The sequence below is a fragment of the Arachis hypogaea genome, chromosome 1, assembly GCF_003086295.3.
Source record: "Arachis hypogaea cultivar Tifrunner chromosome 1, arahy.Tifrunner.gnm2.J5K5, whole genome shotgun sequence".
Classification (NCBI taxonomy): domain Eukaryota; kingdom Viridiplantae; phylum Streptophyta; class Magnoliopsida; order Fabales; family Fabaceae; genus Arachis; species Arachis hypogaea.
Window position 1 is genome coordinate 63,608,744 of NC_092036.1, and position 144,179 is coordinate 63,752,922.

Below are 144,179 nucleotides of genomic sequence, written 5' to 3' on the forward strand. Positions count from 1 at the left end.
AGTGTTTAACGCCAAGCTGTAGCCTGTTTCTGGCGTTAAATGCAAGTCTGGTACTTCTTTCTGGCGTTAAACGCCTAAACGCCAGTAAGCTCATCCTCCAGGGTGTGTTGTTTCTAATGCTATTTTTATTTTGCTTTGATTTTTGCAGTTATTTTTGTGACTCCACATGATCATCAACCTAAAGAAAACATAAAATAAAAATGGAAAATAGAATTTTAACATAGGTAAATAAAAATTGGGTTGCCTCCCAATAAGCGCTTCTTTAGTGTCAATAGCTTGACAGTGGGCTCTCATGGAGCCTCACAGATGTTCAGAGCATAGTTGGAGGCTCCCAACACCAAACTTAGAGTTTGGTTGTGGCCTCCCAACACCAAACTTAGAGTTTGAATCTGGGGGCTCTATTTGACTCTATATTGAGAGAAGCTTTTCATGCTTCTTCTCTATGTGTACAAAAGGAGAACCTTGAGTCTTGAATACAAGGTAGTCCTCATTCAATTGAAGGACCAACTCTCCTCTGTCAACATTAATCACAGCTTTTGCTGTGGTTAGGAAAGGTCTTCCAAGGATGATGAATTCATCCTCATCCTTCCCAGTGTCTATGATTATGAAATCAGCAGAGATGTAAAGGCCTTCAACCTTCACTAGCACATCCTCTACTAGTCTATAAGCCTATTTTATTGATTTGTCTGCCATCTCCAGTGAGATTCTTGCAGCCTGTACCTCAAAAATTCCTAGTTTTTCTATTACAGAGAGTGGCATGAGGTTAATACCTGACCCTAGGTCACACGGAGCCTTCTCAAAGGTCATGGTGCCTATGGTACAGGGTATTAAGAATTTACCAGGATCCTGTTTCTTTTAAGGTAAAGTTTGCTGAACCCAGGTATTCAGTTCATTAATGAGCAATGGAGGTTCATCCTCCCAAGTCTCATTACCAAATAGCTTGGCATTCAGGTTCATGATTGCTCATAAATATTGGGTAACTTTTCCTTCAGCAATGTCTTCATCTTCTTCAGAAGATGAATAGTCATCAGAGCTCATGAATGGTAAAAGGAAATTTAAAAGAGTCTCTATGGTCTCTGTATGAGCCTCAGATTCCTTTGGTTCCTCATTGGGGTACTCCTTAATGGCCAGTGGACATTCCCTGAGGTCTTCCTCACTGGGAATCACTGCCTTTTCACTCTCTCCAGGTTTGGCCACACTAAGTAAGGTTATGGCCTTGCACTCTCTCTTGGGATTTTTTTCTATATTGCGTGGGAGAGTGCTAGGAGGAGTTTCAGTAACCCTTTTACTCAACTGACCCACTTGTGTCTCCAAACTTCTGATGGAGGACCTGGTTTCATTCATAAAACTGAGAGTGGCCTTAGATAGATCAGAGAGTATATTTGCTAAGCTAGATGTGTTCTGCTCAAAATTCTCTGTCTGTTGCTGAGAGGATGATGGAAAAGGCTTGCCATTGCTAAACCTATTTCTTCCACCATTATTATTGTTAAAGCCTTGTTGAGGCTTTTGTTGATCCTTCCATGAAAAATTTGGATGATTTTTCCATGAGAGATTATAGGTATTTCCATAGGCTTCACCCATGTAATTCACCTCTGCCATTGCAGGGTTCTCAGGATCATAAGCTTCTTCTTCAGATGATGCTTCTTTAGTACTGTTGGATGCATTTTGCAAACCATTCAGACTCTGAGAAATCATATTGACTTGCTGAGTCAACATTTTGTTCTGAGCCAATATGGTATTGATGAATGGATTTTTGATGGTTTAGAATTCACAAATGAATTCTCGTTGCAAGTATAGTTTCTAAACCAATCAATAATCCTTTCATACAAAAAGTTGTTTGTCACTAGTACAAACCCCTAAAATTTATAAACCGAAGTATTCAAACTTCGGGTCGTTCTCCCTAGGAATTACAATAAAGTGTCTTGTTATTGGTTTGAGTTGTTTTGGGGTTTTGATAAGAGGCATGAAAGTAAATGGCAATGAAAATAAACTAACAACTATAAAAGGCTCTTGGTAAGGTATGAGAACTAGAAGTTCTATCCTAGTTATCCTTCTCAATTGTGATGAGAATTGTTCATTGCTACCACTTAGTTAACCCTTGCTAATAAAGGAAAGTCAAGTGGATGAATTGACTTGAGCCACAAGTCCTAGACAACTCCCAAGGAAAGACTAGCTTTAGTGCACTCCAAACCAATTAGCAATCTCTCCAATTATCAATCAACAAAGGAATTAGATAACTCAAGTGTCACTAATTACTCTACCTAGGCCAAGAGGGACAAAATCTACACTAAAACTAAAAGAGACATTTCAACAAACACATAAAGTGCAATGGAAGTAAACATTATTAAATGCAAGAATTAAAGAGAGATCTAACTACAAAAGCAAGAGATCAACAATAGAAAAGCAAAGAAGAACAATTATTATGAATTACCTCTTATTGAATTGAAAGAAAATGGAAGGAACAATAGTAGATCTACAACAAAGCATAAGAACAACATAAAGGAAATTGCAACAAAAGAATGGAAGAAGAATGAATGTAACTACAAGGAATTGAGAAGATAGAAGTAGAAGAAGATGAATTAAAAATCTAGATCTAAGAACTAATCCTAACCCTAATCCTAATTCTAGAGAGAAGTGAGAGCTTCTCTCTCTAGAAACTACTTCTAACTAATCCTAATGTGTGTGAATGGTTAGAATCCCCCTTGCTCTTCAATCCTTGGCTTTAAATAGCAGTTTAGGCGCCAAAGTTGGTTGAGATTGGGCCCCACAACCCTTCAGAATTCGTTGGCCACGTTTTCATTAAAAAATCATAAAACGGCACCGACGCGTACGCGCACATCACGCATACGCGTCCATGGGGTAATTCGCAGGTGCGCGCAAGCGCCAGGTGCGCGCGCGCGTCCATGGGCGAGTTCAACTTCTTTGACTTTTCATGATTTCTCCACTTTGTATGCTTTCCCCTTCACTCCTTTGATCCATTCCTAGCCTTTTCAATCTGAAATCACTAACAAATATATCAAGGCATCTAGTGGAATCAAGGAGAATTAGATTTGGCTATTTTAAGTCCTAAGAAGCATGTTTTCACTCTTAAGCACAATTAAAGGAGAAGTTATAAAACCATGCTATTTCAATGGATAAATGTGGGTAAAAGGTGATAAAATCCCCTAAAATCAATACAAGATAAACCTTACAAATGGGGTTTGTCAACCTCCCCACACTTAAACCAAGCATGTCCTCATGCTTAAACCAAGAGAAAGCAAAGGGATCAACATTTATTCAATGAAAACTAACTAAATGCAATCTACCTATATGCAACTATCTACATGAATGCAATTTGCTTAGTCAAAATAGATTAATTCCCAAGAAGCATTTATAAGCATAAGGGCAAAAGGTATTAACAACCATGCCAAACCACAATTGAATTGAGCTATTAAATATTTTTACAAACTCGCATGAGAAGAGATGCTCATAGGTGGAAACATGTAATTGAGCATCAAACCCTCACCGGATGTATTTGCACTCTATTCGCTCAAGTGTTTAGGGTTGATTCTCTCAATTCTCCCCTAATCATGTTCTCCAAGATTTGTTCTTCTTCTAACAATCAACAAATATTTCATGCATGCATACATATATCATGAGGTCTTTTCATAGGTTGTAATGGGGCTAGGGTCAAGGTAGGATGCATATTTGGTCAAGTGAGCTTGAAATTTGGATCTTTGATAAGCTTAAACTTCCCACCTAACCTATGACATCCTATACAATTAAGTTCTAATCTAACTACCCATTCCTCACTTTTTCACATACTCATGTATTTTCTTTTCATTTCACAACACTTATGCATTGATCTTTATTGAGCTTCACTTTGCTTTGGGGCATTTTTGTCCCCTTTTTATTTCTTTCTTTTTCTTCTTTTTCTTTCTTTTTCTATTTTTTTCTTTTTTTCTTTTTCATATTATTTTTCTTTTCTTTTTCTTTTGTTTTTCTCATTTTTTTTCTTTCTATATACAAGAGCATCAATGCATAAGGTCTATACATTTGATCAATACATGAGCATGTACCCAATTCCCAATATTTCCAATAAAAATACAAAACTACCTTTTTATTCACCCAATGTCCCAAGGTTCCCACACTTGAATGATACTCACACACACTAGTCTAAGCCAATCAAAGATCCAAATTAAGGGCATTTATTGTTTTCCGCTTTAAGGCTTGTAATGTGCTAAATTAAAGAACAAGTGGGTTAATCGTAGGCTCAAATTGGCTAACAAAGGAATATAAAAGGTTGGCCATTTGGGTAAGTGAGCTAATGAAATGATGGCCTCAATCATATAAATGCATGAATACAAGGAATAATGGGACATATAGATTCAAACAAATCAAGGATTACAATCATAGAAAGAGAATAATGCACACAAGAAGGGAAAATAAGTGGTTATAAGATGTAACCACACCATTAGGCTCAAATCTCACTTGCTTGTGTTCTTAGCTCAAAACCATGTTCCAAAATAAATTCTTTCAAGCAAGTTCCACAAATTTTCTTTTTTCAAATTGGTAGGGTGCCCTAAAATAGTTTCTTGGAAAGGAAATCATCACCCTAACCAAGTAGTCCTAAAAGAAAGGAGTGGTAAAAATATGTACAAATTCTAACTAACATGTAACCTATCATGCAATGCAACGACTAACTAACATTGGTGTTGAAAAAAGAAAATTGTTACCCATGGAGATCGGTCGGACGACCTCCCCACACTTGAAGATTGCACCGTCCTCGGTGCATGCAAAGAAGAGCAGGGTGGACGGGTTGCTACAATTGATGAGCTCCTCAAATGGTTGTGCGGATGACTTGTTTGTTGCCCCATTTAAAAGCCTTTCCGTTTCCTCCTTTCTTGGTGGCCAGCCTAAAAGGAGAGAAAAAGAAAGAAAATTAAGCATACAACAAAGATATCAAAGGAAATAGAACATAGGCGGGGGCTAATGCCAAATAAGAGTATGATTCCCTACTACATGGTAGCTACAACATGTGAGTGAGAAATCAATGTAAGCTAAGGCATATCATTAAGCTCGATGCAAGAGTAAAGTTAAAGCATGAAGAGTGTATGGAGCATCAAGTTCAAATGAGAAGAAGTGGGTCATGAAGGACAATATGAGGTCATATCAATGCACAAGGACACAAGAGTCATACAAGATGAAGCATTGATTTAAAAGTTTCATCACCCAACAATATCAAACAAGTCAAGAAGCACCAGAATAATGCAAGAATTTCTCAATAATTGAGTGTAAGAATCCAACACCATTATTGAAATGACTAAAAAAAAAACGAAAACATACTACAAAAACTAAATGAAAATGGGAAGAGTAGAAGTATGCGAATGTGATAAGCAAAAGAAAATGGAAGGGGAGAAAAAAACTCTTTTTTTTTTTTACCGACGCGTGCGCGTCATGTGTGCTTACGCGTCGATGTGCATATTGGTTGAAGGACGCGTACGCGCCAGGTGCGCGCACGCGTGCATCGAGTTAGGCCGGAGGCATAATGTCGGCCCAAGTCTGGCACAACTCTCGGGTAAAAGTGCTGGGGGTGCAGATTGTGCAATCGACGCGCGCGCGCACAGTGTGCGTGCGCGTGTATTGCCAATTTAAGATCATGTGCGCGTACGCGCCAAGTGCGCGCACGCGTGCATAGGCTTGTGCCTTAGGCCCAATGTTCGCACAGTCTAGGCCTAACTCTCGGGTTTTTTGGCTGGGGGTGAAATTTTGCATCCACGCGTACGCGTACAGTGTGCGTGCGCGTGGATGGTCGAAAATGCTAGATGCACGCGCGTACGCGTGGATGGTGCTCTGTTTTTCAAAAAAATTTTGCTTATGTTTTTGCACCAATCCAAGCATTCCAAACCTCCAAACAACTACCAAAACACCCTAAAACCTTATTTATCATATTATACTTCTAACTAAACTTAACAAACCAATAAAAACATGAAATTAAACTAATTCTTACCAATATTTACAAAAGAGAAAATGAAAAGATTTTACCATGGTGGGGTGCCTCCCACCTAGCACTTTTGTTTATTGTCCTTAAGTTGGACTTATGGGGAGCTCCTCTCAAGGTGGCTTGTGCTTGTATTCATCTTGGAACTCCCACCAATGCTTGGTTCTCCATTGTGCCCCAAGATCCTTTATGGATTGAGCCAAGTGTTGATGGAGTTCTTCACAAGCTTGGGGCTCCCAAAGTTGATCCTCTTCTTGTGATCCGGGGTCCCACACTTTATTTTCACATCCGTCTTGAAGTTGATCATTATTATTAGTCCATCCGGGTGGTGAACAAGAAGAATTCTCTATGAAGTGCCCAACAATCCTCCTAGACCCATCTATTTGAGCACTACTCCAACCTTTATATCTCGTGTTTGATGCATCAACCATAATGAGCCTTGATTTGCAACGCCAACCACGAAACATCTTTCGCTTACGCTTCATCCCACAAAGCATCCTAAGTTGATCATCCGTATCAAGCAAACCATATTCAAGTGGGATAATAAAGCTAATAGAAATGAACTTCACCCACTCAAATGAAGGTGTAGATGGCAACCTAGGCAAAGGTGATTCCAAGGTTCTTGACAAAGCATATTCCACCCCCATCCTCCTTTTTCTAAGGATCTCCACCTCTTCACAAGATTTCTCTAATTCAATCCTTTGTTCATCAATACTATCTAAGCCTTTTCCCTTAATCAAACTATAATTGGGAGGGTGAAAGAAGTTTACCTCCATAACATTTTCAAATGCACCGGGAGAAGGTTCTTCAAGTTCAAAGGATTCTCCACCACTAGGACTTAATGCTTGCTCTTCATTGCCATGGGAACTCAATTCTTGCTCTATCCTATCCAAGTCTTTATATGGAATATGCCTTGGAAGGTGTGCACTTTCCTCCCTATCATCAATTTCAATCATCTTGGAGGGGTTTTCTTCAACTCTATGTTCCCATGGAGGCTCCGCATCTCCTAAGTCTTCTACCACTTCTTCCTTGTCTTCAACAATTAAAGCTTCCTCCAATTGTTCCAATACAAAGCAACTTCCTTCATTTCCCACCGGAATTTCCAATCTCTCCTTCATGCTATGTTCTTCATTTAATTCTCCACATGTAGCCATGGGAGTTTCTTGAGTGTTCAAGCATTGGGATGCAAATTGATTTGTTACCGCATCCAAGGCGGCCATGAAATTTTGCACATCCCTTTTCATCTCTTCTTGCCCTTGAACAAGAACACCAAGGGTTTCATCCATTAGAGATTGGGGTGGGTGGAAGGATTCATCATTTTGGGGGAAGGATTCATAGTAGGAAGATGATTCTTCTTGGTAGAGTTGTGGTGGTTCAATATTTTCCACTCTTTCCACTTGTTGCACAACACACTCCATGGTTGCTTGAAATTGATCCAATGCTTCCTTGAGATGATCCCTTGACTCGTGTTCCTCTTGGATAATATGATTAGGATCATGTGGCTCTTGGATCAATGGATATGAGTATTCTTCCATGAGAGGTTGTGGTGGAAAGTAGTATTCACCTTGTGGTTGAAAATTTTTATTTATTGGAGGTGGTTCATCTTGGTAATAATATGGAGGGGGTAGCTCTTGAAAATGTTGATGTTGTGGTGGTTGCTCTATGTGTGGTTCATATTGCTCATATGGTTGTTGGTAGGATAGATATGGGTTAGGGTCATATGAAGGTGGTTGGTAAGAAGGGGCTTGTGAGTATGGTTGAGAGTCATGTTGAGGATATGGTTCATAGGCATATGGTGGTGGCTCTTGAAAGTCACAAGGAGATTCACCATAGCCATTGGATTGATATGCATCAAAAATTGGCTCTTCTTCATAGTGCATTGGTGGGGGTTGTTGCCATGAAGATTGATCATATGCATATGGCTCCTCCCACCATTGATTGTCCCATCCTTGATGCATTTCTTCATTGAAGTTCTCATCACCTACAACATAGTTGTAATCACACTCATAGCCAAAATGAGAATTCATGGTGAAAAGAGAAAATAAAAACAAAAACTACTAAAAAATAATGAAACAAAGTCCTAACTAGCAAGCAATCCAAAAAAAATCAAGCTATTCACAATATTCACATATATACAATAACCAATAACATAACACCATTGCAATTCCCCGGCAACGGCGCCATTTTGATGAATGGATTTTTGATGGTTTAGAATTCACAAATGAATTCTCGTTGCAAGTATAGTTTCTAAACCAATCAATAATCCTTTCATACAAAAAGTTGTTTGTCACTAGTACAAACCCCTAAAATTTATAAACCGAAGTATTCAAATCTCGGGTCGTTCTCCCTAGGAATTACAATAAAGTGTCTTGTTATTGGTTTGAGTTGTTTTGGGGTTTTGATAAGAGGCATGAAAGTAAATGGCAATGAAAATAAACTAACAACTATAAAAGGCTCTTGGTAAGGTATGAGAACTAGAAGTTCTATCCTAGTTATCCTTCTCAATTGTGATGAGAATTGTTCATTGCTACCACTTAGTTAACCCTTGCTAATAAAGGAAAGTCAAGTGGATGAATTGACTTGAGCCACAAGTCCTAGCCAACTCCCAAGGAAAGACTAGCTTTAGTGCACTCCAAACCAATTAGCAATCTCTCCAATTATCAATCAACAAAGGAATTAGATAACTCAAGTGTCACTAATTACTCTACCTAGGCCAAGAGGGACAAAATCTACACTAAAACTAAAAGAGACATTTCAACAAACACATAAAGTGCAATGGAAGTAAACATTATTAAATGCAAGAATTAAAGAGAGATCTAACTACAAAAGCAAGAGATCAACAATAGAAAAGCAAAGAAGAACAATTATTATGAATTACCTCTTATTGAATTGAAAGAAAATGGAAGGAACAATAGTAGATCTACAACAAAGCATAAGAACAACATAAAGGAAATTGCAACAAAAGAATGGAAGAAGAATGAATGTAACTACAAGGAATTGAGAAGATAGAAGTAGAAGAAGATGAATTAAAAATCTAGATCTAAGAACTAATCCTAACCCTAATCCTAATTCTAGAGAGAAGTGAGAGCTTCTCTCTCTAGAAACTACTTCTAACTAATCCTAATGTGTGTGAATGGTTAGAATCCCCCTTGCTCTTCAATCCTTGGCTTTAAATAGCAGTTTAGGCGCCAAAGTTGGTTGAGATTGGGCCCCACAACCCTTCAGAATTCGTTGGCCACGTTTTCATTAAAAAATCATAAAACGGCACCGACGCGTACGCGCACATCACGCATACGCGTCCATGGGGTAATTCGCAGGTGCGCGCAAGCGCCAGGTGCGCGCGCGCGTCCATGGGCGAGTTCAACTTCTTTGACTTTTCATGATTTCTCCACTTTGTATGCTTTCCCCTTCACTCCTTTGATCCATTCCTAGCCTTTTCAATCTGAAATCACTAACAAATATATCAAGGCATCTAGTGGAATCAAGGAGAATTAGATTTGGCTATTTTAAGTCCTAAGAAGCATGTTTTCACTCTTAAGCACAATTAAAGGAGAAGTTATAAAACCATGCTATTTCAATGGATAAATGTGGGTAAAAGGTGATAAAATCTCCTAAAATCAATACAAGATAAACCTTACAAATGGGGTTTGTCAGGTATTCAGAGCATCAATTTCAAGAACTCCTTTCTTTTGAGGCATCCCATTATTCACATGATTCCTTTCAAAGGTGTACATGAACTGGTTATTTGTAACCATTTCAATGAGTTCCTGAGCTTCTGTAAGCATTTTCTTCAGGTGAATAGATCCACCTGCAGAATGGTCCAATGACATCTTAGACAATTCAGACAGACCATCATAGAATATATCCAGGATAGTCCATTCTGAGAGCATGTCAGAAGGACACTTTTTGGTCAGTTGCTTGTATCTTTCCTAAGCTTCATAGAGGGATTCACCTTCTTTCTGCCTGAAGGTTTGAACATCCACTCTAAGCTTGCTCAGCTTTTGAGGAGGAAAGAATTTGGCTAAGAAAGTCGTGACCAGTTTATCCCAAGAGTTTAGGCTATCTCTAGGTTGAGAGTCCAACCATGTTCTAGCTCTATCTCTTACAATAAAAGGGAAAAGCATAGGCTTGTAGACCTTGGGATCAACTCCATTGGTCTTAATAGTATCACAGATCTGCAAGAATTCAGTTAAGAACTGAAAAGGATCTTCTGATGGAAGTCCATAAAACATGCAATTCTGTTGCATCAGAGAAACTAATTGAGATTTAAGCTCAAAATTGTTTGCTCCAATGGCAGAAATTGAGATGCTTCTTCCATGAAAGTTGGAAGTTGGTGTAGTAAAATCACCAAGCACCTTCCTTGCATTGTTATTGTTGTTGGGTTCGGCCATTACTTCTTTTTCGAGATTCTCTGTAAGGCTTTCTCTGGATTGTTGTGCTTTAGCTTCTCTTAGCTTCTTCTTCAGAGTCCTTTCAGGTTTAGGGTTAGCTTCAACAAGAATGTTCTTGTCCTTACTCCTACTCATATGAAAAGAAAAGAACAGAAAATAATAGGGATCCTCTTTGCCCAGATATAGAGGTACCTTTATGTGAGTAGAAGAGAAGAAGAATAAGAATGAAGAAGGAAGAAGAAGAATTCAAACACAGAGAGGGAGAGAGGGTTTGAATTATAAGCAGAAGAGAAGAGTGTTAGTGATTAAATAAATAAATAGAAGAATATGAGAGAGAGAGTTTTCGAAAATAATTAAAAGGAAAAGGAAAATATTTTTATTTTTATTTTAAAATTTAGTTAGAATTCGAAAATTAAGAGAAGAAATAAACTTAAAATTAAAATTTGAAACAATTAGTTAATTAAAAGAATTTTGAAAAAGGGTGAGGAGTTTTCAAAAATTATAGAGAGAATATTAGTTAGGTGGTTTTGAAAAAGATTTTGAAATTAATTTTGAAAAGATAAGAAATTAGAAAAAGATATTTTGAAATTAAAGTTTGAAAAAGATATGATTTGAAAAAGATTTGTTTGAAAAGATATGATTGAAATTTATTTTGCAAAAGATTTAATTTTTAAAATCAGAATTAATGACTTGACTCACAAGAAATCAAAAGATATGATTCTAAAATTTAAAGTTTGAATCTTTCTTAACAAGAAAGTAACAAACTTGAAATTTTTAATCAAAACATTAATTGTTAGTATTAATTTTGAAAAATATGAGGTAAAAATAGGAAAAAGATTTTGAAAAGATAAATTTTTGAAATTGAAATCTTGACTTGACTAACAAGAAACAACTTATTTTAAAATTTTTTGACTAAGTCAACCCAAAGATTTCGAAATTTATGAGTGAAATAAGGAAAAGATATTTTTTGATTATTTGAATTTAATGAGGAAAGAGAAAAACCACAAAATGACTCAACACATAAAAATTTTGGATTAAAACAAATGATGCATGCAAGAATACTATGAATGTCAAGATGAACACCAAGAACACTTTGAAGATCATGATGAATATCAAAAACTTATTTTTGAAAAATTTTCAAGAAAAGAAAAACATGTAAAACACCAAACTTAGAGATTTTTCATGTTTAGACACTATGAATTCAAAAATGCATATGAAAAACAACAAAAGACACAAAACAAGAAAATATGAAAATCAAACAGGGAGACTCATTAAGAATAACTTGAAGAGCATGAAGAATGCAATGCATGAATTTTCGAAAAAAAAAATTTTAGAAAAATTAAAACATGCAATTGATACCAAACTTAAAAATTGACACTAGACTCAAACAAGAAACACAAATTTTTTTTTCGAAAATTATTTTTGAAAAAGAAAATAAGAAACTCAAAATTTTTAATAAGAATTCCAGGAATCATGCAATGTTAGTCTAAAGCTTTAGTCTAAAAAGATTAGACATGGCTAGCCAAGCTTCAGCAAGACATTACATACAACAGCCAAATTAATGGGAATCAACTAGCTCCTGTGATGATAAAAGCATCATCTGAAACTCTAAAATTCATTCTTAAAAATTCTGAAGGACAAAATAAAAAGAAAAATACCTAATCTAAGCAACAAGATGAATCGTCAGTTGTCCAAACTCGAACAATCCCCAGTAACGGCGCCAAAAACTTGGTGCACGAAATTGTGATCTCTGACAACGGCACCAAAAACTTGGTACACGCAATCGTAATCTCAATACTTTCCTCACAATTCCGCACAACTAACCAGCAAGTGCACTGGGTCGTCCAAGTAATACCTTACGTGAGTAAGGGTCGATCCCACGGAGATTGTCGGCTTGAAGCAAGCTATGGTCATCTTGTAAATCTCAGTCAGGCGGATTCAAATAGTTATGAAGCTTTGATAATTAAAAGATAAATAAACATAAAATAAAGATAGAGATACTTATGTAATTCATTAGTGGGAATTCCAGATAAGCGTATGGAGATGCGCTATTCCTTCTGAATCTCTGCTTTCCTACTGTCTTCATTTAATCATTCATACTCCTTTCCATGGCAAGCTGTATGTTGGGGATCACCGTTGTCAATGGCTACCTCCCGTCCTCTTAGTGAAAATGGTCCTCTACGGTTTCTGTATGGTTAATCAACTGTCGAATTTCTCGTCTCGGATAAAAAATACCACGCACAGATACCGCATGGCTAATTAGCTGTCGGTTCTCAATCGAGTCGAAATAAGATCCAATTATCCTTTTGCACACTGTCACTGCGCCCCACAGTCGCGAGTTTGAAGCTCGTCATAGTCATCCCTTCCTTGATCCTACTCGGAATACCATAGACAAGGTTTAGAATTTTCGGATCTCAGAAATGCTGCCAATTATTTCTAGCCTATACCACAAAGGTCCTAATCTCGAATTCAGATGCCCCATTGTCAGAGGGAAAATGATGTGAATCGTTGATTATAGTCCCCAGAGATATGCATTCAAGCTTGTTTTCATGTAGAACTGAAGTGTTTGTCAGGCACACGTTCATAAGTGAGAATGGTGATGAGTGTCACTTGATCATCACATTCATCATGTTCTTGTGTGAGAATGAATATCTTGGAATAAGAATAAGCTTGAATTGAATAGAAGAACAATAGTACTTTGTATTAATACTCGAGGAACAGCAGAGCTCCACACGTTAATCTATGTGGTGTAGAAACTCCACCGTTGAAAATACAAAAGTGATGAAGGTCCAGACATGGCCGAATAGCCAGCCCCCCTAAAAGTCTAAGATAGCATAAAACTGATCAAAGGATGAAAAGATAATCCAAAGATGAAAATACAATAGTAAAAGGTGCTATTTATACTAGACTAGTTACTAGGGTTTACAGAAATAAGAAAATGATGTAGAAATCTACTTCCGGGCCCACCTGGTGTGTGATTGGGCTGAGCATTTAAGCTTTCACATGTAAAGACTTTTCTTGGAGTTAAACTTCATCTTTTATGCCAGTTTGGGCGTTTAACTCCAGCTTTTACCCTGTTTCTGGCATTTAACGCCAGAATAGGGCAGGAAGTTGGCGTTTGAACGCCAGTTTGCGTCGTCAAAACTCGAACAAAGTATGGACTATTATATATTGCTGAAAAGCCCAAGATGTCTACTTTCCAACGCAATTTTGAGCGCGCCATTTGGGTTTTTGCAGCTCCGTAAAATCCATTTCGAGTGCAGGGAGATCAGAATCCAACACCATCAGCAGTCCTTTTTCTGCCTCTGAATCAGATTTTTGCTCAGGTCCCTCAATTTCAGCCAGAAAATACCTGAAATCACAGAAAAACACACAAACTCATAGTAAAGTCCAGAAATGTAAATTTTGCTTAAAAACTAATAAAAATATACTAAAAAGTAGCTAGATCCTACTAAAAACTACCTAAAAACAATGCCAAAAAGCGTATAAATTATCCGCTCATCAGTCAACATATTCTATCTACTTGAAAGCTCTTGAGGACTCTAGGGCTGATCTATTTTTGAGAATTTGAAAAGTTGAAACCCCTCAAAGGATGTGTACCTTTCTTTGACTAGTTATTAATGAAGCCATTTTGATAAATGAAGTTCGAGCTTGCAGACAGATGACCCAAAAGGATACTTGCCTGATTTGTAGTTCTTCTTCAGAGTCTTTGCTCTACATCCTTCGCGACTGTAGAGTCTCAATGAATACGTAAAAGAGAATTGATGCTTCATTGAGTTCCAGCACTTTTTTAGTCAACCCCTCTTAACTTGGTTATTAAAGAACTTATAATCTCAATCCTATTACCAAGGCATTTCTTGGCCATTGTTGTTTACTTATACCCTCTACTCTCTTTGGTATTATCGCAACAAGCATATTTTTGAGAGAAAAAATACAGTAGATGAAGGTAAGATATGTGAGTTGGCTGTGCACTTAGCTAAAGAGTATAACTTAGTGCATGAGGAGATATCTCAGGTAAAGAAAATGATTTGGTGCTTTGTTGAAAAATAAATCCTTTGGATCCTTCAAACCCTCTATTCATTAAGCTAGATTTTGATAGCTCTGTTACAAAGGATGGTCAGACGGCTTGTGGAAGTATATTAAGAAACCATAGATAAGTTTTGGCTTGCTATAATGAAAATCTTGGCAGTTGTATAATAATTTTAGCGTAATTTTAGGATATTCTGTTGAAATCCTGGATATATGATTGTTTGCATGGAAGTAAATTTTAAAATAGCAATAAATCTTTTTGTCTTTAAAAAAAATTATTAAGTTGTACACTACAAAAACATTAATTTTAAACTTTTGGCTATTAAATTTTGTTGCAGTAGACTAAATAATTGGAATATTGCTTATGAGTTCTAAAAAGTAAATGCTTGTACACATAGATTAACATGATAAAAATATAAACTTCAGCTCTTCAAATGTCATTTTTTTTTTCTATTTCTTTGTGTATTTTTTTTTTTAAAATGTCAATTTTTCTATTTCAAATGCCAAAAACATGATTAGAATAATTTTTTTTAGGATATTTTGTATCTAATTTTTTTTTAAGAACTCGATGTCAATAAAAATAAATTATATTCATACCATTTACGTCAACCTGTAAATTTGTTTTACATAAAAGTTGAAATGAATATAAAATGTAAAATGAATAAACAATAACATAATGACAAAACATATGGGACTCACCATCATCACAACTTGGCTTGCAGTGGCGAGATGGGCAGAGGGAGGTTGGCCGCCATCCCATCAATCCATCATGGAATACATGTTTTTTCCATGTTATGACAGTTATGTTCCTCCCCTTTCTTTCCATTCTTCCTAATTCCCACTCCGTCCAATTTGGTTGTCCCAAACATATATAACAGACTTTCATTCTTATACACAGGAAGGGACAGAGGGGATCCCCCTCCCCACCTTAAATTAATAATAATAAATTATTAAATATAATTTAATTTTTTAAAAATTTTATTTTAATATTTAATTTAATATAAAAAATTTAATTTAACTTAAATATTAATAATTTTTAATATTTAAAAAATAAATAATAATAATAAAAATTTAAAAATATATTATTATTAATATTTTTTAATTAAATAAAAATTTTTAATTTCAATAAAATAGATCTTCTTTCTTTTTGTTATTATCTTTTTAATTTATTTGGTATTAATTTTTTTTTGTTGTAACTACTATAATTAAAAGATTTTATTAGCTATGAATATTTTAAAAAATGACTAAAAAATAAAATAAAAGATAAATTTCTTACTAATTGTCTTTTAATTATATTGAAAAAAATAATAAAAAAATTTGACATAGATTTTATTATCGATAAATTTTATGATACGAAAAATCGACTACTTCATTAGTAAAAAATATACACATATTTTTTACACTTTAAAATATGTTATCTATTGGTATATTTTTGAAATATATCTTATGTTATATAATTTTTTTGCTTAATTTTTAAATATTATATATGTTATTAGCCCCATAATAATATTTCTGAATCTGTCAATACTAATACAAATAAATTAAAAAATACTAAGCAAAATATATCACTAATTCAGATGTGAAAAATGTTAACAACCCATATTTTTTTATTAATATCGCTCAGTATTTTAGATTATATTTTATTTTCATAGGTTAAAAATTAAAACTTGTAACATAAAAAATTATTTATTAACCAAATGTGATATATGTTATTAGTTAGCATTTTATAGCCTAAATTTTTTATGAAAGCTGTACATAAATAACGAAATGATAAATGTAATTAATTTATAACGTCTGAAAGATAAAGACTAATTTAAAAAATGTCTTGGGAACTGATTTAACTTTGACCATTAACCTAGTTCAGAATCAGTTCACAAACCTAAATCAGAAAAGGAAAAATAGGCACTAACACCAAATTTGTATTTACATTAAATAATTCATTTAATTTTGGTTTTCCCAAGTGACGAACACGCACATGGAAGAAGTGATAGTTCAAAAACATTTGAGGCTACTTCACAAGATGTGCTGATCCCTAAACTCGTCATATGTTTGATCGTGGTCACGTTTATGATGACTATGATGATGATGCTGTGAACATGAAGAGCATGAAGAAGGGTTACGATTCTTGCTAGTAGAAGTAGACGGTGGGAAGCAACAATTACATTCCTCTTGGCACGGTTCTTGTGGCGTACCCTCGTTACTATTTGTTGTGTGGGACCCAGTAGAAGCCGAAGACGCATCCTTCAGTGGGCCCCAACATTCCACCTTGTTGTAGTCTGGAATGTTTGAGTGGAAGTATACCCAAACCTCTGCATCTTCCAGTTCTGGGTAGTTCCTTAACAAGTCCCCATCTCCATGAACAAACGCCTTCAGTACCTAATCCATACCATACATTCAATATAGAAACACAAAAATCATGTTATATGTAACACAAAAATCAGTCAAATATATTTGATGATAACTATTTGATGGAGTAAATATTTTTATTTTGTCTATGTACCCATTAATTGATTTTTAATTATTCAAATAATTAGTCTAAATTATTCTTATATATGGTGATTTATTGATGTATCAAAGACTAGTTAGATCTATAATCAGACTCTTAATCAGTTACTTAAATAATTAAAAATGAATGAATATTTTTTAATAGTAAAAGAATGAATTAATATTTAATTTTGTCTCTAAATTTACAAACAAGTCTTAATTTAATATTTGAAGTTTTAATTGTTTTCTTTTAGTTTTCAAATTTTGTAAATATGATTCATATTAGTTTCTGAGACAATTTCTGTCACGAAAATATTAATAAAGTGCTGACATGAACAACTAAATGCAATATTAAAACTTGTAAAATGCCGTCGTTATGACTTTGACGCTTAAATAGTTCAAAAAGATTTCAGATCATTTGTTTTGGAAAAAATAGTTTCAATAAATACCCTTTACATTATATTTTTGGACTATTGAAATGTCAAAACAAAAGTGATATTATTTTACAGAATTCAAGGTGACAATTGAAAGTTCATGTTAGCATTCTATTAACGTGTACGATGAAAATTAATCTAAAGACTAACGTGAGTCATATTCATAAAATTTAAAAATTAAATAAAAATAATTGAAACTTCAAATACTAAATTAAAACTCATATAAAAGTTGAAAGATCAAATAAAATATTATCTCAAAAAAATACTGTCTTTCGAATAAACAGTGAGAAACCGAAAAGGATATTTAATGTTTAACCAATGTTTAGAAATGTTGGTCAATGGTCAGTGCTTATTACCACAGGAAGCTCCTTGCAGAAGATGTAGTATCTAAACCTAGCGCATAGATTAAGGAGAAAATGACCACCACTTATGTGACAATGAACGTGCAGAGACATTTTCCCTTTAATCTTCCTCCAATGTGCCACCACTTCATCTCTTTGCAATTTGTTGTCAATCAACATCAACAATTAATTAATAGTCACTCTTATAACATATACGTCACCATGTCACGTGTTATTAATGTGTTCATTTCCTAATCCAAAAATAACAAGTGTTCAATGTTCATCACTTGCTCTGTTTTTTTTTTTCTTTCAGAGAACAAAACAAAGAATTACCTGAGAGTTGTTAATGGATTGGGAGATAGCAAGAGTGATCTTAGAGGTTATGTCGCTATGTGTGAGGGTGTACGTTCTTGGAAGATTTGCAGGGTGTTTCTTTTCGTCTACTCCTAAGAACAACACCTTCAACTTCGATGCTTCAAATATTGCTGGCCCAAACAACCTTGCCACCTGTCATTCAATTCATATCACCAAAACCAAAACCAATAACAACAATTAACAGCTCTTCCTTCGACAAACAAAACCAGAAAATTCAAATTAAAATTAGAGTTACATACAGGAAACATGGATTGGTTCTTTTTCTTCCATAGTGCTTTTCTGTGAGGAAGAAAAACAGAGTCTAGCTGCTCACTGAGCGAAGGCTTGAGATTAGACGGAACGAAAGCATTCGTTAAAGTTCCCATGCTTCTAATGATGAATATCTGAATCTGAATTAATTTATGACTCCTCTTATTTAATAAAAGAATGAACTAATAAGAAGAGGCTAGCTATGTTGTCATCTGTTTGTTGCTTCAACCTGCTTTAGCTTTTACTTGTTAGCTATAATAACTTAAAGTAGAAAAAGAAAGCAAAGAAATCGAAGGTGATTTTAGACTTTAGATGCGTGTAGTAGTGTGTGACACTTGCGGTTACGGTTGCCTTATATTCTTAGGTTAGGTATCTTCAGTTCATATATGCTATCTTTAATAATTTTGATTTGGTAGTTAGTTATTGAGTTAGCTACACATACATATGTTGGGTCAAGTCTAATAAAACTACGTTTACTCATTGGAGTGTGATAACACATGCATCACTCAACTGTTTCTAAAGTGCGGTCTCACTCATCATTATGGAAGATGTTTCTTCTTCTTCGCGTTTCTCTTTCTCCTCTTCCCTTCTTCTTCTCTTTCTTTTTTGCATTTCTTCTCATTTTTTCTTCGCGTGTTTCATCTTTATCCTTATTTTTTATTATTGTTATTGTTGCTGCATTTTTTTCCTCCTCCTCTTTTTATTGATTTTGCAACTTTATGTTTTTTTTTTCTTCTTTGTTTGATTTTTTCTCCTAAGATGAATTAAAAGAAAACAAAATAAGAAGATGGGAAAGAAAAAGTAGTAGAAGATGAGGAGGAGAAAGAGGAAGAGTTTTGAATTATGCAGAGAACTTATCAGAATAAAAATACACCAAAAAATTCTTAAAATACACCCAAATATTTTCGTATTACACCCAAATTTGCTGTACAAAAAATGTTTTTCTCTAATGCTGTATTTTTTTCTTCTTCTTTGTTTTCTCTAATGCTGTATTTTTTGTTGATTAGGACTTTTGGATTGAGATTAACTAGTCTTATTAGACTTTCTCTCGTGTGAAGATAACATTCTACCTTCTTCCACTGTTGGAGATGACGAAATAAGATAAATTCTTGTTAATTATTGTTATGATTAGTGCCAAGATAGAAAGCCTATATTCTCAATCCTTGCCATGAATGTCTCTCTTTATTATTTTCTTTCCTTAGTTGTTTGCTTTACTTTTTTTCTCATTTATTTCTTTGCCCTTTTACCAAATCAAACCCCCATGTTCCTTCATAGCCAATAATTGATCACTTCATTGTAATTTCTTAGGAGACGACCCAAGGTTTGAATACTTCGGTTAATTTTCATTGGAGTTTGTACTTGTGACAACCGAACATTAAAACTTTGATTGAGCATTGCTTGTTGGTTGGGAACTATACTTGCAACGAGGTTATTTCTCTTTTACCGAGAAGAAATTCTTAGCCAACGGTTTTGCTACTTTCAAGTTTTTGGTGCCGTTGCCGGGGAATTACAATGGTGTTATGTTATTGGCTATTGTTCATATGTGAATATTATGAATAGTTTGATTTTTGCTTTATTTTCTAGTTGTAGAATTTTGTTTCTCTTGTTTCTTATTAGTTTTTGTTTTATTTTCTTCTGCTATTATGAATCCTCATTACCATTTTGGCTTTGAGTATGGTTACAACTATGTTGTAGGAGATGGAAATTACAATGAAAATAGGCATCAATGATGGAACAACCCAAGATGGGAGGAGCCTTAAGGATTTGATCAATCCTCTTGGCAACAACCTTCCCAAAGATACTATGAGCAAAAGCCATTCCAAGATGCATACTAATCTAATGTGTGTTGTGACCCTCATTATGGTTGTCAACCACAATCACCATATGCATATGACCCCTTCCCTCAACATAGCCTTCAACCATCATACTCACAAGCTCTTTACCACCAAACACCTTCATATGATCCTAACCCATACCCACCATACCAACCACCATATGAACTATATCTAGAGCCACCACCAACATCAATACTCCCATGAGCCACAAATTCCGTATACACCACCTCAAGTTTTCCACCAATATGAACCACCTTCCAACTACAATACCTTTTCCTCAAACAGTGAACCCTCTTTTCCCACACTGCCCTCAATGGACAAAGATCTCCATGCCCTCATGCTAGAACAAAGAGATATTAGATCTTATATCCAAAGGCAATAAGAGGAGACGCAAAAGGAGTTCAAGAAGCTAGAAGCCACGATTGCTACCATGGCGGAAGCCGTTAGCAACATGGTCTCATCCCACCTAAGCTTACGCGATCAAGGCACTCCCATTATTGAATGTGGAGAAACAAGAAAAGAGCATAGTGAGAGAGTGAACTTGAAGCTTTAAGGTGAAGAAGAGGAGTTGAAGCAAGAAGTGCAACAAGAGGAGGAAGTAAAGATAATTGAACCAAAGGAAGTGGTCGAGACTTTAGAAGATGTTGAGTGCAAAGAGGAATCTAGAGGTGAAGAGCCTTCTTCCATGGAGTTTGAAAATGATGTCAAGGAGGATAGTGCACAACCTCCAAGCTATAATGTGATTGAAAAATTGGAAGAAAAGGGGCAAACACCAAGTTTCCCTATCTATGATGATTCCGCATCAACATGTGATCCTTTTGAACTTGATGGATCCTTCCCCATTGAACTTGGAATTGATGTTGAGGTAGATTTCACTAAACCTCCTATTTATAACTTGAGTGATTGGGAAGAGCTAGAAGAAATTGGTGAGAAAGAATGTGAACTTAAGGAAGCTTGGCAAGAGGTAAAGCTTGAAGAACCTTGTCAAGTGGTGGAAGCCCCTAGAAGAGGATGGACGGGAGTGAAATGAGCTTTGTCAAGATCATTGGGAACTTCTCTACCTAAGTCACCATCCAATCCTTCCTTTGAGTAGGTAAAACTTATAACTCTTAGCTTTATTATCCCACTTGAATTTGGTTTGCTTGAAACGGATGGCCAACTTAGGGCGCTTTGTGGAATTAAGCGTAAGAGAAGAATGTTTAGTGGTTGGCGATGTAAATCTAGGTTGTTTATGGTTGGAAGCTCAAAATTGAGGAGCATGGATTGGTGTAGTGCTCAATTGGATGAGTTTAGGAGGATAGTTTGGTGCCTCAGTGAGAATTCGGCTTTCTTACCACCTGGAGAGAACTACCATGACCAACTTGAAGACGGGTGTTAAACCAAAGTTTGGGATCCCGGATTACAAGGTGAGGATCAACTTTGGGAGCTCCAAACTTGTGAAGAACTCCATCAAGACTTGGTACAATCAATTGAGAATTTTGAAGCACAATAGAAGACCAAGCATTAGTGGAAGTTCCAAGATAAATTCAAGCTCACGCTACCTTGATGAGAGCTCCCCATAAGTCTAACTTAAGGACAATAAATAAAAGTGCTAGGTGAGAGGCACCCTACCATGGTAACATCTTTCCCTTATTTCTTTTTGTAAATATTGGTAAAAATTAGTTTAATTTCATGTTTTGTTTGGTTCGTTGAGTTTATTTATGAGTCTAGTATGTTAAAATAAAGTTTTATGGTGTTTTAGTAGCTGTTTGGAGGTTTGGAATGCTTGGTTTGATGCAAGAACTTGAAAAATTTTGAAAAGTAGAGCACCGTGCCACGCGTACGCGTCACCCACGCGTACGCGTGACCCCAAGTTTTTCGACCACCCACGCGTACGCCTTGCCCACGCGTGTGCATGACCCCAAAATTTTCACTTCCCATACAAATTCCAGAGAGTTGCACGCGTTTTGGGCTGTAATTGTGCCTCTAGCACAAAGTTCACCCATGCGTACACTCTCCTCTCTGATTTGTCCATCACGCGTACGCGTCGCGTCCTTTTCACCTCACCACTCCTATGCGTCACACCATGGAAGTAGGAGAAAGAACACGCAGCAGCCGGTTGATCCACCAGCTGAAAGTGGCAACCCGGAAAGTCGCCGTACTCCCTTGCTCATCTTTGAATACACCGAGGACGGTGTAACCTTTTAAGTGTGGGGAGGTCGCTTGACCAATCGACGTTTTTGGGTCACAAATTTCTAATCCCAACACTTTTGCATTTCATTTTTAGGTCTTTTAGGATTTTTGTTGCATTTTCTTAGTTTGCATATATATATATATATATATATATATATATATATGTAATAAGCTTGGTCAAAATAATGAAATTTACCAAGGATTTTATCTATAGGGCACCCCAATTGATTTGAGTAAAATTTTTTTTTTAGAACTTGCTTGAATTATATATCTTGTGGAACATGTTTTTGAGCTAAGAACACAAGCATATGAGTTTTGAGCCTAATTGTGTAGTTACATCATATAACTACTATTTCCATTCTTGTGTGCATTATTCTCTTTCTATGATTGTAATCTTTGATTTGTTTGATTCTTTATGTCCATTATTTTGTGTAGAATGCACTTATATGATTGAGGCTATTGTTTCAATTAGCTCACTTACCCAAATAGTCTTACCTTTTATCTTCTATAGTTAGTCAATTTTGAGCCTATGCTAAACCCCTTTTGTTCTTAATTTTAGCATATTATAAGCCGTAAAGTGAAAAATAATAAATATCCTTAATTTGGATCTTTGATTATATTAGGCTAGTGAGAGTGTTTATCATTTAATTGTGGGAGAGTTGGGAACATTGGGTAGAGATAAAATAGTGTTTTTGTATTTTTTATTGAAAATATTGGGAATTGGGTACATACTCAGGCATTTAATGTTTAAACCATATGCATTGGTACCTTTGTATATAATGCATCAAAAGAAAAAAGAAAAAACAAAAGAAAAATAAAAGAAAAAGAAACGTAGAAGAATAAAAAGAAAAAAATAGAAAAAGAAAGAAAAAGAAAAGCAATAAAAAGGGGACAAAATGCCCCAAAGTGAAGTTTAATAATAATCAATGCATATAGGTTGTGATAAAAAAGAGAATGCATGAGTGTGTGAAAAAGTGAAGAATGGGTAGTTAGGTTAGCATTTGAATTGTATAGGTTATCATAGGTTAGGTGGGAAGTTTAAGTCAATCAAAGATTCAAATTCTAGTCCACTTAACTATATGCATCCCACCTTGACCCTAGCCACATTACAACCTATGGATAAGTCTTCATGATATTTGTTTGCATGCATGAAATAATCATTAATTGTTAGATGAAAAACAAATCTTAGAAAGCATGATTAGGGGAGAATTGAGTAAATCAACCCTATACACTTGAGTGACTAGAGCAGATACACATCCGGTGAGGGTTCGATTGCTTAATTACATGTTTCCACCTATGATCACCTATTTCCTTGCAAGTTTGTAAATTCTTTTTATAACTCAACTTAATTGTGGTATTGACTCGCTTGTTAATACCTTTAGCCCTCTTGTTCGTATATGCTTTCTCGGAAATTAATTTATTTTGACTAAGTAATTGCATTCATTTAGATAGATTGCATGTACGTAGATTGCATGTAGTTTATTTTCATTGAATAAATGTTGATATCCTTTGTTTCTTTCTTGAGTTTAGCATGAGAACATGCTTAGTTTAAGTGTGGGGAGGTTTGATAAATCCCAATTTTGTGGTTTATCTTGTACTTAATTTGGTGGGTTTTATCAACTTTTCTCACATTTATTCAATAAAATAGCATGGTTTTGTAATTCTCTCTAATTTTGTGCTTAAGTGTGAAAACATTCTTTTTAGGCCCTAAAATAGCTAAATTTAATTCACTTTAATTTCATTCTATGCCTTGATATGTTTGTTGAGTGATTTCACAGTTATAAGGCAAGTATTGGATGGAAGAAGTGAAGAGAAAAGGATGCAAAGTGGAGAATTCATGGAAAAGCAAGGATTTGGAGTACATATAGCGACGCGTACGCGTGAAGAAGAGGTCGTCCAGGCGACACGTACGCGTGACATACTGCGTACACATGACAAGAAAACTCCAGACGACGCGTATGCGTGGCCCAGGCATACGCGTCACAACCAGCACGTGACCTCATTAAAGTGAAAATGTAAGAACCGAGTTTTTCACGTAAAACTGTTTTAATAAAATAATAATAATTTTAAGTGCCCAAGATGGATTCAAAATTTAGAAGTTTTAATTTGAAAATATAAAGGTGAAATTTGGTTTCAATGAATTTTTCTGAGAAAAACTGAGAAAAGTCGCAAACCGGTCGAACCGATTTAAGACTGTCTGGTACTGTGTTTTTAGAAAAATAAGATTTTGGAAAATTGATTTATTGTTTTGAAAGGGACAAAAATAATTTTGGAATTGAAAACCGGGCACTAATATTAAAGATTTTGTCCCAAAGTGGACCAAACGGGCTAAAAATGCTAACGGGATGGACTGAGCCTAAACCGAACCCAAGGCCCAACATATATAAGTGAGTTTAATGAGCTTTCAGCTCATTTCTCACCTCCAAAAGAGAAGGAGGCGCGGATTTGAGATAGATGGGAAAAGAAAGGGGTGACACTATTCACCTCCACTTTCCGGGAGCCATAACTTTTGATCTGGAGCTCCGATTGACGAGCCGTTTACGGTCACGCGAAGATCTTGTCGAGATCTACGTTTCTATATAAAGAAACCTGGTAAGAAATCGCTGTCCACTCTCCAGTTTTGTGCCCTAATTTCTGCGCATTATTGGGTTATGATTTTGAATAGATTTTGTGGTTTTGGTTGTTTAGGTGATCTCTAATAGCGGGTAATTGTTGGATTTTACCCCTACTCACGTTGGATAAGCTAAGGTTCCACTAAACCCTTGTGTTTAGTTGTTTTATGTATCTTAGGTTTTGATTATGGTGATATATGTAATGTTAGATTGAGTTTTGGTGTTTGTTGGAGTTAGTTGATGCTTTGAATCAAGCTTGGTGGCTTCGTTTTGGTGTTTGGTGCGGTTGGAAATCGACCAAGGTATGGTTTCGATTTCCATTATGTAATATGTAATGTTTCTGGACACTTAGGCTAGTTGACCCTAAGATAGGATTGGATATGGTTGGTGTATGAGTAATTATATGTGGTTTGATGTTAATTGTTGATGGTTGTTGGTTGTTGAGATTGTTGTATGATGATGATGTATAATGAATTGAGGATTTGAGTTGTTGAATAATGATTTATGATGAATTATGATGGGTTGATGATTTTTGAGTATATTGATGGATTATGATGTTGTATGATAATATGGTGTGAAATATTTAGATAGAGGTGAAATGGGATTGAGTGTGATGCTTGGTATTGGTAGATGATGAATATTGATGAATTGTGTTGATGGGTGTGACATTTGAAAGTGGGTGTTGATGAGTTTTATAATGGACTTGATTAACGTTAGTTTTTGTTTGGTAATGATTATTGGAATTGATAAGGATTATAGTGGTTGTTGATGTTGTTATTGGTTGATGATGATTATAAGTGTTTAAGAAGGTTTTTGATGTTGATGAATAAGGATTCTGATGGTGTTGAATGGTGTAATTAGGCTATTATGGATGGTTGTATTAGGAGGGAAATGTTTGGGTTGTGATTGGTTTGGTTTGAATTGGGAATTTTGGTAAATTTGAGGTTTTGAGGCTTTTGGTAAAAATAGATTTTTGGTGATCTTTGTCTGATCATAACTTTTGCCTCGGTTTTCAAAATAGGTAGAATTAGAATTAGAATTAAAGATTGTCGAAAACCCTTCGATTTGATATAAAGTTTGTAAAATTTGGAATTTGGTAGAGGATGTTATGATCATTCAAAGTTGGTGTCAAAAACTTGAAATTCAGCAAAGTTACAGAATTCTGAGTTTTCTGGTATGTGCGCATGCACACTCTGTGAAATTTGTGACCTGTGCGCACGCACAGACCTATGCATCCGCACACGCAGAGCCACGCAATCTCCTTGCAGCGCTGGCATAGCTGGTGCGCGCGCACACTAATGGGAAATTGCGACCTGTGTGCACGCACACGCTGGGAAGGCCAGTCTGTTGGGGGCGCTAGCACACCTTGTGCGAGCGCACAGACCTTATAAAAATTTGTACCTGTGCGTATGCACACTTTGAAAATTTTCATGGGCATGCGCACGCACACTCCTGTGCGGATGCACACGCCATGTTTCAAAAATTTTAAACTTTGTTTTCAACTATTTTACCTTCCCAACAAAGTTGTAAGCTTCTATAACACCATTTTAAGACCTTTGGGATCGATTTGAGTGTGGGAATATGGGAAATAAGCTAAAGAGTTTTATTTGATGTTTATTTTGAAAAGTTAGAGAACAGAGGCTTACGTTTCTCGTGTATTGCAGATGAGTTAGTTGAGAGAGAAGGAAGAGGGATATATTAACTGAAAACTGATGAACTAGAGAGTTTGGAATGGGAAATATGAATTGATGATGGTTGTGATGAGGTGAGAACTTGGAAAGGAATAATGAGGAAATGTTTGGATTATGTGAGAGTGCACGGAGTCTATATCTCTGGCGTAGCGGATTGTTCTGCTATATGACTAGTTGATGTTGAGAGTGTGCGGGACTTATATCCCTGGCACAGCGGAGTTCTCTGCTGCAAGACTAGTGTTGTTGAGATTGTGCGGGGCCTATACCTCCGGCGTGGCAGTTTGTTCTGCTGCAAGAGTAGTTGTGGTTATTTCCTTCTCTACTGTAGGAAGTGTGTGGGGCCTATATCTCTGACGTAGTAGACTCCCTACTACAGAAGTGCACAGGGCACTATATCTCTGACGCAGCAGATTGCTGCTGCATGAGTGTGTAGGAAACTATATCTCTGACGTGGCAGAAAAGGTTACATCCGGGAGGATGTGTCGGGTTGGCATTTATGGACCGACAAGTGATATCACGAGCCAATAGGATAGACATTCATTATATGCATCTTCTATATGCTTGCTTACTTTGTTTACTTGAGATTGCTTAATTGTATAACATTCTACTTGCTTCGTGAATTGCTTGCTGTATATGAAAACTATCTGAGTTTTATTTGTTTGCTTTAATTGTGTTTGTCTGGTGCTAAAGAGGTTTGGTAGGCGGTGGCAATGGGATCGCACGGAGGTTAGATTGGCGAAGGCTGTGGGATACATCGGTGTGATTAGTATTAGTTAGAATTACCCCTAAGTTTAGATAACCCTGGTTTATGGTTTAAGTTCATTTATTTATTTTTGTTCTAATCTTGAATATCAGTATGCGATATAAAGTTCTAGGATTGCCTTCGGCGTCCCGGGGCATTACATCTTACATTGTTGGACACTGTTACCATACTGAGAACCTCCGGTTCTCATTCTATACTTTGTTGTTGTTTTTCAGATGCAGGTCGTAATCTACTTCAGTGAGATTGCAGATATGGTGATAAAGCGGACTATGGTTCGTTCCTTCTTTATTTTTGTTTTACTTTCGTCATAGTCTTCTCTCACCTTTTGTATATTTATCTTTATGGCCTTAGAGGCTTATTTGAGAGATATGTTGTATAAGCTGTTTTAATTCTAAAACTCTATATCTTCAATTTGTAACTAGTCGGTTTAAACTCCGCAAGCTACGGCTAGTTTTCTATGAGAATAATAACATTGTATCTATATATATGTTTTATTCTTTTCATATAAACCTTGTGTCTTATGCGTTAGCTTCGTGTGAACATTTCACGCTTTTGTAAATATGATTTTGAACTTATTCCTACATCCGGGAGGATGTGTCAGGTTGGCATTTATGGACCAACAAGTGATATCACGAGCCAATAGGATAGACATTCATTATATGTATCTTCTATATGCTTGCTTGCTTTGTTTACTTGAGATTGCTTAATTGTATAACATGTCTACTTGCTTCATGAATTACTTGCTGTGTAAGAAAACTATCTGTATTTTATTTGTTTGCATTAATTGTGTTTGTCTGGCGCTAAGGATGTTTGGTAGGCGGTGGCGATGGGATCGCACGGAGGTTAGGTTGGCGAAGGCTGTGGTTGATAAACCACTATTTTATGGTTTACATTGTGTATAATTATGTGGTTTTATCATGATCCTTACCCACTTATTCATTAATTTAGCATGCATTTATTTTTCCTTCCTGGAATTATTACATGGTTGAAAACTGCTTCCTAGAGACCTTTTATTATGCATTTTAGTTCTCCTTTATCCCATTCGATGCCATGATCTGTGTGTTAAGTGTTTCAGGCTTTATAGGGCATGGATGAGTTGGAGATTGGAAGGGAAGCCAGCAAGAATGGAACGAACACAAGAAATTGAGGAGACAACCAGCGAGAAGTGACGCGACCGCATGGCTCATGTGTTCGCGCGGAAGAGGAGAAATCGCAGTGATGCAGCCGCATGGCTCATGCGACCACGCGGAAAGGAAAAGCACAAGTGACGCAGAGGCGTGGACGACGCGAATGCGTGGCACGGAAAAACGCAAATGACGCGTCCGCGTGGACGACGCGATCGCGTGACATGCGCGATCTGCATAATCTGCAGATTTTGCTGGGAGCAGTTTTGGGCCCTGTTTTGACCCAGTTCTCGGCCCAGAACAGCAGACTAGAGCCAGAGAACATGCAAAAACGAAAAAGAACATTCATTCTACACAAATTTGAGTTTCTAGATCTAGTTTTTACTCCTCCTTTAGGTTTTCTCTCTACACAATTGATACTTTTAGGATATTATATTTCTACTACTTTTGCATTGGGATATTGAGAAGAGTTATTTCCTCATCAAGATTTTGTCATTCTAGTTCGTTCTCTTAACTTGGTTTATTTCTTCCATGTTCTTTGCCTTGTTCAATTTTGTCATTGGAATACTTTTATGATTATTTACTACAAGAATTATTTCTTTCATTTTAATCTATTTTACCTTCCAATAATCATGTCTTCTTTTGATTCCCTTTCATATGTTATGGATTTATTATTTACAATGAGTGAGTAGTTCCCTAACTTGATGAAGAGTTAATTGAAAGGAACCAATTTAGTTGGAAGGCTTGAAAGAAAGATTCTAATTGGGTTTACTGTTGGATTGCCTTCTAGTCACTAACACCAATCCCTTTTAATTAAGTGGGTTGCAATTTGTGAGCAGACGTAGCATTCCAACTTGTTTGACTCTCCTTTACCTAGTAAAGGATAACAAAACAGAATAACTTTTAATTATCAATTAATCTTGAGAGTATTCCAACTATAATAGGGATTCTAACTAATTAACTCCCAGTCAAGGCTTTTATTTACATTGTTCAGATTCATCAATTTAATTTCCTGTCATTCAACTCAAACCTTTTTGAAAACATCTGATTGATAAAATAACACACCTTTCTGCAACTCGTTGGGAGACGACCTGGGATTCATACTCCCAGTATTTAAAATTTGAATTTCTGTGACATATTTTTAAATTGATAAGTGGATTTCCGGTGATTTAAGAACTATACTTGCAACGTACACATTTTCATAATTTTTAATTCACCAATTTTCGCTGCATCAATTTTTGGCGCCGTTGCCGGGGAGTGCCAACAGTGTGTTAATTTATTGATTGGTATTTATTTTTATTGTAATTTTTTTATTTTATTTTCTCTTTTCATTCTATCAATATGAACTGCACGTTTCTTTTGTTAAATGATGTGTTCGCTTCCTGATCCAAGCTTGCCAGCATTTGACCCTGAAATCAAAAGAACTCTTTCGCATATAAGGCAAGAGAGTGGTACTACACTCAGCCCAGAGAAACTATTTCCAACTGGGATACACTTAGGAGCGAATTTCTAGATAAATTTTTTCCAGCTGAAATTGCTAATAAGCTAAGGAAGGACATGTCTATGATCGTCCAAGACGAATTTGAGACCCTCTATGAATACTTGGAACGCTTCAATGCACTTCGAAATGCATGTCCCCATCATATGATTGACAAGATAGTCTTACTCGGTTACTTCACACTGGAAGGTGCTTGCAATGGTTATATGAAAAAGCACAAGACCACGGACGAAGCATGGCAATTGATCAGAGACTTAGCTGACTCTACTAGGAATCATAGGCAGAGACAAAGTCGGTCAAGAGCGGTTACGGAGGTATCCACTAATACAGAGACTATCGCTATAGCCCAGAATCTATGTGAAATTACTAACTTGCTGAAGCAGATGCAACTGAATCAACAACAATCTCAGCAAGTTCAGCCTTCTCCACCACTGCATAGCCAGCAGTTAGTCCCATAAAGAGTGTGCGGCGTCTGTGCAGACTATAGTCACTATACCGATGAGTGTCCGCAGCTCCAACCAGAAGACAATACTGTAGCAGCCACTCACAACTTTTATGACCACCCCAATCAAGGGTACAATCAAGGTGGCAATTATAACTAAGGATGGCAGGATAATTCCAACCAAGGCTGGAGAGACAATTCTAACCTGGGTTGGAGGGACAATTCTAACAGAGGAGGCAGAGATAACAATAGAAATCAAAGGTGGAATAACAATAACAACAGGTAGCAGAATCAACCTTACAGAGCACTTCATTTAAGACAACCTCAAGCCCCTCAGCAAACTTCTCAGACCACTAGCATCTCTTCATCCCCTAATACTGACTTACTACAAGCCATTGATCAGAGACATTAGGCTATGGAAGAAAATATTAAAGCAACTCTGAATACTTTCGCTTCTACTTTACAAACTCTTGTCTCACAGATGGGATCAACGCAAAATTCCAGTAACCAGTCCTCAAGCTCTGGTGTGGACTCCCCTCTCAACCATTCCCCAACCCAAAGGGTGGTATTAATGCCATCACCCTAAGGTCTGGAACCACACTGCAGGAGAGAAGTCAGGAGGAGCCAAGCCCACCAGAACACGCCTCAGCTGAAGAGGTTGTGGAATTAGAAGATGTTGAAGAGGAAGAGGACATACAGGACATACCAGAGAGAGAAGAAGCTCAATCACAGGAGAAAGCACCAAAAGGCGCAGACACTGCAGAAAACACCACTCCCATTCCATTTCCACAACTTGCAAGGAAGCCCAGGAAGCAGTTGGAACCTGACCCCAAGATGGTAGAAATCTTCAAAAGGTTGAGGTAACTGTTCCCCTTTTTGATGTCATTCAATAGGTACCTAAATATGCAAAGTTTCTAAAAGATTTATGTATACATAAGGACGAAATTAATGAATTAGAAACTATTCCTTTAGGAAGTTCCATATCTGCTTTAATGGGAAGCTTACCTGAAAAATGTAGTGACCCAGGTCCTTGTATAGTTAGTTGTACTATTGGTGGTGTAGTAATTTATGATTTCATGTGTGATTTGGGAGCATGTGTTAGTATTATGCCTTTATCTGTATATGATGTTTTAAGGCTCCCTCCCTTAAAAAGGTCGGCAGCTCATTTTGTGTTGGCAGATAAAAGCATTATTACAGTACCTGGAGTTGCTGAAGATGTTTTAGTAAACATTAAAGGGCTCACATTTTTCACTGATTTCTATATCTTAGAGATGCCCAATAATGACTCAGATAAGCCATCATCAATCCTACTTGGCAGACCATTCCTGAAGACATCAAGATTCAAATTAGATGCTTTTTCAGGAACATATTCTTTTGAAATAGATGGCAGAATAGCAATCTTCAATTTGAATGGAGTCATAAATAACCCTCCAGAAGATTATTCCATCTTCCAGTGTGATGTCATAGATGAAGCTGTAGCTGAAATTCACCAGGAAGAATTGGAAGAAAAGTACACAGAACAAAGTCCAGGTGTGGGGACTCTATTAACTAACAATAAGGACACTTTTGAACTTTCACAAGCTCCAGACAACCCAGAGCCTGCCCATGATCAGAAGATTGAGTTGAAACCTCTCCATCCACATCTTATATACGCTTATCTTGAAGAAGGGCAGAAGTTTCCAGTTATTATTGCACAGGATCTCACTCCTAAACAGGAAAAGCAGCTACTTAATGTGTTGAGGAAGCACAAGAAAGCAATTGGGTAGAGTTTGGCAGACATCGTAGGCATCAACCATCAAGTATGTGAGCATAGAATATTTTTAGAGGAAGGAGCAAGACCTGTCCGCCAACCCCAGAGAAGACTGAATCCCACTATTTTGGAAGTTGTCAAAAAGGAAGTGACCAGACTATTGGAAGCAGGTATCATTTATCCCATTTCAGATAGTGAATGGATTAGCCAGTACAAGTGGTACCCAAGAAGTCTGGAGTCACTACAGTGAAGAACGAGCATGGAGAGCTCATAGCAACCAGAGTACAGAACGCGTGAAGAGTCTGCATTGATTACAGGTGTCTCAACCAAGCTTCTCGCAAGGATCACTACCCTCTTCCATTCATTGATCAAATGCTGGATCACCTGTCAGGTAAATCACATTATTGCTTTTTAGATGGTTACACAGGTTATTTCCAGATTCATATAGCTCCTGAGGATCAGGAAAAGACTACTTTTACATGTCCTTTTGGGACCTATGCTTACAAGAGAATGCCCTTTGGCTTGTGCAATGCACCAGCTACTTTTCAGAGGTGCATGATGAGTCTTTTTTCTGATCTCATTGAGGACTGTATAGAAGTTTTTATGGATGATTTTAGCGTTTATGGTGATTCTTTTAGCCTTTGCTTAGATGGATTATCTAGAGTACTAGATAGATGTGTTAATATAAACCTTGTATTAAATTTTGAAAAATGTCATTTTATGGTTAAACAAGGGATTGTATTAGGACATGTTGTATCTAATACTGGTATTTCTGTAGACCCAGCAAAGGTGAATGTTATTTCCAGTTTACCTTACCCCTCCTCTGTGAGGGAAGTCCGTTCGTTCCTTAGCCATGCAGGTTTTTACAGGAGATTTATTAAGGACTTCAGTAAGGTAGCACTTCCCTTATCCAGATTGCTGCAAAAGGATATTGAGTTCGAGTTCAATGAGAATTGTAAGCAAGCATTCGATAAGCTGAAGACCAACCTGACTCAAGCTCCCATTGTGAGAGGACCAAACTGGAGCCAGCCATTTGAAATCATGTGCGATGTTTCCAGCCATGCAGTAGTAGCAGCGCTGGCTCAGTGTGAAGGTAAGGATCCTTTTGTTATTGCTTATACGTCTAAAACTTTAGACGCTGCCCAGTCCAATTATACTACTACTGATAAAGAGCTTCTTGCTATTGTTTTTGCTTTGGATAAATTCCGAGCTTATCTACTTGGTACTAGAGTAGTAGTGTATTCGGACCATGCAGCTTTGAAGTATCTATTAGCTAAAAAGGAGTCCAAACCAAGGCTCATACGTTGGATATTGCTTTTACAAGAATTTGATTTAGAAATAAAGGATAGGAGTGGTAATCAGAATCTAGTGGCAGACCACTTGAGTCGCCTTGAGCACATTAAGGATGATTCTACTCCTATAGATGATAATTTTCCATTTGATAACCTGCAAGCAGTATCTGAGGTAGCACCTTAGTATGCACCTGTAATTATCTAGTTAGCCGCACATTTCCTCCACATTTTTCTAAGCATCAAAGGGACAAGCTGAAAAGCGAGTCTAAATACTATATATGGGATGACCCATATTTGTGGAGATGTGGTGCTGATCAGGTAATTAGACGTTGTGTACCTCAATCAGAATTTCAGTCCATTTTGGAGGCCTGTCACTCATCTGAGAGTGGAGGACATTTTGGTCCTCAAAGAACAGCTAGAAAGATCTTAGACTGTGGATTCTGGTGGCCTACTCTTTTTAGAGATGTTGCTGAGTTTTGTAGATCTTGTCTTCCATGCCAAAAATGTGGTAATATATCCAGGAGGGATAAGATGCCTCAACAATTTATGCTTTTTTGTGAAATTTTTGATGTTTGGGGCATTGACTTCATGGGTCCGTTCCCAAATTCTAATGGTCAATTTTATATATTATTAGCTGTGGATTATGTTTCTAAGTGGGTGGAAGCAATTCCCACTCGCACTGATGATGCTAACACTATTGTTTCCTTTGTGAGAAACCATATTATTTGACGCTTTGGATCACCACGAGCAATCGTGAGCGATCAAGGCACCCATTTCTGTAATAGGAGACTAACATGATTGATGAAGAAGCATGGGATAATTCATAAGGTTGCAACAGCATACCATCCTCAGACCAATGGACAAGCCGAGGTGTCAAACAGAGAGATAAAGCGTATCTTGCAGAAGATAGTCAAACCTCACAGAAAAGACTGGAGCACCAGACTGCAAGATGCACTATGGGCATACAGGACAGCATACAAAACACCCATTGGAATGAGCCCTTTTCGCTTAGTTTATGAAAAAGCTTGTCACCTCCCAGTTGAAGTAGAGCACAGAGCCTTTTGGGCAGTCAAGGAGTGCAACATGGGAATTGAGCAAGCTGGAGCTGAAAGGAAGTTGCAACTTCAAGAACTAGAGAGCCTTCGCCTAGAAGCTTATGAGAACTCAAGAATATACAAGAAAAAGATGAAGGCTGTGCATGATCAGCACATTAGGAGGAAAGAGTTCCAACCTGGGGATTTAGTCCTCCTTTACAAATCTCAACTAAGACTCATGCCGGGCAAGTTGAGATTGAGATGGGAAGGTCCATACAGAGTAGAGAAGGCCGAACCATACGGAGTTTATCACCTAAGCCACCCTTCACACTCTGAACTTATTAAAGTTAATGGACAACGTCTGAAGCTGTACCATGGAGAGAAGCTGTAGAAAAATAAGGAGCTTGAGATCTTCCTCTTGGAAGATCCCCACAGGCCAGAAGATTGAGCTACTGGAGCGTCCAACTTATGGACGTTAAAGCAAAGTGCTAGGTGGGAGACAACCCACTATGGTATGATCGTTCTTTTCTTTCTATCTTTAGTTTTTCCTAGTCAATAACTCTTCTCTTTATTAGCACCTTCATGCATCTGCATTCGCATTTTATAAAAAAAAAAGAGCTGTGCGACGCGACCGCATCAGCGACGCGTCCGCGTCGCAGGAAGAGGTGAGAAAATAAAAAGCGTACAGAGAGTCACGCCGGAGCGTGGCTGGAGGCGTGCCAATGGCACAAATCATCCCACGCGACCGCGTCACTGATGCGTCCGTGTCACATGGGATTCCTGGCCTTCCATGCGATCGCATGCCCCATGCGGCCGCGTGCCCTGGATTTCGACGTAAAAGGGTGCACACCCAATTATTGTGCTGGAGTAGTGCTGGATTGGTGCTGAACGCACAATTCTACCCACGCGGTCGCGTGACCCACGCGACCGCGTCACATTCCTCTAAAAAGCCCACTCACGCGATCGCATGCCCCACGCGATCGCGTCACCCCAATTTTGGCAAATTTATCTATTTGAACAGAGAGTTGTGCAACTGCGAGGCTGTACTCGCGCTAGAAGCACAATATGGGTCACGCGACCGCGTGACTGACGCGACCGTCACCTACCTTACAGCGCAATCATGCGAACGCGTGCCCCACGCGGCCACGTCGTTTGCACCGCACAGCTCCACCAAAACTGCCAAATTATCTTATCTTTCTCTCCTCCAAATCCTAATTTTTCTTTTCCCTCCTTATTTCCCCCTTCTCCCTTCTCCCTTCTACCCCACCCCTCACTCTCTCTTTCTCTCATCTTCATTAACAAGGTTTTCTTTTCTTCCCTCCTTCTTCCCTTTTTATCTTTCTTCTTATTTTGGATGTTATTTTCTTTTCTTTTCTTTTTCTTTTCTTTATCATTATCTTCTTTCTTCTTATTTCCTTTTTACATGGTGCTAGCATATTTATTTGAGCCATCATTCCTCATTATTTGCTTGTGGATTATTGTAATTTGTTTGGCACTTATATCTTATTCTCAAAAAGGATTGCTTGCATGTTTACTTTAATACTTTCTATGCCTTATTTACCATGCATGATATATGTTTGTGAAAAGGCCCATATGACATCATGCACTTTTCTACATTATCCTATTCTACTACTCCATGCATGTTTTTCACAAAAATTCCTTTACTATTTTATTAATCCAATTTAATTGCCAATACAAATTGTTAATTTGTTACGAAGTGATGCTTGATATATGCTACTCATGCCCTTGCCGGCATGCCAATAAACATCTTGCATCTACTTCCCTTTTTGTGCACCTATCCTATTTCCTTTCTTGATCTTTTCACATGTTGTCTAGACCATGTGTTTATTTCATTCATCTTCACCGTGCACTGTTTATTACCCACTCCATCTCCTTCCTTGCTTTGTTTCTTTGGATCTAACTTCCTTTCTCTTCCCTTTTTCAGAATGGCCACCAAGAAAGGCAAAGAGAAGGCTACCCCTAAACCCACAGCAAGGAAAAGAATGAAGAGAGCATTACAGTCAACTGCTACATCAGATTCTGAAGCGGTTGAACCAACATGAAAAGAAAGCAAAGCTCCGTGAGTGCCGCAACCAACGCCGATTCAAACACCTCAGGGAGCTGCTTCGAGGAGATTGCAGAGGCTCAGCCACCCCGGACTCCACGTCCTTCACCAGCACAGGGAGCCTTGACAGCCCCGACTGTGGAGACACTGCCACCAATCCACCATTATTCCTGACAGATGGCACCGAGGACGGTGCAAAGCCTTAAGTGTGGGGAGGTCGGTCAGTACCTGACTTCCGGAGGTAAATTCTCTTCCCTAGTACCAATAAATTAGGATATTTTAGTTAGATTTTCTTTTTCTTAGAATAGGTTAGTTGCATGCATGTTTTACTTGATTGAAAAGACAATACGTTTCTTCTAAAAAAATATCTTTAGAACAAAATTTCACTAATTCTAATCCTAATTTTTAGGATAAATCTGCTTGAAGTTGTATTTGGAACATAATTTTTGAGCTAAAGAACACACAACCTGTGAAAATTTGAGCCTTTATGCATGGTTACATTATTTAACCATAATTATTTTATTCCTGTGTGTTTACTTCTCTATGATTGTAACCTATATTTTGTCTCATCCTATATGTCCAATAGTTATTATGTTTATATGCTTGCATGTGATTGAGGCCATTATGTGTTTAAACTCACTTATCCAAATTAAGCCTACTCTTTTTAATACATGAGTATGGAAGGTAAAAGGGAATTCTGGGTAGTTAGGTATGAATTCTAGAGTTATATAAAATATATAGGTTGGGTTAAAGCTGGGTTAATTAAAGATTCAATTTATAAGCTCACTTAACCATATATATATATATATATGTCCCATTACAACCTTTAAAAGACCTCATGATGTTTGCATTGGCATATTAACTGTTGTCGATTGGTTAGGAGAAAAATAAAAGTTAGAGAGCATAATTAGAGAAGGATAGAGTAATTACCCTATACACTAGAGGTATTAGAGCGTATATACATCATCAGTGAGGGTTCTATACTTAAATTTTTATGTTCCCTGCTTTCACGAGTTATCTTCTTGCACTTTTATCTGTTTTACTGTATAGTGATGGAATTAATGGAATTTGATTTGTAATTGTTTTGAAGAGCTTGTTTACTTTTGATCAAGTGGGCAAGAATCATATAGTTGCATTTGTATATATATAGGTTGTATTGCATTGCATGAATTTCTACATGTTCATACTCATTTGTCTTATCTCCTTCAATTAAGCATGAGGACATGCTAATGTTTAAGTGTGGGGAGGTTGATAAACCACTATTTTATGGTTTACATTGTGTATAATTATGTGGTTTTGTCATGATCCTTACCCACTTATTCATTAATTTAGCATGAATTTATATTTCCTTCCTGGAATTATTACATGGTTGAAAACTGCTTCCTAGAGACTTTTTATTATGCATTTTAGTTCTCCTTTATCCCATTCGATGCCGTGTTCTGTGTGTTAAGTGTTTCAGACTTTATAGGGCATGGATGAGTTAGAGATTGGAAAGGAAGCCAGCAACAATGGAAGGAACACAAGAAATTGAGGAGACAACCAGCGAGACGTGACGCGGCCGCATGGCTCACGCGTTCGTGCAAAAGAGGAGAAATCGCAGTGACGCGGCCGCATGACGCATGCGACCGTGCGGAAAGGAAGAGCACAAGTGACGCGGAGGCGTGGACGATGCGAACGCGTGGCACGGAAAAATGCGAATGACGCGTCCGCGTGGACGACGCGATCGCGTGACATGCGCGATCTGCATAATCTGCAGATTTTGCTGGGAGCAGTTTTGGGCCCTGTTTTGACCCAGTTCTCGGGCCAGAACAGCAGACTAGAGCCAGAGAACATGCAGAAATGAAAAAGAACATTCATTCTACACAGTTTTGAGTTTTTAGATCTAGTTTTTACTCCTCCTCTAGGTTTTCTCTCTACACAATTGATACTTTTAGGATATTATATTTCTACTGCTTTTGCATTGGGATATTGAGAAGAGTTATTTCCTCATCAAGATTTCATCATTCTAGTTCGTTCTCTTAACTTGGTTTATTTCTTCCATGTTCTTTGCCTTGTTCAATTTTGTCATTGGAATACTTTTATGATTATTTACTACAAGAATTATTTCTTTCATTTTAATCCATTTTACCTTCTAATAATCATGTCTTCTTTTGATTCCCTTTCATATGTTATGGATTTATTATTTACAATGAGTGAGTAGTTCCCTAACTTGATGGGAAGTTAATTGAAAGGAACCAATTGAGTTGGAAGTCTTGAAAGAAAGATTGTAATTGGGTTTATTGTTGGATTACCTTCTAGTCACTAACACCAATCCCTTTTAATTAAGTGGGTTGCAATTTGTGAGCAGACGTAGCATTCCAACTTGTTTGACTTTCCTTTACCTAATAAAGGATAACAAAATAGAATAACTTTTAATTATCAATTAATCTTGAGAGTATTCCAAGTATAATAGGGATTCCAACTAATTAACTCCCAATCAAGGCTTTTATTTACATTGTTCAAATTCATCAATTTAATTTCCTGTCATTCAACTCAAACCTTTTTGAAAACACCTGATTGATAAAATAGCACACCTTTCTGCAACTCGTTGGGAGACGACCTGGGATTCATACTCCCAGTATTTAAAATTTGAATTTCTGTGACATATTTTTAAATTGATGAGTGGATTTCCGGTGAGTTAAGAACTATACTTGCAACATACACATTTTCATAATTTTAAATTCACCAATTTTCGCTGCATCAGTGGGATACAGCGGTGTGATTAGTATTAGTTAGAATTACCCCTAACTTTAGATAACCCTGGTTTATGGTTTAAGTTCTTTTATTTATTTTTGTTCTAAGCTTGAATATCAGTATGCGATATGAAGTTCTAGGATTACCTTCGGCGTCCCGGGGCCTTACATCTTACATTATTGGGCACTCTTACCAAACTGAGAACCTCCGGTTTTCATTCCATACTTTGTTGTTGTTTTTCAGATGCAGGTCGTAATCTACTTCAGTGAGATTGCAGATATGGTGATAAAGCGGACTATGGTTCATTCCTTCTTTATTTTTGTTTTACTTTTGTCATAGTATTCTCTCACCTTTTGTATATTTATCTTTATGGCCTTAGAGGCTTATTTGAGAGATATGTTGTATAAGCTGTTTTAATTCTAAAACCTATATCTTCTATTTGTAACTAGTCGGCTTAAACTCTACAAGCTACGGCTAGTTCTCTATGATAATAATAACATTGTATCTATATATATGTTTTATTCTTTTCATCTAAACCTTGTGTCTTGTGCATTAGCTTCGTGAGAACATTTCACGCTTTTGTAAATTTGATTTTGAACTTATTCCTTCATCAGGCTTCTAGGATATATTATTTCCTTATATATATATATATGTATAAGCCTTGGAATTGGGGTAACCCTTGATTAACCTTTGCATTTACGGCTAGTGGTAAAGCTTAGGGTAATTGGGGTGTTACATTTAGTGGTATCAGAGCGGTTCGTCCTCGTGAGCCTGAGGGATGGTTTGATTGTGCTTCGTTGCACACTCTGGGTCATTTTTCTTTCATGCTATTTAGGATATCTGCTTGATATACATAGAATGCTTGTTTATGAGTGCCTTTGGGATAATTGAAGAACTAGGCTTTTGATGTTAAGACTGATCACCTAGATATCAATTGTTTGGTGTGGAAAGGAAACCTAAATGGCAACTCGCAGATAAGGTCGTTCACATTAATGGAGAGGTAGTAAGAGCGACCAGCTTAGCCTATGCATTATGAGCTCAGCATGTTCTAGAGAATTCTATTCGTGGAGTTTGCGGCATATCGGCTGATGGGTGCGGCTTAGCACTTGCGGCAACGGGAGTAACGATCGACGCTTTTACGGTTTTCACTTATGATTTTTAGTTTCTAACTGGTATGTTCTTGAACTACGTTGAAGAAGTTTTAATGCTTAATATGATTTTGAAAATTTGGATTGAGACTGTTGGTTTAAATGATTTGGTTTTGAAAGAAAGTCGAAATTTTTGGTTTGAATGATATCGTTTAAAAAGAAAAGTGAGTTCTATGATTTGACCAACTTATGATTTTGGCTTGAAAATTAACTTATCAGAAGGGATTCAATTTGAAAAGGTTCTGATTTAAGGATTTTGATGAATTTAGGAGAATTATGCTTCAAAGTAATTGATTTAAGAGTAAATAATTTTCGAGTCTTTTGAAAAGGGTTTGATAATGATCATGTTTTGAATATTTTGGAAGATTGTTACAAAAGTCGGTATTTGCTTTAAGGAAAATTTCGGATTCGTAATGACGATAATCAGAGTGACGCAGCAGAAGATGAGAGGGGACATCGACACAGTAGGGCGTTTCAAAAAGGATATATCGTGTGGTTCAATTTTTGAGGGCGAAAATCTTTTTAAGGAGGGGAGGATGTAAGAACCGGGTTTTTCACGTAAAATCATTTTAATAAAATAATAATAATTTTAAGTGCCTGAGATGGATTCAAAATTTAGAAGTTTTAATTTGAAAGTAGAGTAAAGTATCGTTTTTGTCCCAATGTTTGGGGTAAATTCTATTTGTGTCCCTAACGTTTAAATCGTCCTATTTGTATCCCTAACATTTATAAAAGTGATTCAATGTTATCCTGCCGTCAATTACACATCATAAAAACTTTAGTTTGACTTTTAAAAATCTCTTCTTGAAGTTAGAATACAAATATTTTGGATAGAATCAATGATCCACTGCGAAAAATAGCTTATCAAAAGTTGAAACTAATTCCTACAACATTTACATTATTCACTTTTATAGGGACATAATTGAATCTAAACACAAATAGTGGGTATAATATTAATATTGAACACATCCAAGTGAAACCTAATTGAGAATGAATACATCTAAGTGAGAATAATTAAAAAATATAATTTGATTTGTTAGTATAATTGATAGTAGGATAACATTGAATCACTTTTATAAACGTTAGGGATACAAATAGAACAATTTAAACGTTAGGGACACAAATATGAGTTACCTCAAACGTTGGGGACAAAAACGATATTTTACTCTTTGAAAGTATAAAGGTGAAATTTGGTTTCAGTGAATTTTTCTGAGTCAGAAAATGTATTTTCTGAGAAAAACCGAGAAAAATCACGAACCGGCAGCCAAACCAGTTTAAGTCTGTCTGGTACTGTGTTTTTAGAAAAATAAGATTTTGGAAAATTGATTTATTGTTTTAAAAGGGACAAAAATAATTTTGGAATTGAAAACCGGGCACTAATCTTAAAAGTTTTGGCCCAAAGTGGGCCAAATGGGCTAAAAACGATAACGGGTTGGACCGGGCCTGATGAGTTCGGAATTCAAACTCCATAAAATTTTTTTGATTATGAATCCACTCTTTTGGCTAGCGCACATCGTCAAGTATTAACCCACAGTGGAGTGGGATCGTATCCACAGAGATTGGTAGTTTTGAGCAATTTTAATCAATTGGTGAATTAGTCAAGCTAAACAAAATGGATTGTGAATGCATAATTTTAAATGGGCAGAAACGTAAATGACATGAAAGTAAAGAAAAGCAGTAAAGTGCAGAAATAGAAATGGCAAGAATGTAAAGAGCAGAAACATAAATGACTGAATTATAAACGGGAATGGGGGATTGCAGAATGTAAATGGAAGCTATAAAGAAAGTGATAGATGAGAATAAGGGAAATTTATTGAGATCAAGAGATGTTGTCTCTTTGGATTAAATTCAGCTTATATCCTCTTCAATCATGCATCTCATTGACCTCTTGGCAATCATGATTGATTGAGCCCCAATCTCTTGGTAACTCAATCTCTCAGATCTTGATCAATAGCCAATTCCTTGGTCTAATTGCTCATGAAGAGAGATATAATTGGTCCCTGATTATACCATACATCATCATAGGTCCAGATATAGGGAGAATTGTATGTCACCATATTCAAACACCAAAACCCAGATTCTACTCAAGTGTGAAAAGGGATTTCAAGCATGGTTTCATGTTTCCTTTTCCAAGGTTCCCATGAAACCCATTTTGCATTCAACCTCTTTTCCAAGATGATTGAACACCTAGCATGAAAAACGAAATTTCTTATAGAAAATCAAAGAGAAGATGAAAAGAAGAAGAAAATTCACTATCATTAATCCATCAAGTACCATAGAGCTCCCTCTCTCAATGAGAGGGAATTTAGCTACTCATAGCTTAGAGAAAAGTACTCAAGATGGAATGAAAAGTAAAACTAAAAGCTCTTCTAACTGCTTAACCCCTTTCTCAGTACTTCTTGGGGTTATTTATACTACTCCTAGCTCTCAAAATAAAAGAAATTCAAAAGTGGAAAAGGAAAATTACAATTTAGAGGGAAAAAAAACTCAATAAACCTGATCTCCCAGCTGGCGTGTGGTTGGCGCTTCAGTAGCGTGCCACATCCTCCTCTAATTTTGGCTTGGCGTGCCATGCCTAGCACTTCAAGTGGCATGCCCTCCTTCATTAGATTCTCTGGCGTGCCACGCCTTCGAGCCCAAGTGGCATGCCCAGGGTCTTTTAATTACCCATGTAGCCTGGCGTGCCACGCCTTCGAGCCAAAGTGGCACGCCTAGGTCTTCTCCCTCTTCTTCTTTCTTTTGGAAAATTGAACTAGCATGGCATGCCCAGGATCTAGCATGCCACACCCATTTGTGTGCTTGGCTCCTTCGCTGGCGTGCCACTCCCAACATTCAAGTGGCATGCCCGGAGTGGAGGATGGATGCTAGCGTGCCATGCCTTCGTCGCCAAGTGGCACGCCCTTATGGTTGGCTTCTTAACTTCCTCTCTAGAAAATATAACCAGTGTGCCATGCCCATCATCTTGCCTTGGTTCCAGTAGCTGGCGTGCCACACCCAGCATTCAAGTGGCACGCTATAGTGAGATTCTTGAGCTGGCATGCCATGCCTTCGACACCAAGTGGTGCACCTAGCCTTTTCTTTGGCTTCCTTGTGCATTAGGTGCCACACCTAGTTGCTCAATTAGCACGCCTAAGTGGGGATGAGAGCTTGGCGTGCCATGCCTTCGATCTCAAGTGGCACGCCCAGGCCTTTTTTTAGCCTATAATTTCTTCTCTGGAATCTTGTACTAGTGTGCCACACCATGTTGCTCAAGTGGCATGCCCATTAATTTGTTGGTTCCTCAAGCTTGGTGTGCCAGGCCTGACTCCTCAAGTGGCACGCCCAAGTGACTTTTGAAGCTGGCGTGCTACGCCTTCGACACCAAGTGGCACGCCCTATAGTAAGTGATGGGCTAGGCGTGCCACGCCCCTTAAATGGCCTTCAATGTTGCTCTCTGGAAAAATGTATTAGCGAGCCATGCCCAGCTTCTGGCGTGCCACGCCCATGTACATGCTTGAGAACCCCTCTGGACTTCAGCACTAGCGTGCCACGCCCAGCCTCTGGCGTGCGACGCTAGTGTACTTTTTGTGGCGTTTGCTCCAATGGCATGCCCGTTTCACACGCCCAGCTTATTTTGTTGTTTCCTTCCTATTTTTGATGTCTTTTTTACCTGAAATTTAGCACAACCTTATTTCAAAGCAATGTACTATACTATTCATCAAATATTGCATGAATTGCAATGATTAAATGATATTATGCTCTTTTGTGGTCCTTTTTATTCAAGAAAGAAAGGTAGATGATGCAAGTCATCAGGGCCCAAACCAGACCCAAGGCCCATCATATATAAGTGAATTTAATGAGCTTTTAGCTCATTTCTCAGCTCCAAAAGAGAGGGAGGAGTGGATTTGAGAGAGATGGGAGAAGAAAGGGGTTACACTATTCACCTCCACCTTCCGGGAGCCATAACATTTGATCTGGAGTTCCGATAGACGAGCCATTTGTGGCCACGCGAAGCTCTTGTCGAGCTCTGTGTTTCTATTCAAAGAAACCTGGTAAGAAATTGCTGTCCACTCTCTAGTTTTGTGCCCTAAGTTCTGCGCATTTTTTGGTTATGATTTTTAGTAAATTTGTGGTTTTGCTTATTTAGGTGATCTCTAGTAGCGGGTAATTGTTGGATTTTACCCCTACTTACGTTGGATAAGGTAAGTTTCCACTAAACCCTTGTGTTTAGTTGTTTTGTGTATCTTAGGTTTTTATTTTGGTGATATATGTAACGTTAGATTGAGTTTTGGTGTTTGTTGGAGTTGGTTGAGGCTTTGAATCAAGCTTGGTGGCTTCGTTTTGGTATTTGGTGTGGTTGGAAATTGGCCAAGGTATGGTTTCGGTTTCCTTTATGTAATATGTAATGTTTCTGGATACTTAGGCTAGTTGACTCTAAGATAGGATTAGATATGGTTGGTGTATGAGTAATTATATGTGGTTTGATGTTAATTGTTGATGGTTGTTGGTTGTTCAGATTGTTGTATGATGATGATGTATAATGATTTGAGGATTTAAGTTGTTGAATGATGATTTATGATGAATTATGATGGGTTGATGATTTTTGAGTATATTGATGGATTATGATGTTGTATGATAATATGGTGTGAAATATTTAGATAGAGGTGAAATGGGATTGAGTGTGATGCTTGGTATTGGTAGATGATGAATATTGATGAATTGTGTTGATGGGTGTGACATTTGAAAGTGGGTGTTGATGAGTTTCATAATGGACTTGATTAACGTTAGTTTTTGTTTGTTAATGATTATTGGAATTGATAAGGATTATAGTGGTTGTTGATGTTGTTATTGGTTGATGATGATTATGAGTGTTTAAGAAGGTTTTCAATGTTGATGAATAAGGATTCTGATGGTGTTGAATGGTGTAATTAGGCTATTCTGGAATTTTATGTTATTTTGGTATTGTTTGGGTTGTGATTGGTTTGGTTTGAATTGGGAATTTTGGTAAATTTGAGGTTTTGAGGCTTTTGGTAAAAATATATTTTTGGTGATCTTTGTCTGATCATAACTTTTGCCTCGGTTTTCAAAAGAGGTTGAATTAGAATTAGAATTAAATATTATTGAAAACCCTTCGATTTGATATAAAGTTTGTAAAATTTGGAAATTGGTAGAGGGAGTTATGATCATTCAAAGTTGGTGTTGAAAACTTGAAATTCTACAAAGTTACAGAATTTTGAGTTTTCTGGAATGTGCGCATGCACACTCTACATCCGCACATGCAGAGGCAGGCAATCTGCTTGCAGTGCTGGCATAGCTGGTACGCGCGCACACCAATGGGAAATTGGGACCTGTGCGTATGCACAGCCCTGTGCGCACGCACACGTTGGGAACGCCAGTCTGTTGGGGGTGCTAGCACACCTTGTGCGAGCGCACAGACCTTATAAAAATTTGTACCTATGCATACGCACGCCCCTGTGGATATGCACACCCCTGTGCGGACGCACACGCCCTGTTTCATAATTTTAAACTTTGTTTTCAACTATTTTACCTTCCAAACAAGGTTGTATGCTTCTATAACACCATTTTAAGGCCTTTGGGATCGATTTGAGTGTGGGAATATGGGAAATAAGCTATGGGTTTTATTTGATGTTTATTTTGAAAACTTTGAGAACGAAGGGTTAGGTTTCTGGTGTATTGCGGATGAGTTAGTTGAGAGAGAAGGAAGAGGGATATATGAACTGAAAACTGATTAACTAGGGAGTTCGGAATGGGAAATATGAATTGATGATGGTTGTGATGAGGTGAGAACTTGGAAAGGAATAATGAGGAAATGTTTGGATTATGTGAGAGTGCGCGGAGCCTATATCTCCGGCATAGCAGATTGTTCTGCTACATGACTAGTTGATGTTGAGAGTGTGCAGGACCTATATCCTCGGCGCAGCAAATTTCTCTGCTGCAAGACTAGTGTTGTTGAGAGTGCGCGGGGCCTATACCTCCGACGTGGCAATTTGTTCTACTACAACAGTAGTTGTGGTTATTTTCTTCTCTGCTACAGGAAGTGTGCGGGGCTTATATCCTTGACGTAGTAGACTCCCGACTACAGGAGTAAACAAGGCACTATATCTCTAACGCAGCAGATTGCTGCTGCATGAGTGTACAGGAAACTATATCTCTGATGTGGCAGAAAAGGCTACATCCGAGCGGATGTGTCGGGTTGGCATTTACGGACCGACAAGTGATATCACGAGCCAATAGGATAGACATTCATCATATGCATCTTCTATATACTTGCTTGCTTTGTTTACTTGAGATTGCTTAATTGTATAACATGCCTACTTACTTCGTGAATTACTTGCTGTATATGAAAACTATCTGTGTTTTATTTGTTTGTATTAATTGTGTTTGTCTGGTGCTAAGGAGGTTTGGTAGGCGGTGGCGATGGGATTGCACGGAGGTTAGGTTGGCGAAGGCTGTGGGATACAGCGGTGTGATTAGTATTAGTTAGAATTACCCCTAAGTTTAGATAACATTGGTTTATGGTTTAAGTTCTTTTATTTATTTTTGTTCTAAGCTTGAAGATTAGTATGCGATGTGAAGTTCTAGGATTGCCTTTGGCGTCATGGGGCCTTACATCTTACATTATTGGGCACTGTTACCATACTGAGAACCTCCGGTTCTCATTCCATACTTTGTTGTTGTTTTTCAGATGCAGGTCATAATCTACTTCGGTGAGATTGTGGATATGGTGACAGGGCGGAGTATGGTTTGTTCCTTCTTTATTTCTGTTTTACTTTCGTCATAGTCTTCTCTCACCTTTTGTATATTTATCTTTATGGCCTTAAAGGCTTATTTGAGAGATAGGTTGTATAAGCTGTTTTAATTCTAAAAATCTATATCTTCTATTTGTAACTAGTCGGCTTAAACTTCGCAAGCTACGGCTAGTTCTCTATGATAATAATAACATTGTATCTATATATACGTTTTATTCTTTTCATCTAAACCTTGTGTCTTGTGCGTTAGCTTCGTCTGATCGTTTCGCGCTTCTGTAAATCTGATTTTTGAACTTATTCCTTCATCAGGCTTCTAGGATATATTATTTCCTTCTATATCTATATATATATATATATATATATATATGTATAAGCCTTAAAGTTGTCGTAACCCTTGGTTAACCTTTGCATTTACGGCTAGAGGTAAGGCTTAGGGTAATTGGGGTGTTACAGAAAATAATAGGGGCGATTTCTGAGCTTTCCAGGACCAAATCCAACTAATTCCAAAAACTATTTCATGCAGAATTGAAGATTGGACAAAGGGGGAGCACTTAGTTTTAGGTTAGCATCATGTAAGTTTTCTAAAGAGAGAAGCTCCATCTTCTCTCTAAAATTAGGATTCTTAGGTCAATTTCCACCTTAGATCTAGGTTTAATTTCTTGTTTTCATCTACTTTTCTTTTTATTTTCTTGTTCTAGTACTTTAATTCTTCTAGTTTCTCTTGCTATTTCGTTTGTTTTAGCCACTTTTCATGTTTATGAGCACTTTGTTGGATTTAGATTTCCTTTTAATGCAATTTATGTTTTATATTCTTTATTGTTTAATTGAGTTGTTGTTATTGTTTTCTTGCAATTGGGTAGTTGTAGATTTATATTTCTTGCAATTTTATGATGTTTTCCTTTTATGCCTTCCAAGTGTTTGACAAAACGCTTGGTTGGATATTAGAGTAGATTCTTAAGCATTCTTGGCTTTGAAAGAGAAATTAAGCAATCTTGAGTCATTAATACCCAACCACGTTGATGATCTAGAGTTGTTAGTTAATATTGTTTCCATTGACGCTAATCTTTTTGCTAATTCAATTAGTAAGTTGATTAGGACTTTTGGATTGAGATTAACTAGTCTTATTGACTTTCTCTCGTGTGAAGATAATATTGTACGTTCTTCCATTGTTGGAGATGACGAAATAAGATAAATTCTTGTTAATTATTGTTATGATTAGTGACTAGGATAGAAAGTCTATATTCTCAATCCTTGTCATGAATGTCTCTCTTTATTATTTGCTTTCCTTAGTTGTTTGCTTTATTTTTCTTGTCATTTATTTCCTTGTCCTTTTACCAAATCAAACCCCCCTTGTTCCTTCAGAGTCAATAATTGATCACTTTATTGCAATATCTTGTGAGAGGACCCGAGGTTTGAATACTTTGGTTAATTTTCATTGGGGTTTGTACTTGTGACAACCAAACATTAAAACTTTGATTGAGCATTGTTTGTCGGTTGGGAACTATACTTGCAACGAGGCTATTTCTCTTTTACCGAGAAGAAATTCATAGCCGACAGTTTTGCTACTTTTAGTACTCTTTCTATGTGATTATCTTTTAGACGAAGAAACTTACTTGCATATTTAATATGAAAAAATTTGTCAGGATGGTCCAAGTTCTAATACTCCTATGTGTATTTTGTAGCTGTAGTTAGAAGAATCAACAAATCAGGAACTAAATCAGAGAATTCCAGTGTTCAAATTTCCCACCAAGATCTTTTGTCGTGTCATCAATGTCCCTTTGCCGGTACTTTTTCTACTTCATTCTTTTTTTCTTTCTTTTGTTTTTAATGTTTGTTGTCTACATTTTTAGTGGGAGGGGGAGGAAGAGAGGGGTGGGGGAATAGAAATGAAAATTTCTGAGAAAAATGGTTAAACGATAATTTGTTCTATTGTTTCGCTATGTCCTAAAAGGGGGGAAAATTATACTTAGATTATGTTCAGAAGGTAGGGTAGTTGGATATTTTCAACTTGAATTTAATATTTGGAATTATTCCCTGTTGAGTTCATTTTTAAAATAAGTGGCACTGCCTTGTTTAATGGCGTTGTAAGTTCTTGATATTTTCATTCATCTTGATCAAATTAAATCCAATTAAAATTTGATTTATTTAGTCTTCTTTTTCTTTTGGGCCTAGTGCATTCCACTATAATAAATAAGTAAATAAATTCAACTAAAATGTTCATATGCAATGTATTAATTTTTCTTATCTTATGTTGACAAATGAATAATATATTTGAGGGGCATTGCTATTGTAGTTACAATTAGATATCATAGAGGTCCCTTTTTATGTTGTTAATAGTTACTTATAAGATTAATTTCAGATTTTGCATACTGATGCGAAATGTGGGATTTACTGGCTCTTTTAGAGCTGGTTGTTCCAAATATTGTCCAAGAAGAAGTTAAAACAATAAATGCTAATGATTTGTCCTTTTTATTTTTGTAGCTTCTGACAATATTTGTCAGCTTTACTGTCTTCAAAGTGATTAATCTCTGTTAGATGATGTAGTGTCAGCAGTCAATGATAGTACAAGACCAAGATTTCTAGTTTCCTTTTTGAACCCCCTCTTCAATTCCTCTTGCCAATTCTATTGGCACCATAGGTAGCTAAGATCAGACGACGTGAATTAGAATGTCGTCTTATTTATGAGGGCTTGATAATTTGTGTATTATACTGCGATCTTCGTTTATTATATGTAGTATTATTCTCTGTATAAATAAGATTAAACTAGAAATAGACTATGCAGCCTGTGGCTAGTTTATCAAACTCCTGAATTAACTCAACAACGCTTACTAGTTTCAGTTTTATGGGTTGAATTTTACATTTTAAAGTCTACCTAGGCTTTGCGAGTTTAGGCAAATTCTTGAGTTTGATAACTTTTGCCTGCTGGATTAAATACTTAAATGTAGCCACAGTCTGAATTGATGCTTTTATTGAGGACCTTTCTCTTATGCCTCTGCAGGAATGGAGATACTTATAATTGTTGCTCCTACATCTACTAATCAATGTTTCATTTATTTATTTGTTAAAAAAATAGATTAGAGAACTTGAGGAGGAGAAGAAAGGTTTAGCTACTAAACTTCAGGTAATTGAACGATGCAATTTTTTCTTGAAATTTTTGTTACCTTTGTAAATTGTAATGAATCTGAATAAGTCTAAGTATCTTTAATAAGCAAGCAATTCTAGAGATACAAATTCATGCATTATATCTATAGTATAGAACTGATGCCTTGAACTTTACTATTTGAGCTTAGTTCTTCTGGTTGTTTGTCCCCTTGCCAAATGTTTCCTCTATGATATAATTAATTTAAATGAATTCATGTCTTACTCGGTGTAGGTTTTTCATGAATTTATGTGTTTTTGCTTAGTTTTCATGAATTTTTAGGCAAGAAGTAAGTGCTTGGATGAGAAATTCATGCTAAATTAATCAAACATTGTTGATTTTATGCATTTTCATGAGATTTTTGAAAGATTTAGTTGATAATATGAATGATGATTATGCCAAGGCTTTGATGGCATGTTTGATTAATAACAGGTGAAAACAAATAAGAGGAAGAAACAAAGAAGGAAGTAGTGTAGGAGAACACTACGTTCAGTTGATAAACGCTACGTTTACAATTGACGCGCACGCGTACAAGGCGCTTACGCGCAGGATGACACTTTTGGAGATCCACGCGTACGCATGCATGGCGCGCACGCGTGGAAGAAGGATCAGCGTTCACCAGCAATGAACGCTATGTTCACTTTGAATGAGCGCCTGCGATGCTTGTGAAAATATGATTTGAAATTTAGCCATCGACGCGTACGCGTCAGATGTGATTTTTGGGAACAAGCACGTAAACGCGTGGATGTAGGCGCAGCGTGGATGTGACATTTTGCAATTCACGCATACGCGTGGGTGACGCGTACGCGTGGAAGGAGCGTTCACTACATGAAGACTACGTTCGTTTAGTGAACGCTGCAAGGGACGTGTACGTGTCGATGAGTGATACACTACTATTTTGTGGTACATCTTGTGCTTAATTGAGTGCATTTTATCCACTAATCTCACACTTATTTATTCAATTCGCATGTTTTACATTTTCCTTCCTTATTTTGTGCTATGATTGAAAACATGTTTCTTTGGTCTTAATTTAGCTATGTTTAATTCTCTCTTATTACCATTCAATGCCTTGATATGTGTGTTACGTTTTTTCAAAGATTACAAGGTAAGAATGACGTAGAGGATGGAAAGGAAGCATGCAAAAGCGGAAGGAATTCAAGAAGCTGAAGGAACTGCAAAGCTGTCAGCACCACTTCGCACTCAATCGATCATAACTTGAGCTATAGAGGTCCAAATGAAGCGGTTCTAGTTGTGTTGGAAAGCTAACGTCTGGGGCTTCGAAATGATATATAATTTGCCAGAGTGGCCGTACAAGATAAGCGACACGCATGCGTGAATCACGCGCACGCGTCATTTTGCAGAAAATTCAACGACCTAGAAATTGTCCCCAGCAATTTCTGGGCTATTTTTGACCGAGTTCTTGGCCCAGAAAATACAGATTAGAGGCTGCAGAGTGGAGGAATCAAGAGGACTTCTCACTTTTCATAATTTTAGGTTTTAGATGTAGTTTCGAGGGATGAGAATTCATAAACCAAGTAGCAACATCAAATAATCAAGAAGGAAAAATCAATAAACTAGAGTACTAGAAGAATTAAAAGTAGAAGAGAAATCCTAATCATAAAAACCTAAGAGAGAGGAGAGAGCCTCTCTCTCTAGAACCTACATCTAAACCTAAAAATTGTGTGAATGAGAAGTGAATGATTTAATTGAATGATTCTCCCACTCTGCAGCCTCTAATTTGTATTTTCTGTGCCAAAAACTGGGTCAAAAATAGCCCAGAAATTGCCCCCAGCAATTTCTGCAATCGCAGTACGTCGCGCATGTCTCGCGTACGTGCCAGGTGTGCGTGCGCACCGATGGACTTTTCGCGAATGTGCACATGCTTTGTGCGTGCGCGTCCTTAAACGCTAGGTCAACTATGGCAAATTATATATCGTTGCGAAGCCCCGGATGTTAGCTTTCCAGCGCAACTGAAACCGTCTCATTTAGACTTTTGTAGCTCAAGTTATGATTGATTGAGTGCAAAGAGGTCAGGGTTGACAGCTTTGCAGTTCCTTCAACTTCTCGTATTCCTTCCACTTTTGCATGCTTCCTTTCCATCCTCTACGCCATTCCTGCCCTGTAATCTCTGAAAATACTTAACACACATATCAAGGCATCGAATGGTAATAAGAGAGGATTAAACATAGTGAAATTAGGACCAAAAAAAACATGTTTTCAATCATAGCAATGAGCCAAAACACCAGGGACGCGCAAACGTATAGCACGCATACGCATAGGTGCCCGAACGCTTCGCTCTCTAAATGAACGCTACACTCACCTGGAATTGCATTTCTGCTCAAATTAGCTTCATTCCAAGCCCATTTGGACAACAAGCAAGCAAGCCCACTCTGATCACTCAATTAAAACCACAAGGATTATCTAGAATAGGAATTTCATTTAATTGTAATTTGTTTTGAATTTCATTTCAATTTGTAGTTTAGGTAAGCCTATATAAAGGCATTAATTTCAATTCATTAGATAGCTCGGATAGGACGGTTAGTTAGGAGGAGACAGTAGGCTGCGTTAGTAGTAGGTAGCAGTAGGAGTAGGAGTAGGAGTAGAGTAGTAGGCCCTTGCAGACACTTTTACATTTTTGCACTTTTTACATTTCAGTATTGAATTCAATTTAGCTTATACAACTTCAATTCTGCAATTCTCTTCTGCAACTTTTCTTTCTGCCAATTTTACATTTCTGTTCTTATTGAGCTTGATTTACTTTTATGCAATTTAAATTTCCTGCAAGTGTTTTAGAGCGATGATCAATTGAACCCCAATTCATTAGGGGGAGCAGCTATGCTTTAATTCACTCCGGAAGGGATTTTGAATCTGTGAATGCTTGTGTGAGCCTCGGAAGGGAAATCATGAGCATTAGGACTAAGGCTCTATCCTTCACTACTCTTTTGATCAACACCATTCGGGAGGAATTGAGATCCTAAGAGTTAGTGTGGCTTATGGATGAGAGACATGTACTTAACCTCTTCTTGTGACAATTAGATCAAGGAATTGGCAAGATTGATTATGATTAGAGAGATTGGATTGCCAAGGAATTGGGATCCAATCATTTCAATCCGCCATAGATCTACTCATATGATTGAGAAAGGAGTTGAGACCCATTTGATTCATTGTGGATTATGATATCTTCAGTCCCCAATGAATATTTATCTCTGTTATTTTTGTTCCATTTAATTTCTCTGCACCCTGTTCCTTTTACATTTGATGCACTTTACATTTTGCATTTTACATTTCCTACAATTTACATTCTGTTAGTTCAATATCAATCAATTCACCACTGTTAGCTTAACTAAATTTATCACCTAACTAAAGTTGCTTGATCCATCAATCCTCATGGGATCGACCTTACTCATATGAGCTTTGACTACTTGATGCGACCCGATACACTTGCCGGTGAGTTTGTGTGGAAATCTAATTTTCACCCATCAGTTTTGAACAGCCATAACTTTTATAAAAGAATTTATGATTTATGGGGTGCTACCAGTTCTTTAACCTTTTTTAGCAAAAATTGTGACAATGCTAGTGTCTATCAGTTCTTTAATTGCTGTTAATCCAATCAGAAGAGAATAAAGTAGAAAGTATCAAAAAGGATAAGATGGCCTAAGGGAAACATAACCTCTTGTAGTATACCTGATTTTAAAGGTCCTAAGGGAATTCGGATGCTTCAGGTGATGATTTTGAATCTTGAAAATGCTCTTTGATGAAATTAACTTGGACAGGGTTTACCCAAGGGCTGTCAGAGATGGGATAAATAATCCCAGCCTCCCATAATTTGGTGATCTCCTTCTGCACCACTTCCTTTATAGCTGGATTCAGTCACCTTTGTGGTTGTACCAACGGTTTGGCGTCATCCTCTAGTAGGATCTTGTGCATGCATCGGGTTGGGCTAATGCCCTTCAAGTCACTTATTGTCCACCCAGGAGCTGTCTTCTGTGTCTTTAGCACTTGGATTAATGCTTTTTCTTCTTGTGGCTCTAAGGAAGAGCTTATAATCACAGGATAAGTATCTCCATCTCTGAGAAATGCATATTTTAAGGAGGATGATAGTGGTTTGAGCTCGAGTTTAGGAGGCTTGTCCTCCTCCTTGGGAGTTTTCAGAGGCTCCTTTATCTCTTTTGACTCCTCTAACTCAGGCTGAGCATCATAAAAGATGCCATTCAACTCTTCTTCAAGCCCCTCAGCCATATTCACTTCTTCCACCAGAAAATCAATGATATCAATACTCAGACACTCCTTTGGAGTGTCTCGATGCTGCATGGCTTTGATAGCATTTAGTACGAATTCATCCTCACTGACTCTCAGGGTTACTTTCCCTTTCTGAACGTCAATGAGGGTCCGTCCTGTAGCTAGGAAGGGTCTTCCTAGAATGAGGGTTGCACTTGTGCTCTTCCATTTCCAGCACCACAAAGTCTGTGGGAAAAGCAAAGGGTCCAACCCTAATAATCATGTCCTCAATTATGCCTGATGGAAGTTTAACAAAACCATCAGCAAGTTGAAGACATATGCGGATAGGTTTAATTTCATGAGTTAAACAGAGTTTCTTTATTAGTGATGCAGGTATTAAGTTAATACTTGCTCCAAGATCACATAAGGCTGTCTTTGTACAGGCATCCCCTAAGGTGCAGGGGATCATAAAGCTCATAGGATCCTTGAGTTTCTCTGGTGAACTCTTTTGGATAATTGCATTGCACTCTTCAGTGAGGAAGATTATTTTTGCCTCTCTCCAATCCTTCTTATGACTTAGGATGTCCTTCATAAATTTGGCATAAGAAGGTATCTGTTCAAGAGCATCTGCAAAAGAGATCTTGATCTCAAGTGTCTTAAGATAATCCACAAAGCGGGCAAACTGTTTATCCTTTTCTGCTTGACAGAGCTTCTGAGGATATGGCATCTTAGCCTTATACTCATCAACCTTGGTTGATGTAGGTTGGATGCCTACAGAATCGGAAGGGGGGTTAGTAGCTTGTTTAGGAAGGGCCTTATCAGCACTTGCATGTGTCTGACCTTTCCTAGTTGGGTGTTCAACACCCTTATTGCCTCCTTCCTGGCATTCAATGCCAAGAACACTGTTTCTTTGTGGGCGTTCAATGCCAAGGGTGGGTATCCCTTCTTGGCGTTGAACGCCAAGTGTATTGCCTTCCTTTGGGCATTCAATGCCAAGAGTGGGCATCACTTCTTGGCGATGAACGCCAATAACAAACCCTTGGATGTGCAACGTCCTCAGAGGTATTCTAGACAGTAGTGTGATTGTCCTCTGTCAACTTTTCTTCTTCTGGTTTCTTGTTGCTCTGAGGTTGGGTGTTCAATGTTTTCCCCCTCCTCAGTTGGATTGCCTGACTGATGAGCGGATAATTTATACACTTTTTGGCATTATTTTTACATAGTTTTTAGTATGATTTAGTAGTTTTTAGTATACTTTTATTAGTTTTTAAGCAAAATTCAAATTTCTAAACTTTACTATGAGTTTGTATGTTTTTCTGTGATTTCAGGTATTTTCTGGCTGAAATTGAGGGACCTGAGCAAAAATCTGATTCAGAGGCTGACAAAGGACTGCTGATGCTGTTAGATTCTGACCTCCCTGCACTCGAAATGGAATTTTTTAGAGTTACAGAAGTCCAAATTGCATTAGACGATGCAAACTGGAGTTTAACGCCAGCTTTCTACGCTATTCTAGCGTTAAACGCCAGAAACAAGTTGCAAAGCAGAGTTAAACGCCAGAAACAAGTTACAAACTGGTGTTTAACTCCAAGGAAGACCTCTACACGTGAAATCTTCAATGCTCAGCCCAATCACACACCAAGTGGGCCTGGAAGTGGATTTATGCATCATTTGCTCATTTTTGTAACCCTAGTAACTAGTTTAGTATAAATAGAACTTTTTACTATTGTATTAGGGATCTTTTATCAGTTTTATGCTATCTTAGACTTTTATGGGGGCTGGCCATTTGGCCATGCCTACCCTATTATCACTTATGTATTTTCAACGGTGGAGTTTCTACACACCATAGATTAAGGTGTGGAGCTCTGCTGTTCCTCGAGTATTAATGCAAAGTACTACTATTTTCTATTCAGTTCATGCTTATTCTTGTTCTAAGATATTCATTCGCACACAAGAAACATGATGAAGGTGATGATTATGTGACGCTCACCATTCTCACTTATGAACACGTGATTGACAACCACTTCCGCTCTACATGAAGACAAGATTGAATGTATATCTCTTGGGTTTCTAATCAACGATTCACATCGACTCCCCTCTGACAATGTGGCATCTGAATCTGAGATTGGAACCTCCGTGGTGTAGGCTAGAACCCATTGGCAGCATTCCTGAGATCTGGAAAGTCTAAACCTTGTATGTGGTATTCCGAGTAGGATCTGTGATAGGATGACTGTGACGAGCTTCAAACTCGCGATTGTAGGGTGTGGTGACAGACACAAAAGGATAGTAAATCCTATTCCTACACGATCGAGAACCAACAGCTGATTAGCCATACGATATCTGTGCATGGTATTTTTCATCCGAGACGGGGAATCCGACAGTTGATTAGCCGTACAGAAACCGTAGAGGACCATTTTCACTGAGAGGACGGGAAATAGCCATTGACAATAGTGACACCCAACATACAGCTTGCCATAGAAAGGAGTATGAAGGATTGGATGAAGGCAATAGGAAAGCAGAGATTCAGAAGGAATGAGGCATCTCCATACGCTTATCTGAAATTCCCACCAATGAATTACATAAGTATCTCTATCTTTATTTTATGTTTTATTTATCTTTTAATTATTAAAACTCCATAACCATTTGAATCTGCCTGACTGAGATTTACAAGATGACCATAGCTTGCTTCAAGCCGACAATTTCCGTGGGATCGACCCTTACTCATGTAAGGTTTATTACTTGGACGACCTAGTGCACTTGCTGGTTAGTTGTGCGAGGTTGTAAAAAAGAGTTGAGATTACAATTGTACATACGAAGTTGTTGGCGCCATTGAGATTACAATTTCGTGCACCAAGTTTTTGGCGCTGTTGCCGGGGATTGTTCGAGTTTGGACAACTGACGGTTCATCTTGTTGCTCAGATTAGGTAATTTTCTTTACAAAAAGTTTTCCAAAATCTTTCAAAAAATTTTTTATTTGTTTTCGTTTTTCCAAAAAGATATTTTCAAAAAAAATCCAAAAAAATTTAATAAAATCATAAAAAAAAAGCAAAAATATTTCGTGTTTCTTATTTGAGTCTAGAGTCAAATTTTAAGTTTGGTGTCAATTGCATCTTTTTTTTAATTTTCTAAAAAAAATTTCAAAAAGTTCACGCATGTGTTCTTCATGATCTTCAAGTTGTTCTTGACAAGTCTTCTTGTTTGATCTTTACATTTTATTGTTTTATGTCTTTTCTTGTTTTTCATATGCATTATTGAATCCTTAGTGTCTAAATATGAAAAATTTCTAAGTTTGGTGTCTTGCAAGTTTTTCTTTTCTTAAAAATTTTTCAAAAATAAGTCTTGATGTTCATCTTGATCTTCAAAATGTTCTTGGTGTTCATCTTGACATTCATAGTGTTCTTGCATGCATCATTTGTTTTAATCCAAAATTTTTATATTTTGAGTCATTTAGTTGTTTTTCTCTTTCCTCATTAAAATTCAAAAATAAAAAAAATATCTTTTCCTTATTTTACTCATAATTTTCGAAATCTTTGGGTTGACTTAGTCAAAATTTTTTAAAATAAGTTGTTTCATGTTAGTCAAGTCAAGATTTCAATTTCAAAAATTTATCTTTTCAAAATATTTTTCAAAATCAAATCTTTTCTTTTTCCTTTTATTATTTTCGAAAATTCTTTAAAAATTGATTTTCAAAATCTTTTTCTTATCTTTATTTCATAATTTTCGAAATTAACACTAACAATGAATGGTTTGATTCAAAAATTTCAAGTTTGTTACTTTCTTTTTAAGAAAGATTCAAACTTTAAATTTTAGAATCATATCTTTTGATTTCTTGTGAGTCAAGTCATTAATTCTGATTTTAAAAATTAAATCTTTCTTAAAATAAATTTCAAACATATCTTTTTCAAATCATATCTTTTTCAAAATCTTTTCTAACTTCTTATCTTTTCAAAATTGATTTTCAAATATTTTTCAACTAACTAATTGATTTTTTTGTTTGTTTTGCTATTTCTTATCTTTTTCAAAACCACCTAACTACTTTTCTTTCTCTAATTTTCGAAAATTCCTCACTCTTTTTCAAAAATCTTTTTTAACTAATTGTTTTAACTTTTAATTTCATTCCCTTTCTTAATTTTCAAATTCTAACTAATAATTAAAATAAAAATAAAAAATATTTTTCTTCTCTTTCCTTCTAATTTTCGAATTTCCCTCTCTCTCTCTTTCTATTTATTTTATTTAATTACTAACACTTTTCTTCTCAAAATTCGAACCCTCTCTTCCTCTCTGTGTTCGAACTTCTCTCTTCTCCTTCTTCTATTCTTTTCTTCTTCTACTCACATAAAGGAATCTCTATACTGTGACATAGAGGATTCCTCTTTCTTTTTTGTTCTCTTCTTTTTCATATGAGCAGGAGCAAGGACAAGGACATTCTTGTTGAAGCAGATCCTGAACCTAAAAGAGACATGGCCGAACCTAACAATAATGCAAGGAAGATGCTTGGTGACTTTACTGCACCAAATTCTAACCTCCATGGAAGAAGCATCTCAATCCCCGCCATTGGAACAAACAATTTTAAGGTTAAACCTCAATTAGTTTCTTTGATGCAACAGAATTGCAAGTTTCATGGACTTCCATCAGAAGATCCTTTTCAGTTCTTAACTGAATTCTTACAGGTCTGTGATACTGTTAAGACCAATGGAGTTGATCCCGAGGTCTACAAGCTTATGCTTTTCCCTTTTGCTGTAAGAGACAGAGCTAGAACATGATTGGACTCTCAACCTAGAGATAGCCTGAGCTCTTGGGATAAGCTGGTCACGGCTTTCTTAGCCAAGTTCTTTCCTCCTCAAAAGCTGAGCAAGCTTAGAGTGGATGTTCAAACCTTCAGGCAGAATGAAGGTGAATCCCTCTATGAAGCTTGGGAAAGATACAAGCAACTTACCAAAAAGTGTCCTTCTGATATGCTCTCAGAATGGACCATCCTGGATATATTCTATGATGGTCTGTCTGAATTGTCTAAGATGTCATTGGACCATTCTGCAGGTGGATCTATTCACCTAAAGAAAACACCTACAGAAGCTCAGGAACTCATTGACATGGTTGCAAATAACCAGTTCATGTACACTTCTGAAAGGAATCCTGTGAGTAATGGGACGCCTCAGAGGAAGAGAGATCTTGAAATTGATGCTCTGAATTCCATATTGGCTCAGAACAAAATGTTGACTCAACAAGTCAATATGATTTTTCAAAGTCTGAATGGATTGCAAAATGCATCCAACAGTACTAAAGAAGCATCTTCTGAATAAGAAGCTTATGATCTTGAGAACCCTGCAATGGTAGAGGTGAATTACATGGGTGAAGCCTATGGAAACACCTATAATCCCTCATGGAGAAATCATCCAAATTTCTCTTGGAAGGATCAACAAAAGCCTCAACAAGGCTTTAATAATGGTGGAAGAAACAGGTTTAGCAATAGCAAGCCTTTTCCATCATCCTCTCAGCAACAGACAGAGAATTCTGAGCAGAGCCCCTCTAACTTAGCAAATATAGTCTCTGATCTATCTGAGGCCACTCTAAGTTTCATGAATGAAACGAGGTCCTCCATTAGAAATTTGGAGGCACAAGTGGGCTAGCTGAGTAAAAGAGTCACCGAAATCCCTCATAGTACTCTCCTAAGCAATATAGAAGGGAATCCCAAAAGAGAGTGCAAGGCCATAACTGTGAATAACATGGCCAAACTAGGAGAGAGTAGAAAGGCAGTGATTCCTAGTGAGGAAGACCTCCTGGGACGTTCACTAACCAATAAGGAGTTACCCTTTGAGGAACCAAAGGAATCTGAGGCTCATACAGAGACCATAGAGATTCTATTGAATTTCCTTCTGCCATTCATGAGCTCTGATGAATATTCTTCCTCTGAGGAGGATGAAGATATCACTAAAGAGCAAGTTGCTAAATACCTTGGAGCAATCATGAAGCTAAATGCCAAGTTATTTGGTAATGAGACTTGGGAGGATGAACCTCCATTGCTCATTAATGAACAGAATGACTTGGTTAGGCAGACATTACCTCAAAAGAAATAGGATCCTGGTAAATTCCTAATTCCCTGTACCATAGGCACCATGACCTTTGAGAAGGCTCTATGTGACCTGGGGTCAGGCATAAACTTAATGCCACTCTCTGTAATGGAGAAACTGGGAATCTTTGAGGTACAGGCTGCCAAATTCTCATTAGAGATGGCAGACAAATCCATGAAAAAGGCTTATGGACATGTAGAGGACGTGCTAGTAAAGGTCAAAGGCCTTTACATCCCTGCTGATTTCATAATCCTAGACACTGGGAAGGATGAGGATGAATCCATCATCCTTGGAAGACCCTTCCTAGCCATAGCAAAAGCTGTGATTGATGTGGACAAAGGAGAGTTGATCCTTCAATTGAATGAGGACTACCTTGTGTTTAAAACTCAAGGATATCCGTCTGTAACCATGGAGAGGAAGCAAGAAAAGCTTCTCTCAATGCAGAGTCAAACAAAGCCCCCACAGTCAAACTCTAAGTTTGGTATTGGGAGGCCACAACCAAACTCTAAGTTTGGTGTTGAACCCTCACATCCAAACTCTAAGTTTGGTGTTGGGAGGTCCCAACAATGCACTGAATATCTGTGAGGCTCCATGAGAGCCCACTGTGAAGCTATTGACATTAAAGAAGCGGTTATTGGGAGGCAACCCAATTTTTATTTATCTGTGTTATTTCATATTATTTTCTTTTTTTAGGTTGATGATTGTTCCGAGGGTTACCTGAAACTGTAGGTCGATCTCGGACGAGATCTTCTGTGTTGGTCGGAGCCGACGTGTCCGGCAGGTGTACGGCGGCCGGAGCTGGTGTGTCTGACTTATTGGACTTGGTGGTGGTGCTGATCCTTCGTCCCCGGAGGGTGAGGGGTACCTGCAAGAGACTCCGATGCTTAAGTTAGCATGGGTATTAAACAGGTTTTATGTAGAATCAGAGTATGAGTTATACTTGGGTGCTCCAGTGTATTTATAATGGTGAGATGTGGCCTCCTGTGGATAAGATAAGTTAGTTATCTTATCTTATCTTTATCTTATCTTTAAGTGAGGTCATCTTATCTTCAAAGGAACCGCCTTTATCTTTCCGGGCTTTGGCTGCCTTTAGATTGGGCTGTGTTCCTTCGTTTTGGGCCTGCTTTGGGCTCCTTTGGCGATTTGGCCGAGCTCTTTGAGAAGAGATCGGGCATTGGCCGAGCTCTTTGAGAAGAGGTCGGATAGTCTGACCTGAAGAGGTCGGTCGGCTTGTCGCTAAACATCCCGGGTCGGACAGCTTGACCCAGGGTATGAACAGTGCCCCTGCTTGAGTTCGATCTTTCCGTGAGATCGTGCTTTTCAGAGCTTCGATCTCTTTGGAAGTCGTGCTCAAGCATCTGTCTAGCTTGTTTCTTCATTGCTTCAGATTTTCTAGAGGTTTGGTACTTCATAGTCCAACCTCTTTTGAGTGGTAGTGTGGGTTTTCTACCCTTGCCTTCTGGATCACGCCTTGCTTTAAGTTTTGTGTTGACAACCTTCTGCTTTGGCAAAGTTATTCTTGCGGCTTGATATCCGAGCTTTTAGTGACTTGTCCCATGACTTTTTAGTGTTCTTTATATAGAACCCTTTTTTTAGTCTTGGATGATGTTCATAGCCCTGTTTGAGATTGTGCCTTCTTTGAGTGGAGTTGTATCCTTTTTGGCTAAGCGCATTTGAGCCTTAAGTTGCTTCCCAACCTTTTGGCTTGTTCTTTTTTGAAGTCGTACTTGCGCCTCTTCTTTAGCTGACGTCGACCTGTATGACTTTGCCCCTGCTTGAGTTCGAACTTTTTCCGTAAGACCGTGCTTTCAGAGTTTCGATCTCTTCGGGGAAGTCGTGCTCAAGCATCCTGACTTTGGTCGATCTTTGAGTAGTTTCTCCTTGTGCGAGTCTGGTATTGCCCCTTTTAGTTTGTTGAGGGGACTTTTCAGCCTTCTTCTGATTTGTTTGTCTTCACTGCTCGGGCTTTTTAGTCATAATCCAACAACATTTTTGGTAGTGTTCCGATGGGGAACCTTTTTATAGTATGTTTTGGATGACTTTTTAGCGCCGTTTTGATTTGTGCTTTTGCCTTTTAAGTAGTGTCTTTTTTCAAGACTTCGTACCTTTTAGCAAAGCATTCCTGGCCTTCGTCTGGCCGTTTGCGAGATGTCTTTGTCCTATTTTGTGGATCTTTGTAGAGTGTCGGTACTTTGTTGTCTGACCTCTCTTGATCACTTCTGGTTTTGTCCACTTTCTGCTTGGTCGAGGTGGTTCTTGGGGCTAACTTGTTCAACGACTTTTTAGTGTTCTCGTAGAACACTGTTTAGTCATTCTGAACAATTTTGATAGCCTTGTCATGAAGCCGTGGCTTTTTGGGCGGAGCTATGTCCGTTTTAGTGCACGTTTTTCGTTGGTCTAACTTTTTTTTGTCGGTCCGAGCTGTAGCTTTCGTTGGTCCGACTTCTTCTTGTCGGTCCAAGCTGTAGCTTTCGTTGGTCCGACTTTGTCGGTCCAAACTGTAGCTTTCGTTGGTCCGATTTCTTCTTGTCGGTCCAAGCTGTAGCTTTCGTTGGTCCGACTTCTTCTTGTCGGTCCAAGCTGTAGCTGTCATTGGTCCTGACTTCTTCTGTCGACCCTTCTTTTAGCTTTTGTTGGTCCGACTTTCTCTTGTCGGTCCAAGCTTTTAGCTTTTGCTGGTCCGACATTCTCTTGTCGGTCCAAGCTGTAGCTTTTGTTGGTCCGACTTCTTCTTGTCGGGGCTCTCCTGAGTTATTTCTGTAATCCTCTTTCTTGGACTTTGTTCAGGTCTCTTTCAGGGATTACTTTTATAACTCTTTTGTCATTTGGGCCGACTTTGTCATGTCGGGCTCTCCTTAGTTATTTCTGTAATCCACTTTCTTGGACCTTTGTTCAGGTCTCTTTCAGGGATTACTTTGATAACTTTTTAGTGGTAGGAGTCCGACTTGGTTATGTCGGTCTCCTTTAAGTTATTTTTTGTAGTCCTCTTTCTTGGATCTTTGTCAGATCTCTTTTAGGGACTTCTTGTATAACTTTTTAGTGGTAGGAGTCCGACTTGGTTATGTCGGTCTCCTTTAAGTTATTTTTTGTAGTCCTCTTTCTTGGATCTTTGTCAGATTTCTTTCAGGGACTACTTGCATAACTTTTTATTTTTTATTTTGGGTTGACTTTGTTATGTCAGGCCCTTCTAAGTTAAAGTAATCCTCTTTAATAGGGTTGGCCAGACCTCTTTCCAGTGTTTACTTATAACTTGGGTTGACTTGGTTCGACTTCTTAACGTTCGACCAGTCCTTAAGTTATTATTTTAGCGATCCGTAAGACCTCGTCAGGTTCTTTTTTAGATCACTTTCGATAACTTCTTACATTATTCTGTGTTCATCTTTGCCGATTTGTAGAAAGTGGTTGTCATCTCTAGATCGTCCTTTGGGTGAATCGTGTTTTCACCTTTATCGGACGGTTGTCTTTATCGTGATCGTGCAGTGAAATTGTTTTTCACTTTCTGCCGATCTGTTGCTTTATAATCAGGTGATGAACTCTTCTTTCACTTTTTTGCCGACCTTGTCGAAATCGGGCGATGAATTCTGGTTTCATCTTTCCCGACTTTTATCATGATCGGGCGGTGAATTTGGTTTTCACCCCGCCGACCTTGTCGTGATTCGGCAGTGAAATTTGCGTTTCAGATTAATGCGTCTTGGTATAGCAGTGAATTTTGATTTTCACTTTGTCGACCTTTGTCGAAATCAAACGATGAATTTGGTTTTCATCGTGGTCGGGCGGTGAAGTTGGTTTTCACCTTGCCGACCTGTCGCTTTGTAATCGGAAGATGAATTTGGTTTTCATCTTGCCGACTTTGTCGTAATCGTGCGGTGAATTTGGTTTTCAGCTTGCCGACCTTTGTCGTGATCGGGCGGTGAATTTGGTTTTCACCTTGCCGACCTGTCGTGATCGGATGTCTTGGTAGGAAACTTTTTAGGGAATCTGTGAACTTTTAAACACTAAAATGAAGATATAAATAAGAATGTGTACATGTTAGTGCTTACTCTTCTAGGTCGGCATTCTTTTAGATCTTGGCCTGGCGCCTTTTGCAGGCATGCCATGACCTTAGTAGCTCTCACCCCTCGAGGTCGGACACTTTGTGGTGGCCTTTCCCCAGTACTTTCGTGACTTTGTAGGGTCTTTTCCATTTAGCTGCTAGCTTTCCCTCTTCCGGTCGACTTGTTCTGATATCATTTTGGATTGGGATGAGGTTATTATTGGTGAAGCTTCTCTGTACTACCTTTCATTTGCACCTTGAGGCCATGCGACGTTTTATCGCTTCTTCCCTGATCTGAGCTCTTTCTTGGACTTCTGGGAGTAGGTCGAGCTCTTTATTGTAGAGGATCATTCTGGGGGATCTTTCTTCGATCTTTACTGGGATCATTACCTCCCTTCCATAAATCAATCATAAGGGTGATTCCCCTGTGGTGAAGTGTGGAGTTGTCCGATATGCCCATAGGACTTGTGGGAGCTCTTCAGCCCAAGCTCCCTTTGCGTCCTGTAGGCTCCGTTTTAACCTAGCTAGTATGACTTTGTTGGCAGCTTCTGCTTGTCCATTGGCTTGTGGGTGTTCTACGGATGTGAATTGGTGCTTGTAATAATGTTTCTATACAAGAATTTTCTGACTTCTTTGAGTAGTGGCATTAGCTAGGGCTCTGCCTCAATTCATTTTATGAACACCCCTACAATGAGGAACTTGACTTGTCCCAATCCTTGGGGAAATAGTCCGAGGAGGTCGAGTCCCCTCTTTGCGAACGGCCAAGGTGATATTACACTGATGAGCTCCTCTGGTGGGGCAATGTGGAAGTTGGCATGCTTTTTTATGTAAAGCTTTGACTTTGTATTTGGGTTTTTGCTCCGTTGTTGCCTCCAAAGGGTGCCCCTGGACCTTCGTGTGAGTCCTGGGGTTTCCCTTTTACTGTTGTATCTGACACCTGATATTTTGCTGTTATTGTTCAAGTTGTTGCCCGAGTTGTTTGGTAGTAACCCCATAGTTGACCTATGTCTTTGAGATGTATACTAAGATCCCGGACGGCATGTCTAATTGGCTGGATTCCATAGTTTTTTAATGCGTGTTACTGTGGCTGACCCTGAGTACATCCCTGAGATTGACTTGTTGTGGTCTTGTGATGTAGCCTGGATGAGGCTTCTGTTATTGCCCCCTGGTTTGGTGTTGGCTAGTTTTGAAAATGCATCAGCTCGGGCATTCTGCTCCCGAGGTATGTGTCAGACTTCATATTCCCCAAAATGTCCGAGCTGTTTTCTATTTTTGTCCAGGGTCCCCTGAATTGTCCGAGCTATTCTCTGGTTTTGTCTAGGGTCCCCCGAATTACCCGGGGTATTTTTTGTGGTGGGATCCCCAGCTTGGTTGTTCCCTTCTATTTGTGAGGTGACTACTTGTGAGTCATTGGACATGCTAAGCTCCTACCTTCTTAGCTAGCCTTAAACCAGCCGGTAGTGCCTCGTATTCAGCTTGGTCATTTGGCTTGATTTGGCTTCCCTGATCGCTTTTCTATAATTACACCTGCACCACTCCCAGTTTTGTTTGAAGAGTCATCCATGTAGAGTTTCCATTTTGTAGGAGTTCCCGGGGTGTCAGTTACTCTGTAATGAAGTCAGCCAAGTACTATGATTTGATGGCTGTCTGAGCTTTATGTCGAAGATCGATTTTGACTGCCCACTGTAGAATTCTTTCTGCTAAGTCTGTTTTCTTGTAGGATGCCTTCGATGGGTTGGTTGGTCCGAACTCTGATAGTGTGAGCTTGAAAGTATGGGTGGAGTCATCGAGAGGTGAGTGTGGGGGCGTAGGCGAACTTTTCTATCTTTTGATAGTATAGTTCGGCCCCTTTGTAGAGCCTTGATGATGAAGTAGATGGGTTGTTGCCCACTTTTGTCTTCTTTAACTAGTGATGAGGCTATTGCCCGACTTCCCGCTACGAGGTATAATATGAGCTTTTCACTTTCCCTTGGTTGGGGAAGAATGGGTGGTTGCCCCAAGAATTTTCAAAATCCCGAAAGGCTTGTTTGCACCTCGTAGTCCTATTCAAACCTCTCTCCCTTCCTTAATATACCTCTTTGAGGTGTCCTTTGCGGGATGATTTAGAGATCCTTCCTCCTGCGAATCCTCCATGAACATGTCTCTCAGGGGTGTGAGGTGGACGTTCAACTCGTTCGACCTCTTTGGTGTGAGACGTTCGACTTGTCCGACCTCTTTGGTATGAGGTTGACCTTCGACTTGTCCGACCTCTTTGGTGTGAGGTAGACCTTCGACTTGTCCGACCTCTTTGGTGTGAGGTTGACTTTCAACTTGTCCGACCTCTTTGGTGTGAGGTGGACCTTCAACTTTGTCCGACCTCTTTGGTGTGAGGTGGACCTTCAACGCGTCCGACCTCTTTGGTGTGAGGTGGACCTTCAACGCGTTTGACCTCTTTTGGTGTGAGGTGGACCTTCAACTTTGTCCGACCTCTTTGGTGTGTGGTGGACCTTCAACTTTGTCCGACTTCTTTGGTGTGAGGTGGACCTCTAACTCGTCCGACCTCTTTGGTGTGAGGTGGACCTCCAACTCGTCCGACCAGTTTGGTGTGAGGTGGACCTTCAACTTTGCCCGACCTCTTTGGTGTGAGGTGGACCTTCAACGCGTCCGACCTCTTTTGTTTTTGATTGGGCGAGTTGATGGGATCTTCTCAGTGTTGCATATTTCTCGGTAGATATCCACAACAGACACCCGAAGGGGGTGTAATTGTGGTATTTTCTAGGCTTCTCTCCATGTTGATCTTCTTTTTTCTTGGACTCTTTATCCTTATCCCGAGAGGAGTAGGAATGTTTGGTTTTTGAGATCTCTCCTAGTCGAGAGTTTTCCTCCATGTTGATGTACTACTTTGCACGTTCCTGTACCTCGTTCCGAGATGTTTGGGTGCTTCTTGGATATTGAGTGGCTAAAAGGTCCTTCTCGTAGACCATTGATGAAACCCCTGATAGCTGCTTCTGTTGGCAGACTTTGTATGCCCATACATGTTTTGTTGAATCTTTCCATGTAGTTGCGAAGGCTCTCTCGATCTCCTTGCTTGATCCCAAATAGGCTTGATGCGTGTTTGGCTTTGTCCTTCTGGATGGAGAATAACGGATTGCATCTGAGGCCTCCGTGAGATACATCCTGCTTCTGAAATTGCTAAGATGATAGCTTGGATCTGATTGCCGTCGTACAGAGTCATGTTGGGAGCTTTAAAGTCCTTTGGGACCTTTAGCTTTCATGATCTCTTTGGTGAATGGGTCTTGATATTTGTGGGGGCTATCTTCGTGACTGGATCGAGCCGTCTCGGTTTTGACATCAGCTTCGAGTTTTAAGAGCTTATCTTTTAACTCTCGGCGTCGCCTAGTTTCCCTTCGAAGGTCCTTCTTGGCTTCCCGTTGATGCTCGTCTTCTTTTCCGAGTTGTTGGAGGTGGTTTTGTTGAGCTTGTAGTGCTTCCATGATTTTTGTGTTTGGAGTTTGCTTATCTCCCCTGTTTTGGGGTGTGCTTTTGGGGGTGGCGTCCGTGTTTTTATGCGGCGTCCTATTTTCTGGATCAGAATCGTTGTCGTTGTCATGGTTGTCCGCCATGGTGATGGGATGACTTCCAGGTTCCCCGGCAACGGCGCCAATGTTCCGAGGGTTACCTGAAACTGTAGGTCGATCTCGGACGAGATCTTCTATGTTGGTCGGAGCCGACGTGTCCGGCAGGTGTACGGCGGCGGGAGCTGGTGTGTCCGACTTGTTGGACTTGGTGGTGGTGCTGATCCTTCGTCCCCGGAGGGTGGGGGTACCTGCAAGAGATTCCGATGCTTAAGTTAGCATGGGTATTAAACAGGTTTTATGTAGAATCAGAGTATGCGTTATACCTGGGTGCTCCAGTGTATTTATAATGGTGAGATGTGGCCTCCTGTGGATAAGATAAGTTAGTTATCTTATCTTATCTTTATCTTATCTTTAAGTGAGGTCATCTTATCTTCAAGGGAACCGCCTTTATCTTTCCGGGCTTTGGCTGCCTTTAGATTGGGCTGTGTTCCTTCGTTTTGGGCCTGCTTTGGGCTCCTTTGGCGATTTGGCCGAGCTCTTTGACAAGAGGTCGGGCATTGGCCGAGCTCTTTGAGAAGAGGTCGGATAGTCTGACCTGAAGAGGTCGGTAGGCTTGTCGCTAAACATCCCGGGTCGGACAGCTTGACCCAGGGTATGAACAATGATCATGTGGAGTCAAAAAAAAAAAAACAACAACTGCAAAATTTTAAGAAAAAATCAAAAATAGCATTAAAAACAGCACACCCTAGAGGAGAGACTTACTGGCATTTAAATGCCAGTAAGGGTAGCAGAATGGGCATTTAACGCCCAGTCTGGCACCATTTTGGGCGTTAAAAGCCAGAAACAAGCGCCAGACTGGCATTAAATGCCAGAAACAGGCTGCAATCTGGCGTTAAATGCCAGAAACAGGTTGTAGCCTGGCGTTTAACGCCAGGAAAGGAATAAAAGTTTGCGTTTAACGCCAGAAACAAGCAGCAATCTGGCGTTAAATGCCAAGATTGCATTATAAGGGCGTTTACATGCTTAATTGGAGCAGGGATGATAAATCCTTGTCCCCTCAGGATCTATGGACCCCACAGGATTCCCACCAACCCTCCCACAATACTCTTCCCCAAATACCCCTCACCAATCAACTCATTCACTCTTCCCCATCACCTCTTCACCAATCACTTCCATATCTCTTCCCCAAAAACCCCACCTACCTCACTTTCAAATTCAGATACTTTTCCCTCCCAAACCTAACCCTAATGACCGAATCCTAACCCACCCCTCACCCCTATATAAACCCCTCACTACTCCTTCATATTCACACAACACATACATCTTTCCACCATCTTGGCCGAATTCACTTCTCCCTCCATCTCTTACATTTTTCTTCTTCTTCCCCTTCTTTCTTTCTTCTTTTGCTCGAGGACGAGCAAACCTTTTAAGTTTGGTGTGGTAAAAGCATTGCTTTTTGTTTTTCCATAACCATTTATGGCACCTAAGGCTGGAGAAACCTCTAGAAAGAGGAAAGGGAAGGCAAAAGTTTTCGCCTCCGAGTCATGGAAGATGGAGAGATTCATCTCAAAGGTCCATCAAGACCACGTCTATGAAGTTGTGGCCAAGAAGAAGGTGATCTTTGAGGTTCCTTTCATGCTCAAGAAAAATTAGTATCCGGAAATCCGACATGAGATCCGAAGAAGAGGTTAGGAAGTTCTCACCAACCCCATTCAACAAGTCAGAATCTTAATGGTTCAAGAGTTCTATGCCAATGCATGAATCACTAGGAACCATGATCAAAGTATGAACCCGAATCCAAAGAATTGGCTTACAATGGTTCAGGGGAAATACTTAGATTTCAGTCCGGAAAATGTAAGGTTGGCATTCCACTTGCCAATTATGCAAGAAAATGCACGCCCTTACACTAGAAGGGTCAACTTTGTTCAAAGGTTGGACCAAGTCCTCATGGACATATGTGTGGAAGGAGCTCAAAAGAAATGAGACTCAAGAGGCAATCCGGTTCAATTGAGAAGACCGAACCTTAAGCCTGTGGCTAAAGGATGTTTGGAGTTCATCCAACGCTCCATCATTCCTACTAGCAACCGATCTGAAGTGACTATGGATTGGGCCATCATGATCCATAGTATCATGATTGGGGAGGAATTGGAAGTTCATGATATCATATCTCTAGAACTCTACAAGGTGGCTGACAAGTCATCCACCTTGGCAAGGTTAGCCTTTCCTCATCTCATTTGTCATCTATGCAATTTAGCTTGGATTGACATAGAAGGAGACATCCTCATTGAAGAGGACAAGCCCATCACTAAGAAAAGGATGGAGCAAACAAGAGAGCCCATTCATGGACCTCCACAAGAGCATGAGGAAGATCCTCACCAAGAAATCCCTAAGATGCCTCAAGGGATGCAATTTCCTCCACACAACTATTGGGAGCAACTCAACACCTCTTTGGAAGGCTTGAGTTACAACATGGACCAACTAAGGGTGGAGCACCAAGAGCACTCCATAATTCTCTATGAGATTAGAGAAGATCAAAGAGCTATGAGGGAGGAGCAACAAAGGCAAGGAAGAGACATAGAGGAGCTCAAGAGTTCCATTGGTTCTTCAAGAGGAAGACACCACCCTCACTAAGGTGGACTCATTCCTTAATCTCCTTGTCTATTTATTTTTCTATTTTCAATTTTTATGCTTATTGTGTCATCTATGTTTGTGTCTTCATTAGATGATCATTAGTGTCAAGTGTCTATGTCTTAAAGCTATGAATAATTCCATGAATCCTTCACCTCTCTTAAATAAAAAATGTGCTTAATTATAAAAGAATAAGAAGTACTTGGATTTCAAATTTTATCTTGAAATTAGTTTAATTATTTTAATGTGGTGGCAATACTTTTTGTTTTCTGAATGAATGCTTGAACAGTGCATATTTTTTATATTGAAGTTTATGAATGTTAAAATTGTTGGCTCTTGAAAGAATGATGAACAAAAAGAAATGTTATTGATAATCTCAAAAATCATGAAATTGATTCTTGAAGCAAGAAAAAGTAGTGAATAAGAAAGCTTGCGAAAAAAAATGGCAAAAAAAAGAAAGAAAAAGAAAAAAGCAAGCAGAAAAAGCCAACAGCCCTTTAAACCAAAAGGCAAGGGTAAAAAGGATCCAAGGCTTTGAGCGTCAGTAGATAGGAGGGTCCAAGGAAATAAAATCCAGGCCTAATAAGTTGCCCCTAACCATGTGCTTGTGTCATGAAGGTCCAAGTGAAAAGTTTGAGACTGTGTGGTTAAAGTCGTGATCCAAAGCAAAAAGAGTGTGCTTAAGAGCTCTGGACACCTCTAATTGGAGACTTTAGCAAAGCTTAGTCACAATCTGAAAAGGTTCACCCAGTTATGTGTCTGTGGCATTTATGTATCCGGTGGTAATACTGGAAAACAAAGTACTTAGGGCCACGACTAAGACTCATAAAGTAACTGTATTCAAGAATCAACACACTGAACTAGGAGAATCAATAACACTATCCAAAATTCTGAGTTCCTATAGATGCCAATCATTCTGAATTTCAAAGGATAAAGTGAGATGCCAAAACTGTTCAGAAGCAAAAAGCTACTAGCCCGCCCATCTAATTGGGACTAAGTTTCATTGATATTGTGAGATTCATTGTATATTCTCTTCTTTTTATCCTATTTAATTTTCAGTTGCTTAGGGACAAGCAACAATTTAAGTTTGGTGTTGTGATGAGCGGATAATTTATACGCTTTTGGCATTGTTTTTACATAGTTTTTAGTATGATTTAGTAGTTTTTAGTGTACTTTTATTAGTTTTTAAGCAAAATTCACATTTCTGTACTTTACTATGAGTTTGTGTGTTTTTCTGTGATTTCAGGTATTTTTGCAATTTTGCTCATTCCTTAGTTCTTTGATTTCTTAGTTTTTTTGAATCTTTAATTTCTTCCTCGAAAACCCTTTTTTGCCTTAACAACCAAGGAAGTAACACTTCAATTGCATTCCTAGGGAGAACGACTCGATGTTTAGATACTCTCGGTTATATTTTTGTTTTGAATTGAAACATTTGATATGGGAAGTAATTTTTGGTCTAGAGTATACTTTCAACGATGGAATTCTATTTGTGGAAATCTAGATTGATGATAAATTTCTCTCTGTCAAAATTTGGCACCGTTGCCGGGGATATGCAATTGGTGTTAAATCTTTTGGTGTTGTGAATATGTTGATAGTGTAAATAGCACTTTTTGGTTGTTTGTTTGCTTTTGCTAGTAGGTTTGTGTTTATGTTTTCTTGATGACTTTTTCACACCATTACCACAGTGCACCCCAATGGAACCTAAACACTTACCTTTATAGTCACCAATCTTACACACCATCACCCCACTATATACAAAACCAAAACCCTCACCCTCATGAGTTTGATTGTCAACCTTCATCATCTCAATCTTCATCTTCATATATGGATCAAGCCACACAAGACGTACTTCTCATGCTCATTCAAGGACAACAAGAGTTCCAGAAGAAGCAAGAGCTCGCCATGTCTACCATAGCAAAAGCTTTGGATCATTTAGCTTCATCGCGTCATGCCATAAGCAAGAAACTCTAGTGGATGAACAGGAGGAACCAAGTGAAAAGTGTGGACTGAAAGAAGAATTACAAAATCAAGAAGAAGATGTCAAGTCAAATGAAGAGCTGGTAGGAATTGATCAAGAGGATTCCATCATCCAAGATTTTTTGTCCAACTTGGGTAATTCCTTCGGTAACCTTTATGAGTCTCCACTAGTAGAGTTGGAAGGAGATATTGATGTGGATTTCACACAACCTCCAATTTTTTACTTGAGTGATGATGAAGAAGATTTAAAAGAGGTTAAGGAAAATTTTAGGTTCCAAAAGGTGAAGGTAGTTGTACAAGATGAGTGGGTGAAGAATTCTCCAACAAGGTTTCTAGGCCCACATCAATATGCCGTTCTAGAAACGGATGGCCAACTTCGAACCTTTCTTGGAGTAGTGGATGGTGATGGGAAGAATGTTAATTGGCAATGGAAGGGAAAGTTAATCACAAGGGTCAATTTAACATTTGAAGCTCAATTTTGGTGCAAGAGTCAAATTGGTAGATTCCGGGTAGTGCACAAGCATGTCAATGGTGATAGAGGAATTCAAGTACGGGATCTGGGCATTGGTCTTAAGAGTCAACAATTAAGGATCCTAGTTGCTAGGTTGAAATCTCTTGAGAGTTTGAAGAATTTCATATGGGACCCCGGATGTCAAATCAATAGCAAACTTGGTTGGACATTCAAGGAAGAGTGGAAGCATAAGCCGCCATAACAAGGATCTTCTCACCAAGTCCAACTTAGGACTATAAACCAAAGTGCTAGGTGGGAGACACCCCACCATGGTACTATCCTTCTAACCTTCTCTCTTTTAGCTTTTATTTCATGAATAATTGGTTAGTTTGCTTGGTTAGTTAGTTTTATTTTGATGTTTGTTGAGTAATTTTGGTGAAATAATGTGTTTTAAGGAGTTTTGTGATGTTTTGGGACTTAAAAACCTGTTTGGGATGTTGATAAACCCCATTTGTAGGGTTTATCTTGTATTATTTTAGGGGATTTTATCACCTTTTACCCACATTTATTCAATGAAATAGCATGGTTTTGTATATTCTCCTTTAATTGTGCTTAAGAGTGAAAACATGCTTTTTAGGACTTAAAATATCTAAATCTAACTCTCCTTGATTCCATTAGATACCTTGATATGTTTGTTAAGTGATTTAAGGTTTAGGAGGCAAAGATTGGATAAAGGGAATGAAGAAAGAAAGCATGAAAAGTTGGAGAACTCATGAAGAAATGAAAGAACCGGAAAGCTGTTAAGCCGACCTCTTCGCACTTAAACGATCATAACTTGAGCTACAAAGGTCTAAATAATGCGGTTCCAGTTGGGTTGGAAAGCTAACATCCGGGGCTTCGAAACGATATAAGATTCGCTATAGTTGAACCACGCATGGTGATGCGTACGCGCATAGTACGTGCACGCGCCGTTGCTGCCACCTGGTTCACTTAAAGCAAAACGTGGCCAGCGAATTCTAAAGCCTTGTGGGCCCAATCCAACTCATTTCTGATGCTATTTAACCCAAGGAGTGAAGAGGGAAACAGAAGTTAGTTACCATTAGTTTAGTTTAGCTTAGTTTAGTAGTTAGAGTTAGTTTCTAGAGAGAGAAGCTCTCACTTCTCTCTAGGGTTAGGATTAGGTTTAGTTCTTAGATCTAGATTTTAATTCATCTTCTTCTACTTCTATCTTCTCAATTCCTTGTAGTTACATTCATTCTTCTTCTATTCCTTTGTTGTAATCTCTTTTATGTTGTTCTTGTGTTTTGTTGTAGATCTACTTTTGTTTATTCTCTCTTCTTTCCATTCTATTCAAGGTAATTCATAATAATTGTGTTTCTTTTGATTGTTGTTGTTAATTCCTTTCAATAATTGTCATTAGATTTTATCCCTGTTATCAATTTACTATGCTTTTCTTATATGCCTTTCAAGTGTTTGATAAAATGCTTGGTTGGATTTTAGTGTAGATTTTGTTCATCTTGGCTTTGGTTGAGTGATTAGTGACTCTTGAGTTATCTAATTCCTTTGTTGATTGATAATTAGAAGTTGCTAATTGATTTGGATGCCTCTAAAGCTAGTCTCTCTTTTAGGAGTTAATTAGGACTTGAGGAATCAAATTGATTCATCCACTTGACTTTCCTCCATAGTTAGAGGTTAACTAAGTGGGAGCAATGGACAATTTGTGGTCACAATTGAGGAGGATAACTAGGATAGGACTTCTAGTTCTCATATCTTGCCAAGAGCTTTGTTAGTTGTTAGTTTATTTTCTTTGCCATTTATATTTCTTGTCTAAAATCTTAAAAACCCCAAAATACCTCATAACCAATAACAAGACACTTCATTACAATTCCTAGGGAGAACGACCCGAGGTTTAAATACTTCGGTTTATAGATTTTAGGGGTTTGTACTTGTGACAAACAAATTTTTGTATGAGAGGATTAGTGATTGGTTTAGAGACTATACTTCAACGAGATTTCATTAGTGAAATTCTAAACCGTCAAAAATCTAATCATCAAAATGGCGCCGTTGCCGGGGATTTGCAATGGTGTTGTGTTATTGGTTATTGTATATATGTGAATATTGTGAATATGTATGCTTTTTGCTTCTTTGTTAGTTTTTAGTTTGTTCTCTTTATTTGTTACTATTTTTTGTTTTTGCCCTCTCTTACTATCATGAATTCTCACTTTGGCTATGAGTGTAGTTATAATTATGTTGTAGGTGATGAGAACTATAATGAGAATGTGTATCAAGGATGGGATAACCAAAGGTGGGAGGAGCCATATGCTTATGATCAATCCTCATGGCAACAACCTCCACTAATGCACTATGAAGAAGACCCATTCTATGATGCATATCAATCCAATGGCTATGGTGAATCACCTTGTGACTTTCAAGAACCACCACCATATGCCCATGATCCATATCCTCAACATAACTCTCAACCATACTCACAAGCCCCTTCTTACCAACCACCTTCATATGACCCTAATCCATATCCATCCTACCAACAACCATGTGAACCATATGAACCACATATAGAGCCACCACAATTCCAACATCAACATTTTCAAGAGCCACCTCCTCCATATTATTACCAAGATGAACCACCACCAATACTTGAACACTCAAGGAACTACCATGGCTACATGTGGAGAATCAAATGAAGAACATAGCATGAAGGAGAGATTGAAAACTCCGGTGGGAAATGAAGGAAGTTGCTTTGTATTGGAACAATTAGGGGAAGCTTTAATTGTTGAAGACAAGGAAGAAGTGGTAGAAGACTTGGGAGATGCGGAGCCTCCATGGGAACATAGAGTTGAAGAAAACCCCTCCAAGATGATTGAAATTGATGCTAGGAAGGAAAGTGCACACCTTCCAAGGCATATTCCATATGAAGACTTGGATGGGATAGAGAAAGAATTGAGTTCCCTTGGTGATGAAGATCAAGCATCAAGTCTTAGTGGTGAAGAATCCTTTGAGCATGAAGAACCTTCTCCGGTTGGATTCGAAAGCGTTGAGGAGGTAAATTTTTCTCACCCTCCCTATTATGATTTGAGTAAAGGAAAATGTTTAGATAAAATTGTTGAACAAAGGATTGAGATTAAGAGATCTTGTGAAGAGGTGGAAGTCCCTAGAAATAGAAGAACGAGGATTGGTTATGCTTTGTCAAGATCTTTGGAAGCATCTTTGCCTAGGTTGCCATCTACACCTTCATTTGAGTGGGTGAAATTCATTTCTATTAGCTTTATTACCCCACTTGAATATGGCTTACTTGAAACGGATGGCCAACTTAGGGAAGTTTGTGGGATGAAGCGTAAGCGGAAAAGGTTTTGTGGTGGGCATTGCAAATCAAGGCTCATTATGGTTGATGCATCAAACATGAGATATAAAGGTTGGAGTAGTGCTCAAATAGATGGGTCTAGGAGGATTGTTGGCCACTGTATAGAGAATTCACTTTACTCACCACCCGGTTGGACTAATAATGATGATCAACCTCAAGACGGGTGTGAAAACAAAGTGTGGGATCCCGGATTACAAGAAGAGGATCAACTTTGGGAGCCCCAAGCTTGTGAAGAACTCCATCAACACTTGGCTCAACCCATAGGAAATCTTGGGGCACAATGGAGATTCAAGCATTGGTGGAAGTTCCAAGATGAGTACAAGCACAAGCCACCTTGAGAGGAGCTCCCCATAAGTCCAACTTAAGGACAATAAACAAAAGTGCTAGGTGGGAGACACCCCACCATGGTAACTTCTTTTCATTTTCTCTTTTTGTACATATTGGTAGAATTAGTTTAAATTCCTATTTTGATTGATTTAATGAGTTTAATTGGTATTTTAGTATGTTAAATAAGGTTTTATGGTATTTTGGTAGCTGTTTAGAGATTTGGAATGCTTGGATTGGTGCAAAAACATAGCAAAAATTTTTGAAAAACAGAGCACCATCCACGTGTACGCGCACTGTACGCGTACGCGTGCATCAAGCATTTTCGACCATCCACGCGCGCGCGCCATTCGTGCGTACGCGTGGATTGAGAAGTTCCACATTCCATACATTTTCCAGAGAGTTATGCCTACGCCACGCCAACGTTGTGCCTTTGGCACAACCCCACTCGTGCGCACGCGCACATGACGCGTACGCGCCACTCTCGAAATAAGCCATCGACGCGCGCGCGCCATGCATGCGTACGCGTGGATGTCCTTTCTTCCATCGATTTCTCTTCTTCTCCTCTTTCCATTTCTTTCCTTCTCCTTTCTTCTTCCCTTCTTTTACCCCTCATCCAACACTTCCAAACACCATGGATAACCATTTATTTTAGTTAGTTAATTAGTTAGTTAGTTAGTTAGTTAGTTAGATAGCTTTAGTTTAGTTTTCATTTTATTTTCTCCATTTTCATTATAAGTGTTGGCTTATTGATCTTGTTTACTACACATTGTTGCCTCTTATTGTCTAAATGCTATTTTAGCATGAATATTTTTAGATAATCTTTGTTGGATTCTATGATTGAGGTTATATTTTGTTACTTGGTTTTAAGTTCTTCATGCTTACCTTTCGAAAAATACCAAGTGATGAGAATTGCCTTTGAGATTGTAACTCTTTTGAATTGCATGTTGTAGCTAGCCACCATGTGATTTGAACTCTCTCTTTGAGTGGGCAATTTCTTGATGGATGTTGAGCATTTACCTTAATGCATTATGTTCATGTTCATACGCATCCATATGTTTTAGCTTGAATGCTTCCATGCTTCTTTAATGCTTGTTTTACCTTACAAGTTCACTTAAAGCATCTCAAGCACACTAGGATAAGTGAAGTGCATGCTTCTTTTGTGACATAGCTTTTATGCTAATGTGTGTTCTAAAAGGTGCCTAATTTAGAATTCACACACTTATTTGTCATTAATATCACACTAATTCACTCACTCAATCCTAGTGATTACCTCAATCCAACAATGTATGCTTCCTTACTCTTATATCTTCTCATATTATGGTGTTATACTTTTGTTTTTCATGAACAATGCACCACAAGCAAACATAGAAGCGAAAGAAAGAATACATAGCAACTCGGAGAGTCGCCGTACCCCCTTACTCATCTTTGAGTGCACCGAGGACGGTGCAAACTTTTAAGTGTGGGGAGGTCGTCCAACCGGTCGGCGATTTTGGGTGACAAATTTCTAATCCCAACACTTTTGCATTTCATTCTAGGATTTTAGGATTTTTACTTGCATTTTCTTATTTTTGCATATGTATACACAATAAGCTTAGTCAAAAGAATGAAATTTTTCAAGGATTTCTATCTATAGGGCACCAATTGATTTGAGTGAAAACTTTTCATTAAACTTGCTTGAATTATATATCTTGTGGATCATGTTTATGAGCTAAGAACACAAGCAAGTGAGTTTTGAGCCTAATGGTGTGGTTACATCTTATAACCACTTATTTTCCTTCTTGTGTGCATTATTCTCTTTCTATGATTGTGATCTTTGATTTGTTTGATTCTTTATGTCCATTATTTTGTGTATTCATGCATTTATATGATTGAGGCCATCATTTCGTTAGCTCACTTACCCAAATACCCTTACCTTTTATCTTCCATTGTTAGCCAACTTTGAGCCTACGATTAACCCACTTGTTCTTATTTTAGCACATTACAAGCCTTAAAGCGAAAAAACAATAATTGTCCCTTAATTTGGATCTTTGATTAGCTTAGGCTAGTGTGTGTGAGTATCATTCAAGTGTGGGAACCTTGGGACATTGGGTGAATAAAAGGGTAGTTTTGTATTATTATTGGAAATATTGGGAATTGGGTACATACTCATGTATTGATCAAATGTAAAACCTTATGCATTGAGGTTCTTGTATATAGAAAGAAAAAATGAGAAAAACAAAAGAAAAAGAAAAGAAAAATAATATGGAAAAGGAAAAGAAAAAAATAGAAAAAGAAAGAAAAAGAAGAAAAAGAAAGAAATAAAAAGGGGACAAAATGCCCCAAAGCAAAGTGTAGCTCAATAAAATCAATGCATGAGTGTTGTGAAATGAAAAGGGATACATGAGTATGTGAAAAGGTGAAAAATGGGTAGTTAGGCTAGCCTTGAAATTGTATAGGATGTCATAGGTTAAGTGGGAAGTTTAAGCTTATCAAAGATTCAAATTTCAAGCTCACTTAACCATATATGCATCATACCTTGACCCTAGCCCCATTACAACCAAAGAAAAGACCTCATGATACTTGTATGCATGCATGAAATATATGTTGATTGTTAGAAGAAGAACAAATCTTGGAAAACATGATTAGGAGAGAATTGAGAGAATCAACCCTAAACACTTGAGCGAATAGAGTGCAAATACATCCGGTGAGGGTTTGATGCTCAATTACATGTTTCCACCTATGATCATCTCTTCTCATGCAAGTTTGTAAAAATACTTAATAACTCAATTCAACTTTGGATTAGACTTGCTAGTCCTTAGCCCTTGTGCATATATGCTTCTTGGGAATTGATTTGTTTTGACCAAGCAATTGCATTCATTTAGATAGTTGCATATAGGTAGATTGCATCGCGCATTTAGTTAGTTCCCATTGAATAAATGCCATACCCTCACTTCATTCTTGGTTTAAGCATGAGGACATGCTTGGTTTAAGTGTGGGGAGGTTGATAAACCCCATTTGTAGGGTTTATCTTGTATTGATTTTAGGGGATTTTATCACCTTTTACCCACATTTATTCAATGAAATAGCATGGTTTTGTATATTCTCCTTTAATTGTGCTTAAGAGTGAAAACATACTTTTTAGGACTTAAAATAGCTAAATGTAATTCTCCTTGATTCCATTAGATACCTTGATATGTTTGTTAAGTAATTTAAGGTTTAGGAGGCAAAGATTGGATCAAGGGAATGAAGAAAGAAAGCATGAAAAGTTGGAGAACTCATGAAGAAATGAAAGAACCGGAAAGCTGTCAAGCTGACCTCTTCGCACTTAAACGACCATAACTTGAGCTACAGAGGTCCAAATGATGTGGTTCCAGTTTGGTTGGAAAGCTAACATCCGGGGCTTCGAAACGATATAAGATTTACTATAGTTGAACCGCGCATGGTGATGCGTACGTGCATAGTACATGCACGCGCCGTTGCTGCCACCTGGTTCACTTAAAGCAAAACGTGGCCAGCGAATTCTATAGCCTTGTGGGCCCAATCCAACTCATTTCTGATGCTATTTAACCCAAGGAGTGAAGAGGGAAATAGATGTTAGTTACCATTAGTTTAGTTTAGCTTAGTTTAGTAGTTAGAGTTAGTTTCTAGAGAGAGAAGCTCTCACTTCTCTCTAGGGTTAGGATTAGATTTAGTTCTTAGATCTAGATTTTAATTCATCTTCTTCTACTTCTATCTTCTCAATTCCTTGTAGTTACATTCATTCTTCTTCCATTCCTTTGTTGTAATCTCTTTTATGTTGTTCTTGTCTTTTTGTTGTAGATTTACTTTTGTTTCTTCTCTCTTCTTTCCATTCTATTCAAGGTAATTCATAATAATTGTGTTTCTTTTGATTGTTGTTGTTAATTCCTTTTAATAATTGTCGTTAGATTTTATCCCTGTTATCAATTTACTATGCTTTTCTTATATGCCTTCCAAGTGTTTGATAAAATGCTTGGTTGGATTTTAGTGTAGATTTTGTTCCTCTTGGCTTTGGTTGAGTGATTAGTGACTCTTGAGTTATCTAATTCCTTTGTTGATTGATAATTAGAAGTTGCTATATTATCTCGTTGTAAGTATAGTTAGAAGTTATCTAATTCCTTTGTTCAATCACTTTCTTGGCATGTATCTATATTCTATAATCGGACATATAGATTAAAACAAAGTAAAGAACAACTATAACCTCTAAACCATCAATCTTTAGTTCTTCAAAATGGCACCGTTGCCGGGGAATTGCAAACGTGTGCCTTATTATTGGTTATTGTAAATATTTTTCAAAAAAAATATTTTTCTTTTACTTGTTTATTTGTTTTCTCTCTTCCCTCTTATTTCTTATATCTATTATGAATTCTCACCCCTCTCGCTTTGTGTTTGGTTCTAATTTTGTTGCAAGGAATGGAAGCTATAACAGGACTATGCATCAAGGTCTAAGCAATCAAAGATGGATGGAGCCACAAGGATCCGATCAACCCTTTAGGCAACAACATCATCCTAGATATCATGGACAAAGACCATTTTACAATGCATGCCCAACTGATAGATTTGGTGGACCGCCTTGTAACTACCAACAAGTCCCACCTTGTGCTCAGAGACCATCCTCTCGACATAACTTCGAACCACCACACTCACAAGCTTCTTTTCACCATTCACTACCACATGGTCCTTATCCACCCCAACGCCAATCCAATCACTCCCAAGAACCACCACTCCCCTATACACCATGTCCATATCCATCAAGCCCAGAATCACAGGTTCGCCTTGAAGAATCAGTAAAACAATTTAATGCAACCCTTCATCAACTGGAGCAAGCAATTAATCAATTATCTTCCAGACGTTCAGACACTCAACAGACCCCCATGGCTTCATGTGGGGAATCCAATGAAGAACGCAGCACGAAGAAGACACAAGAAACTCCAGTGGACAGCATAGAGTATAACTTCATACTAGAACAAATAGAGGAAGCTGTCATTGTAGAAGAAGAAGAGTTGGTTGAAGATTTAGGAGATGCCAAACCGCCACCTGAATCCAGGGTTGTGGAGAATTCCGTCAAAGATGTTACAATTGATGCTAAGGAGGATTTTGCACCGCCTCCAATACAAATATCTTATGAAGAACTGAACGGAATAACCCAAGATGCAGGTTTCCTTGATGATGATGATCACGAGTCCTGTTCTCTTAGTGACGAACTTGCATCCACAAGTGAATTCTTTGAGACAGAAAAATCTTCCCCGAGTGAATATGAAGATGATGCTGAGGTAGATTTTTCTCAACCTCCAATATATGACTTGAGCGATGATGAGGGAGAAATTGAAGACTCTGATCAAGATATGGTTGAAGTGGAAGAAATTTGCAATGAAGTGGAGAAATTCACAGAAGAGCACAAGGGAGTAAAACTTACAGATCCACTGGAACCACCTATCCCGAGGCCACTACCACCCAATACAAGCTTCAAGTGGATACAATCCTTAACCCTTAGCTTTATTTTTCGACTTGAATATGGTTTGCTTGAAACATATGGCCAACTTAGAGCTCTTTGCGGCTTTAAGAGTAAGAGGGAAATGGCTCGCACTCAGAGCTGGTATACAAGGTTCAATAAGGTTCCACACTTCAGCTCGAAGTGCACGGATTGGTATCATGTTCAATCGAATGGATCTCGAAAAACGTTTGGTCATCTTGGTGAGAATCTAATTTCCAAACCGCCCGGATGAAAAAGTATAGATCAAAACGAAAGTGGATTTGGAACCAAAGTTTGGGATCCTGGAAAATATTCTGATATTCATCACCCCGGGAGCCTGAAAATCTATTTAAAGCTGCTCAGAAGCTTCACATGCCTCGTTTGGGACCTCGGAGGCTATTGGCATTCCAAGCATTAGTGGAGATTTTTGGATGAATTTAAACATAAGCCGCCATAACAGGAAGCTCCTCCAATGTCCAACTTAAGGACTTTAACTAAAAAAGCTAGGTGGGAGACAACCCACCATGGTATGATCGTTCCTGTTTCCATTTTATTTCATTTTTGTTTATTTTATATTGTTTATTTCTGTTGAACCTGGATGCTATTTTTAACATTTGCATTTAGCACTGCATACTGCATAATTACATACCTGCATAAAAAAAAGAGAGAGAGAAAAAGGGCGTGCGACGCGACCGCATCGATCATGCGATCGCGTTAGTTGCGACAAAACACCTTCCACGCGTCCGCGTCATCCACGCGGTCGCGTGACATGGAAATCGGCGTAAAGATCCAACGCCCAGAAAGTTGGGCTGGAATCGTGTGGCCATTGTGCGTTTTGCACAAAATGCCCACGCGATCGCATTCTCCATGCGATCGCGTCACTTGCACAACAGCAATCCCACGCGACAGCGTGAGCGACGCGACCGCGTCGCATGGATTACATAAAATCCCAAAAGGAGGCAGAGAGTTGCGCTGAAACGACGCTGGATTCATGCGTTTAGAACAATTTCCAGCGACGCGATCACATGCCCCGGGCGATTGCGTCATTCACTCTTATAGCTATTCCATGCGATCCCGCCACTCACGCGATCGCGTCAACCCCATTTCACTCTAGCCACGCGACTGCGTGCCCCACGCGATTGCGTGGATTCAAATTTATAACACCCTCAGTCACGCGAACCTTACCATTCTCCCCCCAAACCCCTCTCCTCCCTCTCTTTTTCTCCAATCACACCACCACCACCCAGCCACCATCACCGAACGACCGCTACCCCGCCGACCACTCAGACCACCACCACAGAGACTCCAGCTACCCAGCCTCCCAGTGATGACACCCCTCACACCCTGCTTGAGTGAGCATCGAGGACGATACTATTATTTAAGTGTGGGGAGATTGCCATCTCTGGCATATCTTTATTTTGGTGAACCACTACAAACTCTCTCTTATTTTATTCATTTTTTGTATTTTTGTATATTTTTCTCTTTTTGCTTTTTATTGTACTTTTTGCATTTTGCACTTTGAGCTATATGTATACTATTTTGGATATTTTAGCTTGATTTGCACATTAGTTTACAAGTTATATTTTAAGTGGATTAATTAGTATAGTTAACCCTTTTTAGTATATGATAGTTGACTTGATTGAAAATAAAAAGGAAGTAAGCTAGAGACCTTAACAGAATCAATCCACACACCTTGTATATATAGCATTACATGCTAGTTAGTTAACAACATTTCATCAAGGAGAAACACTAGAACTTTAAAGCCACCTTAAGTTTTACATTGAGATTAATGGGAATTTTTAACTAAACCTGCATGACATATATGAATGATATATGATTTTTGCGTTAGAGAACACGCAGCCTGTGAGTTTTGAGCTTCATTGTATGGTTACATTTAAGCCATAATATTTTATTCCTGTGTGTTTTGCCCTTCTTATTTATTCTGGTGTTCTTTACTTTGTTTTAATCTATATGTCCGATTATAGAATATAGATACATGCCAAGAAAGTGATTGAGGCCATTGTTTGATTTTAACTCACTTATCCCAAATAAAGCCTACCTTTTACATCACCCTTGTTAGCCCACTTGAGCCTTTTAATCCCTTCTGTTTTATAACCACATTACTAGCCTTAAGCAGAAAAACAAAATAAAAATCTCCAGTTGAATCCTTAGTTAGCTTAAGATAGATTTTGTGTAATATTTAAGTGTAGGGAATTTTATGGGAACATGGAATGATAGAAAGTAGGAAATTAAATTAAACAACTCATGTGAAAATAATTTGGGAAACATGCTTATGTGAAGTCAAAATAAATTAATTACCATGTGTAAAAAAAAATATTTTTTTTAGTATTTGAAAAAAAGGGGATACAAAAAGAATTCCCCAAATGCAAAAAGCGATGCGCATGGTATAAGAACAAAATATGAGCATGTTTTACAAAAAGTGAAAAAAATATGGGATAATAGGTAAAGAGGCTTAGCTTTACAAAGTATGTATGTTAGGTGAGATCTTAGACTAATCAAGGGTTCACTTAATTAGCTCACTTAACCTTATACATATACCCTTACCTTTACCTTGGTCCCATTACAACCTTAATTAAAGACCTCATGATTTTTATATGTCTGTATTCTATAATTGTTGATTGATTAGATAAAGAACAAAGCTATAGAAAGTAAGGATAAAAAGAGGAATAGAGTGATTAACCCAATAAACAATGAGTGACTAGAGAGTAAACACAAAAATCCAGTGAGGGTTCACTAACTCATTAACATATATCTCTGCTTAAATTATTAATTGTCTTGCAAGTTTATAAAATATTTTTCTCTCCCATCTCAATTGTAAAAGCGCTTTATCATTATCTAAGGTTTGGATATATATATATATACTCCTTGAGAATGTGAATTAACTTAACTATATGTAAGCTTTATATACAAGTGAATAACAAATTAGAATTGCATGATGCATCATTCATTTAGTTAGTTGCATTTAGATTAGATCTCATTGCATGACATTCCACCACTTTAACTTTACTTTTTACCTAGGATTTAGCATGAGGACATGCTATTGTTTAAGTGTGGGGAGGTTGATAAACCCATATTTTATGATATATTCTGTACTTAATTTGAGTGATTTATTCAATCCTTCACCCACTTATTCATGTAAATTGCATGGTTTTACTTTCCCTTCCTTATTATGTGATATTTGTGAAAAACATGTTTCCTATGCTTTAAAATTAATTATTTTAATTACCCTTTATTATCATTCGATGCCGTGATTGGTGTGTTGAGTTGTTCTAGATCTTCTAAGGCATCCAGGAATGGCTTAAAGGATGGAAAGGAAACATACAAAAATGGAAGGAAAGCATAAAATGGAGTTTGTGAAGAAACTGGCAGCGACGCGACCGCATGGACGACGCGGCCGCATGCCAAGCGCGAAGAAGCAGCGACGTGGCCGCATGACTGACGCGACCGCACGACAAGGAAAACTCCAATTGACGCGACCGCGTGACCCACGCGGATGCGTGACAGAGGCCACGCACCAGAAATTGCAGAAAATGCTCATAGCGAATTCTGAAGCCCTTTTTGGCCCAAATCTATGTCCAGAAGGCATAGACCAGAGGTTATGAAGTGAGGGAATGCATCCATTCAGGAGAGTCTCCAATTTTAGTCACTTTTCCATGATTTAGATTTAGCTATGGAGAGAGGTTCTCTCCTCCTCTCTCTCTTAGGATTAGGATTTAGGATTTCTCTTAGGTTTTAGGAGTGACTCTCAATCCCAAGTTCAATGTTCTTTTACTTTATATTTATCTCTTATTTTCAGATACTTTAATTCTTATATTAGTTATGTTGCCTATTTGGCTAATGCTACATTCATGTTATGATTTTCTTTGAATTAATATTATTTGAGATATTTCAGTTATTATTGCTTTCTTTTATTTACATGATTATTGCTTCCCATCTGAAGGAATTTTTATTCCAGTAGATTTACTTTTCCCCTTTTGGTCTAGGTTAAGAAATCAGTAACTCAGGAGTTATCCAATTCAACACAATTGACAATTGTTATCTTTGCTAATTGAATTGAACTTCAATAATCCCAATCTTTTTTTTTAGAAAATAAATAGGATTCGAAGATCAAACTAATTAATCCCTTGACCTTCCCTTGCCTTAGTAAGGGTTAACAAAATGGAATTTAGATTCAATTTTCATTATCATTGATAAGGATAACTAAGACTGGACTTCCAATTTCTCATACCTTGCCAAAAGTTTATCGATTTACAATCTTCATAACCAATAATAAGAACATACCTCCCTGCAATTCCTTGAGAAGACGACCCGAGGTTTAAATACTTCGGTTATCAATTTATTTAGGAGTTTGTTACTTGTCACAACCAAAATGTTTGTAAGAAAGGTTGATTGCTTGGTTTACTAACTATACTTATAACGAGAGCTGACTATAACCTCTTAACCATCAATCTTAAGTTCTCCAGTCACAGCAAACCATAAATAAGGCTATGGTCACGGTTTTAAGGAGGGGTGACCATAGAGGCTGTGGTTACAGTTTAAGTGGGGGTGACCATAGAGGCTATGGTCACGGTTTTAGGTGGCGTGACCATAGAAGCTATGGTCACGGCCAAAACCATGACCATAGATAAGGCTATGGTGACAGTTTTAGGGAGGGGTGACCATAGAGGCTATGGTCACGGCAAAAAACATGACCATAGATAAGGCTATGGTCACGATTTTAAGTGGGATGACCATAGATTAGGCTATGATCACAGTTTTTACGCGTGACCATAGATTAACCTATGGTCACGGTAAAAAAACGTGGCCTAAAATGCCAGAATTTGAACACCAAAACTGTGACCATAGAAACTGTGACCATAGGTCTATGGCCACGGCAGAATAGGCTAGGGTGAAAAAACCGTGACCATTGGTAAAAAACTGTGACCATAGACCTATGGTCACCCTTTTCACTAGCTATGGTCACGGTTTTTCACGGTGACCATAGACCTTTTTTTGTAGTGTAGAGAAGGAAATGGTGATAATGATGATGATCATAATGATGATAATGAAGGTGGAAGAGGAGGAAGAAGAAGAACATAAACCAGAATGTAAATGCGCATATATAAACTTGATGATAATGAAGGAGAAGGAGATAAAGAGGTTAAAGAAGAGGAGAAAAAATCAAACGAAAAAAAATGTTGAAGAAGAAGAGGAAGAAGAGGTGGAGGGAAGAGGAAGAGGTGGTGGTAGAGAAGGAAATGGTGATGATGATGTTAATCATAATGATGATAATGAAAGTGGAGGAGGAGGAACAAAAAGAACATGAACCAGAATGTAAACGTATATAAATTTGATTTGATTGGATTTGGTTAAAAAAAGTTTGGTTGTCTAGCATTTTTTATTAAAAAATAGATTTATTCTTAAAAAAAGTGCTAAAATTTTAATTTATTTTTAAAGTTTTTGCATCGTTTTAGTAATTTTAAAAATGATATCTTTTAATTTAGAGTCTTTTTATTAATTTATTATTATAATAAGTAGTTAAGTATTAATTAATCATATATTAAACACTCACCTGACCAGCTAAACTATTAATTTAACAAACGTATCATATATCAAGAACATTTAACTGATCATATTAATATTTAAAAAAGAAAACTCACAAGAAAACTATTTAAAATAAGTAATAAATAACAATTTTGAGTGTTATCAAACCACCAAATTAAACGAAAACTAAGCGTAAGATAACCAAAGGGGACTCCCAATCGACAATCTCATCTTTAGGGACGAAAAAACATGAACATAATTATATTCTAGGGCAATTAACTAAAATAAAACATTTGGATTTTAATATTACTAAAATGCAATTTTTGAAGTTTTGAGACAAAATTCTAATTTTTTAGAAGTATATGTAAATTGTAGGAGAGGTACTACGGAGTATGAATGCATGTAAACGGTGGGTGGAGTTCTACAGTTTAGGTTGAAAACGCAAATGCATAGAAACTATGGTAGGGGTTCCACGATTTTTGTTGGAGTGTGCAATGAGCATAAATCGCAGTTTATGCTCTACTATAAATACGTGGAAGAGGTGCAGCGGATTATTCATTTCGAAACACTTCCAAGTTCTAGAGAGAGAAAGTGACGTTTTTAGAGAGAGGAGAAGGAGGAAAAGTGGAGTGATTCAGATTTTTCTTGGGCCAGGATCATAGGAGACGAACGCAGTCTTTACCGTCTGAACGGTGTTGCATATGCCATCAAACCAATAGTCAAACTCTGCCTCAGTCTTGGCGTATGCTGCATTCACTAGCAGCCTCCTTGCATCCTGACCCTTGAAACAGCTCGTGTATTCTCACCTCCGAAAAACTGCACCGACAATGAAACAAAACCTGCATGTCTTCGTCTGACCCTATCACAAATGTTTTATACTGCACTCCAATTGAAACAACCGCAATCGGAATCTTGTACAACAGCTTCTTCACCCACTTGGACCCACACAGCCCTGCCTTTTGCAAAATGCTCGTCTTTAGTTCTGATAGAATATTCGTGGAACGCACAAAAACACTGACCAATTCTTTGTCAGTGAACTTAACTCCATGCCTTTTGCTTTTTTTAAATTTTCCAAAACAGTGGACTAGGACCAAAAAACTCTCCTCACTCATTTTTGAGGAAGTGAAAATGACTCTCTACATCACACTACTTCTCTTGGGTGGATATTTATAGGCGAAATAGGTCTAGGCATAAACCGCTGACCCCCTACCACAGTTTATGCCTATTTGCACACTTCAACAGAAACCGTGGAACCCCTACCACGGTTTCTATGCATTTGCGTCTTCAACGTAAACTGTGGTATCCCTTCCACAGTTTACATGCATTCAGAATCCGTGGTACCCCTTCCACGGTTTGCATAGAATTCTAAAAAATTGCATTTTCGTATCAAAGATTCAAAAGTTGTATTTTGGTAATATTGAAACTCCAATGTTTTATTTTGGTAAATTGCCCTATATTCTAATGCACTCGGTGGCGGAGTTTTGTGTGAGCAATGGGGGCCATGATCCCCCAAAAATTTTGTAAAAATATTAGTAGTTCTACTTTAAAGAAAATAAAATTAATTTGTTTGCGTAAATTGATATACTTTCAACCTATGTATTTGAGTTTTATGTCTATCTTCACCATTCTTTTAAACTTTTTATCGTATCCTATTTGACAATAATAAATAGCATATCTTTAAATCAACAACAAGTGGCATATCTTTAAATCAACGTTACAAATTAAATATCATTATAGAATTAATACTAAATTATATTTGGCTTCTCATATATTTTCATGCATTATTTTATTTTTAGAATAATAAAAATTATAATATAATTAGTAGTAATATCAGTTATTAATAAAAGTTATTATTTTATTTTTAAATCAACTTTACAAATTTAATACCATTATAGTATAACACTGCTTACATTAATAAATTTTGATATTTTAATTTTATTAGAAATTTAAGACTTTGTTTTGTTGTATTATATTATTTGATTTGTAATAAAAGTAATAACAAAAATAATTAACCTTGAGACTTTTGAGAGATAAATATTATCAAAAGTAAAATTAATTTTTTAAAATGTTAAAAACCAATTTATAAGTTATAATTGATTTTATATAATTTAAATAAAAAATTAATTTTTAAAAAATAAAAATTAATTTTTAGATAAAAAAAATTTTCTAAATAAAAATAAATTTTTATGTGCAAAAACTAATTTTTTTAATATAAAAACTGATTTTTTTAATTTATTTTTTATTTAAAATCAAATTGATTTATTAACCTAAACAAAATTTTTTATTGATCAAAATCAAAATTATTTTTTGTTAATCTTAACTATATATAACTCTACATATTAATAATAAATTTAAAAATAAAATAATTATATTTATAAATTTTATTTTAATATAAATAATATTATATAATTTTTTATTAAAATTTCTGGCCCTCTAAATTTTTTTTTAAAGCTCCGCCACTGAATGCACCATTTTAAAAGCGAAACCAAACATCTATAATATTAGCTCATTTTATCACGAGGTAGGTTGAGAGTAACACAAACTAACTTACTTATAATGAAACCAAAATTTAAAACTGATATAGGCCAATGAAAATAAAAGTGTTTTGAAATGAGATTATTTAGCAGAAATTACTTGATCAGAGAGTCACTACAAGATTTATATATATTTGTGGGTATTTTTTAGAGGGGTTTTTAAAAACCTCTGCAATTTATTTTATATGTGGCATTTTGATAAACTCCCACCAAATACCTAACAGTAAAATCAATTACCACATAATTAAAATTTTTTCAAAATCCAAGAAACACTCGAAGAGAAATAAGAGAAGGGTGAGAGCTCACCGAAACCCTAAGCTCACTGTAGCATCTCCACCGCCGTCTCCATCGCCGCCGTCACCGCCGTCGCGGCCGCTAAAGTTAATCTCCTTTCTGCTTCTGCTATAAAGCTACTGAGATTGAGCTAAGGCGCTTCCTTCATTAACGCGTTTTTAGATCTAATTGCAATGCCCAAGCCTCTGAGATCGAGAGAAACTGCTTCTTCGGTTAACTCTCCTTAGGCAATGACGCTCGTGTTCTCCATCGACATTCTATCCTTTCTGTACGCTCTTCTTTTCACTCATTCTCAATTTCTGGTTCTCCTTCTCTTTTTCCTTTTTATTCATTTTCTTTGTTTTTAATTCTCAGATTCTGCATGATTTGTTATGTGATATAGCATTCGATGAGTTTTATTATCTATTGATTGATAACATTGTTTCAAATTCTCAAGCACTCCAAGTGTTCGATGAATTGTTTATTCTCTTAATTGAAATCCTGATAAATTGATTTGCTAATTTTTGAATTTTGATTTCGCGACACTCTTTCACTTTGATAATAATGTATATATTTGAAATCCTGATAAATTAATTTTATTTAGAAACAGCTATGTTGCTTGAATCTTAGACTACAGTGAAAATCCATGTGAGCATTAATAACTTTACCTTAAATCCTCTTGTATTTGTGTTTATTGTTCTGTTCTCATCATTTAGCCTTTGAGGTGAAAAATAAAAGAAAGAAAGAAAGATAAGAAGAGATACTAAGTGTTTGAGACTCTACAGAGGCTAGATCCTTGAAGTACTGAAAAACTGGTTAGAGAAGAGCACTCAAGTTGTTGTCACTAATGACGAGCGTATATTAGGACTAGGAGATCTTGGTTGCCAGGTAAACATAGATACTGATTGTGGTTTCTTTCTTATTTAATTTGAAGTTTGTTGTTTGAATTTCCCATCATCAAGCCTTCTCTATCTAGTTTATTTTGATATATTAGTATTTGTATATATTTTATTTTGCAGGCTGTTGTTTTCACAGATATTAGTCTTGAGAAAGCTATTGAGTTCAATGATTTTTGCCACACTCATCAGCCTCCTATTGCTTGTATCAAAACTGAAGTTAGAGGTTTTTTGTAGAGGAAAAGCCAGTTCTGGACTCGGAACTTTGGCATGCATGTGCTGGTTCCCTTGTTTCTTTACCTGCAGTTGGGAGCCATGTGGTATACTTTCCATAAGGTCATAGTGAACAAGTATGTTGAAATATGATATTATTATCATTATTATTATTATTATAAAGTGATGATCATTTTTCTGGGCTTGAAGATTGTTTCTTGCCTCTTGTCTCTCTATTTTGTATTCTTGTTGCCTTAGCTTAGCATGATCTGATTTAATCCTCTTGGAAGCTCTAATTTAACTAGGCTGATTTTTTCTAATTTTTTCAGGCGAAATTTCTAATATGTTTCAACTTAAATATTTTTAAGTTGGTTGATATTTCTAAGTGTATTGAGGCACAGTTATCCAATTACAGATCCTGATGTGGAAGGTAATTAATTAAATTTGTCCACGTAAGTTAAATTCTTAACGAAAAATTATTAGGATTCTCAGTATACATTATAACTCTTACACTGATGTATTAATTGAATTACAAATTATTAACGAGTGTTATAATAAAATTACTTTAACCTATGTGGCATAAATTGATTGGAGTTATGTTACTCTTAGAGCACCTAATAACAACTCATTTTCTATAAAGATACGATTAATTCATCCATATTTATGTTAACACTTATCAATTTTGGATGTTCATATATATATATACAGGGGAAGCATTGATTGAATTTTTGAGGGCCCTCAATGATTCCAATAATTAAATTAAAGATTGGAATAGTTTTTTTGTGAGCCCCTGCTATAGTTGGTCTAATGTTGATTGTAGCAACAAACATGTTATATCTCTGTAGGTTCACAATCTGTATTTATATTCTTTCTTTTTTTTTGTGTTCCCTTTCTTTTTCTTATTTAGTTTTGATTTTTAACAATGCATTAGTTGCTTCTTGCAGGAACTTGGCATCAAAAGGGAATGACTTATCTGGACATATTCCAGATACAATTGCAAACCTTACTGGATTGGCAGAATTGTAAGAACACTATTCTTGATTACATGAAACTTATCCTTATATTGTATACACTATGGCGCTTCTATATATTTTATAAATGTTTTTTATTTCACAGGGATCTTTCATCTAATGGTCTTACTAGAACTATCCCAATGCCACTCTTTTCAATTCCAATATTTAAGTAAATCTCATTACAACTTCATATACAACTTGTTGAGTATTTTCTGACTTTCAATTAACGTCCCTCTAATCTTCATTTTTATTGTATTTTAATTTTCAATTTTTCGAACACACTTCTTTATTGCGGCTCTAGCTTGGATCAGCCTTGTGCTTCTAAACCTTCACTTCCTGGTTTGTTTGCATAAACTGCTATGTTTTGTCCACATAGCTTTAACTAATGTTTAAGAAAGAAGAAGATGTGCTTATATTTTTCCCTCTTATTGCAGGTTCAACCAACAAACCAAAATTTGTAAAGATTGTTGGTTTTTCAAGTTGTGGTTTATTTGCACTGATAATTCTTAGGGCTATCTTTGTATATAGATACAATCACTTGCACAGACATAAAACTGATGTCTTTTTTGATGTTTCAGGTAAGGAAAAAAAAGCATTCCCTTCAATGCAAGTTTCTTTTCTAATAGCACACATTAATAACAAGTAAACCACAAATTTATTTGCTAATAAAGTTTGAAATGCTGATAATTTCGTCCTGAAAGAATGAAACAAGCACATGATACTTGAAAGGCACCATTTTGTAAAATTTCACATATCCACATGATTAGAAATGAAATTTTCACATACTAAAATTTTGTTAACTAAATTGTCAGCCTATAATATGCCTCTGTTAATTATTAATTAAAATGCAAAAAAAAACATTTGTGCACATATATGTATATGAATGATTTTAGATACCTTCAAAGCATCATAAATGTGATGGCATCTAAAAAAATTATAACAGAAGTTAAGTACCTTGTGAAATTTGCAGGTGAAGATGAGAGCCAAATTTTCTTTTGGCAACTGAGAAGATTTTCATGGCGTGAACTGCAACACGCGACTAAAAATTTCAGCAAAAGCAATGTAATTGGCACAGGAAGATTTGGAAAAGTTTATAAAGGAGTACTCTCTTTTTTTAGTTCTCAGGTCAGTTTGGGCATCATGCCCAGTTTTTGCTTTAACACCCTTTTTTTTTGGAATATATGTATTTTCATAATTTTTTCAGAAAGATCAAATTTTATATCAGATAGTCACTACACCAAATTAATCATATAGCTACACTTGATTTATGACCCTTATTTTAAGGGTCTCTATTCATTAATATAGTGACATTTATATATGTAATTTTTTAACTGTCACTAATCTAATCACTAATCACAATCTCACCCTTTTTTTTATCCTATTTTTTCAAAAAGCATATTCACACTTTCACCGTGAGAAAGAGAAGAGAAACTAACAACCATCACCGTGCTACAGTTCCCGTTTGCCATCGCGATTCAAGTTCGCCATTCGCCATTCACCGTCGCAGTTCGAGTTTGCCGTTCACCCTTCACCATCGCGGTTCGAGTTCGCCATTCGTTGCTCACCGGCGCGGTTCGAGTTCGCCATTCGCCGTTCACCGACGCGGTTCGAGTTTGCTGTTCGCCGTTCACCATCGTGGTTCGAGTTCGCCATTTACTATTCTCCATCGCGATTTGAGTTCGTCGTCCCGGTCCCCCACGCTGTTGTTTCTCTTTCCCTGTTTCGCCAGTGCAAACCCTAATTCCCTCCTGTCGGCGACCATTTCTTCTCTTCCAACCACAATATTGAACACCAGTAGTTAGTATTTGATTATTCTTCTACTATATTTATTTCTCCTACAATTTTTTTGTTGTTCATCTGATAGTGAATAACCTATACATGATTGTTATTCTTTGGTCCTGTTACTTGTGATTTTCAATTGTTCATTGATTCTTCATCTAAGAGATTATGCTTTATATCTTATTATATGGAGGATTGTTTTGTTGGAAGCTTTAAATTTTGTTTGTCTTAAAATTCATTTTGATTTTACTTGCACACAACCTGCTCGATGAAATGTTTCAACTAAACAGTTTGATCTCTCTCTGATATTCTATTTGACTATGGTTTCTGGCAAAATGTTGGCACTGATCTGAAAAGTGTGTTGTTGGTAGTTGTAATGAGGTGAAGATTTTCAAGTTCTGGTATTTAATATCTGTTTTTTGGTTTTTGACGCAATAATGGAAGCTCAGGTAGATAGATCTGTGAGCTGTGGGAGGAAAGGAAAGCGCTTGAATTGTGAAACTGAAAAGCATCGATCAAGATAGCGGGTTTATCTTGTTTCTTTTTATGTCCTTGGTTGAGAGCTTAACACCTGTCACGGAAGCCCACCCAACATTGTTCAAAGTAATGACACTCTCAAACCCCTCTTTTTTTTAATCATTTTATTTTCAGCATTTCATGGATAACACTTTTATTAATTAATGAACAGTGACAATCAATACTTTTTGCAAAGCAGCTAGCTACTACTAAGCCCTAACTAACAATTTGCATCATGTGTATGTGTTAGGGAGAAAGAAGAGAAAGCTACAAGTACAGGGAGAAGGAGAAGGTAAAAGGGAGGGGTGTGGCTGAGATCGAAGACGCTTAAAAACAAAGCAGAAAGAGTTAGATTGACGGTACACATTAGACAGAATAGATAACACTGTAGGGGCCGGGCCATATATCTTTTCACATGTAGGTTTAGTTTTGATGATATTGAAGATGTGCAAGTAATAATATCTCTGTTTCAAGGTTTCAAGCTCTCTCTTCGACAAGTAGTACTCCTCCACTGTAATAATATCCCCTTTTAGAGTGATTTTAATTTCATTTCTGATGTGTTTCGCAGGGGATTACAAGATTCTTACTCTAATTCCTCACTTCAATTAGGTATGTGTGCTTTATCCTTATGGAGTTATAGTAACGCTTCAATAATTTCTTTCTTTGCTTTTTTAAATAGAAAATGTTGATTTGTAAGATAAATCAGGCTCAAGTCCTATCTCTATGCATTTTATGTTAATTTTGCCAATCCAATCAGGAGCAGGAATTAGAATTATTCTGAATAAAAGATGAGGCAATTCATTTCATATGTTTCTCCATGATTCAAAAGCTTCAATTGCCGTTTAGCATGTATTTGAGCTTCAATTGATGTTCCTGCATATTTGCTACATTTGTGATGAATCTATGTGACTTAATTAACATTTTTAATTTGTTAAGAACTTAGTAAAACTAGTGAATAATGCCAAAGTTATGACCAAATTCAGCCATTGTGAGTTTCTAGTAAACTTCATTGTTTGCTTGAAATTATCAAATTTATAGCACTTGATTAAAAAGCTGAGAGAACTAATTATCTAACAAATGTTAAAAATCTTGACATTTTGACATGGATAGATTTAAGTTCCCTGTTTTGACATGTTAATTGCTGATTTTGATTTTAATTTTGATTTTAATCAGCCAAAAAATGCACAGAGTCTGCTAAACTTGAGAAAAACAAGCAGTGCCCTTTTAATAGAGTCTAGAAAGTCGTTTTGTGATTTTTCATGAGCTTGTGGTTCAGATTCATGTGATTGTGCAGAAGATGTTGCATTTATCAAGTATGATTTGTCAATTTTATGATGAGTTGTAGATCCTCCTTCAATGCCTTTATAATGGAGCTTTGAAATGTTGTGCTGCAAACATGTCTTCATACTCTGCTCTTTTGTGACATTCCTATTACTGAGACAATTAATAATAGATAGTTGTTTCAACTGTAGTGCACTAGTAGTAGTCACATATATATGACATCTTGTGCAACTTCCATTGTAATAATGATATTATCATTTAAACTTTCTATGACAAAACAATTGTTAAAAGGTTAAAATTATAAGCATATTTTTATCCCACATCATATTGCAAGCAGTGCTTAACTATAATTAAAAACCTACTTACATTAATAACCGGATTTTGTTTTAACAAAAAATTAATTCCATGTTTACACTTAGTTTTGAATCAGATTGGATTAAAAAATTAATTTAAATAGATATGATGCAAATTAAATCGTTTGAATCAAATTGTATAAGATTAACACATAAAATAAATTTGATATAATGAAAAATAATTAAAACAAATTAGGCTGGTTTTACCTTTTAAACCGATTTATTATTTTTTTTTAGTTGTCAAATGACGTAAATTCAGTTGTCATGAAAAATAAAATAAATATATACATATTTTATTTATAGTGTAAATATTTTATTTGTGTGTTATCTAACTTGTTTATAATTGTCATTTGCCTTATAATTGCATTGTTTCTATTTCATTTACATACCCCCAAATTAATCAAATCTTGAAATTTGTCTTGTTCAGTATTAATACACATACATGGAAGACCTTGTTTTTTATTTAACGTTTAGATTAATGCGAGTTTTTTTTTCTCTTCTTTTTTAATAGGTTAATGCAAGTGGTTCAGTTCAGAACAAAGGTTAGACCCTTGAAACTGTCGACCATAAGGATTCCAAGGAGCCCGAGGTATTGAGAATCAGGGGTTTTAAATTTAACAAAGTTGATCAGCTAGAAGCAAAATACACCGAGCCTGGCAAGTTTACCCTCAAGCCTTGAACCTGCATCTGCTCTTAAGAAATTTTAGCCTCTCATCTGTAAGTGTTGTTATGAACTGGGTTCTTTAGTATTTATTTAGTTTAATATTTTTTGGATGACTGGTTGTAAGTCTTTAGTATTTTTTGGACTTTGAACTTGATTTCAAGTGGCAGAAGCACATTTCAATTTTATATTTGTTTTATATAATAGGAGAAATGCTATTTATTTTTTAAATTTTCAGTTTTTAGTCAATTTTTTTATTTAAATAATATTATTTAATTAATTTGAATATATATTTTTATAAGAAGTTACTTATTTTTTTATGAAAAGTTACTTATTTTTTAATTTTTTTTTAAAGACTAAATGATAGATAATTTTAAAAACTATATTTTTATTGCATGGTACTTTTCATAGTTTAGTATTTATTGCATTGTAGATAGAATTAAAGATATACTCTTGTTTGAAATTTGAAGGAATATTCTTATATTGGTTCAATGGATAAGTCATGGATCACAAAGCCACGAAACTCAATAGAGTATGAGCGAGGGGTTAGGAGGTTTATTGATTTTGCCTTCGAAAATAGTTTAGCTGAAGCAACTGTATGCCCTTGTTTGAAGTGCGATTTTAGAAAAAAAGTGACAAAGGGTGAGATGTACGATCACTTGATATGTACCCAATTTCCGAAAGAATATACACTTTGGTTTTATCACGGAGAGACTGAGGTAGGGGATCCCAGTAGTAACGTCTCAAATAGTGATGCTTCAAATGCTTTTGATGATTTTAATCAAGATTCTATTCATGACATGCTTGGAGATGCTTTTGGAACTGATATGCACTGGGCAAATGAAGTCTCATTAGAGTCAGATGAAGACATTGATGGAGTTGAAAGAGTGATGCCAGATGTAGCTGATGCAGCGGAGTTTGAAGAATTAGCAAGTCATGCAGAACTACCTTTGTATGAAGGGTGTACAAGATATTCAAGATTGTCTTTTTTGGTGAAGATGTATCATATTAAGTGTATATGTGGGATGACTGACAAGGCAATGTCGATGATATTTGAACTTTTACATGATGCATTTGAACATGCAAAGATTCCGAGTTCATTTTATGAAGCAAAGAAAACTATCTTGAAGCTTGGTATGAATTATGAGAAGATACATGCATGCCCGAACAATTGCATGCTGTATTGGGGTGAAGACAAGGAGAAAGAAATGTGTAAAGTTTGCAACAGGTCTAGATGGAAACTAGATACAAAGGGTGGTGAGATTCAAGAATCAAATGATGGGAATATTAGGAAGAAGGTGCCTGCTAAAGTTCTTCGTTACTTTCCACTAAAACCTTGTTTGCAAAGGTTATTTTTGTCTTCAAAGACAGCCGAGGCCATGAGATGGCATGATGTTGCTCCTAAGGAAGATGGTGTAATGACGCATCCTAGAGATTCAGAAGCTTGGAAGATGTTTGATTTAAAAAACACTTCATTCGCAGAGGATCCACGAAATATACGTTTGGCATTAGCTACTGATGGTATTAATCTCTATCGTAGTATGAATGCAAATTCTAGTACCTGGCCAGTTATTCTCATTCCTTACAACACTCCTCCTTGGATTTGTATGAAGCGGACGTCTTTTATTCTTTCAATGATAATTCCTGGAAAAAAGATGCCAGGAAACAATATAGATGTCTACTTACAACCGTTGATCAAAGAGCTAAAAGAGTTATGGAATGAGGGCGTGGATGCATATGATTCTTTTGAGAAAAAGGCGTTCAAATTGCATGCGGCGTTGATGTGGACTATAAGTGACTTTCCTGGGTTAGGAATTCTCTCCGGGTGGAACACGTACACTGGACTTGCTTGTCCATCTTGTAACTTCGACTCTGTTCCTTTTCAACTTCCTCATAGTAGAAAATCATGTTTCATAGGACATCGTCGTTTTCTTAATCAAAGGCATCGGTTTAGATTGAATAGGGTTCGATTTAATGGAGAGCAAGAATTTTGTAATCCACCGAAGAGGTTATCTGGTCTTGATATACTTGAGCAAGTCAAGGACATCAATGTCACATTTGGTAGAAAAGAAGAGGCAAAAGTTAGGGGGAAAAGAAGACGTGGTGAGCGTGCTGCAGAAGGTGCTAAGCAGTGGAGGAAGAAAAGCATTTTTTTTGAACTTCCCTATTGGAAGTATAACCTATTGCGTCACAATCTTGATGTGATTCATATAGGAAAAAATGTATGTGATAATGTGATATACACGTTGCTAAATGACAGCACCAAGTCAAAAGACCACCTCAATGCTCGAAAAGATCTTAAAGCTTTAGGCTGTAAACAAGATCTTTGGCCAGATGAGAATGGAAAGTACGCTCCAGCTATCTTTACACTGACTAATAAAGGCAAGAAGGCTTTTCTATCAACTTTAAAAAATATTAGTGTGCCAGACGGGTATTCAAGTAGCATATCTAGGTGCATTGATGTTGACAACCTTAAGATCAATGGGATGCTAAAAAGCCATGATAATCACATATTAATGCAACAATTGCTACCATTAGCCATGCGAACGAGTTTGCCTAGTGAAGTTTCAGCAATCTTTATTGAATTGTGCTCGTTCTTTAGGAAGTTATGTGAAAAAAGATTGATTATTAAGGATTTAGACAAGTTGCAAGATCAAATTATGCTCACTCTATGCCATATGGAGATGTTATTTCCTCCATCCTTTTTTACAGTTATGATTCATTTGGTGGTTCACCTTGTTGAAGAAGTTAAGCTTGGAGGTCCTGTACACTACCGGTGGATGTATCCGATAGAAAAGTAACAAAGAATAAATTTCTTTACCTTGATTTTAAAATAGTGTATAAGTTTCCTATTAATATTAACAGTTTTGGCTTAATTAATAGGTACTTGGGACAACTAAAATCTTATGTGCGTAATAAAGCACAACCAGAGGGCTCTATTGCTGAAGGTTATCTTATGCAAGAGATCCTTACATTTTGTTCAAGATACCTGGACAATATTGAGACAATATGGAATCGACGTAAGCGTGTTGGTAATGAGCCTACCCAGATAGATCCCAATTCATGAATATCTAAGCTGTTTCCTCAAGTTGGAGAATCAAATACTGGTTTCACATATTTTACTTTATCACCAATTGAGAAGAGGCAGGCTCATAGGCATGTTTTGACAAATTGTCGTGCAGTTGATAACTATCTTAGGGATTATAGATATATTGTGAAGAAAAGATTAAGAAGCCGAACAAGGGATACTACTGAGATAGACAAAAAGGTTCATAGAGAATTTGTTGATTGGTTCTCTAATCATGTAAGAGAAACTTTACTTATTTCATTTTCTATTTTTGCAATATGTCTATGACTAACACAAACATGTTAATGTGCTTTTAGATTTGTACTAATCTCAACAAACTTCCTGATGTGGATAAAGACATTCTTATCAGCCTTTCTCAAGGACCATATGACCAAGCAAGAAAGTTCTCTTCATATGATGTTAACGGATATAGATTTCGAACTTTAGCAAGGGATAATGGATTAAAAACTCAGAATAGCGAAGTTTTTGGTACATTTGGAACAAGAAGTTACTCAAGTAGTAAAGATACCCGAATGAACTTTGGTGCGGTACCTTATTATGGAAAGTTGGTAGACATCATTGAGCTTTTCTACAATGGCTTTACAGTTCTCTTGTTTAAATGTCAATGGGCAAACACAACTAGCCCTAGAGGAATCAAAAAGGACAATTTGGGTTTTTTATCTGTGAACTTTACAAGGCTCATACATACTGGTGAACATGAAGATGACGAGCCATATATTAAAGCTTCTGAAGCCCAGATGGTATATTATGTGGATGATGAGAAAGAAAAAGGATGGTGCATACCAATTCACCATGATAATTATCCACCACAAGACTTAGAGTCTCTTTTTCCAGATGAAAATACAAATATAAAATTGGCGAGAATAGTTGTAGATGATGATCTTCCAATAATCAATGAAAACTATGATGAGAATGAGGATATGCTTGTGTAAAAGACATTGAAGTTTTTCAGAAGTTACTAAATACATTTTCAAAGCATTTAAATATTTTTTCTTGTTTGGCAATTATGAGGACTGTTGGGAGAATTCCTTAGGAGGATCTAGAATTATTCTTGTATTTTAGATGACATTGCTTCATTTGAATGCCTAGATTCCTCCTTTGTTTGGATTAAATTGCCTTTATCTTGTAAGGAAGAGAAAGAGCTTTCAAAGTGCTCCTTGTTCTTCTCTGTTTAGTTTATAATATAGTGGGCAACTGGGCCTGCACTTTTACAGAATTTATACAAACTTCAACTTGGTCAACTTTGAAAACTTCTGGCAAAGCTCCAGTATGTATCCCTTATTCTTTTATAATTTTTATCTTAAGAATCCTTATAAAATCTCAGAACTTGTACTAGAAGTACGTGACATTTCACATCAGTATTTCTCTAAGACTAACAAAATAGAAAGATAAATTTGTGAGTTTTAGCAATGAATGTTCCTCTATTTTTATAGAAATTCAATAATGGCTTGTTAAGTGCCCTTTTATCATGTTGGTTTCCTAGGTGTCACGTGGAGGCCAATCAGCTAACCCTGTTGGAACAAGCTTAGTAATTTTTGGTGGACAACATGCAAAGGGGACTCTTTTGAATGATCTGCATATTCTTGACCCTGGAGACCATGACATGGGATGAAATTGATGCCATGTAAGAAGTTTTTTGACTATATCTAAAATTTTTGTTTTCGGTGCTCTATTTTGCTGTAATTTATCATAATGATTATATTCTCATATTGATATTTGCAATTTTTACTTTGAAATCTCTTGTTTCTTTTTAATTTTACTAGCACTCAACACGTTCGATGAAATGCTTTAACTAGATTTCTTTGAATGCTCAATTTCTTATTTCTTCTCTTGATTTTTTTAATATTTTTGTGCGACATCATGATCTGGTTAGTGCACTTCTTGAATTCTGTAAATTGCTACTTTAAAGATGGAAAAGCTAATTAAATTAGCCGAACTTTAGTCTGGGATTTCACCTTTCTATCTTGGATTCTTGGTGTTAAAAATCTATCAATTCAACCATATCCACTTCATTCTTTAGATAAATTGATCTTATCCATAATTAAAATTTCAAGACATTTAACTTATACACTCATGGTATCTAATAAAAGTGATTGAAGCTCATGTATTGAGTACTGTGATGATCAACAATCTTCAATTTTAGGTCCCCATGATGTTAAAATTAGAATTAAAGCTATTGGTATATTTCTTTGTTATATTTCTTTTTCAGGGGAAAAAAGGTTGTGATTCAAAGATTTGCATGTTCCAAGGTTAATGCATTGGGGTTGGATATCATTTTTTTCCCCAAGGTCAAACAAAACTAGATATTTAATCTCATGTTGGAAAAGCATTATGATCCAAGTGTATATGATATACTATTTGGGTAACTCTGTTTGAGTTGAAGGATTGTAGCTTCTGATCCAAGTGTTTATGTAGTGAATATATTGAATTTAGTGCTTTATATGTAACTGTAGCTATAGAATTCCAATTAGGATATTAATACAAATGTCTCTTGTCTGTACTTGCAGCATATTCCTAAAACCAGTGAAAAAATTTCATCATGTGATGAAGAAGTATCAGATCACCAAAGGCTACTAGATGACAGCTCTTGGTTTATTTATGATTTATAATTTTTTTAGTCTGAGTTATTTTTTAGGTAAAAAGTAAAAGGTATATCTAACCTGTAAGATAGTTTAAGATTTAATGAATAGCATCTGAATTATACTAATATCATTTTTAAAGGATTCAACTTCATTGGCTGTTTTTTTTTTAGAAATTTGCAATATAGGGCATTAATGCCATAATCTTCCTTGCAGATTTGGAATCTTGGCTCTCTAGACCCTAATTTTACATTGGATGCTCATCAGAAAGGAGTGAATTGTGTTGATTACTTTACAGGTGGTGACAAACCTTACCTAATAACTAGATCTGATGATCACACTACAAAGGTTTGCTTTCTGTTTTCCATTTTCTTTACACTTTGCTAAGATTTATTTGCCTTTTATGTATCTATAGATTGGAATTATTACATAGATAAAACCTATGAAACAGGTATGGGATTATCAGACTAAAAGTTGTGTCTAGACTTTGGAGGGTCACACACATAATGTATCTGCTGTATGCTTTGATCCTGAGCTTCCTATAATTATTACTGGTTCTGAGGATTTTAAATATTTATTGTTATTGTCACTGTCAGTAATGATCTAGGAGCTTTGTTGTTGATCATTCTTCTTAACCAATGGATTTCTAGCATGGTTTAATTTCATCTTTATTAGCATGTTTATTTACTGCATTTCATGAATTCTCATAAAATTGTTATTAGCAATATTCACCAAATGCATTCTAATAATTGCATTATCTCATTTGTAGAGGAAAGAGTTGCTTGTGAAGCAATTGTTGAAACTGGATACTATTGAGGTTGAAGGTGAAGCGAAGTAGTTGTGGAGAAATTTTGAGGATTAAGTTACAAGTACAATTGTTAGCTTTATATGTTTGGATTAAGTTGGGATTTTTTGAATTTACATTTTATGGATTATGACTATGTAAAATTTGTGCGATTGAGTTTAAATTTATTGAAATATAGTGCCATTTATTGTTTTGTTGGTAGACACATAAATTATTATTTATAATAGAAATGATTTATGCAATAATTAATAAAAGAAAGCATTGATATTGGAGAGATTATGACAGTTTAAAACAGTCACTAAATAAAGGAAAAAACTGTCACAGAAATTAGTAACTTAGTGACGGTTTTAAATTAAAAAATCGTCACTAAAAATATTGTGACAGTTTAAATAATCACTAAATATACCTAAAAACGGTCATAAAAACTAGTAACTTAGTGACGGTTTAAAATAGTTATGAAATATAAGAAAAAACTGTCACAGGAATTAGTAATTTAACGACAGTTTCAAAACGTCGCGAAATACATCATAAAAAATACCTTTACAAGTGTTACAAATTAGTGACGGTTTTATATTTCAAAAACCGTTACAAACAATTTAGCGACACTCCTTACCAACGGTGGTCCAAAACCGTCACTATGTCAACTAGCGACGCTCAAATCTGTGACGTTTTTTTTAACCGTCGCAAAACCATTTAGTGACAGTAAAAACCGTCGCCAAGCATTAAAAAAAACCGTCGCCAAAATGCTCTTTTGTTGTAGTGAGTTATTAGTTGATGTATAAAAAATCTGGTATTATATTGTTGTTGCTTAGTCAAGTCTGATCTAATTCTACCTATTTAATTATCTCATCTTTATTGTTTAGAATATCATCGAATAGATGTACTTTTCACTATGTTAATTGTTTGTGTTTTATTTAATGATAACTTAGGATCAATCTCATCCTTGTGTATCTATTTTCTTCTCCCTTATTGTCAAGATTGCATTATTATTGGATTATGTTTATACTTTGCATCATTACTTCATTTTTAGTTCATGGATAGTAATTTTGAAGAGAGGGCAAACTACAACTATACAAACACTTATCTGTTTATATGTTATTGTTTTTGATCTAGTATTGCTTAATTTGAAATGGTGCAGGTATGAGTTCCAAGGTCCACCAGATGCATTCTCTGCTTCAGTTCATGAATATAAAATACTCTCTAAAGGTCTTTTGGGATTGCATTCATATTTTCATTTTGAGATTTTTATGTAATTAGATGATATTGAAATATTGAAGTTGTTTTATTTTACTTTTTAAAGAAAAACAATAATAGTTATGTAGAAGAATATCATATGGAATTATGTTTGGAACTATTGACATTGCGGATTTTTTTATATATAGAGTTATGTCTTATATTGAGGAATTGTGTTATAAAGGATTTAGTTTTTAAATTTTGATATTAAAAAATAAATTTTTAATTTGAGAATATGTAAATAAGATGAGATTAATGAATGATTTGAAATTAAAAATAAATAAATACTTACGGGGTTTGTAGAGGTTTGAAAATCTCATAAAATAGTTTATTTTTGTTAAATTAAAAAATCAATTTGTGGGGGTTATAAACTGTCACAAAAGTAATTTAAAACTGTCACAAAAGTCTAATATAAAACCTCCACTAAACATATACAAAACCCCACTGAATAAATTGTGGAGGTTTTTAAAAACCTCCACAAAAGACCTCGTGGCACCTCAAATTTTGGGGGTTTTAGAAACCTCCACAAATTATTTAGTGTGGGTTATAAACCTCCACAAATAGGAGAAAAAACCTCCACAAATAAACAAAAATCTTGTAGTGAGTTCACCCACCATTGTGATTGTTTCTTAAGTTACGAGTTATAACATGTTGATCAAACATGAATATAACATACTTGATATAGGTGAATGATTATATATATGGAATTATGCTGGAAATTAGTTAATCAAGCTGGAAAAATAAGGGGATGTTAACCTTCCAACTTAATAGATTTGTGGCATATATATGAGTGACTTCAATGAAATTGTTTGTATTATTTGATACTTCATATGAGATCTTGAAAAGAAATAAAAGATCGTTTCACACATTTTGTATTAACTAATAGGATTACTACTGATAACTAATATTATCTTATAAAATTTAGTATTTGAAAAGATTAGTACTTAGGTGGTATATTATAAATAGCTATCTCTTATATGTGTGTGTGTAGACACCAAAAAAAATCAGTTATTAATTTAGTCATTGGTATAAAATATTAAAATAATATGTTAAAATATAACATGTGTATAATATACAAATATATAATATCTGATTTTGTGACTATTTTTAACGTTCATATAGATTTAATACACAAATATATAATATTTGATTTTGTGACTATTTTTGACGTTCATATAGATTTTTTTCAAGTGCATTATTTTAAAACAAAGAATAACTAATAATGTAACTCAATCAAACAAAGTGTAAGACAGTAGAGTAGGACTCTAAATAATTGTTTGCTAATTAATTAAAGTTGAAGCATAATATCAATTGGGGATAATATGAAGTACATGAGGAAAGATAATTACCTTCTCTTTCAATTTTCTATTTTCTTCAAGAAGGCATTTTTCCTGAAGTGAGATATCAAAGAGAGAAAGGCAATTCTAATAAACATCATGCCCCAATAAAAGAAATAGAACATACAAATTATATATCCATGTAATCATGCAAGTAACATCACATTGATTACCTGTTCCTTTAGCGTCTCTATTTGCTCCCTGAACAATTGGTTCTGGGTACAGCAAGGACCATGTTAATTAATGTTACTTTTTCTTATTCAAAATTGAGATTATTCAAAATGATGATGATGATGATGATATATATGTAAGATTATGAACATAGACAGATATATAAATATACCAAATTCTTGTACAAATTAAAACTGGAAGACAAGTAACAAGTTTTTGAACCTTCTTCAACACCTTCATCCAAAAAGAAATATTCATTCCTAAATGAATATGTTTTAATTAAGAGCACTAGCCACATGTAAAAGTACATATACAAATGATGAATATACGTTATTTCACCTATTTTTAATATAAAAATACAAATGAAAATAGGTGAAGTGGACAAGAGATGATATATGAATAAAGTTTAAGCTAGATGTTGATCACTCATTAATTGTTTGGAATTGCAGAAAATAAATAAGGTTTAATTCAAAAGATGGTCCAACAAATATCCTACAATTTTTCCAATATTGTCTTTTCAGAGATTAATGATAAAAAATAAGTCATAATGTGTGCGTATTATTTTAAATTTTTTAATATATATTTTATATTTTAATATATATTTTATACAAATGATTTTGATAAATAATTTTTATATACAAATAACTTGATTTTAGAGTAAAGTATCGTTTTTGTCCGCAACGTTTGGGGTAAGTTTCAAAGTTGTCTCTAACGTTTCAATCGTCCTATTTAAGTCCTTAACGTTTTAAAATTGACTCAATATTGTCACACCGTTAGGGATCCGTTAATAGAATTGACGGCAGAACAAAATTAAGACGATTTTGAAACGTTATGGATTTAAATAGGACGAAAACGTTAGAGACAAAAACGATACATAAACATAAATTTTAATTTAATTTTATCTTTCAATAATATTAATTTTTTATTGTACATATTATTCAATTATTTTTTAATTACATCTAAATAAATTACACTTAATCACATTACTTTCATTTTAAATAAATTTATTTTTCTATAATTTTAAAGAATTTTGATACATTAGAGACAAAAGGAATAATTTATATTTTATTGTATATATATATATATATTGCAACTTTATATACTAGTCATTCTACAAATATTTCATGATAACTAAAAATCTTTAAGAGTAAAATTATAAAAAAAATTAATTTATTTAAAATGAAAGTAATATGATTAAGTGTAATTTATTTAGATGTGATTAAAAAATAATTGAATACTATGTATAGTAAAAAATTGATATTATTGAAAGATAAAATTAAAATTTATTTTTATGTATCATTTTTGTCCCCAACGTTTTTGTCCTATTTAAGTCCCTAATGTTTTAAAATTGTCTCAATTTTGTCCCACCGTCAATTCTGTTAACGGATCCCTAACGGCAGGACAACATTGAGTCAGTTTTGAAACGTTAGGGACTTAAATAGGACGATTGAAACGTTAGGGACAACTTTGAGACTTACCCCAAACGTTGGGGACAAAAACGATACTTTACTCCTTGATTTTATGATCTGTCAGAAATTTGTTAATAGTTGATTTATCATATGTGAGTTATGGTAGACTAGCTAATAATTTTGAATGTTTATATACAATTTTCATATCAATCCTGTCTAGGTGAACAATGAGAAGTGCGAACAACAGACTCTATTTCGAACTCATTAACCATTCAATTTTACTCTCATCATAAACCCATCACCTTTACCTAATTTCACTTTGTCTAATTACACCCACTTTTAACCCAGACTCCCTTTTCACTGCAACCAGCACTCTGTTACCTACTCCAGAACGCAACCCCCCTTGCTAGCGAGGAAGCTCCCCAACACTGCCATCTCTTGTTGTCACCAACCCGAGTGCAGGTGAATCATTTCGTATTAAGAACAAACATCTAACTTATATAAAGAATAAACATCTCATTTGCATTAAAAACAAACACCTTTTTGTAAGAAAAATAAACATTCACATGCATATAAAATTTTCACTGCATACCTTGGCATCACGTTGGTGTCGTGAATGACAGTGACGATGAGAGCATAAGTTCGTGAAAAAATGCACGACTACGACTGCATGCAGTGCAGAAACAACGACGTTCTTGAAAGAAAATGCACCTCGCCACAAAGATAGGCTGCTGCACGACACCAATGAAGGCACGACGAGACTGGGTTGCGTGCTGTGGTTGGGGAGGCGCGACGAAGTATAGATACGTGCGGTAGTTGCAAACGCACGAGGAAGCCGGACTATGTGCAGTGTTTTGTGAGAGATGGCGGGGGATTGTAGGAAGCGGGGGTGTAATGCGGTGCGAGTGTGAAGAGTTTGTGGTCGTTGAAAATCAAATTCAAAATAAAAATTATATTTAATTAATTCAAAATTTAAATTTTAAAATTAAATTTTTTTAAATCTATTATTTATTTACATTGTTCAAAAATAGCGTTATTCTCTTATACTTTCTCTTTTCATATTTATTATGTTGGATAACATTTCTAAAAGATTTACGACACAACGAAGTATTTTAATTTTGAGTTTATTTTCAGCTATTGCGAGTTGATGTGGCCTATAATGACTCTAATTATGCGAATAAAAATAACATTGCAGTTGCAATTCCAAATAAAAACTAAACTTTAAAACCGAATGTACTAGAACGCAAGATGGATAAACAACATAAATAGTTAGAATGAGAAAGCTGACATGAGTTTGAATTAAGCGAAGAACATATATACCTTTCTTGCCCTAACTTTGGTTAAGCTTCGTTCGAGCTGATTCTCTATCTGTTGTAACTCTTCAATGGGGCATGAATCCAAACCATCTCCCAAAAGCTTTCTGCAACAATATTGTGTTTCTCACTTCATCAGTAATGCAATATGATGATGATCATTGATCAGCACACTAATGAAGTCATCAAATTAAGCTATTAAATAAAGTTAGTACTTAAAACCTTTTAGAAACTTCTAGTTGCTCTAGCTTCTTTGTGATGTTGATGTCATCACCTTCCTTTACCTGCTCCGATCCATGTACGGAAGAAACAACAAACATTCACTATAGCTTGCAGATAGCTAGAGAATGAATATAATGGATATTAAGGGGCTAATTATTAACCTGTGTATTTTCTTGGATTTGTTTGGTGTTGAGGCTATGTAGATCCTTGACCTTCCTTTGATAGCGTTCCACTATTTTGTTTACACTGAAACATCTCCAAATGCATAATAACATCAGCAACAATGTAAAAAGTGGCTTACACAAGAGACTCATGACTTACTACTAATAATAATATCATATCTACTCGATAAAGCATTCATGGTTATTAATTTGTAACACTTGGTGAGTTGAGTATCAGTCGCAACGTCTTTTACATAATACACTAGTATCAATCAGACACTACTTTAACTAAAGGTACGTAATAAGGACATCCAAATTATTCACCAGCTAAGAGCGAGCTCTAACTATTCACACATGCCTCTCATGAGCTACAAGATTTTTGAAAAATTACCACAAAAATTAGCTATAATAATGAAAGAGATCAAGGCTTTATTAGACTTTATTTTTCAGATGTTGCTTCTATTAATTAATCTTTGCTCGAGATTTATAACATAGCATCACGTTAAGAATCAATGTTCCAACGATTTCAATCAGTGACATTTCAATTAGCCTTCCACCCATTAGAATCCTAAGCACTAATTTAATGATGAGCTGTAAAATTTTGTGAGAATCATTGCTGCAAAATTAGCTATTACGGTGGAAGAGTCTAAAATCTTATAAGATTCTCTTTCCAAATATTGGTTCACTTATATGAAACTCTCTTTTATGTATTGGCTGCTCGAAAATCATAAAAACTTCCAATAATACGCAGGACCACTACTTTCATCCCAGAACAAATATAATAATCTTGAAGAATACTATAATATCAATAAACAATGTTGGAAAACTAATAATCTAAAATAAACAATGTTGGAAAACTAATAATCTATAATTTTATACCTGCAATATTTATAATTACATATTTATTATATTTAATATTATTTATTTATTTTAAAAATAAATAAAAATACAAAATAAAATAAAATATATAATTAAAAAATATTAAATAAGATAATTTTATAAACTGTTTGAAACTTATTTTTTATTATTTTTCAAATATTTTTGGATATCAATAGATAATTAGATATGTTCAATGCAAAGTTTGTAATATTAATAAATAATATGACACTATTATTGTTTCAATATTCTAAAATCCCAATAATTTCCGTGATACCAACATATGATGTATGAATAATGCTACACATTTAAATTTTTTTTGTTAACTAAAATCAACCAAGTTAGTTTAATATAATAAAAATCAGTTATAACTAGTATTATTTTAAGTCTTATTGTTTAATTTATTTGAATTTAGTTCATAAAAAGATTTGAATATGTAACATTAGTCATGATGCATTTGGGCTGAATTTGTTTATAAATACTAGATATTGAAATAAGATTATAGAAATACAAAATTATGTTTAACAGATAAAGATAAATATAAACATTATATCTTAAAATATTAAATTAATATATTTTGTGTTTTTCTTAACTAAAAATACACAAAAACACTAATATAAAACATAATTCATTTTTTTATTTTTTATTTTTTTTTGTAATTACTTTTTTATTATATTTTTCTTTCTAAAATTTTTTATATAAAAAAATGAATAAAGAATGTTTTAGACACAAATAATCAACTACCATTAGTCACCATATATATTTAATGCTTATAAAAAAGTTTATTATACTACTATAAAATATTAAATTTAATTATTTTTGTTATTGATTGCTTATTAAAAAATTATAAAATAATATATATATATATATATATATATATATATATATATATATATATATATATAATAACTGAACAACTTAAGACATTATTATTAACCAATGCAAGGAAGCCGAGGGGAATAATATTTTAAAATAGAAAAGAATTAAAAGGCTGCATGCCCATCAAGGAAGTGAATTATCCTGCAAAAGAATATCATATTTTAATTTTTAAAAGAGTATAGGTCTTTTCACATCTTAAAAGCATAATGCTTTTTCTCTCTGATGAGGTTCCTTAGTTTTTGCCTTAATAATGCCTACATATATAGTTCAAAAATCAGACATTGCATTGGATGCTCAAGAATAACATGCCCTCGTATTCTGTACCTACAATAGTGCAAAGAAAAGTTCCCAATATATTGGCAGAAAGGATTTTAATGCAATAGTATAATAATTTGGTACTTGGTATCTTCATTTCCTCTGTACCTGCCTATAATTATTTTAAGATAAAATATATGTGTATGAAAGAAGAGAATCACAGGATAGCATAACAATATCACTTAAGTAACACTAGGTGAGCAATTTTTTATAATTATTACACAATTAAAAACTTAAAATGTTTTCATATTTATGTTAGTGATATAAAAATATACCTTCAATATAAATATGATTTTTTTTAAAAATCGTTATTGTGCAATAGTTGTACGAAAAAAATTGTTCATCTAGTATTGTAATTTCTGCCATTTAATTAAACTAAGAACCGGCTCCTATTTTGATGTTCATTATTTCAGGATTCCAAGTTGGTTGGTGTCGTCAATTTATATATATATAGACGGAGAACATGTCCTATATTATCAAACAACATTTTATTCTTAAAGACACGACAACAGTAAACAACATTGTTAGACAGCTACGAAGCTGTTGGATTTTCAGTAACTATATATACTTTCTAGATTGCCTGCCAATTTCAAATGGAACTAAAAACATAATTAATTAAAATAATAAGCACATAAACTTAGCTTAATTAAGAAAGTCGGTAGGTATTTGCATAACACAAACAAACCATCTCATATATAGGTGAATAAGATTATATATACATTTTAAAAACTTTATTTTATTTTTTTTAAGAATTCACCTGTAGAAGTAAGGACTAATCCTTTTGTTATGAATTATTCACTTATAAGCAGATGGCCTGTTAAGTTTTTTTTTTTTTTTTTTTTTTTTTGTCTTAAAAAGGAGATTTGCTCACAATTTTTACATTAAAAGATTAAATATCACCTCGTAGCAAAAAAATGTTGCATTTCTCTACTCAAATTTGTTAAGAGAGTAATAGGTTTATTTGGTTTCTGTTTGTAATATTTACCATTTTTAAGATTATGTGGAAAAAAAATTAATGAAATCAATAAGTTAGGTTTTTTTTATCCACTCTACTATGCACATATATAGGACAATAATCTCTCTCTCTCTCTAGATGAGAGAGTAAAAACAATAGTGAAAATAAATGGGAAATAAAATATTAAATATATACTAAAAATTAAATATTAAATTAATTATTATGTATTATATATATTATTTAATTTATTTTTAATATATCTTATATATATTTCATCTTGTAATTTAAACTGATGACAAATTTGTTGGTTCATTTGTACACACGAAATATAGCTGATAAAGTAAAATACATATGACCACTCACCAACTAAGGACATCAAATAACCACTAGATAAAAAGTCAGACCTTCATGTTAATTAGAAGACATACATATATTGATATATAGGAGGAAAAATATTTATGAAAAGTCAGTTTTTTTTCAATATATATATATATATATATATATATATATATATATATATATATATATATGAATAATTAATATATAGATATATGTGTATTGACGACCTTTCAAGCTAATTAAGGAAAGGAAAGGATGATTTGAAAACGATTGAAAAATAACAGTTTAAATTAAAATAAAGAGAAAGAACATATATAGAAGATGATAGATGTGTACCTAGAGCTGGAGAACTCATAGAGCTTGCCTCTGGTAGAGAAAATGATGAGTGCGACTTCAGCATCACAGAGAACTGAAAGCTTAAAAGTCTTCTTAAGCAAACCATTTCTTCTCTTTGAAAATGTTACTTGCCTACTTGTCTCGTTCTTTATGCACTTCATCTGTCCTCCTCACCATCCTGTTTCATCAAAATTAATCGATTATTCTTCATCCACACACTCAAACTCATACAATTTCATGAGATCTGGCCAATCAATTGCAAAAGGCTATGGTTTTTTCCAAAATTAGAAAGAGGCGAAAATAGAATAATCATCGAAAAAGAGAAAGTATGTCAAACCTGACAAGTAGCCTGCAACCAGAGCAATGAGAATCTTTTATTGGTCATCTCAGCTATGAGAAAGAGGTAGAGTCATCGATGAAATAAGTAGCTAGTGATGAGGCACAATCTTTTAGAGAGAAAGAAAAAAATTAAAAACCCTAGCCAGGAAGGGAGAGAAATTTTTTCGAAAAAATTTAACAAGTAAAAGAGTAAAGAAAGTGAATGAATAAATGACCGGTTGAATGATATGCCGGCCGATCTAACCTATTTGACCTACCTTATTAGGTTTTACTAACTTAATAATGATAATCAAAATATCTATGTTAGAAAATAAATAAAATAAAATAAATATATTAGAAAAAGCTAATGGTAAGAGTGACTGAAAGAAGTAAAGAACCGAATCATCTTTTTTTTTTTTGGGGCAAACCCCTAAGATAAAAATAACTAGCCTCTTTCCCAAATTAAGAAAATCAGATAAACATGGAATAAATTCTCCCTCACACGTGAAGCCACAATACTCCATTGGCTATAGGTGTTGACGATAGAAGTGGTAATAAAGGAGGAAAAATTAAAAAAGTAAGTCGGTAATTAATATTATTACATTCTATCTTTCTTTTCTTTCTTATGTTATCTCTTTTGGGTCACCTACTTTAAAATTAGAAGAGTCAAATCTAATCGAGTGTTAAGGTGGATACTGTGTTGTGATGATGACATGTGTCCTTGGGAACCGACAACCTATGCTTCCGGTGGCTGTTGTCTAGATAGGGCTAACGCTGCAAGTGGTGAACAGCAAATAGCTTTGTCGGTTGTCAGTTACTTCCAGACAAATAGTTAACAAAAGTCAGTACAAAATTCAATCAAAAATGCAAAGAAAGTGTTTATGGAGACTGAAAAGATTCGTCCGTACGGAATTAAATAAATAAAATATTTTTTAGAAGAATAAATAATAATAATAAAATAATTAAAGAATACATAGCTTTATATTTCGGATTATTTATTTAAGAAAAAATATTTTTGAGTAGAAAAAATTTATTTTGGTCCGTACAAGAGTTGAGACAAGTAATTTTTCGTACAGAAAGAATGAGGGAGTGACCAATAAAGTAGTGCCAACTGCCAACACATGAGGTGTTATTAGATGGGTTCCTAACTTGTCACGTGTCACCAACAAGCCAGTCTCGAGTGCGAAATTTCCAGGTCCATAGGGGATGGGGAACTCTCTCTGATTGGTTAAATAATTTTTAATTTTTTTCTCACTCTTCTTTTTCCATATTTGGAGTTCACTTTATCCAATACAGCCAGTGGCCCAGAATGTTAGCATTAAAAGGTGTAGGTAAAGTTCTTTCAAAGTTTAATGGTGGTGATTATTATAACTTGTGATAGCCTTTTGTGGGGACCATATATAGGTTCATCTTCCTTCTCCAAATTTAGTAGGGTAATATCCAAAATGATTTTTTTTATTTTTATTAGATTAGTTTTTTGTTTTTTAAAATGATCAAATAAATTTAATAAATTTTTTATTTTTAGAATTGTGAATTTTCGTTAATTCAAAAATAACTAATCATTTTAATGGTATTGAGGTATAAAGTTAAGTGTCAAATTGATACTTAACTACATGCTGATATAGATACACAATGAATTTAATTAAAATTGGTGTTCTAAATTTAATTAAAACACCTAAATGGATCTATTCATACTTATAAAATTCTAACTCCAAATGTTCATCTTGTTCTTCGTCTCTACTCCTTTTCTTGTTATTGCTGTTGTTTAATTTTATTCTTCGTCTCCACTATTTCACGTTGTTGTTATTCATCTTGTGAAACTATGAAAAGTTGTTCTTTTTGATGAGGTATGATGGACGATGGTGATAGAAGTCTAGGAAGTTCAAGCAAGAAAAACTCCAGTGGAAATAATTGTAGCAACAAAAAAATTCGAACCAAGGACAAAAATGTTGTATTATGCAATTGTGGGTTGTGTAGGGTGATTAAGTATTCAGCAATTCGAAAGAATCTAAGAAGACCTTTTCATGAGTGTCCCAACTATGAGGTAAAATTCTCTATTTGATATATTTGTTAAGTTGATACGGTTTAACAATAGAAGTTTAGTTGTTCTTGGTAGAAAAGAAAAGAACTAAACTAAGAAGAGAGAGATTCGTATGATTCCATCCTCTCTTGTAAACCTTGTTCACCTATTTATATTTAAGTCCTAACTAGAATTAAAATTCAAAAACTAATCTAATGTTGTCTTTCAAAGAGAAATATAACTTATTCTATTTCAAATCTAATCTAATCTTATCCTAACAACTAAATATTTATCTTTCTAAAAGATGTTTGCTGCTAACAAATCTTTTAAATCTTGAATCTTGAATTAAATTAAAGCTTTCTGAGAGTTGATTATGCATTGGAGTTGGGCTTGGAATGGTGGAGTTGAGCTTGAAGCAATTCTTGAAATCCTAAGAACAAAAGAGATACATATAAGAACCGGCCTCCATGTCTTGGGGTTGGGCTCCACTATGTGAAATTGAAGTGGAGTTGGACTCCACTTCATGGAGCTGGGCTTGGCCCCATTTTTCTTCACTTTGATGTACGAAAGAGCCAGGCTCCATTGCATGGAATTGGGCTTTATTGCTTGGAGTTGGGCTCCATTGCATGGAGTTAGGCACCACTTTGGCCTTGCACCTCCAAGCTTATTTTTGAGTTAATTTTCATCCTAATTTGCTTGATTTTGGCCTAAAACCATAATTATTTCTAACACAACTCCAAATATGTAATTAGTTATCAAAACATCATTAAAAACATAAAGATTTGATTCAAAAATTAAGAAAACAAATAAAAAAGATGCTTAAAAAGTGATTAAAATGACGTGTCATCACAACACCAAACTTAAAATTTTACTTGTCCTCAAGCAAAAAGAAAGATAAACGGAGTTTAGCTTTAATGAAAAAAAAATTAAAAATCTTTTGAAATTTAAAACTCAAATCAAAAGTGGGATTTTTAATAATCTCCTTGATTATAAGTGAATTTCTCTTGTCCTAATAAGTCTTAACTATTTAGGAATCAAGAATATTTTCAAAAACTAAATTCCGGATTGTATCATGAGAATTCTTTTAAACTTATCTAATCCTTGAAGCATTTTGCTTAACATTTTAATTGCAAGAATTTTTTGAAATTTCTTGACTCTAAGTGTTTTGTCTTAAGGTAGCTCTTAGCGAATTTCAATCAATAATCCTGGGTTAGTTGGGCCAAATTACTAGGTGATAAAGATACCCCTCGGATCTAATTACCCAAGCCTCTTCTTAACACAATCAGACCATAAGTACGTAGCTAAGAATTTTGTTCATCTAGTCATTAATGCTAAGAGCCTCTCTGGACTCTAAATGGTTTGTTTCAAGGCAACTCTTTAAAGTGGGATTTTAATCGATAATCCCAAGTTAGTTGGCCAAAGTTATCGGGTGATAACGAACTCCTTGGATTTAATTGCCCAAGTCTCTCCTTGAAACATAAACATCACATGCACATAACTGATGAGATCTAGTTATTGGTGCTCAGAGCCTCATTGCTTTTGAATATTCATAATTTTTCCATACTTCTTTCTTTTTTTTTGTTTCAAGGATTTTGGATGTCCAGAATCTCATAATATGTCTCTAGAATCTTTGTTTATTTTGAGATTTCTTTTCCTCTCTTTTCAAATCATTTGAATATTTTTAAATCTATAGAATATAATCATGCTCACTATTTGATCACCACATTTCAATATAGCTTTCTTTGTTTATTTATTCAACTCTTTTATTTAGGGGTCACTCCTATCACTAGAGTGCTTGAGGAGAGTCACAAAGTAGCAAGCAAGAAAAGAAAAACAAGAAAACAAAGAAACAAGACATAATGCAAAAAAAAAAAAAACAGATAATAAAAACAAAAGAAACAAAAATAAACAAGAAAGGAAAAACAAAAGATAAAAGAAAAGAAAAAGAAGGAAAGAAAACAAACTAACAACTATATGGAATTACTTTACCAACGAATTGTCATTCATCATCTTCTTCATTCTTCGGCTTTAACAGCCCCATTCGGGGTCATTGCTAACCAACTAACACGAAACTTAGAGTTTTGTCAGAAGTTTAAGCTTGAATGAGAAGTTATGCATGTGTGAAAATAGTTTATGGTAAACAAAAAGTTTAAGTACGGTGGTTTTGAAAACATAAGGAATTACGTATGCAAGATTTTGAAAACTAATTTTTGAAATTTAAATTCTACAAAGATACTTGAAGATTTGATGTAAGTGGAGGGGAATTGCTCAACAATTCACCCTTGGTGCCAATTGTATGGACGTTGAACTTCCAATTGAAGGAACTAGGTACAGGCCACTTTGAAGACACGATGGAGCCAGGCTCTCCAAGGTGGCACTGGGCACTTACCTCCTTTTTGGGAGTGCTTCTAATTGGGCGCTAGGCTCCCCTTTTTGGAGCTGGGTGCCTACTCTCCTGGGAGTTACATCTCTTTATTTTTTTTTATAGATTTTTATGGTTGACTCAAAAACAAACCTAAGAATAAAATAGAGGAATAAAAATAGGGTACTGATGTGTTGGGTTGATTTTTGCCGATCCACTTCACCCAACAAGCGCTCTTTTAACGTCATTAGCTTGACAATTTGAAGCTTCTTTAAGATAGGAGTTTGGTTGATTTTTGTCGATCCACTTCTTCCTCAAGATATGGCTTCAATCTTTGTCCATTGACTATGAACCTTTTCACAATACTTTCCTTGATTACTTTGACTTGCCTATAAGGGGATATTTTCACTACTATGAATGAACTAGACCACCTTATTTTCAATATTTCAGGAAATAGCTTCAATCGTAAATTGAATAACAAGAATTTTTGACCCACTTCAAATTCTTTTGAGAGGATTTTCTTATCATGCCACCTTTTTGTCCTTTTTTTATATAGCTGAGCATTATCATAGGTTTGATTTCAAAATTCATCAAGCTCGTTGAGTCAAAGGAGTCTCCTCTCACCCACTGTCTTGTCATCAAAATTTAGGAACTTAATGACACAAAATGCTCTATGTTCCAATTCAACTAATAGATGGCACACATTGACATAAACCAATTGATAAGTTGACATGCCAATTGGTGTCTTGAAAGCTATTCTATAGACCCAGAGAGCATCACCAATTTTTCAAGACCAGTCATTCCGAGAGGCATTAACCATCTTCTCCAAAAAAATTTTCAGCTCTCAGTTGGATACCTCTACTTGTCCAATAGTTTGCGGATGATATGGGGTTACCATTTTATCTCTGACTCCATATTTTTGAAGAAGAGCTTCGAGTTGTTTGTTGCAGAAGTGGGTTCCTCCATCACTTATTAGTGTTCTTGGAATCTCAAATCTATTGAATATAGCCTTCTTCAAAAATCCAATCACAACATTAGCATCATTAGTGGGTGATGTCATGGCTTCCACCCATTTAGACACATAGTCGATTGTTGTTAGAATGAAGAGGTTTGAGTTTGAAGATGGGAAAGATCCCATGAAATCAATTTTCCATACATCAAACAGCTCCACTTCAAGTATAAAGTTTTGTGGCATATCATGTCTCTGGGATAGATTTCTGGATTCTGACATTTCTTACATTTTTTAACAAAAGCTCGGGTGTGTTTGAAAAAATTAGGCCAATAGGGGCCACTTTGAAGCACCTTGGCTGTTGTTCTTTCTCTACCAAAATGACCACTGTAATCCAAGCCATGGCAATGCCATAGTGCACCTCATATTTCTTCTCTAGGAATGCACCTCCAAATGATGTTGTTAAAACATCTTTTGAGGAGGTATAAGTCATCCCATAAGAAGAATCGGGCATCATAGATCAGTTTCCTCCTTTGATGCTGATTATATTCCTTGGGAATGATTCTCCCAGCCTTATTGTTAGCCATGTCAGCAAATCATGGCATAACTCTAATGGCTAGGCGTTGTTCATCTGAGAATTCTTCCTTGAGCGGTATTTGGTGCGCGAAAAGAGATTTCGCATAGCTTAACCGGCAAGTTCACTGGGTCATCCAAGTAATACCTCAGGTGAGTAAGGGTCGATCCCACGAAGATTGTCAGACTGAGCAAGCAATGGTTGTTAAGTTGGACTTACTCAGGCGAATCGCAAAGGGGTTTGGTGAGTTAAAATGGCATAGAACAATAAATAAACAATTAAAGAAAGCAAATAAGAATCGATGTGAAAACAGTATGAGAAAACAGTTAAGGTTTTGAAGATGTTTATCTTTCCAGATTAAAGTTTCTTACCAACTATTTTAACAATGAATGATTCATTCTATGGCAAATTTTAAATGTCTAAACCCTAATTTCTTAGTGATTTAGCCTCTCTAACCTTCATCAACTGCCACTCTCGTGGTCACTTGATTCCGATTAGAAGTTGAAGTTCAAAAAACTAGTTTAGCGCCATGAAAATCTTAATTACCCAAGACTAACAGGATTATATGTCACATATCGAGATTAGTTCATGCAATTAGAGATTTAAGAGGAATTTGTTTTCAAGCTGTAGTTCAAGCGAGATAACTCTCTCGAGAATCCCAAGAACTCATGTAGAAAAGGGTCATACTCTCGTTCCACCCAATTCATAAGATTAAGAACGAAAATAATCCTTAGAATTCAATTAAACATAAATTAAAATAGAAGAATAATAGTTCTAATCCATAGAAATAAACAGAGCTCCGAACCTTAACCAAGAGGTTTAGTTGCTCATGAAGAGTTCTAAAAAGTGCGGAAAGAAGAGATCCTAGACCTAAGGGGATCTTTTCATTTAAATATTAACCTAATTTGATTTGATACTAAAATAAAATAATAAAGTCTAGGCCTAAAAGATTTTGTTTGTAATTCAAAATAACTATAATAAGATAAAAGATAGCTATTAAAAGCTAAATCCCACTAAAAAGATGCTCCTTTGGGTGAGTTTGACCCATATTTGGCCCATTCTTGGCCTTTTTATGGCATTAAACACCGGCAGGGAGGAGTTTTGGCACTGGTTCTATCCTCTTTTGGCGCTAAATGCCAGACTCGGTGTTTAGCGCCAAATTCGGCAATGATTCCAGAAGCAAAGTATAAACTATTATATATCGTTGGAAAGCTCTAGAAGTTGGCTCTCCAACGTCATTAGAATCATATCCATTGGACCTTGGTAGATCAAGTTATGCTCGTTGGTAGATTAAGTTTTGGTGCTGGTTCTGTCCTCTTTGGGTGCAAAACGCTAGGCTCCATGTTTAGCACCAAATTCGGCCGTGATTCCCAAAGCAAAGTATAGACTATTATATATCGTTAGAAAGCTTTAGAAGTTGGCTCTCTAACACTATTGAAATAGTGTCTATTGGACCTTGGTAGATCAAGTTATGCTCATTGGAATGCAGAAGGTTAGGGTGACAACATCTACTTTCTTCCTTTGTTTTTGCACAAAACTCTGCCAAATTTGCCCGAATTTCACCTAAAATCATAAAAAAACCAAAATAACTCAAAGTAGCATCCAAAGGGGATTTTTGCACTAAAATCAAGTAAAACTAAATCAAATATAACTTAAAACAATTGGAAAATGATTAGAAAAAGTGTATAAGATGCTTACGCATCACAACACCAAACTTAAACTGTTGCTTGTCCTCAAGCAACCAAAACAATGTAAGGCCAAGACGAGAAAATATATGATACTTGAGTTGGCATTTAAGCTCAGGTCTCGTTACTGAATGGGGCTTATGACACTCTATCGAATTGCTTCAGTATCTCACCATCTTTTGATGCTCAGAAATATTAGTATCTTTCAGAATTAGAACTCGAATGATATTATAGATTCTCTTCCTTAGGCTCCAACTGATTTCTTGAACACAAATTTTCTTTTCCTTGGTGCTTTGCACCTTGAGCCTAGCCGTGACTCTAAATGTTTTATCTTCAAGCTTAGCTTGAAACAAGAACACCACAAGCACTTAACTGGGGAAATTCTTTAGGTTCGAATTTCTCTTTCTATTTCTCCCAAACAGTAGTGCTCAGAGTCTTAGGCATACTTAGTAACAGTAATGGGTCAAAACTTTAAGTGTTCATCCTCAAGGGTTACTTGGGACTTTCATACCATAAGCATATGGTTATGAAAAATCACTCTTTTGAGCTTTAGATCAATTTCGACCCTTCTAACCATTGATGCTCAAAGCCTTGGACCTTTTTCTTTTGATTTTTCTTTTTATTTCTCTTTGATGTTAGTTTTGCTTCAAGAATCAATCTATTTCTTTTTTTTAAGAGAATCAATAATACTACTCTAAGTCCCTATTCCTCAAGAACCAATATACTTAACTGCAAAATCAAATATGCACAATTAAGTCATACATTCAAAAACAGAGACAGTGCCACCACATCAAAGTAACTAGAACCCTATGGCTGATGAGTCTCATCTGTTGGTTATCAAGCCAACCCGACAAGTTCGGCTACTAAACCCTGGACTGTCCCTCGACGCGCATCCCCAAGAGTCTATGCATAGCTTTTTCTCATTTATATATATCAAGTTTGCTCATTGGAGGATATCCTTCCCGGGAAGTTATTATGTGCCCGATCACCCTTACGTCGTAGGGTCAATAGAGTATCAGGTCTCAACCTGGAACACGTGGTGGCAAGCAATGGTACTTTACCCAGAAAAACTCGTATCTCAGATAACATAATTGTATAAGCTTCATTTCATTCATATACATTCATAATCATTTCATATTCATTCATTATAGTCATAACATTACTTATATGCCATATATTTGCACTTTCATACATAGTTGATCGTAACCCAGAGCAAGTGGGGTGAACCATACCCTTGCATCTACCCGGGGAGCCTTTATACTAACCAACCTGGAGCAAGTAGGGAAAAACCACAACTCTTTTGTCTACCCAGGAGGTACGTTCTCATATGCCCAGGAGGAACAAAAGAGGTGGATCCTAAACTCCCACCATCTCGCTGGGGGTAATTTTACAATACCAAGAGGCACAAAGAAGGGGATCCTCACCTTCCACCATCTCCTAAGGTTGCACTTTTAAGAAAAAGTGCTCAGATGCAACGTTTATTCCCTTCTTTAGCCAGGTTCATAATTTAAGTAGTATATATATATATATATATATATATATATATATATATATATATATATATATATATATATATATATATATATATATATATACTTCTCAAGCTTTCTTCATTTCTAAGTTACCACCTTTTCCTAGCTTAATCTCATTACTAGGCATACTATTGGGATCTAGGCTAAAAAAATGAAAATAGAGGCTTAGAGGTTCGAAATTATGCTTTGAAAACACAAAATTCATGTTTGCTATAACAGGGGTCACACGTACGCAAGCACCTTGCTCGCGTATGCGAGATACCCAAACCAGAAAGGTTGGTCGCGTCGCATGCAGGTGGTCACGTACGCAACCCCTTAAAAACCATTGCTCGTGTACGCAAGCACCCTGCCCGCATATGCAAGATGCAAAACCCGAAGAGGTTGGTGGTGCACGAATCCCCACACTTTCGTATAGCTATACCAGCAAGTGCACTGGGTCATCCAAGTAATACTTGAGCTAGTCAGGGTCGATCCCACGAGGATTATGGTTTGAAGCAAGCTATGGTTATCTTGCACGTCTTAATCAGGCGTATTAAAATTCAGTTGGATTGATAGAGTGAAAAAGTTCTAATATAATAGGGTGCTAATACTTTATATATAAAATAGAATCAGTAATAGGAATATAGTTGAGGATTGTAGTTGCTTTGTCTTTTTGAATTAACTCTGGTAGTACTGTTTCCTTTGCTTGTGAATGATTTCTTCAATGGCAGGCTGTATGTGATTGACGCTGGTTTGAGCAGCCGCTAATACTCCTCCGTATCTGAACCCCAGGGTTAGTGCAGATCCAGTCTGCTTGAGGGTGAAGCTCGTACAGTCCATTCTCCTTAATGATCCTACTCAAAGTGCCACAGACAATGTCAGATCTTCCGGATCAGAGAATGCTGCATCTTTGGGTTTTAGCCTCTACCACAGAGACCCTAATCTCCCCACAAATCGGATAAACTGGTGTCTCGAGAAGTCACCAACGAAGTCGTGGATTAGCTGTCTAAGAGATGTATAGTCAAGCTGGTGGTTCATCATTGTCCGATGAAAGACGCACCCTAAACCCATGTTGAATGTGATAACCTTATGCCAGTTCAACGCATTCATATTGATGAAGAACGAATATACATCTTAGAATTAATCAAACACGGATCGAAGAGAAATAGTAATACTTTTAATAATTCATAGAACTCAGCAGGGCTCCTCCCTTCAATCTAGGAGGTTTAGAAACTCATACTAATGTGAAATACAATGTAAAACTTGAAATAATGGTGTAAAAGTTCGAATAATTTTGTAAAATAACTCTTAAATACTAAATTAATGACTAGTAAGGGTAAAACAATCTCTTTAGTGCTAAAATCCACTTTAGGGGCCCACTTGCTGAGTTTTTGGGCTGAGCTTTGATGAGATCCATGTGCTAGGAGGCCTCTAGGGCATTGAACATTGGCTAGGGGTCCTATCTGGGCGTTTGGACGCTGGGCTCTGCTTTTTGGGCACTGGACGCCAGGAATAGGACAGGAAGTTGGTGTTGGACGCTAGTTTTGGGCCTTTTAATTCGAAGCAAAGTATAAAATATTATACATTTCTAGAAAGCTCTAGAAGTCAGCTTTCCATAGTTATTGAGAATGCTCCATTTGAACTTCTATAGCTCTAGATCTGGACAGCATTTACAGTGCTTTCTCTGTCTCTAAATCAGACTTCTGCTCCAACTCCTCAATTTCACCCAAAAATTATCTAAAATTGCACAAAAACACAAAAACTCATAGTAGAATCCAAATATGTGAATTTAACACTAAAACCTATAAAAACTAAACAAAACATGGTAAAACCTATATGAAAATAATACCAAAAATCGTATAAAATATCTGTTCATCAGTTGGTCACGTCGCGTGCATTGGTCGCATACGCAAGCTGTGCAAAATAGCAAAAATGCTGAATGCTGCAGAATTTTCAATTTTGCACTCCAGACTTCCGACGAGCATAAATTTTTTGTTTCAAAACATTTTTCATCCGTTTTTCGAATGGCGTAATCTTGACGGACCCAATTTTCATATGAAATAGGTTTGAAAGGGAGTCCAGAAGCCGAGTTATGGCTTACTGAAGTTTGACCGAAAATCAATTTTACACAAAAACCTCAAACCTCAATTTTTATTAAAAACCAAACTCAAATCCAATCTCCTATATATATATTCAGCATAACAACAAACCATAGCATACTAACTTAGCACTAAAATATCTACATCATACAACAATCAGTCATACCTATATATTACACAATTTCACACCTAAATTTCTCACTTTAATCAACAAAGTTATTAACAATCCATCATACTTGCATAATTCAATATCTTCAACTAGTCAATCATTATTCAGTCATCATTTAGCATCTGGTTTCTACCATAACAATAATCTCCAACAGAAGCTCAATCCATATTGAGGGTCGTCCAAGTAATACCTCAGGAGAGTGAGGGTCGATCTCCTGAGGATTGTTGGATTGAGCAAGCAATAGTTGTCTTGCAGGACTTAGTCAGGCAAACAGAAAATAGGGTTGTTATTGAGAATGCATAAAATAAGATAATAAGGAAAGCAGTGAAGAATTGGTGTAGAAATAATGAGAAAATGATGAACGGATTTTTGATTGGTAAAAAATTTCACAAATAAATTCTCATGGCAAGTATAGTTTCTAAACCAACAAGAATCATCTCATACAAAAATTTGGTTGTCACAAGTAACAAACACCTATAAAAATAAACCGAAGTATTCAAACCTCAGGTTATCTCTCAAAGGAATTGTAGGGAAGTGTTCTTACTATTGGTTATGGGACAAGTATTTTGGGGTTTTGAATTAAGGAACAAGTAATGTAAATGGCAAATGAAGTAAACTAACAACTAGAAAAGCTCTTGGCGAGGTATGAGAACTAGAAGTCCTATCCTCATTATTATCATCAATTGTGAACAAGAATTATCCATTGCTCCACTTAGTTAACCTCTAACTATGGAGGAAAGTCAAGTGAAGATAATCAAATTGGATTCACAAGTCCTAGTCAAATCCAAAGGGAAAGACTAGCTTTAGTGACATGTAATTCAACTAGCAACTTCCAATTATCAATCGACAAAGGAGTTTGATAACTCCAGAGTCTCCAATTACTCAACCAAAGCCAAGAGGAGAAAAATCTACCATAGCATCCTTCCAAGCATTTTATCAAACACTTGGAAGACATAAAAGGAAAGTAAAATCAAATTGCAAGAAAAGTGGATCTACAACTACTAATTGCAAGGAAATTAACAACAACAAATCAGATCAACAATAAAGGAACACGAATCATAAATTGTATTAAAAGAGAAATAGAAGAAACAAGAGTGCATCAACACAAAAGTAAAGAATTACAAGGAGTAAAGTAAAAAACTAGAGAGAGGAAAGGTAGAGGAGCAAGAATTGATAAAGGAAAACTAAATCAAAGCATAAATTAAACCTAGATCTAAGAAATCCTAATCTACCTCTAACCTAATTCTAGAGAGAAGAGAGAGCTTCTCTCTCTAGAAATTAACTAAAGCATTTCTTTCCGAAATTCAATTATGACTCCCCCCTTGGCTCCTCTTGATTTTTGCATGAAATAGGCTCAGAAGTGAGTTGGATTTGGGCTTGGGAAGCCCAGAATTTGCCCCTAACATTTTCACTTTAATGAGGTCACGTGCGAGTATCGACGCGTACGCATTGCTTGGCATTTTTCGTTCCACGCGTATGCTTCATGTACGCGTACGCGTCGCCATGTGACTCCAATTCCATGCGTGCGCGTCTGCTACGCGTGCGCGTCGGTGAATGCATCTCAAATCTTTGTTTCTTCATGGATTCTCCACTTGCATTCTTTTCCTCTTCATCCCTTTGATCCATTCCTAGTCTTTCCAATCTGAATTTACTAACAAACACATCAAGGCATCTAGTGGAATCAAAGGTGAATCAAAATTAACCAATTAAAGGCTTAAAAAGCATGTTTTCACACTTAAGCGCAAATTAGGAGAGAATCACGAAACCATGCTATTTCATTGGGTAAATTTGGAAAAAGTGGATGAAATCCATCTAAATTGAGCACAAAATATACCACGAAATAGTGGTGCACCAGAAAACAGTTAAGGTCTCGGAGATGTTTATCTTTCCAGATTAATGCTTCTTACTAACTATTTTAACAATGAATGATTCATTCCATGGAAAACCATAGATTATTAAAGCCTAATGTCTTAGTGAGTTAATCTTCCCAAATCTTAAAATGCCACAGAGAAGTTCAATTCTTTCATATCAGAGAGTGAAGTTCAAAAATCTAGTTTAGAGCCACGGAAACCTTAATTACCCAAAACTAACAGGATTCATGTCACGTATCCCAATCAGCCGCAGATAACCCTCAGTTTAGGAGGAGTGTTTTCAAGTTGTATCCTAAGCGAGATAACTTTATCAAGAATCACAAGTGCTCATGTAGAATAAGGGTCATAGTGTCGTTCCACCCAGATTCATAAGATTAAGAATGAAAACAACACCTTAGAATGGAATCAAACATTAATTAAAATGGGAGAGTAATAACATTATTCCATAGAAATAAGCAAAGCTCCTAACCTTAACCAGTAGGTTTAGTTACTCATGCTTTACAGAGAAAATGAAATGAAAAGTCAAGCATATCTAAAGTAATGTGTTTTTTAAACCTAAGTAATCTCCTCTTTAAATAGTAAAATACTAGACCTAAAAGATGTTAATTTAAATTTAAAAGTTACAAGGATAAGATAATATAAACTATGGAGTGCTAAAATCCACTTTGAGGCCCACTTGGTGAGTGTTTGTGGCACGGAAAAACGCTGAATGACGCGTACGCGTCGTCGTCACGATATGCAGAATTTACAGAAACGTTGGCGTGGATTCTGGGCTGCATTTCAACCCAATTTTCAGCCCAGAAACACAGATTAGAGCCAGGGAACATGCAAAGACCAAAGATTTCATTCCTTCCACATAATTCTGAGTTTTATATCGGATTTTGCTCCTCCTTTAAGTTTTCTCTCTACACATTGATAGTTCTTAGGATTTTGTTTTTGGTTGCTTTTTGGATTGGGATATTGAGAAGAGTTATCACCTTTTCAAGACTTCATCACTCTAGTTTGTTTTCTTTACTTTTTGCTTACTCTTTTATATCCTTAATTTGTTCAGAGTTACAATTGGATTATTTTTAGAATTTATTAATACAAGAACCATTTTTCATTTTTAATTGATCTTTTTGATTATTATCTATCATGTCTTTCTTTATTTCTTATTTTTATTTTGTGAAATTTACATTCATGATGAGCGAGTAGTTCTCTAACTTGATTGGGAGTTGATTGAAAGGAGAACCTTGAGTTGGAATGCTCAAGAGTAAAATTGTAATTGGGTTTATTGTTGGATGGCTCTCTATTCACTGACACTAATTCTTCCCAAGGGAGAGGATTAGAACTTGTGAATAGAAGTAGACTTCCAACTTACTTGACTTTCCTTTACTAAGTAAAGGATAACTAAGTAGAACAACATTCCATTATCAATTGATCTTGGGAGAACTCCAACAAGGATAGAACTTCTGATTAATCTACTCCTGGTCAAGACTTTTATTTAAATTACACAAATTCTCTAATTTAATTTACTGTTTATCAAACTCAAAATCATTTTGGAAAACCTCTAATTAATAGAATAACACATCTTTCTGCAACTTGTTGGGAGACGACCTGGGATTCATACTCTTAGTATTTTAATTCTAATTTTGTGATAACACTTCTAAATTGATAAGCTGATTTTTGTTGGTTAAGAACTGTACTTGCAACGTATCTCTCATATTAATTTCTTAATCTGCCAATTTCCGCCACGTCAATTTTTGGCACCGTTGGTGGGGAGTTGCAATAGAGTGCTAATTTATTGATTGGAATTTATTTATTTGCATTCTTCTTTTTATTTTGCTAATATGAGCTGCATGTTTCTTTCATTGAATGACGCGTTCACTTCCTGATCCAAGCTTGCCAGTATTTGATCCTAAGATTGAAAAAACTATTTCACGCATAAGGCAAGCTCGGCGTCAGTTAGTCCTCTCCGAGGACGAATCTGAAACGTCACTTAAGGAGGAAACAAGCTCCCTTTCTACTGATTCAGTTGATTTATGTGCATATAACATGGCAGCACCTAGGAGAGTTACTATCTAGGAAGCTGGAGCCCCAGATTTCACACTGTAGCTGTATCAGGCGCATCACCCAGCGGTGGTGTAGATTTTGAAATAAAGACTGCACTACTCAACTTGATGCCTAAGTTTCATGGCTTACCTGCTCAAGAGCCTATCAAGCACCTTAGAGATTTCCAGACAGCTTGTTCTACTGTTAAGCGTGATGGTGCTGACGAAACTTCTATTCTGTTAAAAGCCTTCCCATTCTTTCTTGAGGGAAAGGAAAGAGAGTGGTATTACACTCAACCCGGAGCAACTGTTTCTAATTGGGATACGCTTAGAAGACAATTTTTGGAAAAATTCTTTCCAGCTGAAGTTACTGATAAACTGAGGAAAGACATTTCCATGATTGTTCAGGATGAATTTGAGACTCTCTGCGAATATTGGAAGCACTTCAAAAATCTTTTGAAAGCATGTCCCCACCATATGATTGACAAGATAGTGTTTCTCGGCTACTTTACACAGGGCATGAAGCCTCAAGATAAGACCACATTGGAAGGTGCTAGCAATGGGTCTATGAAAAAGTACAAGACCACTAATGAGGCATGGAAATTGATCAGTGACTTAGCTGAATCTATTAGGAATCACAGGTAAAAACAAAGCCAGTCAAAAGCTGTTGCAGAGGTATCCTCTGGCAAAGAGACTACTGCTCTAACTTAGAGTATATGTGAAATGAACAACTTACTAAAGTAGATGCAGTTGAGTCAACAACAAGCTCAGCCTTCTCTACCACAACAAAGTCAACATTGGTTCCACGAAGAGTATGCGAGATCTATGCTGATTATAGTCATTATACTGATGAATGTCCATAGCTCCAACAGGAAGACAACACTGTGGCAGCCACTCATAACTTCTATGACCGCCCCAATCAAGGATACAATCAAGGTGGCAGCTACAATCATGGATGGCAGGACAATTCCAACCAAGGTTAGAGAGATAATTCTAACCAGGGTTGGAGGGAAAATCATAACAGAGGAGGCAGAGATAACAATAGAAACTAGAGGTGGAACAACAATAACAACACCAGACAGCAGAATCAGAATCAGGCCTACAAAGCACCTCATCTAAAGCACCTTCAAGCAACTCAGCAGACCCCTCAGCTCACTTATCCCTCTTCATCTTCTAATGATGAATTATTACAATCTATTGATCGGAGACAGCATGCCATGGAAAATAACCTCACTTCTACTCTAAATGGTCTGAACTCTACCTTGCAATCTCTTGTCTCATAGATTGGATCACTAAATAACTCCAACAACCAGCCTTCGAGCTCCAGTGGACTCCCCTCTCAACCATTACCCAACCCCAAAGGTGGCATCAATGCCATTACCTTGAGGTCTGGAACCACACTACAAGGGAAGGTTCCTGAGGAGCCAAGCCCACTAGAACATGCCCGAACTGTTGACATGGTTGAGGTAGAGGATGTCGAAGAAGAAGATGAAGCACAAGGCATGGTTGAAGCAGAAGCAGCCCAACCAAGAAACGCAGAACCCCAGCAAGCTGAAGCTGTGAGAGACGCCACTCCTGTCCCATTTCCACACCTTGCTAGGAAAGCCAGAAAGCAGATGGAACTTGATCCCAAAATGGTAGAAATATTCAAAAAGGTTGAGGTAACTGTCCCCCTTTTTGATGTTATTCAGCAAGTACCTAAATACGCAAAGTTTCTAAAAGAATTGTGCATACATAAAGATAAAATTAATGAATTAGAAACTATTCCTTTAGGTAGTTCTATATCTGCTTTAATGGGAAATATACCTGAAAAATGTAGTGATCCAGGTCCATGTATGGTCAACTGTACCATTAGAGGTGTGATATTTTTTGACTGTATGTGTGATTTAGGAGCGTGCGTGAGTATTATGCCCTTGTCTATATATAATGCTTTAAGGCTCCCTCCCTTAAAAAGGTGGGCAGCTCGTTTTGTATTAGCAGATAAAAGCATTATTACAGTGGTGGGAATTGCTGAAGATGTGTTAGTGAGCATTAAGGAGCTCACGTTTCCCATTGACTTCTATATCTTGGAGATGCCCCAAAATGACCTGAGAAAGCCTTCCTCAATCATGCTTGGAAGACCGTTTTTGAAGACTTCGAAGTTCAAGCTGGATGCTTTTTTGGGAATCTATTCTTTTGAGGTAGATGGCAGAACAATGAGCTTCAATCTGGATGAAGCTATGAAGCATCCTCTGGAAGATCATTCTATCTCCCAGTTTGACATCATTGATGAAACCGTAGCTGAAGTTCATGGGAGGAATTAGAAGAGAAGTATATAGGGCAAGGTCCAAGTGTAGGGACATTTTTAGAGGACAATGATAGCACTTCTCCATTATCACCAGCCCTAGATAACCCAGAGCCAAGCCATGAGTAGAAAATAGAATTAAAGCCCCTTCCTCCACACTTCAAGTATGCTTACCTTAAGGACAAGTAGAAGTTTCCAGTTATTATTGCAAGGGAGCTCACTTCCCAACAAGAATAACATCTGCTTAGTGTATTGAGGACGCATAAGAAAGCAATTAGATGGAGCCTGGCGGATATAGTAGGCATCAGCCCTCAAGTTTGTGAACATAGAATATTCTTAGGAGAAGGAGCAAAGCCTGTCTGTCAACCTCAGAGAAAATTGAATCCAACCATCTTAGAAGTTGTCAAGAAGGAAGTAACCAGACTACTTGAAGCAGATATCATTTACCCGATTTCAGATAGCGAATGGGTCAGCCCAATGCAAGTGGTGCCCAAGAAGTCTGGAGTCACAACAATAAGAAATGAGCAGGGAGAACTTCTAACAACCAGAGTGCAGAACGCATGGAGAGTTTGCATTGACTACAGGCGTCTCAACCAAGCAGCTCGCAAGGATCATTTCCCCTTGCCATTCATTGATCAAATGCTTGATCGTCTGTCAGGTAAATCTCATTACTGCTTTTTAGATGGCTATACATGTTATTTTCAAATCCATATAGCCCCTGAAGATCAGGAAAAGACTACTTTTACATGTCCTTTTGGAACTTATGCTTATAAGAGAGTGCCCTTTGGCTTATGCAATGCACCAGCTACTTTCCAAAAGTGTATGATGAGTCTTTTCTCTGATCTCATTGAGACCTGTATGGAAGTTTTTATGGATGACTTTAGCGTATATGGTAATTCATTTAGCCTTTGCTTGGATAGTTTATCTAGAGTATTGGACAGGTGTGTCAGTTCAAACCTTGTTCTAAATTTTGAAAAGTGTCATTTTATAGTGAAACAAGGCATTGTTCTAGGATATGTTGTTTCTGATACTGGTATCTCTGTAGACCCAGCAAAGGTAGATGTTATTTCTAGTTTACCTTACCCCTCCTCTGTGAGGAAAGTCCATTCATTCCTTGGCCATGCAGGTTTCTACAGGAGATTCATTAAGGACTTCAGTAAGGTAGCATTACCTTTATCCAGGTTACTGCAGAAACACATCGAGCTCGAGTTCAGTGAAGATTTTGAGCAAGCTTTTGATAAGATAAATTCCTCCTTAACTCAAGCTCCAATTGTGAGAGGACCAGACTGGAGCCAGCCATTTGAAATCATGTGCGATGCTTCCAATCATGCAGTAGGAGCAGTGCTGGCCCAGCGCGAAGGTAAGGATTCTTTCGTAATTACTTACGCGTCTAGGACTTTAGACGCTGCCCAGTCTAATTACACCACTACTGAAAAAGAGCTCTTAGCTATTGTGTTCACTCTAGATAAATTCCGAGCCTATTTACTTGGTACTAAAGTAGTAGTGTACTTAGACCACGCAGCTCTAAAGTATTTATTAGCTAAAAAGGAGTCGAAACCAAGGTTCATACGTTGGATACTGCTACTACAAGAATTTGATTTGGAAATTAATGATATGAGTGGTTGATAAACCACTATTTTATAGTTTATATTGTGTTTAATTGTGTGGTTTTGTCGTGATCTTTACCCACTTATTCATCAATTTAGCATGCATTTAGATTTCCTTCCTGAATTTATTATATGTTTGAAAATTGCTTCCTAGAGACTTTAATTATTTAATTTTAATTCTCCTTTATTCCATTCGATGCCGTAATCTGTGTGTCACGTGTTTCAGGCTTTATAGGGCATGAATGAGACGGAGACTGGAGAGGAAGCTAGCAAAAATAGAAGGAACACAAGAATTTGAGGAGATAACCAGCGAAAAGTGACGCGGCCGCATGGCTTGCGTGGCCACGCGGATTGGAAAGCACAAGCAACGCGGTAGCGTGGGCGACGCGAACGCGTGAAAAGGAAAAGCGCTAGCGACGCGTCCGCATGGACGACGCGATCGCGTGACATGCGCGATCTGCATAAACTGCAGAATCTGAAACCAGCGACTTTGGACCCTATTTCGGCCCAGTTTTTGGCCCGGAATAGCAGACTAGAGTCAGAGAATATGCAGAAACAAGAGACACATTCATTGAGTAGTTTAAATCTAGTTTTTGACTCTCTTAGGTTTTTCTCTCTAGTTTTGAGAATTTTAATTTTTCAATTGATCTTAGCATTGGAACATTGAGAAGAGTTATTTTCCTCATCAAGACTTCATCACCCTAGTTTGTTCTCTTAACTTGGTTTTATTCTTCCATGTTCTTTGTTATGTTCAATTTTGTCATTCAGATATTTTTATGATTAATTAATGCAAGGATTATTTCTTTTTAATTTAATTTCCATTCCAATAATCATGTCTTCTTTTAATTCCCTTTCATGTGCCATGAATTCTTTATTTACAATGCGTGAGTAGTTTTATTACTTGATGGGGAGTTAATTAAAGGGAACTCTTGAGTTGGAAGGATTGAAAGAAAAAAATTTGTAATTGGGTTAAATGTTGGATTGCTATCCTATCACCGACGCCAATTCCTTTAAAGTAAGTGGGTTGCAACTTGTGAACAGATCTGGCATTTCCACTTGTTTGACTTTCACTTATCTAGTAAGGGATAACCAAACAGAACAACTATTAATTATAAATTAATCTTACAATTACACCATCAATGATAGAGAGTCTAACCAATCAATTCCCAGTCAAGGCCTTTCATTTTTATTATTTAAAATTCCTCAATTTAAATCCCAATTTACTTAGCTCAACTCTTTTTGGAATATCTGATTAATAATACAGCACACTTTTCTGCAACTCGTTGGGAGACGACCTGGGACTTAAAACTCCCAGTATTTTTAATTTAAACTTTCAGTGACATATTTCTAAATTGATAGGCAGATTTTCGGTGAGTTAAGAACTATACTTGCAACGTAACCATTTTAATAAATTTTTAATTCACCAGCTTCTGCATCCTCATCAATTTTTGGCGCCGTTGCCGGGGAGTTGCAATAGAGTGCTTATTTTATTAATTAGAATTTATTTATTTGCATTTTCTTTAATTTTGCTACTATGAGCTGCGTGTTTCTTCTGTCAAATGACACGTTCACTTCCTGATCCGCGCTTGCTAATATTCGATCCTGAAATTGAAAGAAAAATTTCATGAATAAGGCGAGAACAGCGTAGGTTAGTCCGCTCTGAGGGCGGATCTGAAAGTGAATCTGAGGAAGAAACCAGCCCCCATTCTACTGATTCGGTTGTTTTACGTGCAGAAAACATGGCAGCTAGAAGAATTACCATTCAGGAGGAAGGAGCTCCTGATTTTACACTGCAACCGTTTTAAGCGCATCATCCAGCGGTAGCTACAGATTTTGAAATAAAGACCGCACTGCTAAATTTGATGCCGAAGTTTCATGGCCTACCTGCTCAAGAGCCTATCAAGCACTTGAGAGATTTTTAGGCAGTCTGTTCTACTGTCAGGCGTGATGGCGCTGATGAAACTTCAATTCTGCTGAAAGCTTTTCTGTTCTCTCTCGAGGGAAAAGCAAGAGAGTGGTACTACACTCAACCTCTAGCAAACGTATCCAACTGGGATACACTCAGAAAGGAGTTCCTGGAGAAATTTTTCCCATCTGAAGTTACTGATAAACTGAGGAAGGATATCTCTACAATTGTTCAGGATGACAATGAGACTCTCTTTGAATACTGGGAGCGCTTCAATAATCTCCTGGAAGCATGCCCCCACCACATGATTGACAAGATCGTGCTACTCAGCTATGTCACACAAGGTATGAGGCCCCAAGATAAGACCACATTGGAAAGTGCCAGCAATGGGTCTATGAAGAAGTACAAGACCACTGATGAAGCTTGGCAATTGATCAGTGATTTAGCTGAATCTACTCGGAATCACAGACAGAAGCAAGGCCGTTTAAGGGCCGTTGCAGAAGTATCTTCTGGCATAGAGACTGCTGCTCTAAATCGAAGCATCTGTGAAATGACCAACCTGCTGAAGCAAATGCAGTTAAATCAACAAGCTCAGCAAACTCAACCGCAGAAAAACCAACAACTAGTTCCACAAAGAATTTGCGAAATTTGTGCTGATTACAACCATTACACTGATGAATGCCCGCAGCTCCAACAAGAAGACAACATTGTGGCATCCACTCATAACTTCTATGACCGCCCCAACCAAGGGTACAATCAAAATGGAAATAATAACCATGGATGGCAGGACAATTCAAACTAGAATTGGAGGGACAACAATAATAGGGGAGGCAGAGATAATCAGGGAAATCAAAGGTGGAATAATTACAACAACAGGCAGCAAAATCAACCTTACCGAGCATCTCACCTAAGGCAAAACCAAGGACCACCGAACAACCAGCAACAAACCTCTCAATTTACTCATTCTTCTGTATCTTCTAATGAAGAATTATTACAAGCTTTTGAGAAAAGACAACTGGCCATGGAAAATACCATCGTGAACAGTATTAACGCCAGTCTGAATGGTTTCACCTCTACTCTGCAAGCTTTTATGACACAACTTGGTTCAGCACAAAATTCCAGTAACCAACCTTCAAGCACCACTGGAATCCCCTCTTAACCATTACCCAATCCAAAGGGAGGCATTAATGCCATCACACTGAGGTCCGGAACCACACTGCAGGAGAGGAATCAGGAGGACCCACGCTCACCAGAATACGCCTCAGCTGAAGAGGTGGTAGAAATTGAAGATGTTGAAGAGGAAGAGGATATACAGGACATAGCTGAAGAAGAGATAGCTCAACCACAGGAAGAGGCACAAAAAGGTGCAGGCACCACAGAAAACACTACTCCCATTCCATTTCCACAACTTGCAAGGAAGCCTAGGAAGCAGCTGGAACCTGATCCTAAAATGGTAGAAATATTCAAAAAGGTTGAGGTAACTGTTCCCCTTTTTGATGTTATTCAGCAGGTACCTAAATATGAAAAGTTTCTAAAAGACTTATGTATCCATAAAGATAAAATTACTGAATTAGAAACTATTCCTTTAGGTAGTTCTATATCTGCTTTAATGGGAGGATTACCTGAAAAATGTAGTGATCTAGGTCCTTACATAGTTAGTTGTACTATTGGTGGTGTAGTAATTTATGATTGCATGTGTGATTTAGGAGCATGTGTCAGTATAATGCCTTTGTCGATATATGATGTTTTAAGGCTCCCTCCCTTAAAAAAGTCGGCAGCTCGTTTTGTGTTAGCAGATAAAAGCATTATTACAGTTGCTGGAGTTGCTGAAGATGTTTTGGTGAACATTAAAGGGCTCATATTTCCCACTGATTTTTATATCTTGGAGATGCCCCATAATGATTCAGATAAGCCATCATCAATCCTACTTGGAAGACCAATCCTGAAGACATCAAAATTCAAATTGGATGCTTTTTCAGGGACATACTCCTTTGAAATAGATGGCCGCATAGTAATCTTCAATCTGAATGGAGTCATTGACAACCCCCCAGAAGATCGTTCTATCTTCCAGTGTGATGTCATAGACGAAAGTGTGGCTGAAGTTCAAAAGGAAGAGTTTGAAGAGAGGCACACTGGACAAGGTCCAAGTGTGGGGACCTTCTTAACTGACAATGAGGACACTTCGCCATTTTCACAAACCCCAGATAACCCAGAGCCTGTCCATGATCAAAAGTTAGAATTGAAACCTCTCCCTCCACATCTCAAATATGCTTACCTTGAGGATGAGCAGAAGCTTCCGGTTATTATTGCAAGAGAACTGACTTCTCAACAAGAAGAACAGCTACTTGATGTGTTGAGGAAGCATAAGAAGGCAATAGGGTGGAGTTTGGCAGACATAGTGGGAATCAACCCTCAAATATGCGAGCACAGAATATTTTTAGAAGAGGGAGCAAGACCTATCCGTCAACCACAAAGAAGATTGAATCCTACCATCTTGGAAGTTGTAAAAAAGGAAGTGACTAGATTATTGGAGGCCGGTATCATATATCCCATTTCAGACAGTGAATGGGTAAGCCCAGTGCAAGTGGTGCCCAAGAAGTCCGGAGTCACTACAGTGAAAAATGAGCATGGAGAGCTCATAGCAACTAGAGTTCAGAATGCTTGGAGAGTCTGCATTGATTACAGACGTCTCAACCAAGCTACGCGTAAGGATCACTATCCACTTCCATTCATTGATCAAATGCTGGATCGCCTGTCAGGTAAATCACATTATTGCTTTTTAGATGGTTACACAGGTTATTTCCAGATTCATATAGCTCCTGAGGATCAGGAAAAGACTACTTTTACATGTCCTTTTGGGACATATGCTTATAAAAGAATGCCCTTTGGCTTGTGCAATGCACCAGCTACTTTCCAAAGGTGCATGATGAGTCTTTTCTTTGATCTTATTGAGGACTGTATGGAAGTTTTTATGGACGATTTTAGCGTTTATGGTGATTCTTTTAACCTTTGCTTAGATGGATTATCTAGAGTATTAGATAGATGTATTAATACAAACCTTGTATTGAATTTCAAAAAATGCCACTTTATGGTAAAGTAAGGGATTGTATTGGGACATGTGGTATCTAATAATGGCATTTCTGTAGACCCAGCAAAGGTGAATGTTATTTCTAGTCTACCTTACCCCTCTTCTGTGAGGGAAGTCCGTTCGTTCCTTGGCCATGCAGGTTTCTACAGGAGATTTATTAAGGATTTTAGTAAGGTGGCACTTCCCTTATCCAGACTACTACAAAAGGATATTGAGTTTGAGTTCAGTGAGGATTGCAAACAAGCATTTGATAAGCTAAAGACTGCTCTAACTCAAGCTCCAATTGTGAGAGGACCCGATTGGAGCCAGCCATTTGAAATCATGTGCGATGCTTCCAACCATGCGGTAGGAGCAGCGTTGGCTCAGCGAGAAGGTAAGAATCCTTTTGTTATTGCCTATGCGTCTAAGACTTTAGACACTGCCCAGTCCAATTATACTACTATTGAGAAAGAGCTACTTGCTATTGTTTTTGCTTTGGATAAATTCCGGGCTTATTTACTTGGTACTAGAGTAGTAGTGTATTCGGACCATGCAGCTCTAAAGTATCTATTGGCTAAAAAGGAATCCAAACCAAGACTTATACATTGGATACTGCTATTACAAGAGTTTGATTTAGAAATCAAGGATAGGAGTGGTAATCAAAATTTAGTTGCAGACCACTTGAGTCGCCTTGAACATATTAAGGATGATTCTACTCCTATAGATGATAATTTTCCTTTTGACAACCTGCAAGCAGTATCTGAAGTAGTCCCTTGGTATGCACCTATTGCTAATTATTTAGTTAGCCGCACATTTCCTCCACATTTTTCTAAACATCAAAGAGACAAGCTGAAAAGCGAGTCTAAATATTATATATGGGATGACCCATATTTATGGAGATGTGGCGCTGACCAGATAATTAGACGTTGTGTACCTCAATCAGAATTCCAGTCCATTTTAGAGGCCTGTCACTCATCTGAGAGTGGAGGACATTTTGGCCCTCAACGAACAGCTAGAAAGATCTTAGACTGTGGATTCTGGTGGCCTACTCTTTTTAGAGATGCTGCTGAGTTTTGTAAATCTTGTCACCCATGCCAGAAATTTGGTAACATATCCAAGAGGGATGAGATGCCTCAACAATATATGTTTTTCTGTGAAATTTTTGATGTTTGGGGCATTGACGTCATGGGTCCATTTCCAAATTCTAGTGGATATTTTTATATATTGTTAGCTGTAGATTATGTTTCCAAATGGGTGGAAGCAATTCCTACCTGCACTGATGATGCTAACACTGTTGTTTCCTTTGTGAGAAACCATATTATATGCCGCTTTGGATTACCACGAGCGATCGTGAGCGATCAAGGCACCCATTTTTGTAACAGGAGACTAACCGGATTGATGAAGAAGCATGGGATAATCCATAAAGTTGCAACAGCTTACCATCCCCAAACTAATGGGCAAGCCGAGGTGTCAAACAGAGAAATTAAACGTATCTTGCAAAAGATAGTAAAGCCTCACAGAAAAAACTGGAGCACCAGACTACAAGATGCACTGTGGGCATATAGAACAGCATACAAGACACCCATTGGGATGAGTCCCTTCCGTTTAGTTTATGGAAAAGCTTGTCATCTCCCAGTTGAAATCGAACACAGAGTCTTCTGGGCAGTTAAAGAGTGCAACATGGGGATTGAGACTGCTGGAGCTGAAAGAAAGTTGCAACTGCAGGAACTGGAGAACCTTCGCCTAGAAGCTTACGAGAACTCCAGAATATACAAGGAAAAGATGAAAGCTGTGCATGATTAAAACATCAAGAAGAGAGAGTTCCAACCTGGAGATTTTGTTCTCCTTTAAAAATCTCAACTGAGGCTCATGCCCGGCAAGTTGAGATCAAAATGAGAAGGTCCATACAGAATAGAGAAGGCTGAACCGTACGGAGTTTATCACCTAAGCCATCCTTTAAGTTCTGAACATATTAAGGTTAATGGACACCGTCTGAAGCTATACCATGGTGAGAAGGTGCAGAAGAGCAAGGAGCTTGAGATCTTCCGCCTGGAAGATCCCTACATAGCAACAGATTGAGCTAGTGGAGCGTCCAACTTACGGACGTTAAAGCAAAGTGCTTGGTGGGAGACAACCCACCGCGGTATGATCGTTCTTTTCTTCACCTTTAGTTTTTCTTCTTTAAATAACTATTCTCTTTATTAGTGCTTTCGTGCTCTTTCAATTACATGTCTTTATCTTTCTAAAAAAAAAAAATTTTGCCGTGCGACGCGATCGCACAAGCGACGCGTCCGCGTGGCAGGGGGAGTAAAGAAAAATAAAAATGAACAAAAAGTTACGCAGGAGCAGCGCTGGAGTCGTGCCAAAGGCACAATTTACTCCACGCGACCGCGTCGCATGGAAATCATGGCCTCCCACGCGACCGCGTACTCCACGCGGCTGCGTGCCCTGCATTTTCGACGTAAAAGGGTGCACAATGCTATATTGTGCGAGAGTGGTGCTGGATTGGTGCTGGAAGCACAATCCTGGTCACGCGACCGCGTCGCCGACGCGGCCGCGTCAATTAACTTCTGATGCACACTCACGCGATCGCATTACCCACGCGATCGCTTCACCTTAATTTGGCAATTGAATTATATTGAACAGAGAGTTGTGCTGGAGCGAGGATGCACTCGCGCCAGCAGCACAATGTAGGTCACGCGACTGCGTGACCGACGCGATCGCGTCCCCCTTCCTGATGCGCATCCACGCGAACGCGTGCCTTCCGCGGCCGCGTCGCATGCGCCGCACAGCTCAACCCAATAAGCCAAATTATCTTATCTTTCTCTTCTCCAAACCCTTCTTTTTCTTTTCCCCCCTTCTTTCTTCTTTCTCCCTTTCCCCTTCTACCCCACCTTTCACTTTCTCTCTCTCTCACCACCATTAACAAGGTTTTACCTTCTTCTTCCTTCTTCTCTTTTCTATCATTCTTATTATAGTATGTATATATATTATTATTTTCTTTTTCTTTTCTTTTTCTTTTCACATCTTTATTTTTCCTTCTTCTTCTTTTACATGGTGTTAGAAACCTTTTGAGTCATCATTCCTCATTATATGCTTGTGGATTATTGCAAATTGTTTGACAATTATTTTTCTCCTATTTAAGGGATTGCTTGCATGTTCAATTTCATATTTTTTATATATTGTTTACCATGCATGCCATGTTCACTTTTCTACATTACTTTACTCTACTCTGCAATGCTTGCTTTTCACAAATTCCCTTTCATATTTTATTAATTAAATTTAATTGTCAATACAAATGTGATAGTTAGTTTGTTACAAATTGTAACCTAACTTGGACATTGAATGTTTGATATATGCTACTCATGCCTTTGCCTACATGCCAATAAACCTCTTGCATTCCATTGTCCTACATGCACTTGCTATATTTCCATTGATGAGCTTTTCACATGTAATCCGGACCATGTGTTAGTGCCATTTATCGTTATTGTGCATTGACTATCACTTACAATACCCTCTTCCTTGCTCTATCTCTTTGTATTTAATTTCCTTTCTCTTCCCTTCTTTCAGGATGGCCACCAATAAAGGAAAAGAGAAAGCTGCTTCCAAACCACCAGCAAGAAGAGGAACTAAAAGAGCATCATGAACAAAAAGCAAAGATGAGAGAACGCCGTAACGAGCGCCGATTCAAACACCTCAAGGAGCTACTCAAGGGACGCTTCAGAGACTCAGACACCCCGGACTCCACTTCTTTTACCAGCACCGGGAGCCATGATGATCCCAACTATGGAGATACTACTACCAGCCCACCCCTGTTCCTGACAGACGGCACCGAGGACGGTGCAAAGCCTTAAGTGTGGGGAGGTCGGTCAGTACCTGACTTCCGGAGGTAAATTCTCTTCTCTGACACCAATAATTAGGATATTTTAGTTAGATTTTTCTTTCTTTTATAGAATAGAATAAATTGCATAGGTTAGGATAGTTGCATGCATGTTCTACTTGATTGAAAAGACAATAAGTTTCTTTTACAAATCTATCTTTAGAATAAAATTTCACTAATTTTTCAAAATTTTTATGATAAATCTGCTTGAGTTGTATTTGGAACATGATGTTTTAGTTAAAGAACACACAACCTGTGAAAGATTTGAGCCTTTATGTATGGTTACATTATTTAACCATAATTATTTTATTCTTGTGTGTTTACTTCTCTATGATTGTAATCTACATTTTGTTTTATCTTATATGTCCGATATTTATTATATTTACATGCTTGCACATGATTGAGGCTATTATTTGTTTAAACTCACTTATCCAAATCAAGCCTCCCCTTTTCAATTACCCTTGTTAACCACTTTGAGCTTTTAAAACCCCATTTGTTCTATATTTCACCACATTACTAACCTTAAGCTGAAAAACAATTGCATATCCCAAATTGAATTTTTGGTTAGCTTAAGATAGAATTGTGTGTGCTAGTTAAGTATGGGAAATTGTGGGAACAAAAGTTGTTAAGGGAATGTGTCATGAAAATTTAAAGGAAATTTGGATACCCGCTCATGTGAAAATATAAGAATGAAAAATCTATGTGCATTGATAAGGTTTATTTATTCAAAAAAAAATCAATAAATCAATAAATAAGGGGACAAAATTACCCCAATGTTAAATTCAGAATTCAAAGATTAATGCACATATGATAGAATTAAAATACAAGGTTGAAACATGAGTATGGGTTGAAAAAGAGAATTATGGGTAGCTAAGCATGAATTTAAAAGTATATAGAATATATGTATATTAGGTGAGAGCTTAGGTTAATTAAAGATTCAATTTATAAAGCTCACTTAGCCATATGTATATCCTTACCTACACCTTGGCCCCATTACAACCCTGAAAAGACCTCATGATGTTTGCATTGGTATATTAACTGTTGTTGATTGGTTAGGAGAAAAACAAAAGTTAGAAAGCATGACTACAGAAGAATAGAGTGATTACCCTATACACTAGAGATTAGAGCATACATACGTTATCAATGAGGGTTCAATGCTTGAATTTTCATGTTCCTGGCCTTCATAAGCTATTTTCTTGCACTTTTATCGGTTTTATTACATGATGATAAAATTAGTGGAATTTGATTTGTAATGGTTTTGAAGGGCTTATTTACTTTTGATCAAGTGGATAATAATCATATAGTTGCATTTATTTATATATGTAGGATTGCATTTCATTTCATGAGTTTCTGCATGTTCGTACTTATTTCCTTGTCTCCTTCAATTTAGCATGAGGACATGCTAATGTGTAAGTGTGGGGAGGTTGATAAACCACTATTTTATAGTTTATATTGTGTTTAATTGTGTGGTTTTGTCGTGATCTTTACCCACTTATTCATCAATTTAGCATGTATTTAGATTTCCTTCCTGAATTTATTACATGTTTGAAAATTGCTTCCTAGAGACTTTAATTATTTAATTTTAATTCTCCTTTATTCCATTCGATGCTGTAATCTGTGTGTCAAGTGTTTCAGGCTTTATAGGGCATGAATGAGACGGAGATTGGAGAGGAAGCTAGTAAAAATGGAAGGAACACAAGAATTTGAGGAGATAACCAGCGAAAAGTGACGCGGTCGCATGGCTCAAGCGACCGCGCGAAGGAGCGCAAATCGCAGTGACGCGGCCGCATGGCTTGCGCGGCCGCGCGGATTGGAAAGCACAAGCAACGCGGTAGCGTGGGCGACGCGAACGCGTGAAGAGGAAAAGCGCTAGCGACGCGTCCGCATGGACGACGCGATCGCGTGACATGCGCGATCTGCATAAACTACAGAATTTGAAACTAGCGACTTTGGACCCTATTTCGGCCCAGTTTATGGCCCGGAACAGCAGACTAGAGTCAGAGAATATGCAGAAACAAGAGACACATTCATTGAGTAGTTTAGATCTAGTTTTTGACTCTCTTAGGTTTTTCTCTCTAGTTTTGAGAATTTTAATTTTTCATTGATCTTAGCATTGGAACGTTGAGAAGAGTTATTTTCCTCATCAAGACTTCATCACCCTAGTTTGTTCTCTTAACTTGGTTTTATTCTTCCATGTTTTTTGTTATGTTCAATTTTGTCATTCAGATATTTTTATGATTAATTAATGCAAGGATTATTTCTTTTTAATTTAATTTCCATTCCAATAATCATGTCTTCTTTTAATTCCCTTTCATGTGCCATGAATTCTTTATT

The 144,179-nt window shown here is 36.6% G+C and overlaps 2 protein-coding genes, 1 long non-coding RNA gene and 1 other non-coding gene across 15 annotated transcripts; 1 reads left to right on the forward strand and 3 right to left on the reverse strand.

Annotated features, from left to right (window-relative positions):
• Positions 1-16,168: 16,168 nt before the first annotated feature.
• LOC112805413 (protein STAY-GREEN 1, chloroplastic) lies at positions 16,169-93,876 on the reverse strand. The gene is made up of 4 exons (XM_072198639.1): positions 93,860-93,876; positions 18,274-18,512; positions 17,993-18,166; positions 16,169-16,776 (listed from the first exon to the last, which is right to left on the reverse strand). The coding sequence occupies exons 2-4, from the start codon at positions 18,397-18,399 to the stop codon at positions 16,414-16,416; spliced, it is 663 nt and encodes a 220-aa protein (XP_072054740.1). The 5' UTR covers positions 18,400-18,512; positions 93,860-93,876; the 3' UTR covers positions 16,169-16,413.
• LOC112805426 (agamous-like MADS-box protein AGL19) lies at positions 42,157-114,290 on the reverse strand. Of its 9 annotated transcripts, none has more exons than XR_011863530.1 (9): positions 113,851-114,189; positions 113,514-113,691; positions 109,814-109,907; positions 109,653-109,714; positions 109,438-109,537; positions 108,710-108,957; positions 106,711-106,752; positions 106,550-106,591; positions 93,857-93,931 (listed from the first exon to the last, which is right to left on the reverse strand). XR_011863530.1 is itself a non-coding variant. In XM_072198652.1 (8 exons), the coding sequence occupies exons 2-8, from the start codon at positions 113,672-113,674 to the stop codon at positions 44,038-44,040; spliced, it is 546 nt and encodes a 181-aa protein (XP_072054753.1). In that variant the 5' UTR covers positions 113,675-113,691; positions 113,851-114,290; the 3' UTR covers positions 42,157-44,037. The 9 variants fall into 9 exon arrangements, 6 of the variants coding, with proteins under 6 accessions (XP_072054753.1, XP_072054748.1, XP_025703602.1 ...); XR_011863527.1 differs by lacking the exon at positions 93,857-93,931 and adding an exon at positions 96,580-96,634; XR_011863531.1 differs by lacking the exon at positions 93,857-93,931 and adding an exon at positions 96,599-96,634 and having other exon boundaries at positions 109,814-109,898; positions 113,851-114,158.
• On the forward strand, positions 94,523-104,140 carry LOC112805447 (uncharacterized). 4 transcript variants are annotated; one of them, XR_011863536.1, is made up of 8 exons: positions 94,523-94,702; positions 95,129-95,287; positions 95,451-95,674; positions 95,769-95,809; positions 97,346-97,551; positions 102,067-102,207; positions 103,379-103,510; positions 103,932-104,140. It is a non-coding gene; the product is annotated as an uncharacterized lncRNA (long non-coding RNA). The 4 variants fall into 4 exon arrangements; XR_011863534.1 differs by having other exon boundaries at positions 95,134-95,287; XR_011863535.1 differs by lacking the exon at positions 103,932-104,140 and adding an exon at positions 103,614-103,721 and having other exon boundaries at positions 95,134-95,287.
• Positions 114,291-135,100: 20,810 nt separating the features above from the next.
• LOC112717221 (small nucleolar RNA R71) lies at positions 135,101-135,208 on the reverse strand. Its single transcript, XR_003160605.1, has one exon. It is a non-coding gene; the product is annotated as a small nucleolar RNA R71 (small nucleolar RNA).
• Between the last annotated feature and the right edge of the window lie 8,971 nt (positions 135,209-144,179).

What these genes read in the sequence shown, in the direction of transcription:
- LOC112805413 (XM_072198639.1), bottom strand. Translation starts at nt 18,399, where the DNA reads ATGGGAACTTTAACGAATGCTTTCGTTCCGTCTAATCTCAAGCCTTCG. An exon ending in AGAACCAATCCATGTTTCCT is followed by an intron (nt 18,167 to 18,273) that starts GTATGTAACTCT and finishes ATTGAATGACAG; the next exon opens with GTGGCAAGGTTGTTTGGGCC. An exon ending in AATCCATTAACAACTCTCAG is followed by an intron (nt 16,777 to 17,992) that starts GTAATTCTTTGT and finishes GGTATGGATTAG; the next exon opens with GTACTGAAGGCGTTTGTTCA.
- LOC112805426 (XM_072198643.1), bottom strand. Translation starts at nt 113,674, where the DNA reads ATGAAGTGCATAAAGAACGAGACAAGTAGGCAAGTAACATTTTCAAAG. An exon ending in CAACTAGAAGTTTCTAAAAG is followed by an intron (nt 109,538 to 109,652) that starts GTTTTAAGTACT and finishes ATATTGTTGCAG; the next exon opens with AAAGCTTTTGGGAGATGGTT. An exon ending in ATAGAAAATTGAAAGAGAAG is followed by an intron (nt 96,629 to 106,549) that starts GTAATTATCTTT and finishes TCTCAGTAATAG; the next exon opens with GAATGTCACAAAAGAGCAGA.